General features: G+C 45.2%; 4 protein-coding genes and 1 long non-coding RNA gene across 7 annotated transcripts in view; 2 read left to right on the forward strand and 3 right to left on the reverse strand.

The window, feature by feature from the left end:
• The first annotated feature begins 30,050 nt into the window (after positions 1-30,050).
• On the forward strand, positions 30,051-44,632 carry ACP5 (acid phosphatase 5, tartrate resistant). Its single transcript, XM_080987372.1, has 5 exons — positions 30,051-30,361; positions 36,539-36,793; positions 38,133-38,260; positions 40,557-40,902; positions 42,781-44,632. The coding sequence occupies exons 2-5, from the start codon at positions 36,539-36,541 to the stop codon at positions 43,021-43,023; spliced, it is 972 nt and encodes a 323-aa protein (XP_080843498.1). The 5' UTR covers positions 30,051-30,361; the 3' UTR covers positions 43,024-44,632.
• A 7,837-nt stretch (positions 44,633-52,469) lies between these two features.
• ELOF1 (elongation factor 1) lies at positions 52,470-61,085 on the forward strand. Of its 2 annotated transcripts, none has more exons than XM_080988408.1 (4): positions 52,470-52,626; positions 55,863-55,984; positions 58,955-59,025; positions 59,414-61,085. In XM_080988408.1, the coding sequence occupies exons 2-4, from the start codon at positions 55,869-55,871 to the stop codon at positions 59,476-59,478; spliced, it is 252 nt and encodes an 83-aa protein (XP_080844534.1). In that variant the 5' UTR covers positions 52,470-52,626; positions 55,863-55,868; the 3' UTR covers positions 59,479-61,085. The 2 variants fall into 2 exon arrangements, with proteins under 2 accessions (XP_080844534.1, XP_080844535.1); XM_080988409.1 differs by lacking the exon at positions 52,470-52,626 and adding an exon at positions 53,202-53,348.
• On the reverse strand, positions 56,470-58,948 carry LOC308467016. Its single transcript, XR_013981084.1, has 2 exons — positions 58,495-58,948; positions 56,470-56,936 (listed from the first exon to the last, which is right to left on the reverse strand). It is a non-coding gene; the product is annotated as an uncharacterized lncRNA (long non-coding RNA).
• CNN1 (calponin 1) lies at positions 60,537-98,540 on the reverse strand. Its single transcript, XM_080988315.1, has 7 exons — positions 98,384-98,540; positions 78,461-78,582; positions 76,004-76,070; positions 75,355-75,492; positions 73,135-73,245; positions 71,091-71,237; positions 60,537-67,879 (listed from the first exon to the last, which is right to left on the reverse strand). The coding sequence occupies exons 1-7, from the start codon at positions 98,444-98,446 to the stop codon at positions 67,628-67,630; spliced, it is 900 nt and encodes a 299-aa protein (XP_080844441.1). The 5' UTR covers positions 98,447-98,540; the 3' UTR covers positions 60,537-67,627.
• Positions 98,541-126,006: 27,466 nt separating this feature from the next.
• The window catches only part of LOC308466960 (TLC domain-containing protein 4-like), a 20,760-nt gene continuing 3,435 nt past the window's right edge, over positions 126,007-143,331 (reverse strand). Inside the window, exons 1-7 of one of the 2 annotated variants that reach the window (XM_080988344.1) lie at positions 140,492-140,564; positions 138,669-138,839; positions 137,900-137,989; positions 135,329-135,387; positions 132,907-133,001; positions 129,973-130,046; positions 126,007-128,496 (exon numbers count right to left, since the gene is read on the reverse strand). In XM_080988344.1, the coding sequence (XP_080844470.1) occupies positions 128,205-128,496; positions 129,973-130,046; positions 132,907-133,001; positions 135,329-135,387; positions 137,900-137,989; positions 138,669-138,823 (765 nt within the window). In that variant the 5' untranslated portion in view covers positions 138,824-138,839; positions 140,492-140,564 and the 3' untranslated portion in view covers positions 126,007-128,204. Of the gene's footprint in view, positions 128,497-129,972; positions 130,047-132,906; positions 133,002-135,328; positions 135,388-137,899; positions 137,990-138,668; positions 138,840-140,491; positions 140,565-143,331 lie in introns of those variants that run through there. The other variant, XM_080988343.1, reaches the window with a different exon arrangement.

Raw genomic sequence — 143,331 nt, forward strand, 5'->3', positions numbered from 1 at the left:
CAGTGGGAAGGTAAACGGCGTTTCCGTGCGCTGCTCTGGTTTGCCATAAGCGGCTTAGTCATGCTGGCCACATGACCTGGAAGCTGTACGCCGGCTCCCTCGGCCAGTAAAGCGAGATGAGCGCCGCAACCCCAGAGTCAGTCACGACTGGATCTAATGGTCAGGGGTCCTTTTACCTTTACCTATGTGGAGGATAACAGTCCCATGGAAAACTGTCCATGTGCTTATATATCCTCTGGGCCCCATCCCACTCTCAAAACCAAGTTTCCCTTTTAGACCCACAATCTGCAATAGGCCAGGGAACCAGAGCAGACAGCAAAACCCTTTCCAACCCAACCTCTTTAGCATCTCTGGTGAAATCCAAATGGCAGCCCTGCCTAATAATGAACTGGGGTGGATGAGATCCATTGGGAGTTTCTCCAGTGTATTGGAGATGGGCCTGAGAGCTTCCCACTGGACTGGGACTGGAAGTTCCTTCCCCTGTTGTGCTGTCACAAATGAAATCCGAAATCCACTGCCTGTGCTAGCTGTGCCATCCTGAGATTTGGCAGGGCCACTTTTGCATTCACACAACGCAAGTAGTACTCTGAGCTGTACAAACCTGTCCATGACTTCACACACCAGAGCACTCATTTGACTCATTTTATTAGCAGCAATACTCTCTGATGCACACATCCAGTGCATCCCCCCCTTAGTCCACTGTGCACAGGGTGGCGCTGTGGTCTAAACCACTGAGCCTCTTGGACTTGCCGATCAGAAGGTCGGCGGTTCGAATCCCCACGATGGAGTGAGCTCCCATTGCTCTGTCCCAGCTCCTGCCAACCTAGCAGTTTGAAAGCACACCAGTGCAAGTAGATAAATAGGTACTGCTGCGGCAGAAAGGTAAAAGTCGTTTCCATTCACTCTGGTTTCTGTCATGGTGTCCCATTGCACCAGAAGCAGTTTAGTCATGCTGGCCACATGACCCGGAAAGCTGTCTGTACAACCGCCTGATCCCTTGGCCTGAAAGCGAGATGAGCACCGCAACCCCATAGTCGCCTTTGACTAGACTTAACTGTCCAGGGATACACCCACATGGCTCTACTATGGATATTAGTGATACAGATTCCTACAAAGCAGTGCAGAAGGGAGTGCACAGATATACCGGGTCTGGCATGTGAATTGCCCAGGAATTAACATGGTAATACCTTTGCACTTGCAGGCTGACAGTAGCAGCTAGCGCTCTGAGTATCTAACCAGATTCTGCTCCTGAGGCTAAAGCAAAGAGCTTCCCAGACACAGTCCTGCACAGTTTGCTACCAACTGAGCAAGGGGTGTGGGCTTCAAGCAAGGGATCGCAGCACTTGTGTGGGTGGATCTGGCTGCTGGAAACTGAGGCTCAATGCAGCATAAGGAGATCCATTCCCAGACAGTTTTTGCAAGATCAAGCCGGTCTGTTAGAAAGAGAGAGAGGAATCTCCACTGCTTCCTAGGTTCTCAAGCTTTTATATTGCAAGTTCCTTGGGAGAACTTTTTTTTTGTTTATGCAAACCTGTAACATGCCATTTACAGTGGTGCCTCGCAAGACGAAATTAATTCGTTCCGTGAGTGTCTTCGTCTAGCGGTTTTTTCGTCTTGCGAAGCAACCCTATTAGCGGCTTAGCGGCTTAGTGCTATTAGCGGTTTAGCGGCTATTAAAGGCTTAGCGGCTTAGCGGCTTAGCTGCTAAAAGGCTATTAGCGGCTTAGCGGCTTAGAAAAAGGGGGGGGGAGCGAAAAAAAAATCTCAAGACTCGCAAGACATTTTCATCTTGCGAAGCAAGCCCATAGGGAAATTCGTCCCCTTTCGTCTAGCGGGTTTTCCGTCTTGCGAGGCATTCGTCTTGCGGGGCACCACTATACACTGATAACTCTCTTAACAGAAAGCCATTCACACTGCAGCAAATAGTTATGGATATACAGCATAGCTCCAATACTTTGGTCACCTCATGAGAAGAGAAGACTCCCTGGAAAAGACCCTGATGTTGGGAAAGATGAAGGGCACAAGGAGAAGGGGACGACAGAGGATGAGATGGTTGGACAGTGTTCTCGAAGCTACCAACATGAATTTGACCAAACTGCGGGAGGCAGTGGAAGACAGGAGGGCCTGGCGTGCTCTGGTCCATGGGGTCACGAAGAGTCGGACACGACTAAACGACTAAACAACAACAACAACACAAGATAACATCTTCATCCATTCCTGCTCATCTTGGAATCCCGCATGCTGTCTGCTCACAACCATCCAACACAGCTCAATCATCCTAATCTCAGCTCCAGGTACGCCATAGAGTGTCAGGGGCTGGGGGCTGTTAAGGATTACCTGCTCTCTCACACAACTGTGAACATACCTTCCTGATGCATTTCCTAACTGCAAATGGGTATGGTTATTCCTGTGCACATCTACCCACACCAGCATGTGTATACATGTACACACACACATACATGCACACACAAATGTGCACACATGTGCACACGTACAGAGCCCGGCAGAATCCGGGGGCCTGCGTGGGCTGCCTTGTTCCTTCTGGCTGGGTCCAGTGGCAGGAAGCACCTGGTTAGTTTACCGGAAGCAGCCGGCTCCATCTGTTTCCTGCTCTTCCTGCCTGCGCTGGGGGGTGTGGCGAGTGCTTGGTGGCGGGAGCGGGACAGGGAGGGGGGAGAGAGACAGTTTAGGCACTCCATCCAAACAGGATATATGCAAAAGTGACCACTCTGCAGGTGGCTGGAGGTCCCTGTCTCCACTGTCTGGTACTTCGTTTAAAAATGACAATCCCTGCCAGGGGACTTTCTGTCCCCTGCATCACTGCCTTGCCAGCAACTGATCCGTTCACAATAGTTTTTAGAGATGGGGGTTTGAGGGAGGCTTCACAGACGCTTTGCCAATTTCACGGCCATTCCTCTTTCCAGCAAAAAATGTGAAATTAATTCAGCCTTCACAGAAGGTCTTGGATACTTTTTTTTTTTTAACACAGGACAACCCATAGTCATCATGTTTAGATTTTTAATTTTTTGCATCAGACCAAATCAAACACAACATTCTGCCTCCTTGCAGTGGAGGCTCAGGACCGCAGTACCTCAAGGACCGCCTCTTTCCATATGAACCTACCCGGACCCTGATATCATCTTCTGAGGCCCTTCTTCATGTGCCTCCACCTCGAGAGGTCTGGAGGGTGGCAACATGAGAACGGGCCTTCTCCGCAGTGGCTCCCTGTCTGTGGGATGCGCTCTCCCCAGGGAAGTTCACTTGGCTCCTTCATTATACATCTTTAGGCACCAGGAAAAAATGTTCCTTTTTAACCAGGCCTTTGGTTGACTGGATTGACATCCTACGCCCTTTTAAAATGTTGTTTTCTTGGGAGGGTTATTGGGTTATTGTTTCTATTTTTATTGTGTATTTTGTGGTTTTATATCTTGATTTTATTCTGTGAGCCACCCTGAGACCCCTGGGTATAGGGTGATATATAAATTCAATAAATAATAATAATAGATAGTTTTGCTGTAGTGGGGAGAGTAGCCTTTTGGATAGTCTCTGTCTCTTCGTGTGTGTGTGTGTGTGTGTGTGTGTGTGTGTGTGTGTGTGTTTTCCTGTTCACCACTTTCTCCTTGTCCTTCTTCAACAGAAATGAAGGACTACAGCACAAAGGACTTGCAGTAAAGAAAGAAAAAGAGAATATTCGTGAAATGAAATGGTGGGAGGTTAGATATGAGGAAGGGGGTTTTGTATTCATGCTAGGCTTTTCCAGTCTTTATCAGTTTTATGAGTTTTCAAAGGATGCACCAATGGCGGAGTTCGGAGAGCCTCGTTTGCACACCATGCTAAGCCAAACAAAAGCTTTGTATGAATAAGCTACGATGCTGGTGCACCCAGTTAGAAAACAGTGGCAACCTCTCTCCTCCCTGCTGGTGCACCACCAAAAGCTAAGTCAGTAGTGGGGCATCTCTTGGGACAACGGGCCTAATTAGGCCAGGCAGGGGTCCTAATCTGGCCCTCAAGCCACACCCACCTACCCCAGACCTGACATCTTTCATGTTGCGGCTTCCTGATAAAAGTGGAGTTTGTTGTCATGGCCAACCAGTGGATTGGCAGCACCTGCAAAACTCTGTTTTGCACAGACCCTCCAAGTGTCCCTATTTTCAGGGACGTCCCTGATTTAGAGAAGCCGTCCCAGTTTCTGATTTGATCCTGGAATGTCCCACTTTTCCTTAGGATATCCCTATTTTAATTAGAGAAATGTTGGAGTTATCTAACCCCCAGGCCGTCTGAAGGCAATCCTGTATAGCAAAGGGTTTTTTTAATGTTTAATGTTTTATTATGTTATTATAGGACGATGCCCAGAGTGGCTGGGTCAACCCAGTAAGATGTGTGGGATATAAATAGTAAAATTATCATCATGGAACGGGACGTGCCTGTTTTCATTGGAGAAATGTTGGAGGGTTTGCAAGCATCCCCAGCCAGCTGATCAGTAATGTTCACACAGCCCTGTTCCTGGGCCACTCAGTTTGATTTCAAAACATGCAGGCAAACAAAAAAGATTCGCCTAATGCGCTGGCTTAGCATTACGTCAATACCCAGCCTTGTGGTTTTGTTTGCCCCCACCCATCAGGGACAAACCATGAGCAGTAAAGTCAAGAACAAACTTTGGCTATGCTCGTGGTTTCTTTGGAGTGAGACAAACCATGAACCCCCAAATACAGTGGTACCTCGGGTTACATACGTTTCAGGTTACAGACGTTTCAGGTTACAGACTCCGCTAACCCAGAAATAGTACCTCGGGTTAAGAACTTTGCTTCAGGATGAGAACAGAAATCATGCTCCGGCAGCGCAGCGGCAGCAGGAGGCCCCCATTAGCTAAAGTGGTGGTTCAGGTTAAGAACAGTTTCAGGTTAAGAACGGACCTCCAGAACGAATTAAGTACTTAACCCGAGGTACCACTGTGGGTTAAACCACAGAGCCTAGGACTTGCTGATCAGAAGGTCGGCGGTTCGAATCCCCGCGACGGGGTGAGCTCCCATTCCTCGGTCCCTGCTCCTGCCAACCTAGCAGTTCGAAAGCACGTCAAAGTGCAAGTAGATAAATAGGTACCGCTCTGGCGGGAAAGTAAATGGCGTTTCCGTGCGCTGCTCTGGGTCGCCAGAAGTGGCTTAGTCATGCTGGCCACATGACCTGGAAGCTGTACGCCGGCTCCCTCAGCCAATAAAGCGAGATGAGCGCTGCAACCCCAGAGTCGGCCACGACTGGACCTAATGGTCAGAGTCCCTTTACCTTTACCTTTACCACTGTAACACTAAGCCAAACCACAGCTTCACTCCCAGTAGCGCAGCAGCAGTAGGAATGGAGAAGCGAGGCAGCTGCAATTTTCTAACTACACACCTCTGAGCTTAGCCATCCTTTGGCTAAGTGTTATGTGCAAGCTGGGTCAATATGTTTGAAAATGAAAATGAAAATCTCAAAGCACATCACATCAGAGGCGGAGCTAGCTGCTCTGGCACCCGGAGCGGCACACATGCCGGGGCCGAGCGTCCCGGGGGGCAGGGTGAGCACCCCAGGGGGTGAGACACCCAGCGGGGTGGAGCGAGCCGCCCATGGCTGGCTGCTTCCTGGGGGAAGGGGAGCCGCACCACTTTGCCAGCAGCCTTCCTCCCTTCCCTCTTCCTTTTGACAGCTCGGGGAGCCTTCCCCCACCCAGGAAGCAGCCCGGGAGTGGGGGGGGGGGTGGCCAAAGGCGCTCCATCCGCCCATGACTCTCAAGCCTCCCCCAAGCTGTCAAAATGAAGGGGAAAGGAGGGAAGGCAGCCAGCAAGGCAGCACAGCTCTGCCCCTTCCCCCAACGGCTCGGAGTAGGATTGGGAGTTGCGGGCAGGCGGTGCACCGAATGTCACTCCCCCCCAAGTGATGACACCCGGGGCGACCCGCCCCCACCACACCCCCCTTCCTCCACCCCTGCATCACATGCGCTTGATGATGTACAGTGGTACCAGTGTTGGTGCTGACCTTTAAAGCCCTAAACGGCCTCGGTCTCCACCCCCATCGTTCAGCCCAGACGCTGAGGTCCAGTGCCGAGGGCCTCCTGGCAGTTCCCTCATTGCAAGAAGTGAGGTTACAGGGAACCAGACAGAGGGCCTTCTCGGTAGTGGCGCCCACCCTGTGGAACACCCTCCCTTCAAATGTGAAGGAAATAAGCAGCTATCCTATCTTTCAAAGACATCTGAAGGCAGCCCTCTCCAGGGAAGTTTTTAATATTTAATGCTGTACTGTTTTTAACATTTGATTGGGAGCCGCCCAGGGTGGCTGGGGAAACTCAGCCAGATGGGTGGGGTATAAATAATAAATTATTATTATTATACCTCAGGTTACATACGCTTCAGGTTACAGACTCCGCTAACCCAGAAATAGTACCTCGGGTTAAGAACTTTGCTTCAGGATGAGAACAGAAATCGTGCAGCGGCGGTGCAACAGCAGCAGGAGGCCCCATTAGCTAAAGTAGTGCTTCAGGTTAAGAACAGTTTCAGGTTAAGAACGGACCTTTGGAACGAATTAAGTACTTAACCCGAGGTACCACTGTACAAGCATTAGCCAGTAGGTTCTTATTACACTTGTGCAACCACAGTGTGCACAAACACTAAACAGAAAGGAATGCCCTAGGCATTTCCCCAGGGTTATGTTCCCATTAGCAGCTTAAAACACAATGAGGTCGTTTCCCCACACAAACAGTGTTTCAAGCTGCATTTGCAGAGTATTGTTTACATCAGAGAGGGAGGAGGATTGTCTTCACCCAACACGTATGATCTGTTTGGTCCCATCCCCACCAAAACTCCCCTGGGATCTGAGTGCAAAGAATTACCAGCTCTGAAGTAAACAGTATTTAATGTGTGTCCAGGAATAGCAGTAGAACGTGAGACTCTTAAACATAAGGTTGTGGGTTTGAGCTCCACATTGCGCAGAAGATTCCTGCATTGCAGGGGGGGTTGGACTAGATGACTCTCAGGGTTTCTTGTAATTCTATGTTTAGTTATCATCTAATATGGAACCTTCGTTTGCATATAGGGAATAAACCAGAATTGTATTCCATAAACAATCCACCAGAGGGCAGTAGTGCTTCTCCATCAGTAACTTCACAGCTAATTACGATTCCTATTAGTTAGGAACGGGAGACAAACTTGGGTTAGCAGCTGCTTTCTGTATTTCTAGGAAAGTGGACATTCCGTGATTCTCCTTCCTCCATAGCACCTACAGAGCTTTATTTGCACGCTTGCTACCTCCTCTTACAATGACTTCAGCATCAGCCAACATATTTCTGCCTCCCTCCCCCCTTGCTCTGATTGCCATCAGGCTTGATGAAGAGTTCTGAAGGACCTGGAAGCTTGCACACTATAATGTGACATTTTGGTGGATCTGATAAAGGCATTGCCCTAAGGGCGATTTTGGAACGTTTCTTATTGGAGTTGGGTTGACTGACCACATTTTGAAGTCTGTGAAGCATTGTTACACATCACCATCTCAAGAGAAGGGCCTGTTTATAGACCACGTAGCCCAGAAATTTGAGAGTGTGCAACTTTCCTCGCCACTGAGCGATAAGCCATCTCTGCCAAAAAAAAGTCCCCTCTTCTACACAACTGTTGAAGGCAGAGAGGCACCACTGGGTCCCATCCAAGCAGAGTCCTGACCAAAAACATCAAGTGAACAGTATAATGAAACCATAAAACAAGGAGCAGCTGCTGTTTTTTAAACTCCCCCCATATATATATATTTTGCCATGTTGAGATACTAAGTGAAACTTTACCCATTGAATTTCTGCCTGAGAAAATGCCATCTCAGCTCCCAACAGTGGTAAAATTCCTGTGTGTTGAATGCCGTAATTCTGAATTTGCTCATCGATTGCTCCAGCTTGTTACACATAAGAACAATCTTGTGAGCTTGAAACACCCCACCATGCAATTCTAAACTCATTTACTCAGCAAATAAGTCCAGCTGAGTTCAGTGGTACTTCCTTCCTCCTGCTTAGTCCCAGAGACAGAAATGTTGTGGTGGCAAAACCCAGTGAAGGGAACACCAGAAGTGAATCAAACAGGTGGAATCTAAACACAGGTAGCCTTGTTTGCTTAAACATATTAACTGTATTTAAATGTTCCAGTTCCTTTGTACTCATTGGGAAGAAGTTTCCACTTACACTTGTAGCAGGAACCCCCCCACCCCAATCATTCTGTTTGCACAAACTTCACACACACTCACACTCACACACTACATACGCCCCATTTCTGTTATAAATTCATAGAAAATCAACCATACATCGGATTTGCACTGTTCCATTTTATTTTTACTCCATGTGACAAGGACTATCAAAGGGGGGTGGCTTGGTTCTGGTCAGCCATAATCCCTTCAGCATACCAGCACATCCACAGGAGCCCTGCCCAGTTGCTATGTCAGCCTTGATAATCCCAGACAGAAGACAATCAAAATGACAAAGAACTTGCATATGATAGTGGATTCAGCACGGACTGGAACAAAGGACAATAATCAGATCTTCCCTCTGGGGGCAGGAAACTGCAAACTCCCCTTTGTCTCCTGGAAGACACTCCAGGACACTCAGGTTACCACCACAACTCCTCCCTCAACCCCTCCTTTCTGTAATGTATGCATGATGTCAACCCCTTCTGTAATGTATGCATGATATTTCTGGGGGTGGGCTTGACCTGGAGGATGGGAATTTCAAAAGTTTTTATAAGGTCTGACACACCATATTTCTGGGTCTTTCCTCTCACCTGCAAGTGAGGGGAGCACCCTGTCGCGACAGTCTTTCTTCAATAAAGACCAAGCCTACAGGCTGCTGATTTGCTTCAATTTACTCTGGTTGGTGTCTTTACTTTTTGTCCAAGGAAGCCCTCAGATTTTTCCGTTAACAGTTGGCGACCATTCTCAGGGACACTTGGTTCTCCTGCAGAGGTGAGGAGGGAGATAGAGGGGATCAGGCGCCACTGGGCAACCTTAGCCCAGGGATCCTTCTTCCTCTCCCTGCCTCCTCTTTGCGGGCGGTAATCAATCGTCACCAAAAGCCCAACCAGGGGAAGCAAAGGCGAGGTCAAGCCGGCTAAGGGGAAAGGATCCTGAGATCCGCAGGGGACATCTTCGAACGTGAGTATGGTTTGAAGTAAATACATTGGGAGGGGGGTGGAAAAGGAACATCTTCACGACAGCCAGACTTTCCTTCTTTCATTTCTGACGTTACCCCTCGGAGTCGCCCGGGTACGTTTAAATTCTGTCCTTTTCTACCCCGATTCTCCCCTTTCGGAAAGTGGCCAGGGAAATCGCGGAGCTTTACTGTCTGGCGTTACCCCTCGGAGTCGTCTAGGAACGTCAAAACCTTTCTCTGTCTCTCCCCTCAATTTCTTACGCGGAGCGTGTCCGGGGAAATTGTGGTACTCTTACTGTTTTCCGGCGTTACCCCTCGGAGTCGTCCGGGTACGCCTTAATCTATCTGTCCTTTTCTCCCCCGTTTCCCGTCTTGGAATTGAGTCCGGGGAAGCGTGGCCCTTTATTGTTTTTTCTCTGACGTTCCTCTCTCGGAGTCGTCCAGAGGCGTCCATCCAAACATTTCTCTCTCTCTCTCTTTTCTCGTCTAATTATGCAAATGAAGCCACCCCTCCTGCCTGGTGACCTTTGTTAGGGATGACCCGGGTATGTGAGAACGCAAGGTTGTTTGTTTCCTTTCCAAACCTTCATTTTCTCGGACCCTGATCTGGCATTGCATTACGCAAGCGTCCAGTAGGGAGCCCAAACTTAGTCTCAAAGGCTAGGCAGGAGGCTGTCGTGGAGGGTAGAAGGGGCGGTTCACGAAGTGGGGCCCCACACTAGGATTAGTCTTGTAAACAGCGCTGAGGTAAAGGAATTCCGGGCAGGAGACCCGTGGTTTGAGTTTCGGGCGAGGAGACCTGTGGTTTGAGTTTCGGGCAGGGAGACCCGTGGTTTGAGTTCCGGGCGAGGAGACCCGTGGTTTGAGTTCCGGGCGAGGAGACCCGTGGTTTGAGTTTCGGGCGAGGAGACCCGTGGTTTGAGTTTTGGGCGAGGAGACCCGTGGTTTTTGTTTTAGGTTCATGTCTGAGATTTTCCTGAAAGTAATTTGTGACTTACAGATAGGTAGAAATTGGGTTAGTCAAGGATACTTCGAGTACTGAAAGGATATTTCCCCCCCCTTTTTTTCCCTGCCCCTCTTTTCCATTTCCATTGCCCCTTCTTCGCTTGTGTGTGTGTGTCCACTTTTTCTGTCTTTAGCGTACTGCAAAAGAATGGGGGCCCATGCTTCCAAGCATTCAGGCTGGACTCCTCCAGGCGATAAGGCTTCCGCGGAGCCTTTCCGCCCAAGGGAGGACTCTGATACCCCTCTTCAATTTGTTCTCTTAAACTGGAAAGAGTTGAGAGGGAGGAAGGGACTCTCAAAGTCCAAACTGAGGGACCTTTGCAACATCTCGTGGGTCGCTTTTACCCACCACCTAGAGCCGGCCTCGCGATGGCCACCCCACGGTTCCTTTAATCTCGTGAAGATGCAAGCACTTAGGTCTTACCTGGCAGATGAGAAGCCCCGACAACTGTACTAATCTACTGAGCAACCCCCCCCTTGGTATTAGAGGGAAAATGGGAGCTCACTCTTCTAAACACCCTAGCTGGACTCCTCCTGGCAACAAAGCTTCCATGAAGCCTTTTTGCCCCAGAGAGGATTCTGATACGCCCCTACAGCTTGTCATCTCCAATTGGAAAAAAATAAAAAAAATAAAATAAAGGGGCAAAAATGGTCTTTCCAAGTACAAAGTACGAGACCGTTGTAACTTTTAGTGGGTGGCTTAGGCCCAGCACCTGGAACCCAGGGCACAGCGGCCACCTCAGGGATCCTTCAACAAAATCAGCGTGTGAACCCTTAGGGAGAGCTGAACACATCAAATTTGTGTTGTTAAACTATAACCTAAAGCTAGAACATGAAACCGTAAACTTAATGGTGCTCAGAAGGTAGTAGATATAATAACAGCCCAGCCTGAGAGCCCACGCATTAGAGATCTTAGTTTCTCTAAAAAATAATAATAATAATAATAATAAATAAATAAATAAAAAATGAATAAGAGATGTATTCAAAGATTTAGAAATATTTCAAGGGTTTGTATTTACATTGGCCTCGACATCCACAGACTGTTCTTAAATGCACATAGTTTTAAAATTGCAAGGTTGCTTCAGAAATTTTAAATTTAAGAAAGCCAAGTTGGGCCTTATCAATCTTAAACAGGACAAAAAAAAAAAAAGAAAGAAAGAAAAAGAAAAAAAGAAAAAAGGAAGAAGAATGAAGTGTGCAAATGTTTGTTATTTGAGAGAGGCTCCAAAGAGTCTTCCTCCGAGTAGCTTAAGTGAGGAATATGATTTTAAGTTGATGGTAGATGATGTTTTGCTGCAACTTTTGAGTTTATGAGTTCCAGTCTTTTTGTTCCAGTATTTTGAAATGTGCTGTGAAGAAACTAATGTTTCTGCTGCAAAAGCCTAGTTGAGCCAACTGCTCTCTCAAGCTAAAATGCAGTGTATGTATTTCATTAAGCATATGCCTATGAAAGTATGGTGTTCCTTCTAAGAAAAATATGTGAGTCCAGTTTTAACTTTGATTTGGTTGGACAGAAGAGTTATTGTAAGGCTCCTGATATCAGTCTCTATAAGACTTCCTGGCCTCTTTTGTTAGAAAATGCCCCCCCCCCCTTGTTTCACTCTGCCTCTTTCAGTTGTTTTCTTCCTTCTTAATTCTGTGCCAGGTAAATTTACTCCCAAGTAAGCTTCCTTTAAAGGAAACTGCAAAGAGGGGAGGGGGGGAATCTTTCCTAAAGTCACCCCGCATCTCACTTTCCAATGTGCAGTTATTAAAATAATAATAATAATAATAATCTAAATTAGGCTTACTATTCCTCTGCAAGTTAAGGGGGGAAAAACAAATCTGTTCACTTCAGTCTTCCTTTAAATATTTCTATAGGAACTTGCATTCGTTAGTCTAAGGAAGCAAACTCACTCAAACTATCTCAAGATCTGCTAAAAGGGTTCTGTGTAAAGTTGGGTACTTTTATTTTCCTCTTCCTTAGTACATGATAGGAGCATAGATGTTTCCTTTCCCAGCTGTAAATCTGTACTTAAATGTGTATGTCTCTTTGGTAGTACAAATCTTGCTGTGAAATCTTGCTGTGAACCCTATATTTTCGAGGGTTGGACTAGATGACCCCAGGGTCCCTTTCAACTCTCCCAATTTGTGGCTGTGTGGAAGGCCATGTGTCTGCAAGCATTGGAAGGTAATTCTTAAATTCTGGTGAGATGATGAGTTGAAAATCTACCTAGCTTTGCTCTTTGGTTTTAAGAGGAGAGAGGTGAAAGCCATGATGTTTTTGAAGCACAACTGGTAATATCAAGCATTTGAGTGATTACACTATTTATCATTTTGTCTACTATTAAAAAAAAAAAAATAATCAAACTTAAAAGTCTATTCAAAGTTTAAGCACATAAAATTCATATAGTCAAGTAGCATTAGCCTTGACCATCCATCCTGTAAATAAAGGGCAGAAAAAAAAATTTGTCTGCAAATGGTAAGGTTGAAATGACTGAGAATGTTGAAAAAAGCCATTTCCCCCATATATAAGGGCGTGGCATTGTTCCGCGAATGGCCAGAGGGATATTAGCCCTTTCCTGTACATAAAGGAAGCAGTCTCTTTTGCTTGGGCTGAAATTGCTAGTTTTGGTGAATACTTAAATTGCTGAGTTTCTCTTTTTTGTTTAAAATCAAACCCTATTTTCAAAATCTACTCCTTACCCTTCCCTTACTCAAATAGTAATTTAGCCAAAGGATGCAACATTTTCAATAGTATAAAAGGTTTGCTGAGACACAATCACTCTGCACATGCACAGAGGCTAGATCAGCTAAAGAGAGAGAGAGAGAGAGAGAGGAAGGGGGGAACTGTAAGGGGGGAGAGGTTTTCTTCGAGAACTGCAGAGAAAAACCTTTCCAAATTTCCTTATGTAAAAAAACTTGGAACCATTGAGGGAAATCATCCTTAATGTGTCTTTGCTCCAGGGGCTACGTAAGACAAAAGGGTTAAAAAACTAGCCCATCAAAAGTCAGGAGCTTTCCAGGTTCCAAATCTTAACATGCCAAATTCTTTTCACAGGTAAATATCAAAGCATTCCCCCCCTCAATGGGAATTTTAGGAACAGCATTTCCTGACAGGCTTCTCACATGAAATAATTTTCCCTTTTAACAGGATATGTGAACCCCGATAACAAAGTGTTTGTCCCTTTTTTCCCCCTCCCACAGCAACTTTCTTTCTGTTCTGTGAAACAAGTCTGAATCCCTGCTATATTAGTGACTTCCATCTCTTTGTGGCTTTAACACTTTTTAAAGTTACAAATAATCTGTTTTCATTTATTTAATCCGTTTCTCCATGATGTCTATGAAGTTAATCGAAGCACAACCAAACATTGTTTGTGGAATGGTACTTGTTTACCTTTGGCCTGAGCATCTCTTATTAATTCTGTCATTTTGGCTAGTGCAAGGTACTTGCACAATTTTAAATTGCCATTCATTTTTCCTTCGTATTAAGTCATTTTCCAGTATTTTGCTATTAACATTCTAGCCGATGTTGTCACATCAAGAAACACTCTTTTATTTTCATTGTTACTTCAGATTTCTTAAAATTGTGTGTCTTAGCATTTATTTATTTTCGTTCCTCATAAGTCAGTGTGTGTGTTTCATTATTATTTTAACCTTGTATTTTTTACAGTTCTCTTTCTCTCCAAAGTGAAGGAAACCAAACGAACTTGGCAGATAATAACAGTAATTATATGAAAATGTGATAATAATATTGGAATGAATGAAATGTTTAATCCGCTAAGATTTTTATTATTTGCAGCTTCCAACGGAAACCGAAGGACATCCTTTTTGCCTTTTGCCCCCTCCCTTTTCTAACACTGTCTTTAAGTCCTCAAAACCCTGCCCCCTTACAGGATATCACTTCTACAGATGTGCAATAATGAAAAGCAGCAACAACCCCTCAACTCATTCTTCGCCATCACAAGACCTGCAACAACAACAGACACCAAAGTTTCAAAGTGGCCACAGCTATCTCTTTCAAAGGATATAGACTGATGGGGAGTGGGGCTGACAAAGGGGGGAGGAGTTGAATTACAAGGACATTTTTTCACTTGAACCTCAAGCCTCTGTGCTCCAGGATTCAAAAGATACATGCGTAAAAGATCACAATTGTGTCAAAATATGCAACTGATATTTAATTAGTTTGTTTCGTAAGAATGTTGAAATGTGTCTGACAGTGTGATTTCCACAAAGGGGGTCAATTTTTTTTGTAACTGTTTTTATGTTTAATGTCTTATTGCTTACACACCAATGGAGAATTCTCATGCATTTTATACTTTCTAATAGCTCACACTATTGTGTAGTCCAATGTTTAGATCAATTTATAACCACATTTCGTTGTCCCACCTGGCACTATGCCAACCTTCCCTACCCATTTTTAAAAAATGTGCTAAAACTTGCTTTACCAAGGAGAAGCTTCTAAGAAACATGAAGGTGGATATGCTTTGGTTTAACAGGAATGATCCCTTATAGACTTAAATTGACTTATTTGGACAACTGCCCTTGTTAAGAATGGTTTTCTTTTAACAGATTGGTTTGAAGAGTTGAGAACCATGGGGCAACATAAATTCAAATTGGACTCAGTTTGAATTGGGCAAGTGTATCCAGGCTGCAATTAGCTTTTTGGTCCTTAAAATGCAAGTGAGCAACTTCCCATGACTGCAAGACCAGAGCCTATAATAATAATAAAAAAAAATAATCCCATGGAATGGCCAAGGCGAAGACATTTCTCTCAGGACGTGTCCAAAACCTGTGCCAGCTGTGGTGGGTGCCAGGCAACATAGTAAATATGAAAGCCCTAAGTGGATTCACCAGGGATTGCCACTACTGCGACACCATGCCGATGTGAGACCACAGAAGAGCTAGCTTGACACCTGAGAACACGAAAATGGCGGGGGGGGGAAGCAAACTGCACTTTTCAGTCATTAGTGGACCTTCCTGCTAAATGTAAAGCATAGACCACTATTGAGAAAATATTTCTTCCAAGGTGCTAGAATACCACAAGTAACTGAGCAACAAAATATTAATTTTACGTGATATCCTATGTCTAACTATGTGCACTGTTACACCATTATATTTCTATGCAAATATCCTTAAGAAGCATGATATCCAAGTCCCTTTCAGGTTCACATGGGCACACGCATCTGGGACGGAGAATAGCAGGTTAATATTTATCACCTTAAATTGTGCGGAGAAAAGGATTGCAAAGTAGCCACCTTTGCAATCTTATCTCCGAAGGGGGGAACTGTAGCAGGAACCCCCCCACCCCAATCATTCTGTTTGCACAAACTTCACACACACTCACACTCACACACTACATACGCCCCATTTCTGTTATAAATTCATAGAAAATCAACCATACATCGGATTTGCACTGTTCCATTTTATTTTTACTCCATGTGACAAGGACTATCAAAGGGGGGTGGCTTGGTTCTGGTCAGCCATAATCCCTTCAGCATACCAGCACATCCACAGGAGCCCTGCCCAGTTGCTATGTCAGCCTTGATAATCCCAGACAGAAGACAATCAAAATGACAAAGAACTTGCATATGATAGTGGATTCAGCACGGACTGGAACAAAGGACAATAATCAGATCTTCCCTCTGGGGGCAGGAAACTGCAAACTCCCCTTTGTCTCCTGGAAGACACTCCAGGACACTCAGGTTACCACCACAACTCCTCCCTCAACCCCTCCTTTCTGTAATGTATGCATGATGTCAACCCCTTCTGTAATGTATGCATGATATTTCTGGGGGTGGGCTTGACCTGGAGGATGGGAATTTCAAAAGTTTTTATAAGGTCTGACACACCATATTTCTGGGTCTTTCCTCTCACCTGCAAGTGAGGGGAGCACCCTGTCGCGACAGTCTTTCTTCAATAAAGACCAAGCCTACAGGCTGCTGATTTGCTTCAATTTACTCTGGTTGGTGTCTTTACTTTTTGTCCAAGGAAGCCCTCAGATTTTTCCGTTAGCACACTGGGCAGCTGGATGGAATCTATTCTGCCCAAACAACTAGTCTTATATCTAGTTTGGGGGGGAGTAAGTGCGTTGAGCAGCAGTGAGAAAACTAAAGACAGTCTTCCCCATTTGGCCAAGCTGCGCCCACCTGCTCTACACCTGCAGACCCTCCAAGTGTCCCTATTTTCCAGGGACATCCTGGATTTACAGAAGCCGTCCCAGTTTTCTATTTGATCCCAGAAGGTCCCGCTTTCCCTTAGGATGTCCTTATTTTGTTTGGAGAAATGTTGGAGGGTATGGAGTTAATGTGACCCCAGAGCCAAAGAGATAAGTAACTATACAACCTTTAGAAGACATCTGAAGGCAGCCCTATATAGTTTTATTATGTTTTTATTGTCACTTTGCATTTCTTAGTACAGAAAGTATTGATCTGATGTGTAGAGATCTTTCCTGTTCTACTTAATTCAAGAGGGTTCTGGGAGGTTTTTTTCTCTGTATGAAAGAAGCAAGCAGAAGGTTCCTGATGTTTGGGTTATTCCTTCTGGGAAGCTGAGTTCAGCTGGTTTAAACTGGTTCTGTTATCTTTTCTGGCAGGGTCATGCTGACTATAATAGTCAGGCCAGAAGGAGCCTGGGCTTCACTCATTCTCTCTTTCTATCTCTTTGTTCTGGTGTGGTGTTCTGTTCTGCTATAGTGTTAAGGTTTAGACTTATTATAAGTTACTGTAAGTGTAAGTTAAGTCTGCTGCAACTGATTTCTTATGGACAGTGCCAATCTTGAATGTATTGGATTTGTGACCATTATGCTCATTTGCCTTCAGTAGCTGTAAAGCTCTGCTGGATGAAATACAATTGCCTCTGGTCTATTTTTGGGGGAACTCTGCAATGTGTTTAAGTTTTTCCTCCACACGACATTTATATGTGTTGGAAGCTGCCCAGAGTATCATCATCATCATCATCATCATCATCATCATTATTATGGAATAGGACGTCCCTATTTTTATCGGGAAAACGTTGGGAGGGTAGGCACCTGATGTCTTGCACGAGGCAGGTAACAATGCAACTCCCTTCTGTCTCAGTCCACCCTGTGGATATGAGCTTAATCTGTAAAGTACAAGATTTTCCAAGTCTGTTTTGAGATCATGTGGATGGCTGCAAAAAGCAACTCAGCGTATGTTCTGGAAGACAACACTTTATGCTTTGTAATTGTTTTACAATTTCCCAATGAGGTGCTTTTAAAAAAATAACCGCAACTGCTCCAAAAGGATGTTTGAAGGCACCTCTAATCAGCTGGTCAGAAATGGCTGCAAAGCCTTGTGTAAGGCTCAGTGGATCACTGGGTATTGCAGAGTTCTGCACACTGGGGAGAAAGCTGAAAATTCAATGAAAAGACCTGACATCTCCCCAAGGTTTCTGAAAACTCACAGGCATTCTTGCAGTTACAATCCTTCTCCTGCTCCTTTCCTAGGGCAGGTCACTAGGCTGTGATGGCAACACATGAGAGAGAGATGCCACACATTTAAATGTTGACCCACTATTTGAAACTGAGCAGCCAACTCCTAGTTTGCACATCACTAGAATCAGCTCTGGAAGCTGGAACACGTGAAGCAATAATAGAGAGAGACTGACTAAGCAGCAGATTAGGTTGCTTTCATCAGTGGCTATCCATACCTATCAAGGATTAGTGTTCCAGGTCAAAGCTGCAACTTGAGTCCTGAGAGCTCTCAAATTAAGCATTGGGTTAACTTCAGATGCTGGCAGTCCTGTGCTTGTAGACATATTGCAGTGACAGGACTTGAGTTTATAGCCAGCAAACTGTTGCCGTTTTCGGAAAGCAAGCAAAAATGATCACTTGAGTTTCTAACATCCAGGAAATATGGATGTGCCATATCTGAAACCTCTTTTCCCGCTGCAATAAATAAATGGCTTTGAAGTAACACGCTACGTGTTCCAATATGCTAGCAAGTGCAGAAACGAGTTTTTGAAGGAAGTCCTTCGGTTGCTGAATTGCACTGAGGTCTTTGCACAACGATCACGATGTAAACCAACAGAGACCTGTGCTATAGCAGCACAACACATAAGGACTGGTTGCTTGAGCTGAAAACCTTTTTGTCAAGATTGGGGGTGGGGTGGGACCATCCTTTCCCTCCCACCATCCTTATAGGACAGAGCATGTAAGGTCCACCCACTCCCCTGTCTTATTTCTGTTGCCACTATTCATTCCAGCCAGCCTAAGCTGGGGCAAATGAGGCCCCCCCAAAACTTGCTACTTATTTAACCAAAATAGGGAAACTGCCAGCTAAACCTCTAGTCTCTGGTGATCCAAACAACCAGGCCGTTTTGCCTTCCTTATCTCCCATTTGATTTAAACCATCTTCAAATATCTAAATGGCTGTCACATGCAAGACGGAGCAAGTTTGTTTTCTCCTGCTCTGGAGGGTGGGACCCAAACCAATGGATTCATGCTACCAGAGAGGAGATTCCAACTAAACAGTAATCACTCAACATCCAAAAAACCAAAGTGCTGCACCAACAAGTACAAAATAACCCCTCTGCAGTACCACAAATCCAACTCAAGGGAGTAATGTTGGAAAATGTCGAACACTTCTCCTGCCTAGGCAGTTATCTTTCCACAAGGGCCAACACTGATGCCGAAATCCAGCATTGCCTGAGCTCTGTGAGTGCAGCTTTCTCCCGACTGAAGTGCAGAGTGTTTGAGGACCGGGACATTCGCAGGAAAACCAAAATGCTTGTTTACAAAGTTATTGTACTACCAATCTTACTGTATGCTTGTGAAACATGGACCACTTATAAATGCCATCTCCAGCTCCTTGAAAGATTCCATCAACGGTGTCTCTGAAAATTTTTACACATCACTTGGGAAGACAGGCGAACTAATATCAGTGTACTGGAAGAAGCAAAGATCACCAGTGTCGAAGCAATGGTTCTTCAACATCAACTTCGTTGGACTGGACATGTTGTGCAGATGCACAACTACTCTATTCTGAATTTAAAAATGGAAAGCATAATGCTGGTGGTCAACAAAAGAGGTTTAAAGACTGTCTCAAGGCAAATCTTAAAAAATGTAATATAAACACCAACAATTGGGAAACACTAGCCTGCGAGTGCTCCAGCTGGAGAACAGCCTTTACCAAAGGTGTCATGGGCTTTGAAGATGCTCGAACTCAGGACGAAAGGGAGAAACGTGCTAGGAGGAAGGCACGCTTGGCAAATCCACACCGTGATCAGCTCCTGCCCGGAAACCCATGTACCCACTGTGGAAGGATGTGTGGATCCAGAACTGGCCTTCACAGTCACTTACGGACTCATTGTTAAAACCATGTCTATGGAAGACAATCTTACTTGGCTACGAGTGATCGCCAAAGAAGAAGAAGAAGAGCTGTGGAATGGACTCCCTTGGAAGATGGTGGAGGTTTCTAAGCAGATGTTGGATGGCCTTCTGTCATGGATTCCTGCATCGTAGGGGCTTGGACTAGATTACTCTTGATATCCCATCCAATTCTACGATTCTATGATTCTATAACCCAGACGCCGCAGGCAGCATGGAAGAAACTCTGTCCTTTGAGTAGTACAGGAATCCACTCCACCTGAGAGGCAAATTACCGTATTTTTCGCTCTATAAGACGCACCAGACCACAAGACGCACCTAGTTTTTGGAGGAGGAAAACAAGAAAAAAAATATTCTGAATCCCAGAAGCCAGAACAGCAAGAGGGATCGCTGCGCAGCGAAGCCAGCAATCCTTCTTGCTGTTCTGGCTTCTGGGATAGCTGCGCAGCCTGCATTCGCTCCATAAGACGCACACACATTTCCCCTTACTTTTTAGGAGGGAAAAAGTGAGTCTTATAGAGCAAAAAATACGGTAATCAAGCTTTATTGAGAAAGAATATAAGGAGGGGAAATAGGTGAATAATAGTGAATAAAATAAACTAAAACAGCTTACTGGTATACCTAAATCCATATTGATCAGTCCTAACGTGGGAAGTACACAGAACCTCCCAGGAGAAGGGGATCACTCCAGTATTCCTTGGAGCCTGGTAAGGCAGTCAGGAAGAAGCAGAAGGGAACATATTCCATGTTTTCATGGTATCTGATAAAGAGGGCTATGAATGAGAGCTAAGAGGCTGTTCATCAACGGGGGTGTGTGTGTGAGAGAGTATGTGCAACTGCTTGGGAAAGGCGCAGCTTCACGTCCAAGGAAAAAGGCTGACGGATGCTGGGAATCATCCCAAGAAGCTGAGCAATAGGGCGTTTTTTGGAAAGAAGCAGAAGTCCCAGCAAAGGAAGAACAGATACAAAAACTTATGGAATATGCAGAAATGGTGGAACCTACCGGAAGAATAAGAAATCAAGATAACAAACATTTTTATAAAATAATGGAAATGGTTTGTTGAATATTTACAGATAAACTGTAAACAAATAAGAACATTGTCAGGATTATCGTAATAACCTGCAGTTTCATAAGAGTGTATATTTAAAGAAGATGAATAAATGAGCAAATTAAGTTAATTTGGATATGCAGAAGATAGTAAAAATAAATTTAAGGAACCGCAGAAAGAGGGGGAAGGAAGTCAAGTTTTGAAATGTCAAAAATGATTGCAAAATTAGTGAGATGTATAAGCCTGAAAAGTATAAATTAGAAAATTAAAAAGCAGCAGCTGAGCAATGGGAAGGATATACAAGCTAATCCTTGACAGTCCTGTAGATTTAAAGAGGCTTGTTAGTAATCGACATGGAGGGATTCATGAAATAGTATCTACCGTAGTTATTCCAGCTAAGTGCACAGGAGCCGTCAACAGTGGGGTTTCTGAGTACATCTGTGCTTCACACCTTGTATACCCTGCAGGATTCCCAACAACCCAGAAACAACATGTCAGCCTGGCCTGTTATTGTGCATTTGGCAGTAATTCACAGGAATCAGAAGGAGACACTGTTCCCTATATGGAGATAAACGCTACCACTTTTTAACTCCTGTTAAAGGCGTAGGAGCAGAGGCCAATAAAAGAAGTTGGCCACCTTAGAGCAATGGAAGGTGTTGCTGCGATGACAGCTGAATTTTGCAGTACCCATAGTAGCTAAAAGAGGGCCATGTTATTGCTTGCTTGATCTGCATCCTAGGCTTCCATCAATGAGCTCAACATTTACAGTTTTGGTTTTCAGATGCTGCAACACTTACCTGGAAGTAAACCCTGTTGCACAGACACAACCGGATTTCCTCCCAAGTAAACACGGATAGGCTATAACACTAAGTCATGAGGCTAAGATACATATTGCTTTCATTCATGACTGCATACATACAGTACTTTACGTAAAGGTAAAGGGACCCCTGAATATTAGGTCCAGTCGCAGACGACTCTGAGGTTGCGGAGATCATCTCGCTTTATTGGCCGAGGGAGCCGGCGTACAGCTTCCGGGTCATGTGGCCAGCATGACTAAGCCGTTTCTGACGAACCAGAGCAGCACATGGAAACTTCGTTTACCTTCCCACCAGAGCGATACCTATTTATCTACTTGCACTTTCTGACATGCTTTCGAACTGCTAGGTTGGCAGGAGCAGGGACTGAACAATGGGAGCTCATCCTGTTGCGGGGATTCGAACCGCCAACCTTCTGATTGGCAAGCCCTAAGCTCTGTGGTTTAGACCACAGTACCACCCGCATCCCTATACCATACTTTACATCCCTTTTATTGGATTTTCAGCCAATATCATCCTTTCACCAGTCTTTTTATGGCACAGGATTGACCCCTTTTAAAGTTTTGGTGTGGCACAGAATCAGTTTTCTCCTGATGCTGTGCTCTAAAGGCAAGGGAGAAAGATAGTGATCTAATCACATAACACAGATTAGGCACAAGCGCATAATGATTTCCCACAATGACTTGCCCCAAGGCCATTCAATGAGCTTGATGCCTGTGTTTTAAGCTGTAGAACAAATTAACACTTCTTTCTACTTTCATTCCAGACATTTATGGAACACTGGCCTCTTATTATCTTGGCTTTTGTTATTATGTTTTCTGGAAAATCTACATAGATTGACATCTCCAAAGCAGTTACATTTTCTATCTTTTTTTTTTTTTACAGTAATTCTTATAGAAGGAAGAATTAGTGTTTTATAACTGGTTTCAGTCCCAGTCAGGCTTCAGTCCCAGTCAGGCTTCCTTGGAAATTAGTCCCAAGTGAATAGAACTTACTTCTGAGTTTTGTTCATAGAACTTCAATGGAATTTGCTGCACAACTCTAACCAAGTCCACTCAGAAGTAAGTCCTGTTTAATTTAGTGGTACTTACTCCCAGGTGGGGGATGCAGGTGGTGCTGTGGTCTAAACAACTGAGCCTCTTGGGCTTGCCGATCAGAAGGTCAGCAGTTCGAATCCCTGTGATGGGGTGAGCTCCCATTGCTCTGTCCCAGCTCCTGCCAACCTAGCGGTTTGAAAGCATACCAGTGCAAGTAGATAAATAGGTACCGCTGCGGTGGGAAGGTAAACGGCGTTTCCATGCGCAGTGGTTTCTCTCACGGTGTTCCATTGTGCCAGAAGCAGTTTAGTCCTGCTGGCCACATGACCCAAAAAGCTGTCTGTGGAAAAACACCGGCTCCCTCGGCCTGAAAGCGAGATGAGCGCTGCAAACCCATAGTCACCTTTGACTGGACTTAACCACCCAGGGGTTCTTTACCTTTACCTTTTACCTTACTCCCAGTTGGTTGGGGTTAGGACTGCAGCAACGGATCAGGCTGCATACAGCCTGAGATTTCATGTTGATTCAGAAAACAATAAAATCACAATACCCCTCTCATCCACATCCTCTTTTATGTGGTGAAGACATTAAATCAAGGTACAGTCGTACCTTGGTTGTCGAACGCCTTGGGACTCGTCTGTTTTGACTCGCAAACAAAAGTGAGTGCTGCGGTTTATGAATGTTATTTGGAAGCTGAACGTCCGACGCAACTTCTGATCGAGTGCAGGAAGCTCCTCCAGCCAATTGGAAGCCACGCCTTGGTTTTAGAACGTTTTTGGAAGTCGAAGGGGCTTCTGGAACAGACTCCATTTGACAACCAAGGTACAACTGTAATGCAAAATAAATCTGAGTGCATTGCACCCTCATTGGCTGGTACACTACCCTTAACTCTGCCTTGTGACATGAAATAATGAGATTATGCCAATCCAATCAGCCCTTCCTTACCTGGCCACTGGAGATGGGCAGAGCCATGTAATTCTTCAAAAGAAATATTTGCAGTCCAAAACTTTCCACCACTAACCTTGTCTACTCCACCAAATATTCCAGACTCCCCAGTGCCATTGACAAACCTACTAGAAACTAGCAGCTCTGGAGGCTTTCATGGAATCATAGAATTGTAGAGTTGGAAGGGACCCCAAGGGCATCTAGTCCAACCCCCTGTGATGCAGGACTCTCAGCTTAAGCATCCATGACAGATGGCCATCTGTCCCACGGTCAAACAGCTCTTACTGTCAGAAAGTTATTCCTGATGTTTAGTCGTAATCTTGTTTATTGTAACTTGAATCCATTGGTTCGGGTCCTACCCTCCAGAGCAGAAGAAAATAAGCTTGCTCCATCTTCCATGTGACAGCCTTCGAGATATTTGAAGATTGCAATCATAGCTCCTCTGTGTCTTCTCTTTTCCAGGCTAAACATACCCAACTCCCTCAACCATTCCTCATAAGGCTTGGTTTCCAGATCCTTGATCATCTTGGTCACCCTCCTCTGAACACATTCCAGCTTGTCAATATCCTTCTTAAATTGTGGTGCCCAGAACAGGACAGAGTATTCTAGGTGTGGTCTGGCCAAGGCATAATAGAATGGTACTATTACTTTCCTATTCAATATTTTTCGTGACAGCATTGGACTTTCCTTTCGCTTCCAGGCATATCTGCAACTGAGTGACATTTCAGCTTTGGCCCAGCCACTTCATCAGCTCTGAATCTACTTGTACTTCTCCTCCGCTCTTCCTCAGTAGCATGTTGGACACACGAAATTAAAAGATGCATGCTTCTTGGGAGAAAAGCAATGACAAACCTAGACAGCATCTTATAAAGCAGAGACATCACCCTGCCAACAAAGGCCTGTATAATTAAAGCTATGGTTTTCCCAGTAGTGATGTATGGAAGTGAGAGCTGGACCATAAAGAAGGCTGATCGCTGAAGAATTGGTGCTTTTGAATTATGGTGCTGGTGGAGACTCTTGAGAGTCCCATGGACTGCAAGAAGATCCAACCTATCCAGTCTTAAGGAAATCAGCCCTGAGTGCTCACAAAGGGCAGATCCTGAAGCTGAGACTCCAATACTTTGGCCACCTCATGGGAAGAGAAGTCTCCCTGGAAAAGATCCTGATGTTGGGAAAGAGGAGAAGGGGACGACAGAGGACGAGATGATTGGACAGTGTTCTCGAAGCTACCAGCATGGGTTTGACCAAACTGTGGGAGGCAGTGGAAGACAGAAGTGCCTGGCGTGCTCTGGTCCATGGGGTCATGAAGAGTCGGACACGACTAAACAACAACAAATTACTTTCCTTGATCTTGACACAATACAGTGGTACCTCGGGTTACATACGCTTCAGGTTACATACGCTTCAGGTTACAGACTCCGCTAACCCAGAAATAGTACCTCGGGTTAAGAACTTTGCTTCAGGATGAGAACAGAAATCGTGCAGCGGCAGCGCAGTGGCAGCAGGAGGCCCCATTAGCTAAAGTGGTGCTTCAGGTTAAGAACAGACCTCAAGAACGAATTAAGCTCTTAACCCGAGGTACCACTGTACATCTGTTGATGCAACCAAAATAGCATTAGCTTTTCTTGCCTCTGCATCACACAGTTGACTCACATTAAGTTTGTGGTCTCCTAAGACCCCCAGATCCTTTTCACATGTACTGTTTGCAAGCCAGGTGTCCTCCATCTTATACTTGTGCAGCTGGTTTCAAGGCACTGTATGTTCATTCATGCTGATTGTGTCCCTCCTTTCTGCACACCCAAGACAATCTTAAGAAGCAGCAGATTATGTGAAGACTCTTCCACCAGAATTCTTATTTTGTGATTCCTGTTCCTTTAACAACAAAATGAAAGTAGCTGAGTTTGTTAAGCGATTACACTTTGAAGAGATTGGCTTGATGGTTCTTGCATATCAGTCTCCTGATAAAAACACAGAAGCAAGCCTAGACTTTTCTAGGCTGCCTTTTCTTCCCTGCCACCCTTCCTTGCTTCTATCATGCTTCAAAGGATTCAGAGAGCATGATTTCACCACTACTATGTGTGTGTGTGCTTTAAGTGCAGAGTTGCAGTTCTGCTCTAAGTCACAGATTCTGCATGTGGCAGCAGAAAGTCATATTTATTCTGGATTAACTTGTCAGGAATAAAAGGGTGACCTTGTACCAGATGCACGCCACGTCTTCAGGAGGCCTCGTTTCGCTGGAAAGGTTCTGGCTCCGTGATTCAGTACTTCCAAGTCACAGAGTCAGTTCCACAAGATTCTGTTAGGAATGGAAATTCATGAGGCGGCCGGGGTGGGGTGGAGATGGACATTGGGGCCTTAAAAGGGGAAGAGCAATGAATGCAATAAACGGATAAAAAGAAAAACTGGAAATGAAATATCAGTGGCAAACTATGTAGTATATACCCAACCTTCACCAACCCGGTGCCCTCTAGACAGCTGTGCTTGCTGGGGCTGATGGGAGTTGTAGTCCAAAGTATCTGGAGGGCACCAGGTTGGAAAAGGCTGGCATGCACTGTCCTTTACACATGTCTGCATGCACATATCCTTCAACATTTCTCTGATTAAAATAGGGACGTCCCATTCCATAACTTTACTATTTATACCTCACAAATCTTACCAGGCTGCCACTCTTGGCAGCTTTCAACATATATAAAAACGTTAAACGTTAAAAAAAACACTTCCCTATACAGCATGGGTAGGCAAACTAAGGCCCAGGGGCCGGATCAGGCCCAATCGCCTTCTCAATCCGGCCTGCGGACGGTCCAGGAATCAGCATGTTTTTACATGAGTAGAATGTGTCCTTTTATTTAAAATGCATCTCTGGGTTATTTGTGGGGCATAGGAATTCGTTCATTTTCCCAAAAAAATATAGTCCGGCCCCCCACAAGGTCTGAGGGACAGTGGACCGGCCCCCTGCTGAAAAGGTTTGCTGACCCCTGCTATACAGGATTGCCTTCAGACAGCTCGGGGGTTGGATAACTATTTTAAATGCTATTTTGTCTAAGGAAGTGAATGGCCTTCAAGCTATCCTTGGAGGGACTCTGAGGTTCTTCAGCAGTTCTTGAAAGCCCTCTACCACTGACCTCTCCCTGTAATGCATAGCCACAGGGCAGTGTGGGGCATGTTCTAGAACCTGTGCTCTGCTCATGCAGGGCAAAGGTAGGGCCAAATAGCTTTGGGAAGCAGCCCTCTGTGTGGTCCCTGGAGTCCTGTGCAGCATAGAAAGGGTTACCGGCAGATCAATGCATGTGGAAAGGATTTGCTTGAAAGGTGGAAAGCTTGAAAACGATTGGCTAGTCTGTTTCATAAGATTTATAAAACAGAATCAGATAAGTGTTGGAAGCGTAAAGAAGTGTAGGGAACATTCTTCCACATATGGTGGACATGTAATAAGGTAGAAGTGTATTGGGAAATGATTTATAATGAATAGAAAAAAAATGTTCAAAATTACTTCCCCCAAAAAACTAAGAGTCCTTTTTGTTGGGGATAACCCAGACTGAAATTCCCAGGTGTCAGAAAAGGTTGTTTATGTATGCAACAACTGCGGCCCGTGTTTTGTTAGCCCCCAAATGGAAAGTGAGTGAGGTCCCATTAAAGAAGATTGGCAAATTCAGTTGACAGAATACGCACAACTTGCAAGTTTAACATATAGATAAAGGGAGCAAGAAGAACATATGTTTAAAGAAGAATGGAAAGCATTTATTGACTATATGGAAAATAACTGTATACAGCTGAAAACGCTGGCAGCATTAAGATAAATTCAGCAGAGTAAATAATTTTTGATGGATGTAAATGAGGAAAACTGATTCGAATGGTTATAGTAAAATTTGCAGGGATGTATGATACGTAAAATGAACCATGGGAAGAGAAGAAGGGAAGTCACTGGATATTTTAAAGTTTGTAAAATGTTTATTTGAAATTGCAAAATTGAAAATTTAATAAAAATTATTATATATGAAAAAGAAAATGGATGACTTGTCATAAAGGACAAACTGTCCGGCCCTTCTGACAGGCATTTGGGCAGCAGAAACACAGCACAGCAACTTTGTCTCCTTTGGGACATAAAGTGCACGATCAAAATTTGTGCCGTTTGAAAAAAAAGAAAGAAACCGGTATTTATTTATACACTACCAACATTTTCATACTGCCAATCAACAAAGCCCTCTGAGTGATTTACAAAAGTTATAAACCTATTATACAATTTGATTGCGGCTTTGCATTTTATTGACTTGCGCAATTTTGCATAGAAATATGTCTTGGCACCCGCGCATGTGCAGAAATATATAATGTGACATGAGCTGAAAGAGCATAATACTCATCAGATGCCCTCCACCAAACTGCTTTCTCTCCCCCTGTATTCTCAATTTACGTTATACAGCACATGGCTGAAGCCAACAACCTTTTTTTTTATTTTTACATCTGTTGCTATGGTTGAAAATCTTGTACCTTATGAATTTGGGGCAGTGGCGTAGCGTGGGGGGTGCAGGGGGGCCGGCCGCACCGGGCGCAACATCTGGGGGTTAGGGTTAGGGGGCGCAAATCCACGGTTTAGGGGGTGCAAATTACTTGCCTTGCCCCGGGTGCTGACAACCCACGCTACGCCCCTGATTTGGGGGGTCCTTTCATGCATGGGATTGCTTCTACATTCACAGACTGCAGCAGCAGACACATCTATGGCTGGATTATGGGTGTTGTCAGCCAGAGAGCTATGTTCGGTCATTGACTCTCTATAATGGCAAGAAGAACTAGACTGGCCACCTTCCTACTAGTACATTCATCTTCTGGCTAATTCCATCCGGACAGGGTGATTCACCCTCCATAAGGTTATTTAGCTTCCTCCTATGCTGCCCCACTTTTATATTATTTTTATCCACTAGGCCAGCTCACAGAATATCAGCCTTTCCAAATATAGCCTGGTCTTTATTTAAGCAGCTTTCAGGGTTTCTCAAGACAAATAGTACAACAGAACCCAGCAACATAGGGTGGGACACAGTTCCCAACCCTTATGGCAATTTAATGAACCTGCAAGCTGGAGAGGGTGCAGAGAACACACTAAAGCCGGGGTAGGAAATCTCAGGCTCTAACTAGGATATTATCAAAGGCCACTCTGTTTAACAGACAGGATGCTTGCAGCAGACAGAAGTTTATTTTGCCATGCAAACTGGGACCCGTTTCCAACAGTGGTTATGTAAGAAAGAGCTTCACGATCGTGGAGTGCATATACTTCATTTACACTTGATGGGTGTTTGGTGGAGGGCAAGGGGAACCATGGGGCAGGGTCCAGGATGCTCAGATTACTGCCACCAGACCTCCCCTTTCATGATGTATCCATGATGTATTAGTAATTTGGGTGGGGTGTAACATGGGGATTAGCAGCTAATAAAAGTTTGGGTTCTCTTTTGTTCAGAGCTTCCATCTTGTTTCACCTGGTGGCAGGTGGGAGTCCTGTCACGACAGTCTTCAATAAAGACCAAGCCTACTGGCTGCTGTTTTGCTCTGGTATTCCTGGCTGGTGTCCTTGTTTTTTCTGTCCAAGGGAGCCCTCAGATTTCTCCCTTTAACAAAGGTCAACAACTTCAACCCTAAACAAAGGTCAACAACTTTGGTCGGCCCTCATGCATGTTCACTTCATCAAATCTGGCCCTCTTTGAAAAAAGTTTGGACACCCCTGGCTTATAGGCCATGGCAGCCTCTTCATTTGCCTTCCCTTTCATATGGAAAAGCCAGCTTTTCGTTTCTCCCGGGTTTAGCCTCGCTGGCTTTTGGCTCACCACTTCGTTGTGCTTTGTATTGTTGTAAACAAAAATTGCCCTTTTCCCTTATGAGGTATCCAAGAGCCCATATAGAGTCCTTAAGTAGGTTCCCTATTGGTAGGAGAAAATAACAGAGGCCAACCAGAGAATATTGAGAAGCAAAGCAGCTAGTAAGCTTAATCTTTATTGATCTGTTGCAACAGGGTGCTCCCCTCACCCGCAGGAGAGGAGGAGGAACCCAAAACAATGGCGCACAAGGCCTTATATGGACTTTTGAAATTGCCACCCTGTAGATCAAGACCACCCCCAGAAACATCATAAATACATCACAGAAGGGGTGTAACATAAGACCACTCCTCAGATAAATCATACCTACATCACAGAAAAGGCGGTCTAAAACAGAAATTTGAATGTTGTTATTCTCCTGTCTGGCAGGTTACTTGATTGGATACCCTGGGGAGCCTGGCCAGTCTTTTGATAAATACTTCGTTTCTGGGCCAGATCACAGGCTCACACCCTATTCAAACACAGACATACCCTTAAGACAGGATTTGTGAGGAAAGAGACAATGGGGAGGTTTCCCACTTTGACCTTGCAGAGAAAACATTTGCTCAGTTTAGGAATCAAAATGGTTCCAGGTTGGTCTTCCTGTGCTGATCTATGTACGTGCTTGGTTGGTACACTTATGAACATTACCATATATCTAAGACCTCAAAATTCCTATCACAATATCTTGTCAGAAGGTCCCACAGCTAGTCCGCCGGTCTCGTTCAAACGGTGCGTTTCCTGAGTCCTTCTTCAAAAAAGTAAGCTAGCCTTTGTGGCATCCAACGTGAGGAGCTGCGAAAGGGTTAAGGGGCTGAGCCGCAGTTTCCTTATCAGCTTTGCCGCGAAGGCAGGTTAAAGAATCTTTAACCTCTGTCTGCTAGGAGGAAGAAGTGTCACATGGCTTGTGGGGGGAGAGAGAGAAGTTAGTGTGGGTCATCACTTCAGCATCTGTTTCTCCATCTCACTCAGTTTTTCTGCTTCAATCCTGACTGGTGCTGGAGGGAACTCCCCCCCGCCCCATCCGCCCCAATTTCCCGTTTCCAGTTACTGATAAAATGTCCCCTGTTGCAGCGGAGGTGCTTCAGTTGTTTTCAGATGACAGAGACTCCCTGGAGAGAGAGGTGCTGAGTTAACACCCAGGACGATCGGATCCGAGCACATAAGTTTTGACAAGACGGATCTTAACAAAAACAGCAAGTAAGTTCCTCTTGTTGCAAAGTCTTTTTCTTTCTCTTTCTGGTGCTTCCTCTGCGTACTTGCTTTCCTACCTCGCTCACAGGTCGCCCCTGATCTGCCCCCCCTTTCCTTTTCCTTTTGTCCCCTCCCGGAGAAGAGCGCAATCGATGGATCCGTTTCAACATTTTGTCACCGGTTGGACGCCCATGTTAATACAGCCTAAAAACACGGGCTACCCATTAGGAAAGGCGCAAACAAGAGCAAATGGAAGGGATGCCAGCGTGGTTAAATCGAAGAGTCAGGAAAGCCATACAATGCAACAAGGCTTTCTTTAAGAAGTGAGTGTTTTGGGTGATGACAAAGAGAGAGCACAAGCTCTGGCAAGCCAAGTGCAAACCTAGGCTAAGGAGGTCTCTGAAGAACAAAGAATTAAAGCTGTGAAACTGAATAATAAGGGATGTTTAAAGTTCAGCAGAAGGGAAATCAGACAGAGCACCACTGGGATTGTTACAGCCCTAATCCTGATCCAGGACCCTAATCCTAATGTCGACCCAGTGTGCGGCAGCTACAAAAAAGAAAAAAAAAGAGAGGCAAATTCCATGCTAGGGTTCATTAGGAAAGGAATTGAAAACAAAACTGTCAATATCATAACACCATTATTCAAATCTATGGTGTGATCACATTTGGAATACAGTCATTCCTTGGGTTGTGAATGCTGCGGGTTGTGCGTTTTCGGGTTACGGATGGCGTCGAACCCAGAAGTACCAGAATGGGTTACTTCCAGGTTTCGGCGCTCGCGCATGTGCATAAACACAGGATCGTGCTTTGCGCATGCGCAGAAGCGCTGAATCACGTCACGCGCGTGTGCAGACACAGCGCTGCAGGTTGTGAACGTGCCTGCCACACGGATCACGTTCGCAACCCGAGGTTGCACTGTACCATGTACAGTTCTGGTTGTTTCACCTCCTTGTGACATCAGGGTGCTGGACCAGATGGGCCATTGCGGGTTATTCTTACGTTCTTTTGTTAATTGCACTGCGAAAAAGGAACACCTGTCTTTTTTACTCTCTTTAATCACCAAATCTGGGTTTGATGTTGACATAATACTGCAAAATAGGAAAGGTAGTGGCTTTTTAATAAATCCCAGTATCTAGGAGATAAGCAAATGGTATATAACCTCTTCTGCTTTGTATATCTCTCCATACCACAGCATGGCTGTGCACTACCATGTTTTAAGGCTGCAATCTTGTGTGCCCAGTTGCTGAGAGTAAGGGCGCTACCAGACTTCTATATTCTTTGTTATTCATTCACATCAAATTTAGGCTGTGCAGTTAAAGCGGATTTGAAGCTCTTGTGAATCACACCCGCTTCCCCTAAATATCAAATTTTTGGGGTAAGAAAAGTGTGATAACTCTTGATTTGATGCAACATCCTCTAGTGTCTCCCCAAACATATCAGAGTGAATGTCCAGTGGTGTCTAATCTGTAAACAAAGGAATTGAGATGAGTGCCCCTCAGGCAGGTCCACAAATTCTCAGTAGACATGCACAGGAATGCACTATGAATGACAATAGCTTTCTAATGCAATCTTGGCGTGAGCAATGATTGTTTTTTCAGGGCGTGATTAGATAAATATGGGTGGAATTCAACATGCTATACTGTATTAATGTTCTATCTGCACAACCACATCCACTTGCCAGACAGAATGTCTCTCTCTCCCCCCTTCCCACTCACCCCTCAGAAACAATTTTGTGGGAAAGTCCTGTTACACAAACAGAAGTCCTGGTGCAGGCCTTTCACTAACGAGTTTGTTAAGTGAATTCTGCCCTGTGTATCAATAGAAAGGCATTTTCACAAGGGACATTTAAAAGGTCACTGGGTTTTTGTATGAGTGTTTGTAAATTTGAAGAACACACCAACCCAACCGAGTATGGTATCAATTGAAAAACAACACACTGGGTAAGGTATCAATTTGATTTTTTTAATGGGTATTTGGCTGGTTAGGCACATTAGCTAGCTGGCAGGACAAAAATCTTGGGTTGGTGGAGAAATAGTTCCATTTTCTATGGGTGCTTCCAAGTGGCTGTTTATTGTTGCTCAGACATGCAAGTTTTTCACAGCATCCACACAATATTGCCACATTATATTGCCATCCATATCTTGCCCCCACCATTTAATCATTATTTACCCCATGCATGGAAATCCAGTGTTGTGGGGAGGGGAACTGCTGCCAGTGTCCCACGATCTGCAGTATCCAAGTGACCCATTTGTAATATTAAACCCTCACCTGGAAGCATTCTATGCCTTATTAGCAATATCTAGAAATAATTTGTTGGGGGTCTTTGCTGTTCGCTGAGGAGGACTCTCCTGTGTGAGGGTCTGAGGGCCCTGCTCTTGCCGCTTACCACCTACCTGGCCCGGGGCGGGGCCTGAAGCCTCACAGGGACGGTTGCTGTCACTGCTGCTGCGGCCCAGGGGGATCCGGAGGGGCGCAGAGTTCTTTTTAAAATGTTTTAAAATTTTCCTTTTTATTTTTTATTTTTTTTGTATATGCAGGGACGGGGATGGGGGTGGGATGGATGTTTAGTTGGGAATTTGTTTGATTTTGATGGATTTGTAATTTTTACAGTTTTTTATTTGTATTGTTTTTTGTTTTCTGGGTTTTTTTATTATTATTGTTTTAAGGTCTTATTTTGTTCTTAAGGGGAGGGGTCAGGGCTGCCGGGGAGTGGGTCCCAGCCAACAAAATGGCTGGGGCATGTTCCACAGAGAGGGATGCGCTGGGACAACCGATCTCAGTGATCATGGGTAGGAGGAGGAGTTACGCTAAGACCAGACTATGTCATTACAGAGGAGGCAGGTTTAGTCGTTGTCTGAGGACTATCCCTGCCTCCGGGTCTGGTCCTGACCGGACGGATACTAGAATCAGCAAGGGATACCCACATGACCTGAAGGTGCTGCTGTGCAATGCCAGGTCAATGATTCATAAGACCACTGCCATCCATGACTTGATCATGGTTGGAGGATTTGACCTGGCATGTGTAACAGACTTGGTTGGATGAAGCAGATGGGCCTGTTCTTGCCGCTGCTTGTCCACCAGGTTTCTCTTACGCACAGCAACCCAGGCCTTGTGGGCAGGGAGGGGGGGTTGCAGTGATTTTTAGGAAGTCATTAGTTTGCACCAGGCGTCCTATTGGGAAGACCCAGTTCTCTGAGTGCATGCTCTGGAAGTTGGGCAATAGGGGCAGTACAGGATTCCTTTTGGTGTACCGACCTCCCCGCTGCACCAAGGATTCCCTGCCCGAGCTGCTTCAGGTCGTGGCGGATGTTCTCCTGGAGACACCTAGTTTGGTTGTCCTAGGGGATTTTAATATCCATGCCGACACGACCTTACAAGGGGCCGCTCGGGACTTCGTGGAAAGCATGGCCTCCATGGGGCTGTCCCTGAATAAGTTTGGCCCAACCCATAGCCGCAGACATGCCTTGGACCTGGTGTTTACCTCTATGGATGTTGGTGATCTGACACTAAGTAAAAGCGAAACGAAAGAAGTGCCATGGTCAGACCACTTCCTGGTGCAACTTGACTTCTCCGAGACCCTTCCCCTCTGCAGGGAGGTGGGACCGATTCGGATGGTCCGCCCCCGCCACTTAATGGATCCAAATGGTTTCCAGAGAGTGGTAGGGGATGCTTTATCCCATGTTGATGGCCTTTCAGCTGATTCCCTGGTGGCCCGCTGGAATGTGGAGCTAACCAGGGCTATTGACTGTTTGGCTCCAAAGCGCCCTCTCCGATTGCATGGAGCCCAGACAGCCCGGTGGTTTTCCACGGATCTGAGGGCAATGAAACAATCGTTGAGACGGCTAGAGCGCCGGTGGCGGATGACCCATTCTGAAGCTGACCGGACACAGGTTAGAGCTCAATGTCGAGCCTACCAAGTGGCGGTAGCGACGGCGAAGAAGACTTTCTTCACCGCCTCTATTGCATCTGCAGAAAACAGCAGCAGGAGACTTTTTCAGGTGGTCCGCAATTTAGCGGAACCACCTGCTACATCGGGGCCCAGTACAGGCCACATGATCTCCTGCAATGATTTTGCAAAGTTTTTTGCAGATAAAGTCGCTCAGATTCGGGAAGAGATAGACGCCACCGTGGGAGCAGGGCTGGGGCGGGAGAGTGCTAGAGTCCTGTCTAGTCAAATTGCGTGGGATTAATTCCAATCTGTTACCTCCGAGGATGTGGACAGGTTGCTTGGACGAGTGAAACCAACCACCTGTCTCCTTGATCTTTGCCCATCCTGCCTTATAAAAGCTAGCCGGGAACGGCTGGGCGATGGGCTCCGTGGGGTGGTGAATGCTTCCCTCCGTGAGGCAGCCTTCCCAGACCCGCTGAAAGAGGCGGTTATTAAACCGCTTCTTAAAAAACCATCTTTAGATGCGGCCACGATGGCCAACTATCGCCCAGTCTCAAATCTTCCATTCTTGGGCAAGGTGATTGAGCGAGTGGTTGCTGAACAACTCCAGGCACGCCTGGAAGAAGCGGACCATTTGGATCCCTTCCAGTCGGGATTCAGGCCTCATCACAGGACTGAAACTGCCTTGGTCGCACTGGTTGATGATCTCCGGCGGGCTAAGGACAAAGGTGAGAGCTGTTTCCTAGTTCTGCTGGATCTGTCAGCGGCGTTTGATACCATCGACCATAACATCCTTCTGGACCGTCTTGAGGGGCTGGGAGCTGGGGGCACTGTCATACAGTGGTTCCGCTCCTTCCTCCTGGGCCGTGTTCAGAAAGTGGTGGGGGGGGGGATGAGTGTTCAGACCCCTGGGCTCTCACTTGTGGGGTGCCTCAGGGTTCTGTCCTCTCCCCCATGCTTTTCAACATCTACATGCAGCCGCTGGGAGAGATCATCAGGGAGTTTGGGCTGGGTGTTCATCAGTATGCGGATGATACCCAGCTCTACCTCTCTTTCAAATCAGAACTAGTGAAGGCGGTGACGGTCCTGTGTGAGTGTCTGGAGGCGGTTGGAGGATGGATGGCGGCTAACAGATTGAGATTGAATCCTGACAAGACAGAAGTACTGTTTCTGGGGGATAGGAGGCGGGCAGGTGTGGAGGATTCCCTGGTCCTGAATGGGGTAACTGTGCCCCTGAAGGACCAGGTGCGCAGCCTGGGAGTCATTTTGGACTCACAGCTGTCCATGGAGGCACAGGTTAAATCCGTGTCCAGGGCAGCTGTGTACCAGCTCCATCTGGTACGCAGGCTGAGACCCTATCTGCCTGCGGACTGCCTCGCCAGAGTGGTGCATGCTCTGGTTATCTCCCACTTGGACTACTGCAATGCGCTCTACATGGGGCTACCTTTGAAGGTGACCCGGAAACTACAACTAATCCAGAACGCAGCAGCCAGACTGGTGACTGGGAGCGGCCGCCGAGACCATATAACACCGGTCTTGAAAGACCTACATTGGCTCCCAGTACGTTTCCGAGCACAATTCAAAGTGTTGGTGCTGACCTTTAAAGCCCTAAACGGCCTCGGTCCAGTATACCTGAAGGAGCGTCTCCACCCCCATCGTTCTACCCGGACACTGAGGTCCCGCACCGAGGGCCTTCTGGCGGTTCCCTCACTGCGAGAAGCCAAGTTACAGGGAACCAGGCAGAGGGCCTTCTCGGTACTGGCGCCGTCCCTGTGGAACGCCCTCCCACCAGATGTCAAAGAGAACAACAACTACCAGACTTTTAGAAGACATCTGAAGGCAGCCCTATTTAGGGAAGCTTTTAATGTTTGATGTATCACAGTATTTTAATATTCTTTTGGAAGCCGCCCAGAGTGGCTGGGGAAACCCAGCCAGATGGGTGGGGTATAAATAATAAATTATTATTATTATTATTATTATTATTATTATTATTATTATTGACATCATTTCAAAGAACACAAAAAAAGAAGCACAGAAGAAGTTGAAATGTTACATCCTATTGGACTCTGGTTGTTTTTAATAAGCACTGCAATTTTTCAGGAATGTGTGTTTGGAACAAACGTGGAATAAAACTCTTTAGTAGTGAGACCAGAAAGGAGAGCAGTGCTCAGAGTCGAGGGGAAGGGGCTTCCTGGAAAAGATAGTAGCAACGCAAGCAGATCTGTGGTTGACCTTTTCCAGGTAAATGTTCTCTCTATCCCCATGTTGTCATCTCATTTCCTCGCTTTCAGATGATGAACTTCCTCTACCTTCTGGGGCTCTTCCTGGCTGCCCTGCCATGCCTTCATGCGCGCTCTTCCTTGCGCTTCATCGCTGTGGGAGATTGGGGTGGGGTGCCCAATGCTCCTTTCTACACAGCCCGCGAGGCAGCCGTGGCCAATGAGATGGGGCGTACGGCAGCTTCGCTGGGAGCAGACTTCATCTTGTCCCTCGGAGACAACTTCTACTACAGTGGTGTGCAGGACGCCTACGACAAGCGCTTTCAGGTCAGGAGGTGGGGTGTGTGTGTGTGTGTGGAGAGGCTGGGGACTCCATCAGGAGTCCTGGAATAAGATAAAGCTCAGAGTGCTGCTGTGTTAACTTGGACACAGCACACAGCCTACACAGTCCCAAGTTGGAGGCACTGGAGTTGAGTGCCAAAGGTAAAGGGACCCCTGACTGTTAGGTCCAGTCGCGGATGACTCTGGGGTTGCGGCACTCATCTTGCTTTACAGGCCGAGGGAGCCGGCGTACAGCTTCCGGGTCATGTGGCCAGCATGACTAAGCCGCTTCTGGCGAACCAGAGCAGTTCATGGAAACGCCGTTTACCTTCCTGCCGGAGTGGTACCTATTTATGTACTTGCACTTTGACGTGCTTTCAAACTGCTAGGTTGGCAGGAGCAGGGACCAAGCAACGGGAGCTCACTCCGTCACAGGGATTTGAACCGCCAACCTTCTGATCGGCAAGCCCTAGGCTCTGTGAATCTCCCCCACCCCAAATCCTGAATTACCTACATGAATTTATTTTAAAGTGTATCCAAGGCACCACCAGCACACTTAGCAATCCTCACTTTTAAGCAGAGGTTGGATTGCTATCTGTCTTGGATTCTTTAGTTGAGATTCTTGCATTGTAGGGGTTGGTCTGGATGACCCTCAGCGTCCCTTCCAATTCTACAGTTCTGCGATTCTATGATTTAGAACCCACCCTTCAGGCAAACAGGCTCCTGGAGTGCCTGATCAGATCAATATAAGCTCCTGCTTCTGCCCTTAGGCTTACAATCTAAAAGACACAGCACAAAAGGAGAAAATGGAGGGGGGGGGAGGGAAAAGCAAATTTCAGGCACCACTTTTATTTTAATTTTTACTTCTTTTATTAAAACGTTTAGAGAGTGTCAGTGAAATGAAATGTTGCTGTGGAAATGGTTATATGTTAGATAAGGCACAACTGAAAACCACGCCATATAAATCTTCTCTTTCTTGAATGCACACACATATTTGGGCACTATTCAAAATATCAGTATTTTACTGGAGTTTTTCAGGCGCATGCCATAAATTTAGGCTCGTACAAAGAGTGGATTATAGCTTTCTGTTGCCTTAACGCAACAAATCCGCGTTAAAAAAACACCTTTGTGTGGTTAAGGAAAGCAACAGGGAGATTGCACTGAAAAGTGTGGGGTGGGCAAATTATAAATGGGGAGGTGCATAACCTCTGTACAAGCAAAGGAAGAAAGAGAGGCATAGTCTAACCTTCAGCGTAAGCTCTCTGCAAGCAAATCCGGATGAATGCGCAATAAACAGATTGTCCGGAGGAATCCGTAAACAAAGGCGCTCCTTTTTCTGTTGCAGGAGACATTCGAGTCAGTTTTCCAGGCACCCTCATTGCGCAACTTGCCCTGGTATGTGCTGGCTGGGAACCACGACCACTCAGGGAATGTCACTGCACAGATTGCCTATAGCAAGATCTCCAAACGTTGGTAAGACTCCACTGCTGTAAGGCCTGTGATTTGTTCTTGTTGTTAGTTAAGGTGCAGAGAGTTACCAGGTGTGGAAAAGTTAGGGGACAGATTTTGCGGGAGGAGGGGAATGTCTTCCAGTGTCCTTGTCTGCATCGTGGGCCCCCTAGTATGTTCACAGCAGAAGTAGGATTTGATCTGTAGGCTTTGCAGCCGACACCCTTAGCCACTAGAGTACACCAGCTCTCTTTTTTGTATATTCTTATTTATTTTCAAGACTAAAATCCAGGTGGAGAATAATAAGAAATGCCTTGATTACTACTGATACCTGTCGTTTTTGAGTCAGCAACAGCTACTGCAAAGTTTGATGAATGCATTACATCAAGAAACAATAGAACAAATAACTATTCCCCTCCCTCCAAAAAAAATACTTTTTTCGTTAGCAGACCACACACAGTGCATCCTCCATAATGACACTTCAGCAAAACTCTACTATAAGTGGAAGACGAGAAATAAGGTCAGGGCAATTGTTTACATGACAAGATATAAAAGGATAAGATCATTGCCAGTAATGCGGTGAACATGATGGAAATACCATACCGAAACACAAATACAGATGTTAAGCATTCCAAATTTGTATACAGTATGAGGGAGGATGCTGTGTATTGTCTTCCCTATTAACATAATTAATAAAAGAGCTCCAAGTTGAAGTAACTTTGTCTGTCTTGTCGGTTTTGGAGTTAGTTTCTCCCTAAATGCAATATACCACACTTTGTGGTACACCAGGTCTTATTAAGCATCTTTAATATTTGTTTTTAATTCTCTGTTATAGTAACAAAACAAACAACCAAGCAAAGCCGCCCTCACACCGCAGCTTCATTGATTTAAAATTTGCGCCACAGATTAAGCAATAAAAAACCTTAAGTGGCTATCAAACCTCTTTCCTTGAGGATAAATCTCTCTCAGCATCAAACACCTGGACGTTGCAGAGGATTCTGTGATATTGCTTACTTTATTTAATTATTCTATCATTTCAGAGCCAATGTTTCTATAAAATGCATTCAAAGGGCAAGGTAGGGTGCTGGTCACAGGCCTTTGGGGCCTCAGTACTGAACTGGACTTATTCTGGAGTAGACAAGTGTGCGATTGCTCTGTTAGTTGACTGCATAGTCCTTTAAAAAGCAGGTCACACAACTTAGCTGAATTGTATATTGTGTTCTCATCAGAGCAACGGAGGCATTGAATTTGTAGATTATTCTCCAATGATATGCAGAAGAGCTGAGAAAGGGAAGTACTTAAACGTTTCCCGATGGTGTCCCCCCCCCCAAAAAAAATTCACACCCACATACCAGACAGCTGCTTTCATACCCACGGGGGGAAAAGATACCTAGGCCCACATATCTCTTCCTCTCAGAGGAGAAAAACAGTTTGAGGATATTTAATGCACAAACAGCCGGGGAGGGAGTTAGTGATTTCTTCTCCTGCCTCTATTCCAATGAAATTTGGAGCCCTGCCAGCTGCATTGCATAATTTTTCAAAAGCCGACCAGGAGACACTTCATAGACCTCCCAGATCGCATCTACCGTATTTTTCGCTCCATAAGACGCACTTTTCCCCTCTTAAAATCTAAGGGGAAATGTCTGTGCATCTTATGGAGCGAATGTGTGGTCCCTGGGGCTGGGGGGGGGGCCCAGGCTTCCCTCGCCAGCCCCGAAAAGCTCCCCGACCTGCTCTTTGGGGCTGGCGGTGGGGGAACGCCAGGCTTCCCCCGCCAGCCCCGACAAGCTCCTGAGCAGCTCTGGGGTAGCCCGCGAAGCCTCCACAGGGCAGCGGGGAGCCTTCATCCCACTGCCCTGCGGAGGCTTCGCACGGCTATCCCTGGCTTTTGCGGGATGTGGGGGAAGGGACAGAGCGAAGCTCTCTCACTTACCCCACCTCCCGCAAAAGCCCCCAAAAGCTGCAATTTTTTTTCTTGAATTCCCCCTCCCCCAAAAAATGTAGGTGCACCTTATGGTCAGGTGCGCCTTATTGAATGAAAAATACAGTAGTTTGGCCCAGAGTGCCTGCAGAGGTGCTGCTTCTCCTTGGAGCTGTGAGGTGATCCTTGCAGATCTACAGGTACAAGTCCTGGCTCAAAGTAATCCCCCTTCTGTTTTGATGTCTGGTTAGGCCAGCCCTTGCGTGGGTTCCCCATCCCATCTCATCCACAGAGCTTTTGTGGCTGTGGAAGCATCCCACCAAAAAGGCCTTGCGATATAGAAGCACCTTCTTCTTCTGCCTTTCTGACTGTTTTGCCTCCCGCTCTTTTCGCTACCAGGCACTTCCCCAAAAACTACTACAGGCTGAGGTTCAAGGTGCCCGGCACCAATGCCACTGTTTCCATTGTCATGATCGACACGGTGACTATCTGCGGCAATTCGGATGACTTCCAAAATGAGCAGCCCCTGCACCCACAGGAACTGGGCGAGGCCCGCTCCCAGATGTCCTGGCTCCGCAAACAGCTGGCCAACTCTCAGGATGACTACTTGTTGGTGGCTGGGCACTACCCAGTGTGGTCGGTGGGGAAGCACGGACCAACGACATGCTTGGTGAAGCATCTGCAGCCGCTGCTGCTGAAATACAAGGCCACAGCCTACTTGTGCGGCCATGATCACAACCTGCAGGTGAGCCAAGAAAGAGAGAGCCCCATCATCCTTGCTTAGAACTTTGCTCTTGCACACTTCCTATAAAGACAATGCCCCTTGTGGTAGAAAGTGGTATATTTGGGCCTGGGTCTTGGGCTTCCTTTGCTGTTGTTGTTGTTTAGTCGTGTCCAACTCTTCGTGACCCCATGGACCAGAGCACGCCAGGCACTCCTGTCTTCCACTGCCTCCCACAGTTTGGTCAGACTCATGTTTGTAGCTTCGAGAACACTGTCCAACCATCTCATCCTCTGTCGTCCCCTTCTCCTTGTGCCCTCCATCTTTCCCAACATCAGGGTCTTTTCCAGGGAGTCTTCTCTTCTCATGAGGTGGCCAAAGTATTGGAGCTATGCTGTATATCCATAACTATTTGCTGCAGTGTGAATGGCTTTCTGTTAAGAGAGTTATCAGTGTAAATGGCATGTTACAGGTTTGCATAAACAAAAAAAAAGTTCTCCCAAGGAACTTGCAATATAAAAGCTTGAGAACCTAGGAAGCAGTGGAGATTCCTCTCTCTCTTTCTAAGAGACCAGCCTCAGCTTCAGGATCTGTCCTTCCAGTGAGCACTCAGGGCTGATTTCCTTCAGAATGGAGAGGTTTGATCTTCTTGCAGTCCATGGGACTCTCAAGAGTCTCCTCCAGCACCATAATTCAAAAGCATCAATTCTTCGGTGATCAGCCTTCTTTATGGTCCAGCTCTGTTTCCCACCTGTAAAAGAGGGGAAGAATAATGATCTTGCTGCAGGAATGAGTGAGAAAATACACACTAAACGAGCCACAAGTGCTATTGAAAAGTGTGAGAAGGAAGTTCTTAGTTCATGACCTGTGACTGTTGGGGTGTTGCTCTTGGTTTATGGCCTCATTCCCCCTTCCTCCAATTTCTGCCTCATAATGCTATCCTAACACCTGCCTTTTGCTTTTCATTGCACACTGGGAGAGCTGGTAGAAGTGGGGAAGCAGATGGGCTCCTTCGCTAACTTTCCATCCCATGTCTTGTGTCTCTTCACCAGCACTTCCCTTTGACCACTGACCCTTGCGCCATGAGCGCCTCTCCTGCTGCCACCTGACATACCCTTTCCTCAACCTCTCTCGTCTTTTCCATTCCTTTCCTTCTCCCAACTTGGTATGTCTGGCACAGGTAGCAAGTCCCTCTGGAGAGGAACTGTGCCATTTGATGGTCTGAGTAGAAATTGAGCGCTAAACATAAAAATGTGCCCCTACAGCCCTGTCTCTTCCTATCTGGCAGCCTATCTTGAACATACTTTGTCATCATTATTGTTGATTGATTGTTTGAAATCTTATGCTGCTTTTCATTCAAATGAATCCCAAAGCAGCTTATAAACAATAAATAACAATAACAAAATAGAGCTTAATAGAATATCACAAGTACTACATAAATCATACAAGATCATTACAACTATTGCACCCCACTGCCTTTCCTTCTTGGAGCAACACTGAGCTTCAGCAATACTGAGCTTCTCACAATCGTTTCATGGGCTGGAAGTTGTACCCGTCTCTTAAATAAAAGTCTGTCACATATACAGTGGTACCTTGGTTCTTGAACTTAATCCATTCTGGGAGTCCATTGGACTCCTGAAACCGTTCGAAGACCAAGGCACGACTTCCGATTAGCTGCACTCAAGCAGAAGCCGCGTTGGACGTTCGGCTTCTGAAAAACGTTCGCAAATGGGAGCTGATTTATTCAACAACTAAGTCGTTTGAGAACCAAGGTACCACTGTAATGTTTTCCCAACATGCATAGGTGGGGGGATAGCTAGGCAACAACATGATGGCTTGAGACACCCAAAAGTTATGCGACGGTGATACTGGTTTGAGCCTGTTCCTCCCTTTCTCCAACAGTACCTCCAGGACAAAACTGGCTTGGGCTATGTCCTAAGTGGAGCGGGGAACTTCATGGATGACAACAAGCAACACCTTCACGAGGTCCCTGCTGGATACCTGCGCTTCTTCTATGGCCACGCCTCTTCTCAAGGGGGCTTTGCCTACATTGAGATTAATGCCAAAGAGATGAGCATTACCTACATTGAGGGCAAAGGCAAGTCTCTCTACAAGACCTCGCTGCCCAGGCGGAGACGTTTCTGAAGATGAGACAACAGTCAGCATTGGCCTTGTAGGGGCACAGTTGGCCTGTCTGACACACACAAACACAGCACGCCTTCCTCCTAGGGCTGAGAACTGGCATTTGTGGGGAGTGTAGCCATCCAGAGAGCTCTAAGATCTCCTGTTTGTGAGGCACTCCTACTGTTCTGCACACCTCAAAAGACCCACCTGTACATAACCGGTCGTGGTTATGTAGTTCCACCTTCCTCCCAGTAGAACCTAATCTCTTCTGCATCCAAAGCCTTCCTTTCTGAATGCTGCCTCTGAATCCTCGTATGTGGCTCCTGCCCAGATATTGATAACGTACCAAATCCAGAGTCATCACTGGTCCAGCTTAATCGCCACCTGGCTGGTGGCTACTATGAGCCTTTGTCATAGGTGTTAGGTAAACGTCATAGGTGTTAAATTTTCGGCATTTCAAAATTTGCAAGAATGGAGGAACAACCCATAGCGGGCAAGGGTCAGAGATCTGCTCAGCTTAAATGAAATCCATACCCTTGCTCCTGGCCTTTGTTCCAACTGCAGGATGAGGCCTCCATGCAGTCTTGCTGCTTCCAGGGGGCAAAATGAGAAGGGAAGAATGTACAATTGCCACTTAACCAGCCCCAGAGCCATTACAAGCTGCCTATCACACAAACACATGAGAGGTAGAAGAACCAGTCAACACTGAGTAGTCCTAATTCATTCCTCTCCTAGTACAAAAAAAGAAGAAAAAGCAGGGACTGTTCCCTCACTTACTATATAGCCTACTCCTGCAGCATGGTGTCTGTAGCTGCCATGAACTTTCAGAATTATCTCAAAGAAGAATGAACTTTTGCCTACTTAAGATCACCATTCTGAAACTATCTGCTGGCTCATCTGTTTCAGGTGTAAACAGTGGGACTCAGCTAGCTGTTTAGGGTTGGGGCTGAAAAATAACTTTGCTCTGAGCAGCACCCAGTGAAGCCGGGAAGTGTTTGGATGCAGATGACATTGGGATCTTTCCCCTTTAACTTTTCAAGTACATGATCCTCCTCTATGCACCTCTTATGTAGAAATTCTGTACCACACAGGCGAGGCTTTGCAGCAGGAGTTTTCCTCCTGTTGACAAACAGCTCCTGTGGATCGGGAGATGGTGGCGATTAGGAAAGTGGGGGTATGCAGAACACCCAGACTTAAGGTCCTCACTTTAGTAATTTTATTGCCCAGCCCCATGTCCTTTCAAGACAGTGGACTTCATGATTCAGTCGTTCATCCTATCCTGGTGAAACAACACTCTTCAAATGAAGAATGCAAGTTTTGCTGTGTGCCAAAGGAAGAAGAGCTCCGTCTGCCTTCTAAACAGCCGCTATTGGATAAATAGGTCTCTTCCTTTCTGGATTTTTCTTCTGACTCTTCTGTTTTGTATTTGATTCTGCTCCAGACGTTAGTTGCTGTTATGCATTTTAAAGCCATTCACTTGCCAAGATGTTTATCTGCAAGATCAATGATTCTGTGCAACCAGGATCCAGTTTTATTCTGTATATGGGCTCCTTAGGTTTGGTTGAAGAAAACACAGAATCTTCTAATGTTTTCTTCTGACTAGCTTTTCAATAAATTACTTTTAATACTTTTGGCTTTCCCCCCCACCAAACTGAATTTCAGTAGGGCCTTTGTGAAGAACAGTTTGCGTGCCTAAGTTGTTTTTTAAAAAAGCTCAGAGGTGTTAATTCCATATCTACTGGAAAACAGATGCCCGCCCCCCATATCCTTTCACAGAGAAACCAGGACTCTCAGGGCCAGCCCTCCCATTAGGCAAAGTGAGGCAACAGCCTCAGGCAGCAGATGCTTTGGAGGGCAGCAGTAGCAGGGGAAGGTTATTTCAGTTTTAAAATATGGCAGTATATACAAGATGAATAGAGTATGTGAATGGAATACAAAACATGCATGGGGTGAGGTAAAGGTAAAGGGACCCCTGACCATTAGGTCCAGTCGTGACCAACTCTGGGGTTGCGGCACTCATCTCGCTTTATTGGCCGAGGGAGCCGGCGTACAGCTTCCGAGTCATGTGGCCAGCATGACTAAGCTGCTTCTGGCGAACCAGAGCAGCGCACGGAAATGCCGTTTACCTTCCCGCCGAAGCGGTGCCTATTTATCTACTTGCACTTTGATGTGCTTTCGAACTGCTAGGTGGGCACGAGTAGGGACCGAGCAACGGGAGCTCATCTTGTCGCAGGGATTCGAACCGCCGACCTTCTGATCAGCAAGTCCTAGGCTCTGTGGTTTAACCCACAGCGCCACCCGCGTCCCTTCATGGGATGAGGTACCATGACCTAATATTTCACTGCTAACATATAATAAAAGAAATGTGGTGCCACATCATCACATTTCTTTTACTAGACATAACCAGGGAAACGTCAGCGGGTGGCAGACATTTTCCCTCACAACAGGGAGTTAGGCCTTTCCCCCTCATTCCTTTATCTCCGCTATTATACAAACCATGTCTACCCTTTCTGTTTCCAAGGACATAAACCAAAAGGAAAACTGTTATTTTACATTTAAGCCGAATACTGTTGCCAAGAGACAATGGCTGCAGTGCAGGTGGGGGAATGAACAGGTCGTAATTTGGCCTTTTAAATCTTGAGTTTAAACAGACTAAAAAAAACTGAAAGTTTTCATTTCTGGCATACAGTAGACTAACAGCTTCATTTCTTCTTCTTCATGAGCAGGATATATTTTTCTCCAGTCATGAACATTCAGCTTTCATATTTATCAAGACATTCCAGACAAAACCAGGCTTGTTAGACTCAGGACCTAATTCACAAATTAACATAAACGAATTCCAAAAGAGGGAGACACGTTATTTTGCTACAGCAACCTCCCCCCCTGTTCTGTGGCACCTTAGAATATGAATATTACGTATGTGTGACATAAACACAATAAAACTGTCAATCTTTAAGAAGAAGACGAGTTTGGATTTGATATCCCGCTTTATCACTACCCGAAGGAGTCTCAAAGGGGCTAACATTCTCCTTTCCCTTCCTCCCCCACAACAAACACTCTGTAAGGTGAGTGGGGCTGAGAGACTTCAGAGAAGTGTGACTAGCCCAAGGTCACCCAGCAGCTGCATGTGGAGGAGCAGGGAAGCGAACCCAGTTCCCCAGATTACAAGTCTACCGCTCTTAACCACTACAACACAATGACTGCTGTTTTTCAGGTTCAAAAAGAGTCAGAGAGATTAAGCACATAGCTGTCATTGAAGAAGAGGGAGTGGTGAATTTTGCAGTATATAAAGATAGGTGAGGGCAGGGGAGGACTTAAAAGAATCCAAACAGATCCTGGTGCCTCCATAAGCTAATGGTGAGATTGCCCCCAGCCACACTGGCCCAAACGTCATATCTGCATTGCAAAGGCCATTCCACAAGGTCAGCTGCTCGTCTGCTAAAAGGTGGTTGCATTTCTTCTGAAGCAAGCATGTCCTAAGCAAAGGTAAAGGGACCACTGACCGTTAATTCCAGTCGCGGACAACTCTGGTGTTGCAGCGCTCATCTCGCTTTACTGGCCGAGGGAGCCGGCGTTTGTCCGCAGACAGCTTCCGGGTCATGTGGCCACCATGACTAAGCTGCTTCTGGCAAACCAGAGCAGCGCACGGAAAGGCCGTTTACCTTCCCGCCAGAACGGTACCTACTTATCTACTTGCACTTTTTGGCATGCTTTCGAACTGCTAGGTTGGCAGAAGCAGGGACCGAACAACAGGAGCTCACCCCATCGCGGGGATTTGAACTGCCGACCTTCTGATCAGCAAGCCCTAGGCTCAGTGGTTTAGTCCACAGCGCCACCCGCATCCCTCTAAGCTTTTCCTAAGAGGCAATAAATATTGCCCCTTTAGAGTTGCAAGTTATTGACCATTAAATCTGAAGAGCTGAAGATGTGCAGGAACATATGAAGCTGCTTTATACTGAGTCAGACCATTACTCCATGTCTACACCACCTGACAGCGACCCCCCAGGGTATCAGATGGGGGACATTCCCACCTGTACTTGGAAACACCAGATCTTAAACGGGGAGCCTTCTGCATTCAAAGCTCTACCACAGCCCATGAAGTCCTTTGTAAAGGTTGGGTGACAACTGCCGGCTTTTAGGAGAGGATATAACACCATGGCTTTATATTCTGCCTGACCTAATATTTATTTACAGCATTTTTATCCCGCCTCTTCGTTCAAAGAGCTCAGTTTCTCTCCTCCCCATTTTCTCCCCACAACAACCCTGTAGAATTGACCCAGAGAGACCAAGGGTCACTCAGTCAGCTTCATGGGGATTTTAATCTGGGACTCTCCAGTCCTCGTCTGATACTCTTAACAACTACACCACATTGGTTCTATGATTTCAATTCTGCAGCACTTGTAAACTTGTTTTTCAGTTTCTGGCTACTCTCAAGAGATATCAAAAAGGAAGAAGTAAAAAGCAGAGACATCACCTTGCCAACAAAAGTCCGTATAGTTAAAGCTATGGTTTTCCCAGTAGTGATGTATGGAAGTGAGAGCTGGACCATAAAGAAGGCTGATCACCGAAGCATTGATGCTTTTGAATTATGGTGCTGGAGGAGACTCTTGAGAGTCCCATGGACTGCAAGAAGATCAAACGTATCCATTCTTAAGGAAATCAGCCCTGAGTGCTCACTGGAAGGACAGATCCTGAAGCTGAGGCTCCAATACTTTGGCCACCTCATGAGAAGAGAAGACTCCCTGGAAAAGACCCTGATGTTGGGAAAGATGGAGGGCACAAGGAGAAGGGGACGACAGAGGACAAGATGGTTGGACGGTGTTCTCGAAGCTACAAACATGAGCCTGACCAAACTGCGGGAGGCGGTGGAAGACAGGAGTGCCTGGTGTGCTCTGGTCCATGGGGTCACGAAGAGTCGGACACGACTAAACAACAACAAAATATATAATAAATGTTCATAAATATACCAAGCAAGCACGTACATAAATATATAAACCACATGTCTGAAGCAGCACAGGAAGACAGTCCTGAAACTATTTTGACTCTCCCAAACTGACCAAATGTTTCTCTGCAAGGAGGGAAGAAAACTGAAAAAAACTCCCCATTGTCTCTGTGCTCACCAATCCTGCCTTAAGGGCACATTTAAGGTGTGAATAGGGTGAGCCTGTGACCTGTGACCTGGATTCAGGAATTAAGTAGTTATAATAAGAAAAGAGTGGCCAAAACCCAGATAATGCAAGCAGGTAACCTGCCAGACAGGAGATAAACAACACACTCAGGATTCTGTTTTAGACCGCCCCCTGTAATGTATGTATGATGTACTGGGGGGGGGGGTGTCCTGGGCTACACCCCTTCTGTGATCTATGTATGATGATTCTGGGGGTGGTCTGGAGTTTGAAGGTGGGCAATTCCAAAAGTCTATATAAGGACGGGCACAGCTTTGTTCTGGGTCCTCCTCCTCTCTCCTGTGTGTGAGGGGAGCACCCTGTTGCAACAGTTCAATAAATATCATGCTTACTAGCTGCTTTGCTTCTCAATATTCTCTGGTTGGCCTCTGTTATTTTCTCCTACCGATGGAGAACCTACAAAGGACTCTATAAGGGCTCTTGTGTACCCCATAAGGAAATAAGGGCAGATTTTGTTTACAACACTGGTATAGCACAGAGGCGAAGTGTGTGTGTGAGAAAAACCATAAATTCCTCAGGTGAAAACTCCGCATCTTAGCCATTAGTGCAGGAGATTAGCACCATGTAGCCCAAGTATTTTACTTGAAGTTACCAGCTATAAATTGCTAGTTGGTGCCATATGCATGTGAAAGTTTGCAAGTCATCCGGGAGCCCAGATGGAGCGTGTGGGACACTTTCCAAAATGGCTGCAAGATGTGACAGTAAAAAATTCCCCCAGGAGGCCAAAAACCCTAACTATTGCTTTTCAGGATAGAACACCCCATTTCCAAGTGCCCCCCAATAACCTCTGATGCAGATTTTTAAAATTTGTCCTATTGCATATCATGTAATCGTTAAAAATGCCATCCATACCTCCTAAATTATGGATTGTAGAGCAAAATAATCCCTTACTTCAACACCACCTGCAAACAACAACAACCATCAAATAACCCCCAAACCAGCTTCACATCTGAATATAAGATGAGCCCTGCTGGATCCCATTCAACTAGGTTGGCCACATGTGCTAAATGTGCTTATAAATTATGGGTTGTAGAGTAAAATCACAGCAGAAGCAAAGTAAATGTGATGTGAACACAGACTTGAGTGACAAAATAGGAGAAGCCTTCTGCACCCAGAAACGATCAAGTACTATCAGAAAAAGACAATATCAACGCAGGATATCTGGGAGAATGAGAATGTCTTTGCCTGGAGCTGAAAAGATGAAAATGTTGGCACCAGGAAAGCCTCTCTGGGGAGAGCGTTCCACAGATGGAGCAGGGGGAAGGCTGCTGCTAAAGAGGTTTGTTCACTCATCATCCTCCAAACATCTCCTGAAAGTGCTCCCCAGAGAAGGGTCTTCAGATGATGATGATGAAGAAGACGACTTGCTAGTTGCTTCTTACACAAAAACGGTCTCCAAGGGACTTACAACATATTAATAAGCATAAGCACAGGTAAAAGTATTGTTAAGTGTTGGCTATTTGCAGTTTAGTAGCACAGCAGAGAGCTTGCTGGGGAGACCATGCATTAAAAAGGGACTCAGAAATAACTTAAACAAGGTTTTAATTACAAAAACAAAAACTCCTTTTACACTAAATACATCAACAAACAAACATGGCCCAACCACCAACCCATCCCCCAGGGTAATGGGAGAGCTAGGTGCTGCTCCTTATATACTACAACCAATTGCCAACACAGCTTAATCAATACAACTCAGCAGCACCTGCTATGTTTCACAGCTGTAAAGCTGGGTCTCCTTATCTTGCTCTGGCCCTTGCTCTGGCCCCTTAAAGACATACACATCGGGTGGAACAATGATGAACCTTTACATTTAAAGAAACCATTCAACATGTTCACTCATTATGCTCCAAACATCTCCTGAAAGTGCCCCCCAGAGAAGGGTCTTCAGATGATGATGAAGAAGAAGACTTGCTAGTTGTTTCTTACACAAAAACGGTCTCCAAGGGACTTACAACATATTTATAAGCATAAGCACAGGTAAAAGTATTGTTAAGAAGTTTGCAGGCAAGCCTTCAGTTTTCACATGCAGCCCTGAAACAACCCCTTTAAAAGAAATATTTCCATACTTGAGACCTGAACGCACTCCAGAATCTGGCACCTGAGGGTTAACAAGGACAACAGATAAATCAAAAGTAAAAGTTACTGCACCAAAGAGGAAATTAGCTTATTCAGGAAAACACCACCAGTAAACAGCACACTAACAACAGATTAAGTTCAAAAGAGTTTAGATTTATCTGAAGGGGGAACTAGTACAGACTGTAACTAGCGCCACTTGCCTTAGAAAAAGGTTTCTCAGGGGACAATGGTAGTTTGAATGGTAAATTCTGAGTGCTTTGGGGGAGTTTTCAGGTAAGGGCCAGAAGAATGCAGGTGGATCATTTTCAGGCGATAGGTAAAGGTAAAGGTACCCCTGCCCGTACGGGCCAGTCGTGTCCGACTCTAGGGTTGTGCGCCCATCTCACTTAAGAGGCCGGGGGCCAGCGCTGTCTGGAGACACTTCCGGGTCACGTGGCCAGCATGACGAAGCTGCTCTGGCGAGCCAGCACCAGCGCAGCACACGGAAACGCCGTTTACCTTCCCGCTATAAAGCGGTACCTATTTATCTACTTGCGCTTAGTGCTTTCGAACTGCTAGGTGGGCAGGAGCTGGGACCGAAAGACGGGAGCTCACCCCGCCGCGGGGATTCGAACCGCCGACCATGCGATCGGCAAGCTCTAGGTGCTGAGGTTTTACCCACAGCGCCACCCGCGTCCTTTTCAGGCGATGGCTGAGTGTAAAAGTTTATTTTTGTAATGGGTGGCTACAGGTAGTGATGAGAAAATGAGATTTTGGGCTGAAGCAGCCAGGGAAGAATAAGAGAGCATGCCAAAGGGAAGTTGATCCAAGATCCAGCTTGGAATCATAAGATACGGGATTTCCTCATATGAGCCTGCCTGGGTTCTGAGATCGTCAGGAGAGGCCCTTCTCTCAGTCCTGCCACCCTCATAGGTATGCTTGGTGAGGACACAGGACAGGACCTTCTTGGTGGTGGCTGCTCCCAGACTCTGGTACTCCCTCCCCAGAGAAGACAGACTGACACCCTCCTTATTGTGCTTCCACCAGCAAATGACAATCTTCTTGAGGAAGGGAAAGGAGAATGTTAGCCGCTTTGAGACTCCTGAAGGCGAGTGAAAGGCGGGATATCAAATCCAAACTCTTCTTCTTCTTGTTCCAACAGTCTTTTTTGGGGAACCGGCTGCTTTTAATGAAAGGGCTGGTGCCCTGCTGGTTTTATTGTAATTATTTGTATACTTTAAACAGATTTTTTATATGTATATGATTTTAATTCTACTAATGTTTGTTTTTAATTATTATTATTTTCATAGCTGTCAATGTCTCCCTTTTTTAAGGGAAATTCTCTTATTCCAAATAGGATTCCTCGCACCCTTTTCCCTGAGAGCGGAAAATAAATAAATAAATAAATAAATAAATTTCGAGTTCTCGCTAAGGGTGTGCATAGGGTTGCAGCCTCGTTGCTTAAGAGTTGCTGCGTCGCGCCTCCCTGCGCGATTGTTCAGGCATCCGGCTGGTCGCCAGTAGAACGAGGCGCTGGAGACGGACCTCTGTCGGTTTGAATGAACAGAAGCAGTTCTGACGTTTCATTCATAATACATCCGGGTCCTTTTGTCGGTCGGCTTGGCGAATGGGTGGTTAGGGACAAACACAGAGATATACAAGCGGGTGCCGACTGACAGATAATGCGGTAATATGGCGGGTTCTGTTTTGTTTTAATAAAAATATCCTCTAGGGCGGAAGTTAGAGCTGTCCCCAGAAATCACCTGGTGGAGGGGGGGATCTTGGGTTTTAGCATAGCTGTGCGATTGGGGAGCATAGACCCCCTCCCCCCAAAAAAAAACAGCTAACGCAGGAGTTCCTGTGCTTTCTAACGCTGCTCTTATTTTGTGTGGGAAATGTGTTTTTTGGATTTTTTTCCAGTTTATAATTTTAAAAGCAAAACAAAACACCACAACCTGCCTTGCCTGGGACGGAGCAGAAGGCTACTGTCTGCTGTTGTGCACTATGAACTTTTGCTGCAACCAGATATACAGTGCGCCTGTTTTTTTGTTTCTGTTTTCCTTTTTCTTCCCCGCTCGCCTCCTCAATCAAACAGGGCTAAAATCACTGAATCTTCCTTTCCTTCCTTCCTTCCTCCTTTCCTTTTTCTACGCAGGCTTTTCCGAAAGGCTCGACCTCCCGTCTTCCAAATCATTAAGCCGCGTCGGGCGACTCTACACTTTTCACTATCTCTACGCCTTCCCAACCTGCCCTCCCTGAACTCGGGAGGTGGGGGGGGAAGCGTCGCGTTTCCCTTCCGGGTGGCGCGCCGGAAGTGCTGGTCTCCGTTAGAAACGAGGCCTTGTGGAACTTCTTTAGAAACCAGGCCTTGAACCGACCCCAGGTAGGGGGGAAAAGGGAAGGTTTCGGGCGGGCCTCCGGTGTGGCGCCCGGAGTGAGCTTCGCGTGGCGTTGGCTCCGGAAGCGGAGCTGCTTCCGGGCCCTCGAGGGGAGCGCGGGAGGGAAGAGGAGCACCGCGCGGCACCCCGCTTCCCAGTCGCCCGCCGCACCAGCGGGGACAAACGCGGCCGGTTGGGCGCCCGGACGCCGCTTATCTCGGCCCTCGCCTTGAACTCCTCTGCGGAGCTCCGTGACGAGAGTCGCCCGCCCCACTAAGCGGGCAAAACCAGCTGGGCCCTTGGCCCCAGCTGGGCCCTGGCTCACTTCTGAGAGATGCTCAGGAAGCAGACCAGCTTTCGAAACTGGGGTGGATAAACTAGGCGCCAAAGAGCTCCTTAGACCAGTGGTTTCTGTAATAAATGAAAATCTGCCCTTATGGGGGACACAAGAGCCCTTTTAGAGTCCTTTGCAGGTTCTCCATCTGTCGGAGAAAATAACAGAGGCCAACCAGAGAATATTGAGAAGCAAAGCATCTAGTAAACCTGATCTTTATTGAACTGTTGGAACAGGGTGCTCCCCTCACACGCAGGAGAAGGAGGAGGACCCAGAACAAAAGTGTGTCCACCCATATATAGACATTTTAAATTGCCTGCCTTGGAGTCCAAGACCACCCCCAGAAACATCATACTTACATCACAGAAGGGGTGTAGCTCAAGAGAAATCTGAGTACGTTGTTTACCTCCTGTCATTGTTTATCTCATGTGTGGCAGGTTACCTGTTAATGCTTACTTGTTGGATACCCTGGGGAGCCTGGCTATTCTTTTGCAATGATAAATACTTAGTTCTTGAGCCAGGTCACAGGCTCACCCTATTCATACACAGATAATACCCTTTAGATAGGTTTTGTGAATGAAAAGACAATGGGGAATCTTTTCCATTTTCCTTTGACCTTGCAGAGAAAACATTTGGTCAGTCTGGGAGCCAAAATGGTTCCAGGGCTGTTTTCCTGTGCTGCTTCAGACATGTGGTTTATATATTTATGTACATGTTTGCTTGGTACATTTATGAATATTTATTATATATATAAGACCTTAATATTTTTTATTTCATTCCCAACCTTTTCTTGGCATTGCCTCGCCTAAGCATCTCTCAAATTCTGATGCCTCCCCTGCTTGTGACATATAATTCTTGTTTTTCAAAAAGTGAACTCATATTCACGTGGAAGAAGCTTAAAAGGATATTCACTGTTAATAACACATTCTCAAATTGCCCCCCATTAAAAATCAGATTGCCCCTCTTAAAAATCAAATTGCCCCACATTGGGAACCATGGCCTTAAACCAAGGTTATAGTTGCTAGAACGGAATGTCTAGTTGCCATTTGGGAACAAGGCTGAAGTCTTTATTTTATGTGATAGTTCAGAGGACCACCTTGAGCTAGATTGAGAGCTTTGAGAACTTAAAAGAAGAAAAGCTGCTCGATCCAGGGACAGGCCACATACTTATTGGCTTATACCAGGGGTCAGCAACCCGCGGCTCCGGAGCCACTTGTGGCTCTTTTACACCTTTGCCGCGGCTCCGGGGCGGATACTAGCGAGGGGAGGAGGCGCATTGTGCACCCCGACACTCCCCACTGTGACGGGCGCTGTACAGGCTGTGACATCGCATGGGGGCGGTGCGTGCGTTAGTCACGCACCGTCCCGACGTCACCTTCCCGCCCGCTGTCAGATCGCGGCTCCGGAGATATATTTGTTTTAAATGTCATAATGGTTTTGCGGCTCCCAGTTTTTTTTCCTTCGGAAACGGGTCCAAGTGGCTCTTTTTGTCTTAAAGGTTGCAGACCCCTGGCTTATACCAACCTCTCCCCCCCCCCCCGGCAGTGGTAACTGCCCCTGCTCAGGCTGTGCAGAAAAAGGAAAAGCATTTCGGTTCCAGAAGTTCATTCCTGTAGTGCAGATAAAATAAGCATTCCCCAGGACAGGGTACCAGTGTGTGGAAACAGTTCGGATCCAAGGATCCCCAGGCATGCAGCTCCCGACGGTGGAGATGTTCAGGCGCCATCCCGGGCAACTTCACTTGGTTGCTAGTGCTCAAAAGCCAGGTGCAAAATGTGCCTGGCGCCGTGCTGATTTCAAACATTGTGAGCAGCCCTTCGCACTTTATAAAAGCCCTTTGCTGTTCTTTTCAGGCCGAGGTGGCTGTTCAAAGGAACTTGGGGGGGGGGGAGAGCAGGTTATAGGTGCCTTTTCAGAGTGGCGTTATAGTTATTTATACCCCAGTTTTATATGTATTTATACCCCACCTTTCCCCCCTGACCAGGAACTCAAGGGGGCTTACAGGGAAAAAAGCAATCATTAAAAAACAATTAAACAGTAATAGAATTAAAACTATATATATACACACAGACATATATACAGTATGTGTGTGTGCGCACATGCACGCGCATGCAGTTCATTGCTGGGCACCCTTCTGTAGTCAGTCCTGTTTTTGCTCCCTTGGTTATGGGGTGAGGTGAATTGGGGGGGCAGTCAAGGAAAGCCCCCTCATGTGGTCAGTGTTTCTGGGTCACCCAGTATGGTTGGCAGGAGAAAGGAATGAAATCTCATAGAATTGTAGAGTTGGGAGGGTTCACAAGGGTCATCTAGTCCAACCCCCTGCAATGCAGGAATCTTTTGTCCAATGTTGGTCTTGAACCCATGACCTTGAGATTAAGTGTCTCACGCTCTAGCTACTGAGCATGCTGATATAACCAAACCACAGGGGCTTTTTGTTTTGCATGATTCTTGGATTACTCCTGTTATTGGCTCTGCTCTGCCCCTGAGTCACCATACGCAGTCAGGTTCCTTCATGCTGGCCACCACGTATTCTTCCCTCCTAGTCAGTGGAACTGCCAGTCATTGGCTCTGCTCCCTTGGCTGCAGTTTTCTGAACCTGGGCAACCCTAATCCTCCAAAGTGATCACTGATCTTGTTGGTGCAACAGCTTTCTGAATATTTTAATCACTACTTAATCTTCTACAACCGCCTTCACCTTCCTCAACCTGCTGCCCTCCAGAGGTTGTTGGTCTGTAGCTCCCGTCAGTCCCGGCTAGACTGACTGATGATTCGGGGTGGTGGATGTTGCAGTTGAAGCATCTGGAGGGCACCACGTTGGGGAATGACATGAAAAGGACTTTTGCTGAAGCTTCTTCTCCTGCCTCCACCCCCCTTCACATTTGTTTCTCCTTGCTTTGCATGCTGTAGGCAAAAATGGGCCGTAGGAAGTCAAAGCGGAAGCCTCCACCCAAGAAGAAGATGACTGGGACACTTGAGACCCAATTTACTTGCCCCTTCTGTAACCATGAGAAATCGTGTGATGTTAAAATGTAAGTTATGTAAAAAAAGAAGAGTGTGGATTAATGTTGTGCAGCAAACTGAAGCTTAATAGGGTGCAGACATGTGCAGGTTCAGAAAACAGACATGCAGGAGGACATTTCGTGTTAGCTGGGAACAGAGACATTATTAGAACTGGGAAGGAAATAAAGGAAAAATAGCTGGTAGGCCAGCACTTTGCTGGTAGTTCAATCTGCTCATCTTCCATGTATTACATTGTACACAGTGTCACAAACAATACCTCCAGAGCCAAAATACAACAAGAAGACTCAGGCTCCTTTGCCACCCCTCCCCTCTATTCAAGGGTGTATGAAGAAAGTGTTTGTGGCAGAATTCAAAGGTGTTAAGAGAGAGTGACAAAAACTAAAGGATTTATTAAAAGAAACCTAACAGAACAAGACCGACGCATTCAGAAGAACAAGTAATTGATATATTTCAAGGAGTTGGAGAATTCTCAAGTGCACATAAAAAATATCCATTATTCCTTGGTTGTATCTGTATCCTTTATTTCCATGAAGAGGTGATCAAGGCAGCTAACTAATAAGTACAATAACAAAGGAAAAGGAAAAAACAAAAAGCAGGTAAAAAAACCCCAGAGGTGAGGCTAACTGGGCCTCCTATTAGCAAGGAGTTCAAAATTGTGGGAGCAGCTACCAAGAAAGTCCTTTCTCAAGTTTCAGATGTTGGCTGAACAAGGCCTTCAGATGTTGGTGGGCAAAAAAATGATTAAATAAAAAGAGAAATGTATGAAGAGTGCATTATTTTATTCCCCACTAAGCATATCAAATTTTAAGTGCAGAGGCCAACATTTCTTCATTTCGAAGTACCTCTTCCAAATTTGTCCTTGTTTGCTTTCCTTCATTGTTGGCATTGAAATGATTTTAGTACTAATGCAGGGTGGTGAAAATGGAATATTAATGCCTCTTGTGCTGGCCTTGATTTGGCCTTATGTTGTTGAAAGAATGGCTGCTTCTTGAAAACACTGACATTTTGGATCTAGAAGGTTTTAACAATGTATTTGGATGGCATGCATATCTGTGGTATGATAAGGTCAAAGCACATAAAGCATTTAAAAACCACATTGTCAGGAAAGCGCTGTTTAATGTTTGGATAAGATATAAGGATTTATTAGAAAACAAAACTCCAAGGTGGCTGTCACCAATGGAGGCGAAAGCCTTGAAAAAGCTCAATATGGAGGTCAAACGGCCGAAATATTGGGAAATTTTGGAACAAGATGGAGATAGACTGAAATTGCAGAGCTTTGAAAAACTAAAAAACAAAGTGCGAGACTGGCTTCATTATTTTCAGATAATGGAGGCATTTAAATTGGACTAGAAAATTGGCTTCCAGGTGGAAAAATCAAAATTAGAAACTGAACTGTTAGAACCCAAAACTAAGAATTTGTCAAGAATGTATAACTTGCTGCTGAAATGGAACACTCAGGATGAAACGGTAAAATCTGCTATGATTAAATGGGCACAAGATGTTGGACACAACATCATGTTTGCTGACTGGGAACAGTTATGGACCACAGGTATGAAGTTCACGGCATGTAATGCCCTAAGAGAGAAATTTATGAAAATGATATACAGGTGGTACATAACCCCAGTCAAGCTTGCAAAAATCTATCATTTGCCCGATAATAAATGTTGGAAATGTAAAGAAACTGAAGGTACATTTTTTCACCTTTGGTGGACGTGCCCAAAGATTAAGGCTTTCTGGGAAATGATATATAATGAATTAAAAAAGGTATTTAAATATACCTTCTTGAAGAAACCGGAGGCCTTTCTCCTGGGCATAGTCGGCCAAACGGTGTTAAAAAAGGATAGAACGTTCTTTATGTACGCAACAACAGCGGCAAGAATACTCATCGCAAAGTATTGGAAGACACAAGAGCTTCCCACACTGGAGGAATGGCAGATGAAACTGATGGACTATATGGAACTGGCGGAAATGACTGGTAGAATCCGTGACCAGGGAGAAGAGTCGGTGGAGGAAGATTGGAGGAAATTCAAAGACTATCTGCAGAAACATTGCAAAATTAAAGAATGTTAGAGTGGTGTTGGATTGAAAATAAGCGGCTTCTAGCTATACAGGCTTTAAAGTTATATATAGATCAAGATTAAGGATTAGGATTAGAAAAGTTAAAGGAAATGGAAATTTGGTTTTTAAGAGGTAAAAATTTAATGTTATATTAAGATTAAGGATTGGGATTAAAAAAGAGGGAAAGAAACTGCTGGACAAACAAATTGAAATGGAATACAAAAGAGGGAGGTATGAGGAGGTCCAGAAAATAAGTAAATTTAAAAATGGTGATGAAAAGGTGGTATTGTTTTTAATTGTTTTCTTTTTTGTCTTTTGTTTTTTTGTTTTTGTTTTTTTGGATTATGTATTGTGTATTTTTGAATTGTGTATTTTTCTTTTTTCTTTTTAATTTTTTTATTGATGTGTTCTTTTTATTGGAAATCTAAATAAATATCATTTAAAAAAAAAAAGATTTGGCCTTATGTTTTCCCAAGTCCCCAAGCAGAATTGAACTCTCCACACATTAGCTGATGCAAAGGGAGCTCACTCCTGCTTTCCGCAGGCATTGGCTGTGTGTCCTACTTCCCCAGGCAAAGCAGGATTGGAAAGCCCTTTCCATCAGAATGAGTCACAAGTGGGCATGGTTTGGGTAACATGGTTTGTGAGCCAGATTGGAGCCCTGTGTGGCATAAGATTGGCTCTTGGGCCAGAGGTTCCCCATCCATTCTGTAGGGAAAGATTTGTGACAGGTACTTCTTATTTTGCTATGCCTTTAACTGAGATGGCTGTAGGAATGTTTGTGCCTACTGTTCACTGCATGTTAAACAATATTCCATACCCAAAGTCATATGAATGTACCATCTTTTTCCTCTTTGCTGGCTTACACTTTCTCACATACGGGTATTTTTCAGCTATAATATGTTTTTTTTGTGTTTCAGGGACAGGGCTCGAAATACGGGTGTGATATCCTGTACCGTGTGTCTGGAAGAATTTCAGACTCCTATAACATGTATCCTTTGAACTTCAATTCAGTTTTATAATATTTTATTCTCTTCCCCCATGTAATTCGTAACCTAGGGTGTAATGCTTTCTGCTTGGTCTTGGCCTTTACATATTTTATCTTACCCTGCATAAAGACCTGGAAATAGAGAGTTAGAATCAAAATTGATCAGACATAGCCTTGCCAAAGTGGTTAATCAACTGAAATACCCCACCACCACAGATACTTAAAATCAGCTAGAGTTCCACTCTTGTACCAGCTTAACTATGGTTCATAGAAGAAATCACTTGCAAGATTTAGCAGTGTTTTTGAAAAATATACACATCCAAAACCAATAGTATTTTTTTAATGTGGGGGGCACTCATGGTAGATTCTTCCTTGACATTTCACCCTAAAGATCTTTCAGAACCAGTGGATGTTTACAGTGACTGGATAGATGCTTGTGAGGCAGCCAATCAATAGCAACTGGAGAGGAACTTGCCAGGAATTCAACAATACTTCTTAATTTGGGAGGGTGGAAGTTATCTGTTACATAATGCATTGGAAGATCCAACAAGTGGCTGGGAAATGTGACTCTTGTGCTGTTTGTTTCTATCCAGTAATCCTGTTCTACATGAATATTATGAGATTGTGCTCCTGGAATTAAGGGACTAAAGACTATAAGTAGGATCTGCAAAACTTTGGAAAGGCCCGTGGTTTTGTAAACATACTGATCACTGGGTGCATTCTTATCAAGGGCCGCTATTCAATCTCTGTTCATTTCAGTGGGGCTTGTATGGAAGGAGCATCCATGCAAGCTCCTTTGTCGCTGGATATTCAGAGGTAGTCCTTGGGAAATTGCACACCTTGTTGCCATGGTTGAACAGCAATGCTGAGCAAGCAACAGTATACAGGAACAGAACATGAAATAATCCCCCACGTATAATTGCTTTAGTGACTCACTGAGTAGTAGACCTGGTCACTAAGGAAACATTTCTTTCAGTAGGTTGGTGCCAATTATGTAGGGGTGGCAGTATATGTCATCCTTGGGTTCCTGAAACTGCCAGAAGAATTTCTTATAATTCTTTCCCTACCATAATTTCTTTTTTTCTGGGTGTTTTTGTGCACAGGACTCTTCTTTCCTTTCCCAGGAAACAAAGCAAGCTTAGCTCCTGCCCAGCAGTTGAATAGTCAGGAATCTGACCGTACTTCTGACCTTAAGACTATGGGACCATCAACATGATGGAGGGGGGAAATCATGACTCTTCCTTGATGCTACTGTTTTAAATAGGGACTCTTTATCCCACGAAAGAAGTGTTGCTTTATTTTAAAAGACTTATTTAAAAGCCAATTTAGTAGCCAGTGACGTTAACTGTGCTTCTGGATGCTCCATAGGAGTAGATGTGGGATTTTAATTGTACTTTACTGAGGAGAATTCTGCCTACATCACAGATTGTGCCATCATCGGATTAATAGGTACTGGTGCAATGTACATAGGTGATAATTGAACAGTATATTGTAAAAGATCCTTCCAGTGTGTATGGTTTTTTTTGTTTTGTTTTGCTTTTTATCCTTCTCACTGTGGTGAGCATGAACTCTGCTTTCCAGAAATAGATCACTTAATTGCCAGTTTGGCTTCCCTTTTCTTATTAGCCTTCCTAATAACAGAGTGCTCACAAAATACAGGGGTCACAGCAACCACCACATATGATTTGCTTTGGAGTGAATGGCGATACGGACAGAAGTTTAATTCTGAATTTGGCAGGCAATGACAGAGGATTTTGGCCCCTTCTCACCTTACCTCCCTCACGGTCATGTGGCCTTGAATCAAGAGGCCTTTTTGGGCTGCCTTTGATGGTAAAAGCAGCCTCCAGCTGTACATTCCCAAACAACCACTGCTGCTCTATCAAGTCCCTTGTCTTTTTAGATCTAAGCAGGAATTAATTCCTATTGGACAGCAAATTCTTGTGCCCTTGTATGTAAATAATGTCCAAGAAAGCAGGAACCCACTTGTTTTAAATGTATTAGAGCAGCCTCTGCCAGTAACTGAGTAATTATCATCCCCTTTAAATAAATTCTATAATGGAAAAGCATCTGTTCAGTGTTTTCTGTTACTGCTGGTGTTGTGTTGGGTCCCACGTTAATCTTTTTGGATTGTATGAAGTCAGTACAGCTTTTTGTGTTAGCTGCTTCTGTGATAGCAACTTTGTGTTTGTCTTCGGTTTTGTAATTGCTGCCCATTTTGAAGAAGACAAGAGTGCCTTAAGCTGTGTGCTTGGATACTCTTGGCTGTTGCATCTTCAGTTCCCTGTAAGTTTCCATGATGCTTTGGGTAAATTACCCTCTTTCAGCCCAGCTCCATTTTACATGGATGCTGTGGGGCTAAAATAACATTCTGAGCTCTGTAGAAGAAGGAAATCAAAGAACCACAAGGCTGAACTACCGTTAAGGAAACTGAGCTTTCTGTTGGAGTGGTCATTCCACTAATAGTAATGGTGTAAGCTCACACTGAACTTCCTAGAAGTCTATTTTTAATACAGAATTATCAATTATATACCTGTCTTGGTTAGGGAGGCAAGGTTTTTTTGGGTGGAGTTCCTTAAGAGCTCCACAGGCAGTGATGAAAGAAAAGACAAGCAGGGATGGTGGAGCCTATAAAAATATTCTTGGGTTCTCTCCTGTTTGCCTTGGGGAGACCAGCTACTACTCAAGTCCTACTTCTCAGCCAAAGGAAGAGTTAACTGAAGGACCATTGAAACAAGTTTTAAGGTGGCTCTGTGGCCTTCCACCTGGCCTTGAAAGGAATGATGCTGCGTCCACATTTTGACAAGTGGCTAAACACCACATTTAGTAGCTGACCCAAGCTGAAAGAAATGCCTTTTCCCATTCTCTGCAGCCCTGCATCACTTTGAGAGAGAGCACAATTCTTGCTACAGCCCATCCTGGCTGTCTTTTTCCTGCACAATACCCAGTTCTCAGCAAAAGAGAATGATAGGTCCTGTTGTGGAGAATTGAACCTCTACCCATCTACTGAAGCTGGCTATCACACTTAACTTGTCTGGTAAAGATTATTATGAAATTATTACTTCTATCCTGTTCTTTGTAAAGTAGCATGACTTCTTGAAGTAATCTTTTTTTTCCTTATTGACCTTGGCAAAACGGAGCAAATGGCTGCATTCCAGGCCAAGGTGAGAACATCAAGAGTACCAGAATGGAGTGTTTGTGACAAATCAGCTGACTGGGCTTGTTTGCTGTGAGAGATTAGACTGAGTAAATAAAACCTGTTGGGACTTTGCACAGTGTTCTAGGGTAATCAGGGCCCCCAGACAACTAACCCTGTTTTCTGTGTAACCTTTGTACTTTGGCAGGGTCACCTTGCTTTTTGAATAAAGGTTGTAGGACATGTGGCATGGAACAGTATGACCAGAGGTCTCAACCACCTTTTTATTTTACATTTGTCGATTTTTGTGTTTGACTTGTTCTGTTGGAAGCTGTCTTGTCTTAAAGGCGAGGTAGAAACATGTCAACTAAGTATTGGCTATTCACCTATTTGAAGGTCGGCTTGGGGAATCCAGTCTGTTTTGGATCCAATGACTGTATAATAGAAACTGCTGTAAAATTAACCAAGTACCCTGTAGGTTTCTTTGACATGGAGAAAAGTATTTGGATTTGTTCGTGCAAATACAGGTGTTTATGTGCTAAGTAACTCACAACTTGCACATTCAGCTTTACGCAATTTAAAATAAAAGGGGGCAGGTGTCCAGGGGGAAAAGACTTTGGCAATCCCACACATCACTGAACCCAATGTGTTTTGACTATACACACTATCCCCAGAATGTAATCTCCTAAATTGAGAGTCACCAGTATACTGTATTACCTTTTTATCCTTGTTGTAAAGGGTTGCCATGTTTAGTCACTTCCAGCCAGTGGAATGGAGATGCTTGTCTAATGGTCACCAAAGGATTCTGAATAAGCTTAGGAGACATGGATTAAGAGAGGTCCTCTTGTAGATCAGTAACTGGTTAAAAAATAGGACTCAGAGCAGAAATAAGTAGACAATTCTCCCGATGAAGGGAGTCAGAAAGTAGAGTTCCCCAAGGGTTCTTATTGGCACCTGTGCTTTTTAATTTGTTCATACATGGTGTAGAGTGAGCAGTGAGGTGGCCACATTTGCTGATGATACCAAATTGCTAAAAGCGGTTAAAACTAAAAGATTGTGAAGAGCTCCAAAAGGATCTCTCCAAACTGGGTGAATGGGCAGTAAAATGGTAAATGCAATTCAGTGTAAATGAACTGATGGTGACTGACCAGGAAGAAGACGTAGGGTCATAGTGGATAGCTCAAAGAAGATTTTGATCCAGTGTGAAAAAGCTGAATTCCATGCTAGGGGTCCATTAGGAAAGGGATTGAAAACAACACTGCAAATAACATAATGCCATTAAACACATCTATGGTGTGGCCACACTTGGAATGCTGTACAGTTTTGGTAGCCTCACCTAAAAAATAATATTGTAGAGCTGAAAAACATTTCAGAGAACCAAGGGAACAGAGCAACTGCTCTATGATGAAGGCTTACAACATTTGGGGCTTTTCAGTTTAGACAAAAGTTGAATAAGAGGTGTAAAAAGTTGCGGACCGTTTGGAGGAAGTGGGTAGAAGTTTATCTCCTTCTGCAATACTAGAACTTGGAGGCATCCAATGAAGATTGGATGGAAGATTCAGGACACGCCATGGAAAGTACTGATGCATAGTTAAACTATGGAACTCCTACTGGCAGGCAGTGATGGCCAGCAACTTGGATGGCTTTAAGAGAGGATTAGAAAAATTCATGGAGGAAAAGGCTATCAAATGGCTACTAACCACAATGGCTACACTCTGCCTCCACTGTCTGAGATAGTGTGACTCTTTAGGGCAGTCGCTGGGAATCACAGGTGTGGGAAGAGCTCTCGTGTTCAGGTTCAGCTTGCAGGCTTCCCATAGGCACCTGGTTCACCACTGGAAACAGGTTACTGCACTAAGTGGGCCATTGGTCTGATTCAGCAAGCTCTTATGTTCTTACACCAACCCAGGGACAGCAAATGAAACATAACTTCCCTTATTTTTGTACAGTACTTATTTTCTGAGACCTGCCAAGCAAGAGATTGTTTTGAGTTTATCTGTTTCCAGAAGAAGATTCTAAACTGCTCTAGATCTGCACACAATATAGCTTGAGCTTACATGCTTTATTTTTTTTGCAGCATAGTAATAACCCTTTTTGTAGAAATCTGAATTTTCTACTTAAAGCAGAGGCTGCCCATTATTTTCAGGTTTTCTCTGTAACTACAAAGGCTAGAAACTTTGCTCATTTTAAAATGACAGCGCATTTGCCCCATGGATTTTTATGCTGTTGAATGCGGTACAAATCACTGAATACATTCATAACCATGCAGGCGTATTCTCTCCCATTCTGCATCATCGGCTGACTGTTTTCCATTTGACAGTAGAGACTTGCAAAGAAACACAAGCTTTAAATTGAGTTGGAAGAGAGCAGAGTCAAATTCTAGTTTAGCACTTTAAAAATTGCCCTTTTTACATGAATTTGCTCGTAGAAGGTCCCCCAGGCTCAATCCTTGGCATACACTTGGGTTCCAGAGTTTGAAAAGTCCTTTCTGCCTGGAGGTCTTAGAGATTCCCTGTAAGCCAAAGTAGATCTGGACTAGATAGACCAAGAGCAGTGGTTTTCAACCAGTGTGCCATGGCACCCTGGGGTGCCTTAGATGATGGTTGGGGGTGCCGCAGGCAACACTGGCCTCTGTCCCTCTTTCCTTCCCTCCCTCCTCTGATGTCTTCTTGCATCTCTGCCTCCCGTAGGCTTGTGTGGCTGTTAGTTGTAGCAGCTCTGGCTACAAACTGCCCAGGACATGCCTCCCAGGCCCCTGTGGGGCAGTGTGAGAAGGCACCTCTCTTTGGGGCAGGGGGGCCGCAGATCAGAGACCAGGGGCGCCAGCTGCCCGGAGGACCCCCAAGAGAAGGGAAAAGAGAGAGGAGGCTGAAGGAACCCTCCACAAGGGTGTTTGGAAAAGGGCGAGAGGCTGCCAGCTCTGCAGGCAAGGGGTGACATAACTGGGCTCCTGAGCCCCACAGGGGTGCCGCAGAAAGAATGGAGTTGGTCAAGGGAGCTGTGGACTCAAAAAGGTTGAAAACCTCTGACCAAGGGATAAGGAAGACCTCCAATCATATTAGAAAAGTGTTTTTTTTTTCTTTTTTATTGTGCTGCAGTGAAATTAAAAAGTGGTTATTAGCAGAACATAACAAAAAATGTTTTAGAGTGGGCTTTTTGGGTGTGTCTTAGCTGCTCAATATGTAGAGCACCTCTGACCCCAGTGAGAGAAGCGAGGGGCAGGGGCAGGATTTAAAGACGGCAGCTGCTTTCGTTGGCAATATAGACTTTGGCATTTCCCCCCAGTGTTGGTTTATAACAATATCTGGTACCACATACTAACTACAGTGCTAATCAGTGAGCAAGTCATAGCTGTCAACCTTCCCTCGTTTGGCGGGAAATTCCCTTATTCCAGTGCCGTTTCCCGCTGCTTCCCTCTGCTATCCCGGATTGTTAGATATCCTGTAGACTGTCCCTGGGACAGGTGAGGCTGCTGATCCCTTATTTTCAAATCTGAAAGTTGACAGCTATGGAGCAAGTGCCCCCCGGCTAAAAACTAGATTTGCCACCAGGTGATGCAGTTAGTGAAGTGAACTTTTTCCTGTTCTAACTTGGATGCCACGCACGTAGATAAGCACCCCAATCCTTAACCAAGACTGCCATCTTTGGACAACTAATCTAACTGATTAATCAAATGCTTTGGTCAGTTAGAGGAGACTTGTTGGAAAATTGCTTTTAAATGTAAGTGATTATAAATCCATAGGTGGTGGCAGGGGGCTTCTTATAAGAGCATTCCTCCTTGGTCCTCACACAGGTGGAAATAAAAGTAAATGCTTCCCCTCTCCCTTCAGGGCTATTGTGATATATGCAAATTTATGCAAGTTTAAAATCCATGCTGTTAATCAATTACAGAGCACGTATTGAACTGGGTAATAGTGCTATCACAAGCCAAATTTACTTGTGTAAGTAAATTCAGTAGGATTTATTTTGGTCTTCTGTGGTTAGGCCTATCTCAAAACTGGCTTTGGCTTTATAGCAGGTGAATCATTTGTCTTCATTTGAAGCATGTGAATAGAATAGTTATAGTTAATAGAATAGAATAGTTAATAGAAGCATTATAGTTTCAAACATGAATTAGTCCCACGGCACTTCTGCCAGCCTTATTGAAGGCTGTTCATGTTCTGTACCTCTGGAATTTTAAATTTCTTCTCCAGAATGTGTGTAAATGCGCTTGCAGTGCATGGAGTTGCTTCGATTTCTGTTATTTACTATGAAATTGGGCAAGTGTGCTGGAGATAAATGAGATTGATAGCAAGGAAGTGGCTTACTTGATAGGAGAACCATTGGTAAACAAGAGGCATTCAGGAGGAGGAATGGATAAGTTGCCATGCATTTCTGGGAAATTCCAATTTCTGAGCGCTAGATTGTTTTTGTAGAAGTTGCCTGCATAATGGAGCTCAGTCAAGAACCATTAGGACTATAAATTCTCTGTCTCTCCTTTTTAGTGAAGACTAGATTACTGATAACCTGGTAAGTTATTTTCCAGATTCTCCTTAAAGATGTAGAAGATGAACGGCTTTGGTTTACAATTGTGTGTAATTCTCACCAAATGATCTCTCACATGAATCTTGGGATAACTTCAGACACTGTGAACATACCCCTTTACTGGTTAGATGCGTCCAACCTCCTTCTACAGTCTCCCTCCGCAGTTCACATACTCTACCTAAATACGTTCCGTTTCCAGGAAGCCAATAGCTGATTCAGTTCACTGGTGCTTTTCTACAAAATATTAGTATTTAGGAAGCAAAAATGACTGGAACCCCTGGCAAAGTGGGCAGGTGGGGGGGGGGGCTTGCCAATTTGCCCCTAACCTGGTTGTAGACAGAGCAAGGCAGATGATGGGGCTTGTACCAGAACGGCTTCTGTTATGGTACAAAACAGAGTGCAGTAGGCAATATGTTCACCAACAGAAACTGTGCCTTTGATTGCCTGCTTCTGCCTTGACCCAAAACAGCAGCAGCAGGAGCTGCCACAAGCCACAGGGAAGAGATGACTGATGGCTCTTGTTCAGGAAAGAGAAAGAGGGAGAAATCAAGAGTGCTCATTGCCTCGTATTTGCTTCTCCCGACCCATTAGATTATTATTATTATTATTTTTACTGTAACATTCCATCCTAGTGGCTTTGAGCCACATCAGTGCATGCTTAAAAGTAGTGGCAGTATGTCATACATTAAATAAAGCGTGAAAGGGATCGAAGTGAAGCTTTTAAGGCTCGGTGGAGACTTGGAGGGGAGACTTGGCTTTGGCATGGTTTGAAGAGTCTCTAGTGAGCTGGTTAGCAGTTTAGGGAACTGTCTGGATCTTCTTATATTCCCAGGTGAAAATAGCCACCTGATGGTGGATCTCCTGTTTGGGAAGTGCCCCTTTTTTTTCTTTTTCTTTTTTTTAAGTGCTGGTGTCTCTGTTCTATGTCCGTCCCATGATTCCTGCTGGCTATTCTGAGTTGTAGAAGTTATGATGGCTGTGGTTGTACTGGCCTTCATCTTCTCCGATCATGGCATAGTTGGGTGTGAGGCAGTACTTGGAGTCATAGACCTGCCGCGGCAGCCCATACACAGTCATGCCCTGCTGCGATGCCCCTTTGTTGCTGCCCATCTGCAGGGAGATGTTCTGGGTGTCACAGTGCTCCATGCCCAGGGCGGGCTCAAAAATCTGCCGCTTGGTTCCAGGGGCCGTCATGCCCGCCTAGGGATGGATATGGGTGGAGGAGGAAGAAGAAGAGAGGAAATGGTGAACCTGGGAGTGTAAAACGTCTTAAGGAGAAGAATGGAAAGCAGAGCAGGATTCGCATGAGGCCCCCTGCATACCCTCTCTGCTGGTACAGTGGTACCTTGGTTCTCGTACAGCCTAGTTCATGAACAACTTGGAACCTGGAAGTGAGCGTTCTGGTTCTCATATTTTTTTGGAAGTTGAACGTGTCCTGAGCTTCCGTTTTTTGTGTTGCGCTTCCGTTTTTACAGAGATTGCTCTGATTGGGGCTGTGGGGAGAAGCATTTTAGGGGTAGTTTTTCAACAGCCTGGAACGTATTAACCCGTTTTGCATTACTTTCTATGGGAAAGCGCGCCTTGGTTTTGGAATGTTTTGGTTTTGGAACGGACTTCCAGAACAGATTAAGTTCGAGAACCAAGGTACCACTGTACTTAGTTCAACTTTATTAGTGTCAATGGGATGCCAAGCAAAAGTTTGGTTTTCCGGTTTGAACATCCCTCATCTTCCTCTCCTTGCATTAAGGCTGAGCTTATTTGCTTTCTAGCACAACAAATACCTCAAATAGCTCTTCTGAGTTTACCTTGATCTTCTTGGGGACCTAAAAGTACTCGTGGAACACTTTTGAGATTAGCAGTACCTGCTTTCTGGATTATGAGGAAAGAACAAGCTAGGATTTGTTTACTGGCAATGGTATCTTCTTGAGATAACTGCCCCCGCCTGGCCTGAAGTTGCTTCAACTTCAGCTCACATGTTTCCAAGGCTGCTGTAAGATAGCATTTCAAAACAAGGCAACTGGCTCAAAAAGAATCATGGACTCTTTTGGAATGGTTTATCCCGGGTTAAATAATCCGGTACCCAAAACAGCAGCAGCATTGTCTCTTCTTGGCAGAGTACCCTTTTTTTTTTTTTTTTTTGCATTATGCCTAAAAACCTAGTTGTACAAAAGTGCTTAATGCACAGTAATCTATGAATGGTCCACAAGGGGGTGTTGCTTAGAACCCACAAGGGATGCCCCTTGCTCTTGTAGACAGGCAGTTATATATAAATAGATCCCTAAATAGTAACACACGTTCCCATCTGTTCCCAGAAACTGACTTCTTCTTAACACTGCTGCTGTACTTCATTACATCTGTGACATTTCTAAGAACAGCTGCAGTTTGCCTGTTGTGCTTCTGCCATAGTGGGGATAATCTGGTGGTGTTCCACTTGGTGGGAGAGCATGCAAAACAGAGTGCAAAAGATGGTGCCTTTCCCAGAGTCATGAGGGTTTGGAGTTTTTTTACAGAGAAAAAGAATGTAACCCAGCACTGCAAAATATCTAATTGGGACACTGGGACTGTCTTTTGAGGATTTTACACCATCTTACTGTGTCTAAGGCTATTTTATCATCTCTTTCAGGTGCCATCAACTTTAGGCCCTGTGGCCACATTTGAAATGTTGAGAGAGTGCTCTGGGTACCACCTCCTCTGTTTCTTCCCATGCTCCCTCATGACACTTTACCTTACCCCAGACAAAGAAATCACACACACACACACACACACACACACACACACACACACTTTATTGTTCCATGGGGTCTGGATAGAAGTTAGACCCAGCAGAATTAAACCATACTCTTAAATTTGGATCCCACCAAAGCCACAATCAAAACAAACCTTCCACTGGAAGACTGCATAGTATTAAAAAAAATGCACCACAAAAACATGGCTCCTCATAGATTTTTTTCCCCAAAGAAGGGACAACAAAGCCACCAATAAATTGCAGAATACATCAATTGGTACAGAGGTGACCTGAGATTTGATGGTGGTTTTGAGAATCTCTTACAGATCCATGAGGATTTGTGCCTTGTATCCATGTGAACCATGGAAGCACTGGGAGGTACTGGATCTGTGATTTTTACAGTGCAGCCAATAGAGACAGGTGTGATCTGTGATTTGGTGGTGGACAGGCTGGGTGAACTCTTGGGGAAAATATGTTATTTCAAGAGAATACATCTTACTGGATCCAACTTTTCTGAGTGCACCTTCTGGCTGTCTGGCACTACATTCTTCTGATTTCTGCAGCACATACTCTTTTGTCCCCTGACCAGCTCACCCACTGCACCCTCAGTGGTTCCCTTTTTCTCTTAAAAGCGTAAAGGTAAAGGACCCCTGACAGTTAAAGTCCAGTTGCAAAGTACTCTGGGGTTGCGGTGCTCATCTTGCTTTACCGGCCAAGGGAGCCGACGTTTGTCCACAGACAATTTCTCCGGGTAATGTGGCCAGCATGACTAAGCCGCTTCTGGCGAAACCAGAGCAGCATATGGAAACGCCATTTACCTTCCCGCTGGAGTAAAGGTAAAGGGGCCAGTCGTGTCCGACTCTGGGGTTGCGTGCTCATCTCGCTTAAGAGGCCAGGAGCCAGCGCTGTCCGAAGACACTTCCGGGTCACGTGGCCAGCGTGACGAAGCTGCTCTGGCGAGCCAGCGCAACACACAGAAACGCCGTTACCTTCCCGCTATAAAGCGGTACCTATTTATCTACTTGCACTTAGGAGTGCTTTCGAACTGCTAGGAGGGCAGGAGCTGGGACCGAACGATGGGAGCTCACCCCGCCGCGGGGATTCGAACCACCGACCATACGATCGGCAAGTCCTAGGCACTGAGGTTTTACCCACAGCGCCACCCGCGTCCCAGTCCCGCTGGAGTGGTACCTATTTATTTACTTGCACTTTGATGTGCTTTTGAACTGCTAGGTTGGCAGGAGCTGGGACCAAGCAACGGGAGCTCACCCCATCACGGGATTTGAACCGCCAACCTTCTGATTGGCAAGCCCTAGGCTCAGAGGTTTAGACCACAGTGCCACTCACATCCCTACTTTCTCTTAGTTGCTCCAATTCCTATGGTTCAACTGCCCAGATGCCCTCTGAGCCTTGAGAAGCACATAGAGCTAAAAGAGGGAATGGGAAAGAGTGGCACTCTTTCAGAGAGTCCATCGGCTCTGAGCTTTTCAAGGAGGAAAAAACAAAGACCCCCTTGCCACTTCACGATGAAGGGGGCAGGGGGCAAAGAATGTTGCACAGATACTTCGTGGGCACCAGGAGAAGTCCTTCAAGGCACCATTGCACCCATGGGGAAGCCCCAGCTAGAGCTGGAATACTAAATAGTCAACACACATATTTATTCTTGTTCCCCCCTCCATTTCTTACCTGGCTAGCCCCCTTGTTGGTTCCCATCTGTAGACTGATGGTGGCTTGATCTAAAGGTTGGTCTGTGCCCAACTTAGGGTCATAGAGGTGCCGACGTGTGCCATATGCTGTCATGCCCTGCTGGCTGGCAAACTTGTTGGTGCCCATCTAGGAAACAAAAACAGTGTTGACAGTTAGACTGGTCGTTCTGTCTCCTCCAAGTCTCCCTAGAAGAGTGGTCCCCATTCAGCTACCCACAGATGGAAAGCCCCAACCCTACCCTGCCACTTAGACAATGTAGAATTCCATTTATTTCTGGTTCTGTCACGGATTTCATCCAGATTTCAGGAAGATCTTACAGCTGGGGGGTTCCTGTAATTTGTTCCCATCACATTCCTGTAGATTATGTCTGGAATAGCCTGGCCATATTGCATCTGTAGGCAGTGTAAGGCTTCTTTTTTTAAAAAAATATGATTTTTATTAAATTTTCTTCTTTACAATTTCATAGAAACATTTTACATACTTAAGATATCAATGACTTCCCTTCATCTCTTTCCATGGTTCATTTTGCATATTTTATATCCCTGCATATTTTACAAAAACTATACCAATTTTTTACACTGTTGCATTTGTCTTAATGCTGCCAGTGTTTGCAGCTGTACACAATTATTTTCCATATAAACTAGGGTTGCCATATTTCAAAAAGTGAAAACCCGGGGGTAGGGGGCAAATGTTGTTTTTAGTTTTGCCCAATGTTTTTGAGTTTTCTGGTTTTTTGTGTTTTTTTTTTGCTTTTTGCAAAATTAATGAAGTTTTGGAGCTATTTTTAAGGAAATTCACCAATATATACACTTCCAGACATTTAAGTGATTCCACCCAGGCGCTGTTTCCAATGGCTGAATGCCGGCTACGTTCTGGAAATTCCAGACATATGGCAACCCTACCTAAAAGGTAAAGGTACCCCTGACATGAGGTCCAGTCGTGGATGGACTTTGGGGTTGCGGTGCTCATCTCGCTCTATAGGCTGAGGGAGCTGGCATTGGTCCGCAGACAGCTTCTGGGTCATGTGGCCAGCATCACCAAACCGCTTCTGGCGAACCAGAGCAGCGCACGCTGGAGTGGTACCTATTTATCTACTTGCATTTGACGTGCTTTCGAACTGCTAGGGGGACTCAAACCGCCGACCTTCTGATCAGCAAGCCCTAGGCTCTGTGGTTTAGACCACAGCGCCACCCGCATCCCTTATGGCAACCCTATCCAAACCCCTATTAAAAAGCATCTTTAGTATCACCTTCTGCAGTGGCAATGCAGTGCTCATAAGCCAGCTTCCCATACATTTGTGCTATCATCTGTGTCTTTGAAATGCTCAAGTGGAATGTAGAGCTGGCCCATCCATAAGGCAGGGTTAAGCAGCTGCCTCAGGTGGCGGAAGTGCAAGAGGCAGCACCTTGCCCCACACACCCCGTCACTGTTTCTGCTGCCACTGGAATACAGTGGTACCTCGGGTTAAGAAATTAATTTGTTCTGGAGGTCCGTTTTTAACCTGAAACTGTTCTTAACCTGAGGTACCACTTTAGCTAATGGGGCCTCCTGCTGCTGCCGCGCCGCCGGAACCCGATTTCTGTTCTTATCCTGAAGCCAAGTTCTTAACCCATGGTACTATTTCTGGGTTAGCAGAGTCTGAAACCTGAAGCGCCTGTAACCTGAAGTGTCTGTAACCCGAGGTACCACTGTACCTCTCTCTGTCTGAGTTTCAGAGAGAGGGAGCTGTTCCAGGGTGGCAGCATGTGCAAATGGCTTTAGATAATTTATGGCTTTAGGTCCATAAGTTACCATATAGCATATATTAAACACAAAAAACAGCAACAATTTGTTGTTGGCAAAGGACAGCTGGACATATAAAAGGCCCCATTGTCTTCAGTAGCTTAGGGCCTCATCAAACCTAAATCCGGCCCTGGGCATGACTATACTAATGGTCCTTTGGGACATCCTTGCAGTCCATTTATCTTCTGTTGGGAAGAATTCCCTACTGAATAAATCAGCAGGAAGTTCTGGAGTCGCATACCTGCAGCCCGATGATGTTCCGTCCTTCCTTCAGCTTTTCAGGCAGGAATTTGCGCTGATGTTTCTCAGCGTATTTCACGCCCATGTTCACCTTGATGCCTTTCGTCTTGGCCTGTAGGAAAGCGAGAGGCAGAAATCCCTTCAAGTTTTGCCTTTGCCCTGTGCTAATGCCTAAAGGGTAATGTTAAGTTGTGGGTGAACATATCAGACGACACAGCAATTCTTCAAACAGCTCTTGTTTATTCAAAGGCCAGGACAGAACTGAACTGAAGGGTTCAGTCAGCCTGCTTATATAGAGCTCCAGTACAACGTAACTGTAACAATTTTCTAAAACTATCCAATCACTGAACGTCACTTTCGATCCCTTATTTGCATAACTATCTAGAGTATCCCCCTGCTGGCCCAGGGTGAGAACTTCAGTACATAACAGGTAAGATGCAAGTTTGTCCTCTCAGATATATAGCAGAAGCTTCTGCTTTTCCAAGAGTGAGGAGGGCTCTGCTTTGAACTCTTGCTGAGACCAGCAGGTGGCATTCCTTGCTCAGACCTGCTGGGCTTATTGTAGCTTGGATCAGATGGGCCAGGCCTCAGCACTTAATTTTGAAGCGGCTTTTCTTAAAATGAGAGGTGGTCACCTGTCCTAGAATCTCTGTGCCTTAAGTTCTAAGGGGGTGGGAATAGGTTGTGGGAGGAAAAGCTCACTTTATATTCCAGGGCTTAGGATCTTAAATTGCAGACACATTCTGGGGCTGAGCCTTGCTGACCAAACATGTCATATTTTTCCATGTATGAGACAAAGTTTTTTGACTCAGAAATCATGTCAAAAAACTGGGGTCGTCCTTTACATGGATAGTGGCGGGGCGTGGGGGAGATGGGTGCTGGTTGGCGGGCGCACAATCCCCCCCCATGCTGCTGCGGGAGGTGCGTGCTCTAGGGAGTGTTTCCCACAGCGCAGTGGAGGGGAAGCTGTGCACCGCCAGCCAACTGGTTGGCAGCCCGTGCTCTAGGGAGCTTCCCGCCCGCAGTGGCGTGGGGGGAGCGGCTGCCCACTTTGCCAGCCTCCCAGCAACAGCCCTCCTTGGGTGATGGCGTGCATGCAATTCCCCCTTAAAAAAAGCTCAACAACTTTGGGCCATCTCCCCTCATTTTCTTTAAATTTAGTCCCCCGTCTTATACACGGAAAAGTACGGTAAGCTCTAGATATTGAGATGATCCCATTGCCCACCAGTGTCAGAGAGGAAAATAAGCATTGCCCTTTAAGGGAAAGGGACAAAGGCTGAGCAAACGTAACAAGCGTAGACTAGCGCACAGCATACAGGTGACATTGCTAATGCATGTTGCTGCCATCTAGAGCTGAGCGATATATTGATATGTTTTCCAAAAGCCCATACCATGATATCCATTTCATAATTTTTGATGCGGCAATATATTGCGAAGCTTGGGGAGTGGGTGTGTGCAAGTCACAATGTGGGAAAAACTGTGAAGCCAGCCAATGCCTCTACATAGCTCCATCCTCATTACAGACATTGTGATATATCAGTATATCGCGGTGTTTAGCTGGTGATATATCACAAAGTTGAAAACCAGCTCTATCTTTCTTTCAGACATTGTGATATATCAGTACAGCCATACCTTGGATCCCGAATGCCCTTGAACTTGGATATTTTGGCTCCCGAATGCTGCAAACCCGGAAGTGATTGTTTCCAGCAGCCAATCAGAAGCTATGATTTGGTTTCTGAATGTTTTGGAAGTTGAACAGACTTCCAGAACGGATTCCGTTTGACTTCCAAGGTACAACTGTATATTGCAATGTTTACCTGGTGATATATCACGAAGTTGAAAACCAGCTCTATCCTTATTTCAGACATTGTGATATATCAGTATATCGTGATGTTTAGCTGGTGATATATTGTGATGTTGAAAACCAGATATCGCCTGTCTCTGCTGCCATCCCATATTGAATCAGAGCCAGTGGCAGTGAGAGCCACAAACTAAGGGTCTCCTATTTGAATCTTATCTCAAGCCATGAATTCTCCAGGTGGCCTCAGTCAAGCGACTGTTCTCTTGACTCCATATGCAATATGGGGATGATGTTGGCTGAAAAAAATTACTGAGGACGTGTTTGTGAAACACTTTTATCACTCTTATTAATTGCTGTTCCATCACCGCTACTTGCATTTTTACCAGGAAAAGTGGGCAGTGGGGGTCCCAGGCCACTTACCATGCTAGCCAGAGCAATCAGAGTAGACTGGACTTGGGTGTGGTTTGTGTTCTCAAAGAGGTCGTTGGCTTCGAAGATGTCGTGGGGCCTCACTCCATATTTTGTGATTGCCTTAATGAAGTTGCCAATGTTCTCCAGCTGCAAAAGAGGAGAGGCCAATGAATAATCTGCCGGGTCTTTTCTTACCCTAGCGTGCTTGTCCAGGCAATGACTGCCTTCCACAAATACCCCACTGGCAATGGACAGTGGCATTTGAGCAGATAGATCTGTGGCCATGCAGATATTGCCAGATTCTCACATATTCCCCTTCTCTGGAGAGAGCACCCTCTTTTTAGCTCAAGCCCTCTCTTTCCCCTACACATGCACATATGTTGCTAAATCAAGGCTTGCAGGAATAATGGACAAAAGTCAAAGAGCAAAATGCGATTGGGGCACGTTATTTTGTGTAACCGTGCAGAAGCCTTTTGTAGGAGATAAAGCTGATGGCCATAGAGAAAAAGCTTGGCCAAGGAACTCTTAATGCAGAATTTGATGCCTGGTGCATCATTAAAGTTTTTTTAATCAGCTCATCCTTTTCCAAAGCAGGATTTGGAGAGGCAAACTTAATGAGGGATACATGGATTAGCAATGAATTAGAGGGAATGTTTACCTGGTGCCAGTTCTGTGTGGACTCGTTCACCTTCCTCACAGATCCAGGCTGGAGTTTGTTAATGAGGCTGAAAGACGGAAATGGGAAAAGGAAGTTTATTTCTTAATTGTTGTGTGTGCTGCTCAGTGTAAGGATTCTTCATGTGCCGTGTGTTTCTCCTTCAAGACTTCCCAATCTGCAACTCTTTTGATGTAAGAACACACCATACTGAAGAATTGTGCATGCACACGAAAGCTTATACCCAGAACAAAGTTAGTTGGTCTCTAAGTGCTACTGGACAATTTTTATATTTTTTAATTTATTTCGACACCGTACTTTGGAAGGAGGAGAAGAAGAAGAAGAAGAAGAAGAAGAAGAAGAAGAAGAAGAAGAAGAAGAGTTTCGATTTGATATCCTGCTTTATCACTACCTGAAGGAGTCTCAAAACGGCTAACAATCTCCTTTCCCCTCCTCCCCCACAACAAACACTCTGTGAGGTGAGTGAGGCTGAGAGACTTCAGAAAAGTGTGACTAGCCCAAGGTCACTCAGCAGCTGCATGTGGAGGAGCAGGGAATCGAACCCGGTTCACCAGATTACGAGTCCACTGCTCTTAACCCCTACACCACACTTTTTCTATACACAGGGAACCTCCGTATAGAAAACAGCTTGTATATGCAGCAGCCCTAAAATGTACTTATAATCATAGCTGTCAACTTTTCCCTTTTCTTGCAAGGAATCCTATTCGGAATCAGGGAATTTCCCTTAAAAAAGGAGAAACGTTGACAGCTATGCTTATAATACAATCAGCAGAAAGAATGCTCCTTGTTATATAGAAACACTGGGATCATTCCTTATTGTAGAATTGGGTAATGAATACTGCTGCTTTTCAGTTTACAATTAGATCCTCTGGATCAGATAAAGGTCTGCATGATCCATTGCTCAAGCTGCAAGATGATGGTTACAAAAAAACAAACACAGAAAATATAATAAAACATAATAAAAAGATGAACAGCAATCCTATTCAATATATTATCTTCTGATACGTTCTTGTTTAAAACAAGGCAATTAAAATCTCTTACTACTCACAACAAAAACCAGTTGATGATTATTGCTGAATTTTCCCATTTTTGTTTTTTCTTTCCAACTATCAAACTATCTTTAGGAGGAAGACAAGTTTTTACAAATCTAGCTTGATGCTAGAGGGAAATAAGAGGATGGCAGGTGTTGCTTTCTAAGTTTGAGTGGTGTTGAGCTCATTTGTCAGAGAGATTTTTAATTTTTTTTAATATTCAAAATGATAAATAGGTAAAGCAGTCTCAAGGAAGGCAGGAATGAGTCCACCTCTCTGCCAATTGGCCGGGGTGGTGAGTAGGATTGCCAAACGACCAGGGAAAAACACCAACCATCAGCTAGGTTGTTTGACCTCTGGGCTGGTTGCCAGAACATTTTATGTAAAACCTAGCATTGCGGCTGGCCTGAAAGTTCTTATGACAGCTGGACTTTTTCTGTAAAATCCATCAACATAATTTCTGTTAGTTAGGGTTGCCACACATCCAGTTTTTCCCGAGATTCCAATAGTGATATTTGCATGGGGGGGGGGGGGCGGATTTTGAAAAATTGACAAAATCTTTGGGTTTTTGCCAGCAGAACTAGAAAGTGTGTGGCATGTGTGTATCACTCTTTGCCTTTTTTGGTTGATTTCCCATAAAAAGCTCAACTTCCTTTTAAAAATGTGGCTCTTTATGGAGGGTGGTGTTCTTGGGTTATTGCTCTTAATTTGATATTTGATTTTATATATTGTGATCTTTTCTGCGAAATGCCCTGAGACCTCCGAGTATAGGGCAGTATATAAGTTAAACAAACAAACAAACAAACAAACAAACTTTTGTGTCTGGATTTTTACTTCTTGAAACATGGCAACCTTACATTAATCTTCATGCTTCAGCTGTGTAGCTTATTTGCAGAGTCAGGCCGATGACCTGGTGTGCACTGGTGTGCTTTCGAACTGCTAGGTTGGCAGGAGCTGGGACAGAGCAACGGGAGCTCACCCCATGGTGGGGATTCGAACCGCTGACTTTCCGATTGGCAAGCCCAAGAGGCTCAGTGGTTTAGACCACAGCGCCACCCATGTCCCAAGAAGCGTAGGGTGTGCTTCACAGAGGCAGGATCTGCTGTCCCTTCCAGTTACCTGAAGTGTGATGTCCTGAGGCAACTGCCCCACCTTGCCTCATGGGTGTGCATTATTCAAACCCGCTATGAACGCTCTTAAACTCTTGTCTCTTGCCAGCGTTGGGCACCTTTTATCCTGTAGGTTATGTACTGCCTGGTCCTGTCATACAACTTGTCTTATCATAACAACAGCTGCAGGTTCTGGGTGCCAGCGTTTGGGTGGTGATATTCTTTAGTGTCCACCCTTCAAAAAAGCCCCCAAGACTCTTGGAGGTTACCAAACATGTCCCCCACCCCTAGTTCCTTACTCGCAAAGGATGACTCCATCTTTCAGACTTTCCATAAAGTTTTCTCCGATGCGCTTCCCAGTCAGCTCCTCAATCCATTGCCGCAGTTCGTGCTCCTTCTGGGGGTCGTATTTTTGTGCTAGCTGTAGAGGAACAGAGTATTTTGGAATTAGGTCCAATATCTGGTGAAGCTCTGGTCACTAAAGTGATGCTAGTGTCCAGCCTTTTGATCATGTTTGCATCTGCAAATGACAGCAGACCTGGAAAGCCTTTTTTAGCAGAAGGCTGCAATCTGCATTTCAGAGAAGGGCCTGTTAAGGCTTGCAAGGGATTAGGAGAATTAATTGAGGATAAGACAGTCAATGGCTACTAGTGATGATAGCTACATATTACGTTCAGTATCGAAAGCAGCATAGCGCTGAATGCAATAGGGAGTAAACAGCAGCAAGAGAGGATTATCGCCCTCATGATTCCTTCTTGTGGGGCTTCTCACAGCCAATCTCGCAGGTGGTCACTGTGGGAAGGAGCAGGGGAGGACCTTGGTAATATGGCACCCAGTGTGAGGCCAAAATTTGACACACAAACACTCAACCCTTATGCTGCCTTCCTGAAGCTGGCTCAGCAAGGTGCTGGGCTTTGGAAAGGAGGTGCAAGGCTCTGGCAGGGTCCTAGAGCCCTCTCAGCTCCTTCTCAAAGCTGGACATGGACTAACTAGGCTTTGGGAGGGAGGTGGGAAGGTGCCTTTTTGGCTCAGCACCCTGTAAAAGGTAAAGGTAAAGGGACCCCTGACCATTAGGTCCAGTCGTGGACGACTCTGGGGTTGCGGCGCTCATCTCACTTTATTGGCCAAGACAGCCGGCGTTTGTCCACAGACAGCTTCTGGGTCATGTGGCCAGCATGACTAAGCTGCTTCTGGCAAACCAGAGCAGAGCACAGAAACACTGTTTACCTTCCCGCCAGAGGGGTACCTATTTATCTACTTGCACTTTGACATGCTTTCAAACTGCTAGGTTGGCAGGAGCAGGGACCGAGCAACGGGAGCTCACCCCGTCACGGGGATTCGAACAGCCGACCTTCTGATCAGCAAGTCCTAGGCTCTGTGCACTGTGCACCCTGTGCCCTGCCCTAAATCCACCTCTGGAAACAGAATGTTAGACTAGATTGGCCCCTTTGGTCTGATCCAGCAGGGCCTTTTATGTTCTTAACTGGCCAGAGGTGGCCTCATTGTTTACTTTGAGAAGTAAGGTTCATGGACAGCTAAGGAGTACAGCAATTCAGATCACGATGAAGCATTATGGTCAAGATCTGCTCATTTTCATCACCAAGGAAAGGCAAAATATTTGCACAACATTAACAAAACAATATTGCATGCAATATTGTATCCAAATGCACTCATTTCTGCCTTAAATTCTGCTATCTGCACACATTAATTCTGAAATTCTTAAGTATGTTCAAGCTAGTTTCTATGTGGCAGCAAGGAGTTGCGAAACTGAAGCTGGCTTTCATTTCTTTGTTAATTTTCTACATACAGGGGAATTCCTGCTAATGGGGGTTCCATTCATGACCACTGCGCGTCAGTCCATTCCAACCCGGTTCACCCCATTCTGCCCCTGCCACACACCCCTTTCAGTGACCAAAACAGTGTGCACATCAGCGATCATGTGCTTGTGATCATGCACAAGTGGGAAGGTGCCTGTAGGCGTGCACACACACACACACACACACACACACACACACACAAACACACACACAAATCTTTCAACAATGGGGTGCAAATTGTTTGGTATGTTGCTTGCACTTCTGTTCTTTGGAATGCTTGTACATTCATACCTCGGGTTGTGAACACCGTGGGTTGTGCGTTTTCGGGTTACGGACGCACCAAACCCAGAAGTACCGGAACGGGTTACTTCTGGGTTTCGGCATTCACGTATGCGCAGAAATGCCGAATCGCATCACGTGCATACGCAGACGCAGCACTGCAGGCTGCGAACGTGCCTCCCACATGGATCACGTTCGCAACCCAAGGTTCCACTGTAATTTTCAGGGGTGTTTAATGGCAACATATGTGGAACCAGGACAAGGCCAATGGTGGAAGTCCAAAAACGCGGTGCCCTTACAGGCCCACACCACGAACAGAGAAGTGGCACTGGCAAGATGTCACAAGATCTTGCTCAAATCTTGTGATATCTCAAGAGGGCTCCACAAGTTCTCACTGGAACCTGCCACTGCTGCTTCACAGGTGCCAGCATGCAACTCAGGTAAGGGAGGCTTCAGCGGGGGTAGCACGGCAGCACCTTTTAATTTCACTGCAGGTGGTGAAATAGGGCAACACCCCCCCCCCCCCAGACCAAGATGTGGAACTGGAATTAAGAAAGGGCTCTTTTAATTTTCTTATTAGTTTTGATTGCAAGCTGTCAAAGACCAGATCTAGACATAACAAGTCAAAATTTGTCTTAAACCATGGTTTGATAGGAATGGATTTGCTCCTCTCTGCTGCCCTCCTACCACATAGGTCTCTATTCTGCCCCTTGTGAGCTTGGCTCTCTCCAGTCGGAGTGTTTGTTTCAAAGAAAACCAAGGTTTAATTCTGGCTTGCTGATCATAGTGGGTTGAAACAAGGCAAGGCATAATATAGCTTCTTTGAGATGTGCCAGGATGGGATACCGGGAGCATGTTCATGAGCAAACCACATTTTAAGACAAACCTGACTTCTTGCGATGTACAAACCTGGCCAATATCCTGATTTTCTGCTACCCACCCCTGGTAAAATATTGTCCCAACGATGTGTGCGTAAGATTGCAACCATGGTTATCTTATCATAGAATGTGAGGAGGGTGACAATGCCTATTCCACCAAAGGCTTTGGTTCTGTGCACACCTCAAAGCAAGCATGTACAGATAAGGCTGCAAAGTCCATCAAACTTTTTTTTAAAAGTTAATGGTAAGTTTGTCAACAACAGATTCTGTTTCTGAAGGCAACATAGAATAAACTGTTGCAGACCTAATGAATATAGTGTTCAGCAAGCCGAGCAGAGCTTGCAGCAACGTGGAGTGGTGTCCGACAGGGGGATGCTCTGAGAGTGATCATTGATAGCGGATATTACCTGATCTGAATATCTCTATTTTCATCTCTGTTGGACTGTATGTTAATGCTGTGGAAACTTATACCGACCATGGCGAGCAACGAGTCACCAGTATTTGGGTTTTTATGTACCTCTGGGAAAAGCAACCTTGGCGCCAGCTTGCCTCTTTATTTGGAAATGTGCTTGCAAACCAGGTCCTGGCATTCCTTCTAAGGGCTTTTTCAGCCCCCCAAAGCAACTAGGGTCTTGGATTCTACTGGCCCCATGGGAGTGTGCTGCCTGAGCGACAGGAGAAAGCTTCGAGGAGTTTATGATCTGTTGGTTTGTGAAAAAATCCATGACGATATTTCAGCCATTCTCTGCCAGCTCAAGAAGCCAGATGATTAAGCCATTAAAACCTAAAACCGCTGCAGCAACAGTCATCTGTGCTGCCCCTGTAGGTTTTTTTTATTTAAAAAATGAATCTCCCAGAGCAGGCAGGATCACAGGTCTCATCCCTGCATCAGTCTGGCAACAGCACATGGAGAAATCTCATGCACTTTCTCTAAGGTAAAGGTAAAGAGACCCCTGACCATTAGGTCCAGTCGTGACCGACTCTGGGGTTGCGGCGCTCATCTCGCTTTATTGGCCGAGGGAGCCGGCATACAGCTTCCGGGTCATGTGGCCAGCATGACTAAGCCGCCTCTGGCGAACCAGAGCAATGCACGGAAACGCCGTTTACCTTCCCGCCGGAGCGGTACCTATTTATCTACTTGCACTTTGACGTGCTTTCGAACTGCTAGGTTGGCAGGAGCTGGGACCGAGCAACGGGAGCTCACCCCATCGTGGGGATTCGAACTGCCGACCTTCTGATTGGCAAGTCCTAGGCTCTGTGGTTTAACCCACAGCGCCACCTGCGTCCCACGCAGTTTCTCCACCTGGCCCCAAAACGGATTCCAAAGGATGGTCCAAGGGAAGGCAATCCTCCCTCTGCTAAAAAAAAACGAAATCAGGAATTTGTGGAAGCTAATGTACCAAATAAGGGACATGGGTGGCGCTGTGGTCTGGCCCTCAGCTCCTCTTGTCTTTTGGGGTCTCTTCCCACACAGTTTTCAAGTCCTCCACCAAACCCACACTGTTCCTTCTTTGGAGGCTGGGTGAGCTTTAAATCCCTTCCCCTTAGAATATGAACTCTATTTCATGGTTATCATGAAATCATCTTTCAATCATCACACCAAGGGCTCATCACTTGTGCTGTGCCTAGAAAACACGGTTCTGAGCAGTTTTGCGCTTGACCTAAGCTTTCTTGGCAGGGTTAGTCTGGGGGAAACCAAATTGTTGTTTGTTCCGATTGAGTGATAAAGAGTGATTTTCCCCTGGGGTGCGTGGGGGAGGGAGGGAGGGAGGGAGGGAGAGACAGAGAGACAGAGAGACAGAGAGAGAGAGACAGAGAGAGAGAGAGAGAGAGAGAGAGAGAGAGAGAGAGAGAGAGAGAGAGAGAACAGTGAGAGGAGAGCTGAAATATACTCAGAGTCGAGAGTGGATTTCATGCTCTTTATTCAGCTCATAGTGGTGAGGAGGAATGGAAGTTACCCCAGAATGTCTGCTTTATATACAGTGGTACCTCGGGTTACATACGCTTCAGATTACAGACTCCGCTAACCCAGAAATATTACCTCGGGTTAAGAACTTTGCTTCAGGATGAGAACAGAAATCGTGCTCCGGCGGCAGCAGGAGGCCCCATTAGCTAAAGTGGTGCTGCAGGTTAAGAACAGTTTCAGGTTAAGTACGGACCTCTGGGACGAATTAAGTACTTAACCTGAGGTACCACTGTATATTATTACACAATGGGCCCCACGTGATTGGCTAATTCCGGGATTCTCCTGTAGGCCAATCAGGTTGCGGATTCACTTCCACCTGGAGCTGGATTAGGTGGCTCTTGTGGACCAATCAGACTGCTGCATTCTGGGTCCTATTGTTCTAGGACCAATCAGACTGCTGCCTTTTGGATCCTATTCAACTCAGTACATAACAAGAGCTAAGTGTGGATAAGCCCCAACTTGTCCAAACAGTGGCAAAGGCTTCACCTGTCACAATATAGATTGTATCAGTTTGGTTTGGTCCATCTTAAACCCCAAGAAACTGAGGAAGAGCAACCTGGGTTATATATCCAGATGTAACAAGCGAGTGCTTCTCTCTTTCACGCTAGGCTTTCCCGCTGCTCAAAATCTTCTCTGAGCTTCTTTTTGGCACATAGTGGGGTGAAGTTTCAAATGCCTGTATTTTCCTTCCCGCTGGGTTTAATTCAGTGGGGAGAAAGGGGCAGGATTTGTATTAGAAAAGCCCTTTGTGAATTTTTGATCCAGATTGCAGCTTCCTGCAGCTGCTGTAGGTTACTTTGAAACAACAACAAAACCCACAATGACTTCAGGGTAAGCATTCCTATGACGTAATCTGATCGAAGCCAGCCAAAGAAGCAGCGATCCACAATGCGTTCCACTAAGAATTTGATTTGGGGAACAGCTCATTCTAATACAGCAATCCAATAAGGAAAATCTAATACAGTATTTCCTAAGCCCTTCTAAAGCTGGCAGGACTCTGAGCCTCTGACAACATTCTGTTCTGATGGCTCTCATCCCATGCTCCTAGCCGGTTGCTGCAAAGGCTGGAGAGATTTGCTTTGAATTTTGTGGGGATTTCTGCAGGCTATAGGACTCTCCCAACCTGCTGCTGTTTCACTGCCTCTAGATTTTCCCTCATAAGCTGGCTGTATGGTTGAGCGCAGGATGCAATGCTTGACAGAAATAGGAACAAGGGTTGGTGCTGACCTTTAAAGCCCTAAATGGCCTCGGTCCAGTATACCTGAAGGAGCGTCTCCACCCCCATTGTTCTGCCCGGACACTGAGGTCCAGCGCCGAGGGCCTTCTGGCAGTTCCCTCACTGCGAGAAGCCAAGTTACAGGGAACCAGGCAGAGGGCCTTCTCGGTAGTGGCACCCGCCCTGTGGAACGCCCTCCCACCAGATGTCAAAGAGAAGAACAACTACCAGACTTTTAGAAGACATCTGAAGGCAGCCCTCTTTAGGGAAGCTTTTAATGTTTAACGGACTACTGTCTTTTAATACTTTTTTGGAAGCCGCCCAGAGTGGCTGGGGAGACCCAGCCAGATGGGCGGGGTATAAATAATAAATGTATTATTATTATTATTATTATTATTATTATTATTATTATTATTACAGTGGTACCTCAAGTTACATATGCTTCAGGTTACATACGCTTCAGGTTACAGACTCCGCTAACCCAGAAATAGTGCTTCAGGTTAAGAATTTTGCTTCAGGATGAGAACAGAAATCGTGCTCCGGAGGCGCAGCAGCAGCGGGAGGCCCCATTAGCTAAAGTGGTGCTTCAGGTTAAGAACAGTTTCAGGTTAAGAACGGACCTCCGGTATGAATTAAGTACTCAACCCGAGGTACCACTGTATTATTATGATTATGATTATGATTATGTGGGATTTTGTGTAAGAATCCTGTGGCAATGCAGGAATATCAATGAAAGCATCCATGGCAGATGGCCATCCAGCCATTAAATATCTAATATATATATATAGTATAGCTGTTAAAAGATACGTGCAAATGCAGCCTGAGAATCTTATATGTAATTTGCTGTTTTTTAAAAAAATATTTTTCTATTTCGCATTTTACAATTTAATCACAAATCTAAATTTGCACATCCAATTAAAAACATCCAGTCCTTATATTTGACTTTCGTTGTTGTAGAGATACTGATGGAAAACATAGGCCTTCTGCATCGTTAGCAGCCTCAACTGCCTGTCACTGATTGACTCTCCCCCTCCCATGTGTTCTTCCTCAGGTTTTGTTTATTTGTATGTTTTGTTGTAAAATGGGAAATGATAAATCAAATTATATTTACAAAAGAGAAGAGTGGATGGATGAAGGAACCAGTCAAAGCAAGGCAGATCTTCCTTTTCCTGTTTCAACAGGACCGCCCCCCCCCCCCGCCCACCGCTTGCAAGGAGGTGAGGAGGACCCACAACAAAAGCGTGTAGCAGTTTTTAAAGACTTTAGAAATTGCCTGATCTCTTAGCCAAAGCCCAAAGGCCACCCAAAAGCATCACAGAAAGAGATTGTCTACAACAAGGGTCAGCAACCTTTTTCAGCCGTGGGCTGGTCCACTGTCCCTCAGACCATGTGGGGAGGGGGCAGGACTATATTTTGGAGGGGGGGAAACCGAGTGAATGCCTATGCCCCACAAATAACCCAAAGATGCATTTTAAATAAAAGCACACATTCTACTCATGTAAAAACATGCTGATTCCCGGACTGTCCACGGGCCAGATTGAGAAGGCGATTGGGCCGGATCCAGCCCCCAGGCCTTAGGTTGCCTACCCCTGGTCTACAACAGAAATTTGAGAGTGTGGATAATAATGTGTGCTCATTGCCTTGTTCTAGCCTGTCTGGGCCATTTTTTTGAAATGGCAAATAATGTAATTCCTGAAACCATTGTCCCAGACCTCCCCTATTCATACACAAAATACGCTCTTTTGACTGGATTTGAAGGACTTGTAATTGAAAAGAACTATTGGAAAGCGTTTTTCCAAGATATGTCCTTCAACTGCAGAGACAATATTTAGGATCATTTAAGAGAGTGGTTTCGGGATTGCTCTCTTGTACTGTTTCAGACATGTGGTTTATGTACTTAAGTATGTGTGTTTACCTTGTGCACTAATGAACAGGCCTTTTTTTCAGCCAGAACTCACCGGAACTCATTTCTGGCACCTCTCAGGTGGGCGCAATTGCCATTCTAAGAGAATGAGGGAGGCATTCTAAGGACTCAGCTAAAAAAGGTAAAGGACCCCTGACAGTTAAGTCCAGTCGCGAATGACTCTGGGGTTGTGGTGCTCATCTCACTTTACTGGCCAAGGGAGCCAGGGTTTGTCCACAGAGTAACGTGAGCTCACCCCGTCGCAGGGATTTGAATTGCCGACCTTTTTGATCAGCAAGCCCAAGGCTCAGTGGTTTAGTGCAAATAAATGTTTAAAATGTGTTGTAAAGTGCAATATACAAATGAGACACTAGGTGGCAACTGTGAGCTATGACAAATTCAAATCATTTTTCAAAATGTTTTTTTTTTTAAAAAGTATTTTCACAGCATTATAAAAATATGTGCGTAGATTCCACCATGGTGAGTTCCAGCACCTCTTTTTCTAGAAAAATAGCATTGCTTATGAACATTTTATTTATGACCTTAGAATTCTTATTAACACCATAAACAGAACTAATTGAATTAATGAAAACGATTAAAGTCCAGAGCAAAGCAGATGTAAAGTAGCTCCTTTGGTGGTAGAATCCAATGTGATTAGTTAAAAGGTGAAGAAGAATGCACTCTGAGAGAGAGAAGAGAAAGACTTTTGAAGACATGCAGTGAGTCAGAGGAAGAATTTAACAGAGAGATCAGGGCTGGAATGTCAGCCTAATCTCCTGGCAATGTATCCAGAAAGGAATTTATAAACCAGAGGTACTACTGATTCCATGCCCTCATCCTTGGTCCCAGAACCATGCCTTTGCCATTAGGAGTCTGAGCACCTAGACCAGGGGTGACAAACGAAAGTGGACCTTCACATGTTTCCAATTCCCATCAGCCCCAGACAGCATGGCCAATGGTCAAGGATTATGGGAGCTGTAGTTCAGTAGTGACGTAGGGTGGGCCACAGGAGCACCTTTTGCATTCATGGCAAGCAGGCTGCTCAGTTTTGTAAACGGACTGCCTGCGTTGGATCTCAGAGGTGCTCTGATAGCATTGCTCCTCTCCATTCTTGGTACTTGGCAGCCCAGGCTGCAGCTGAGAGAGAGAGCATTCCTTGGGTCCTCTCTCTGGACGTGAGGCAGCCTCATACCTTCAGCTAGTGCCAGGGAGCTCTGCCAACCCAAACAGGCTGTGTCCCCTCTAGGAGGAATTCACCAAACTTGGGAGAAAAATGGGGGATGTGTCCGTCCCAGATCCACAAGGATTTATCCCTCTGCTGGGATGTTTCAAAGACATAGTGGGCTGAGCAGGACTTTTGTGTGGACATTTGGCTAAACACTATGTGTTAGAAGTGATGTTAAGATTCCCTATTTATTTGTTTTATCTTCTTGGGGGCTAAGCCTTACTGAAACATAACTCAAAAGCCGCAAGCTGATTGTTATGTTTGCAACCAGTGCCTAAAATAATGCAAGTGAGGTGTGTGTGTGTGTTTTTTCTTTGGGGGGGGGGACCTTTCCCAATATTGATAAGCCCCTTCACTGTTTTCATATTTGGTTTGGAACTCTAAAGCATCACGTCTGACCATTTTGGTTAATGCTTCCCCCCGCTGTACGCAGCTTAAAACCCTACAGCTAGCTGTTTGCAAAACAAATACGAAAAAAGGTTAAAAAGCATTGCCAAGCATTCTGATTTTTCCGCCCGTGAGAAGTGGCTTAACTGACTCACTTGTGTGAGTCAGCGGGAGTTCTTTGTTCTGTAGGCACAGATGAGACTGTAGTGTTCTTCAAGCTATATCACATAGGTAGCGTTCTGATGTAATGGCAGGTAACCCAGGTAGCTGCCAGGGTGCACTCAACGAGCTACTTAATAGCTGGAACAAGGAGTACCAACAATGTAATGTCATTTGTAATGTTGTCCATACTGAACTGCATGACCAGCATTGTGTGGACACTGGGTTTTCTTAAATTACAATTTGTGGGGAAACTTAAAGCCTCCATGTCCATTCAACAGACTGATGTGTACACAAGTAATTGTGATATCGATACCATAAAAATAAGTGAACACCATGAGCAGGGGTGCCAACTGGAATAAAATATTGGGGGGCCCAGGTAAGCCCTGCCTCACGTGATTGATCACATGACACAGGGCACACACACCATTTGAATGGCAATGCCCATCCACCTAGGAGTTGGCTCCTACTATAGGGTTGCCATATATCCAGAATTTCCTGGACATACCTGGAATACTGCAGTTGGAAGCAGTGTCCGGACAGAAATCGAAAAAATGTCTGGGGGAAAACAGTACATATGGCAACCCATGTCGGCAGCGTCATTTTTGCCAAATTTTGCTCAAAAACTTTTCACATTTTGAAACATGTCAACCCTATCCTATGATCATGAGATTAGTGAATGCGCAGCCCACATTAGAACAGCTAGTGGTGGCTGGTGTTCCATTGGGCCTGGTGCCCAATAGTAGGCAGAGCCAACTAATTCTAGTCTTGCTCCCATCCTCCTCTCTTGATACCCGGAAAACACTTGAGACTAAGGAGGAGAAGCCGACAGGTAGCTGTCATCCCTTGGACCAGTTCCAAGTGAGAACGGAGGCAGATGGGAGCTGGCAGAGAGCAGGCTGAAGTTGGTGGGGCACTGCCCATCATAAAACCTACAGATATTGAAGTTAACCCTTTATTCAAAGAAACACCCCTTCCTAGTCAGAGTGCACGGAAATGCTGTTTACCTTCCCGCCACAGTGGTACCTATTTATCTACTTGCACTGGCATGCTTTCGAACTGCTAGGTTGGCAGGAGCTGGGACAGAGCAACAGGAGCTCATTCCGTCGTGGTGCTTCGAACCGCCAACCTTCCGATCGGCAAGCCCAAGAGGCTCAGTGGTTTGGACCACAGCACCACCCGTGTCCTTGAAGGTACTAGCAACCTTCAAGAGGCTGAGGGTGCTTTCACGTGACCTGTTTACTGAGCATTGACTCAGACATGTTTGCAGGGAGGTTAGGCAATGTTGACCATTTAGTGAGCATTCAGGCTGATACGTTAGCAAAGAGGCTAGACCGTGTCACATCAAAGCAAGTGTTACCCACACTTTCCTGTCACTTTCCTTATTGCAAACAGTCCAATCTTTTAGAGAAGCACATTTGTTGGGTAAAAGCGCCAACCTGAATTTTCCAGTGGGTGATTGAATCCCACCCCAAAATAGTGAAAATTATAATAGTCTGGAACTGCCGCCAATCAGTTTGGGCACTAACTGAAAGCTAATGGGACAAAGCACATTATGTCCTTTGTTTAGAGAGGTGATCAGATTTTTCTGTCATAGGAACTTAGGAGCATCACAGCAGCGCCATCGCTACAGGAGGGGGAAGCTGAGGCTTTTGCCCTGTGTGAAGCCTCCAGAGGGGCGTCATTGAGACTCACAACCTGTGTGTGTGTACACTAATGCACATGCTGAGGGGCAAACTGGATCTTTATTTCAGTGGAAGCTGAAATAAAATCTAATTTCACCCCTACACCCATGGGCATAGCCCAAGGTTGGCCAGGGAGAGACAGCAGCCCCCCTTCAATAAAAATCAATGAAAATACATAGCTAACTGAGATTCTGCCCCCACCCCAAAAAAGGCCTGCTCTCCCCCCCCCAGCAAAAATACTGGCTACGCCCATGCCGACATCCCAGAGCTAAGAGAAGAAAAGAGGAAAAATTACACTGAGCAGCCAGTCTTGTATGGTTAGGGTGACTTACTTGAGCTGCACATGTAATAGATGCTTAGAACATGGGTAGGCAAACTAAGGCCCAGGGGCCGGATCCGGCCCAATCGCCTTCTAAATCCGGCCTGCAGACGGTCTGGGAATCAGCATGTTTTTACATGAGTAGAATGTGTGATTTTATTTAAAATACATCTCTGGGTTATTTGCGGAGCATAGGAACTCGTTCATTCCCCCCCCCCCCAAATATATAGTCTGGCCCCCACAAGGTCTGAGGAACAGTGGACCAGCCCCCTGCTGAAAAAGTTTGCTGACCCCTGGCTTAGAAGGTTCTTTTCTCAGTTTCTGCTTCTTTGCAATCTAATTAATTTGAGCTGGTTTGCGGAATGCTTATCGGTTCTGATGAGAATGGGCTAGGATTCTAACAGGAACTCTTTGGAAATATTTTGATTGCTAGGCTCTGTACTATATCTGCTAGCCAGGCCCACTTCTGTCCAGGAAACTTTGAAGCAAGTGCTTGGACTACATAACTTGGATGCAACCATCAGACCTGGTATTGACAACGCAGCAGAAGCAGGAATGCACACGAATGAAGGGAAGTAATTGCATTAATTTGCAATCAGAATTTGCCTTAACCAGCCTTCATTATAGCAGCTGCTGGATTTTTACCACTTCAGTGAGAGCTAAGCATCAGATGCAAGAGTACAGGGCCTTTTGTGTCGTCTCCTCATTTGTCCTTTTTTCCGCTTGTCTTTTCATCCCTTTCTCCTCACATTCCCTTGTGGATGTGTTGTTGTTTATTATCCACTGTTATGGATTTCAGAGGGAACACTGAGAAATTTTTTATTTGGGATCACAGAAAGCTTACCAGAAAGGCTGCCTAAATATGAGCTGACAGCTGTCGTACATATCACCCAGAACAGTACAGTGGTATCTCGGGTTACATACGCTTCAGGTTACATACGCTTCAGGTTACAGACTCCGCTAACCCAGAAATAGTGCTTCAGGTTAAGAACTTTGCTTCAGGATGAGAACAGAAATTGTGCTCTGGTGGCACGCCGGCAGCAGGAGGCCCCATTAGCTAAAGTGGTGCTTCAGGTTAAGAACAGTTTCAGGTTAAGTACGGACCTCTGGAACGAATTAAGTACTTAACCTGAGGTACCACTGTATATATATATAGCATAACACAGAACAGTAATTTGCATGTTTAATTCTATATGGCAGTTAAGAATCTCTTTGCAAGATGCAAGCGTGCTATTCTAGTTTCCCGTTTTCTTATGACTTAAACTCTAGCAAAAACATACCCTTTTAAAAAAGTTGCATTTGAAGGCATTTGTCATATCTGTATCTTATTCCTTCCTCTGAGGAAATTACTGCATGTGGTTTCCCTATTTTATCCCTATTCCCTATTTTATCTTTACAACAACCCTGTGAGGTGGGTTAGGCTGAGAGAAACTGACTGACTGGTTCAAGGTCACTCAGTAATAAACTTCATAGCAGAGCAAGGATTGGGACTTGAGGCGCTACTGGGTACTTTCGAATCCAGTACCCTCCCTGCGAAAACCATATTTGCTTTCTGTCAAACACACACACACTTAAAAGAATATGAAAAGTAATGGACCAGTTTGTATCCTTTGGGTTTGTGGGGCTGCATTTGAAGAAGTGAAGACAAAAGCTTGTGCAGCTTTCTGGCTCTTTGTGCTTAGAAATCTGAAGCTATCATATGATGTTCATGGGACACTGTCTTTACAGGAATCCGCTGTCACGGATTACTCTGTGTGTTAATCTCTGCTTCCAACACAAGAAGGCAAATCAGGATGGGACAATCTCTGTGCACAGTTTCACAGAAACAAGCAAATAGCTGTAGTTTGTTATGCCCAGAGCAATGTGAATTTTGCTTTGGAAAAAGTTTCTCCATGCTTCCCAGACAGAGTGCCATGGTAGCTCCCAAGCCTTGTGTTTCCCAGGGACACACCATGTTCAGTTACATGGGTGTATTGTGTTATGAGGACTTGGGTATGAGAGCAGGCAATATGAGCTTGCAATATGGGCAAAGAAGGTAAGTTTTGTGCTTCTAGTGAATTGGGTCTGTTGGGACAGAAGACAGGGATTCGAGTCTGCGGTTGTATTATGAATTAACACCACTCCATACAATTTATGCCAGTAGCTCCCTGCCCCCTAACAAATTCCAGGCTATGCTTGGGGCTTTTTTCAGGAACTGGAAGTTTCTCAGTAAATATGTCCCATTTTAGGTTGCCAGTTTGGCCAGGGTAGAACCCCTATTCTAACTTCCTTAGCATGTCATTAATCTAATGTTTATTCCAATGATACTGGGTTCTTCACACTGGTTGTGAAGACATCACCTTGTTCTGGCCCTCCGGTTTGAAGAGCAGCTTCCTATGGCGTCTCTCTATGCAGAATGAAACATTCTTCCCTATCTCCTTAAGGGAGGAATGTGGGTACAACTCTTACCTCCCTGGCAGATAGAGGTCTCTTGCTTTCCACCTGAGCACCAGAACTACTCTGTACTCCCCAGCAATCCTATGCTCACATTCCAACACAGGGGCTCTCTGTGCATTACAATCCCCAATTGGACCCCCCAAATAAGAATCACATGGATCCCCTGTCTGATATCCTACTGGGAAGGCTACTCACTTTCTTCAGGTCCTAGCCTCTCCTCTCAGTCTCTTCTTTTCTAGGCTAAACATACCCAACTCCCTCAACCATTCCTCATAAGGCTTGGCTTCCAGACCCTTGATCATCTTGGTCGCCCTCCTCTGCACACATTCCAGCGTGTCAATACCCTTCTTAAACTGTGATGCCCAGAACTGGACTCAGTACTCCAGATGTGGTCTGACAAAGGCAGAATAGAGAGGTACTATTATTTCCCTCACTCTGGATGCTATATGTGTGTTGATGCAGCCTAGAATAGAAATAGCTTTTTGTGCTGCTGCATCACACTGTTGACTCATCACACTAAGCTCTGTGGTCTACCAAGACCCCTAGATCCTTTTCACTTGTACTGGTGGCAAGTTAGGTGTGCCCTCTTGTTTACAAAACTAGATTTACTCTCCCCACATCTAGTTCCCACCCATACTGCAAGAGTTTCTATTTAAGTGGGAGGAAAACTAAAAATACAGTGGTACCTCGGGTTACATATGCTTCAGGTTACATACGCTTCAGGTTACGGACTCTGCTAACCCAGAAATAGTGCTTCAGGTTAAGAACTTTGCTTCAGGATGAGAACAGAAATAGTGTTCCAGCAGTGTGGCAGCAGCAGGAGGCCCCATTAGCTAAAGTGGTGCTTCAGGTTAAGAACAGTTTCAGGTTAAGAACGGACCTCCGGAACGAATTAAGTACTTAACCCGAGGTACCATTGTATTTGCTTTTGTAACCAAGTTTGCTCTCTGTAGCTCACCAATGGTCACCATTCTGCTGGAAGAGTTCTGTGCAACTCAAAACTTTGTTTGCAGACTCCCCATATCAGTTGGAAGATGCACAACGCATGCTTAGGATGCCAATTGTCTCACTAGAGGGAGGTACTGTGCTGAAAATGCTTACTTCCCAACAGTCAAGAGCTTTGTTTTCTCATCCATGGCTTTCCAGCAAATGGTAACTGAGTTCCCTCCCTAATATTTGAAGAACTGTGGCTCTCTCTGTTGTCCCTCTGCTAGGACAGAGGAACTGTAACTCTGTATTTTGTAGGAAACCGCTGATGGTTTGCAGGAGCTTGCCTGCCAAATCCTGGACAGCCTGTCTCCCAACTTCTCCTTAACAGGTAACTCCCATCCTGCAGGGAAGTTTGTTCTTGTATCACAATCCTCACTGTTCCAAAAGAACTTTCGATTCTGGTGGCTGTGGAGGAGATCCCTCTGCCTGAGGAATGTGTTTGTTGGGGTGCGTGTTTATGGCAGTGGTGGTGGTCTCCCTCACCTGGGGTCTCGGGGCAGACATCCTGCCGCTCGCCAGATGCACACCCTGCCAAACTATGCCTTATATAGAACCAGCCTACGAAGAAACCCCAAAACTGACCATATATGGTGAGTCTGTTGCTGCCCAGACTTCTGCGGCAGAGTGCAAAGTGCAGTCCAAGACGGTAGCTGAAGAATTTAGCTGTGGAGGGAAGCGGGGGGGGGGGGGGGCGGGGGCGGGGAGAGACTGCCCTTTTGCTGGAGCCAGTGCTCTGGTGAGCCCTGGAAGATGGAGGGTGCAAGGAGAAAAAGCGAATGGATAGGAAGGTCTGTATTCTCCAATCAATCGGGGCTTAGCCCCATACATTTGAGGAAAATATGAAGCTCCCTTAAACGCATCAGTCCATGTAGCTCGGCACCGGCAGCGATCCTGCAGTTTCAGACAGGAGTCTTTCACAGCCCTACCTGGAGATGCCAGGGTCTGAACCTAGAATCCCTTGCATGCAAACTATGAGGGTGCCAGGAGGCAATTCTTGAGTCACAAAACAGCATCTCAAACTTGCAAAGGCACCATTTGTATCTCACGGACGGGTGCCCCTTAAAAATTCCCTGCTGCAAAATCTGGCCTGGCCCTGAGACTGGCAGTCTTTAACACAGCTAGAAACAAGAAACGAGCTAAGCTTATGGGAATAAAAGGAAGATTCCATACATAAAGCACCACCCCTAAAGCTGTAGGATACTGAAAGGCCCGTGGTGAGCAGAGAGCCAATCCACTTCGCTGATTAGCAGGTAGTACAATCCTTGCCAAGCCATGACACAGCTGCCTCTGCTAGGGACAGAGATGCCCATGGCTTTTTATTTTTAAATGTATTTTATTGATTTTTTAAAATAACATGGAAGAACAACCTCCACATCCAACCCTACTCCCTTCCCACCCAAACCACCATCCAAACACGTTGCTCCAAAGTGTCAGGTGCAAGTGCCATTGTGAATGACGGTCCGTTGCATGTGTAAGAAAAGGATGGCCATGTCGCAATACAGTGGTACCTCAGGTTAAGTACTTAATTCGTTCCGGAGGTCTGTTCTTAACCTGAAACTGTTCTTAACCTGAAGCACCACTTTAGCTAATGGGGCCTCCTGCTGCCGCCGCGCCGCCAGAGCACGATTTCTGTTCTCATCCTGAAGCAAAGTTCTTAACCCGAGGTACTATTTCTGGGTTAGTGGAGTCTGTAACCTGAAGCGTATGTAACCTGAAGCGTATATAACCTGAGGTACCACTGTACAGTTATCCTCTTCTCCTTTTCCAGCCAATGCCTTGACTTCCTGAGTTAATCTTTCAGAGTACCAGGGTCCATACTTTCTAACTCATAGCATTTTGATGACTGAGATGTAAAATCTGAATGGCATCCCCTCCCCACTGATTAACATGGGGCAGGGGCACAATCTAGTGGAAAGTGCTTCTGCATAAGCCTTCTTAAAATGAACAGACACTGTGTGCATTCAGTTTTGCTAACCTTGCACAGGAGAACCCTCCTGCTGGATTTTGCCTCATGCAGAATTATGAAGAACAGGTGGGGGGCCCTCACAAAACCCACAAGCCCCATTCCTAGTTTCCCTCTTTTAATCAAACATGCTCCCATGACTTTCTTTAAAAACCACAGTTAAAGCACTCAACGAATGCAGCGGCCCAACATGGCCTGTTCCCCATTCCGTCCCCCTTAGTGGTACCCTAGGCCTGTCACCTGAAGTGGCTGCCTCTTTCTGCCTCTGGAGAAGAGTCATCCTTCCGACGGCTAACACACCTCAAGTCTATACCCTGAGGAGCGTATCCGCTCACATCTTTCAGCCTGGACACTGAGGTCCAGCTCCGTGGTCCTTCTGGCAGTTCCCTCACCGCGAGAAGTGAAGTTTCGGGGAACCAGGCAGAGGGCCTTCTCGGTGGTGGCGCCCACCCTGTGGAACGCCCTCCCAGTAGTTGTCAAGGAGATGAATAACTGCACAACTTTTAGAAGACATCTAAAGACAGCTCTGTATAGGGAAGTTTCTAAGGATAGATGTTTTGTTGTGTTTTTAATATTTTGCTGGAAGCCGCCCAGAGTGGCTGGGGAAACTCTGATGGATGGCTAATAATAATAATAATAATAATAATAATAATAATAATATAATAATAATAATAATAGCTCTGTGACCACCTGCTGGTCAGCTCACAGTATGGCAGAACCGTTTGTCTCAGGCTGAACCTCCTGGTCTCTGACAGGCCTAAAACACACAGGATGCCGTTGTTGAAAGAGAATCCCTCCCCAAGCATTAACTGGTCTGATCCAGGCCCTCAGACAGAATATTTGTGGGGAAGGGGTCTTAAAGATACATTAAGGGTGAGGAGCAGCAGGCATCACAAGCCCAAAGTAAACCAGCCATAAAAACCTCTCTTTTGTCATATGAATTGGCACTACTGAAGGTGCCACATAATACCCATTTTCCGCATTTGTAAGGACTCGGGCATTTAGTGTGGCAGTTTGGAACTCCCTGCCTATTGAGATCAAGCAGGGATCTTCACTGTACAGTTACACTGTACAGCTTCAGGTTACATACGCTTCAGGTTACAGACTTCGCTAACCCAGAAATAGTACCTCGGGTTAAGAACTTTGCTTCAGGATGAGAACAGAAATCGCGCATTGGTGGTGCGGCAGCAGCAGCAGCAGCAGGAAGCCCCATTAGCTAAAGTGGTGCTTCAGGTTAAGAACAGTTTCAGGTTAAGAACAGACCTCCGGAATAAATTAAGTACTTAACCTGAGGTACCACTGTACAGTTTTCGGCACCTGCTAAAAACCCTCTTGTTTAGACAAGCCTCCCCTGGTGCTTAGAAAGCTGAGGTGATTTTAATCTGCTTTAGTATTTTAACTTCAGTGTGTTTTACAATATGCTTGTTAATTTTTCACAATTTTATTTCTTTATTTTGGATTAAGTCCCACTATGTTTTGCTCCCACCCACCCCACAAGGAGAGAAAATGGAAAAAATGTTTCGCCAAAGGCAGATTCCAAAATCTAGAAACTGTCATTGGTAAAGAGGGACCTCTGGAGAAGGTGTTCCTGCAAGTTCTTCCCAGCATGGCTGCTGTGATAGGCTTTTGTCATGAGTGGTTTAGATGGTGCCAGACCAGGGGATTGGAGTGGGCATTTTCAAATGTGAAACGGAGGCTACAATCCTATGCCCATTTACCTGGAAACAGACCTCATTTAATTCAATGGGACTTGTTTCCAAACAGACATGTAGCAGCAAAAACTCAGGTTACAAGTGCTTCTCTTCTATGTGAACAACAACCAGGCATGAGAGAGACTCAAAACCTTCGTGTGAAAAATTCCTGTTTGACTGTGAATGTCTTTATCTTACCAACACTTTCACATCTGTAAAATGGGTAGAAGGAAAAAAACAACCATGATCTAAGGTTGTTAATTATGCTGATCTTAGCTGTCCTAATCTCTTTCTTTCACACACTCTTTCTTTCTTTCATGCACTTTCAGGTGTGTGAAACCTTTGGCCCTCTAGATGTTTGCTGAACTACAACTCCCATCAGCCCCAACAAGCATGCCCAAAGGCCAGGGATGATGGGAGTTGGAGTTCAGTAACATCTGGAGGACCAAAGGTTCCCCACAGCTAGCTAGCCCATCTGTTCTTTAAGAAGGCAGTGGAGCAGCTAAGAATGCGAGTAGGGCTGTGGCTGGTTCAAATCTCACTTCAGTCCCAAACACAGTAGGCAGCCATAGGCAAACAGCTGTTCTCCTTGCCTCAACACCTCCATCTTCAGCGTGGGGAATATTGTACTGCCCTAGTAAGCAGGGCTGTCGCAAGGACTGCAGAGTCTGAGGGAGGGTGAAGCACTTGGAAGGTTTGAAATGTGCTACACGAAAGAGAGGCTCTTTGATGCCCGAATTGTTCATCCTGGCAATTGATGGATCTCCATTGCCCATCATCTGTGGTACTCATCCCACCCTCTGCAGGTAACAGGATTGTCCCAGAGGTCATCATTTGAGTTTGCTTAGAGCCTGTAATTAATTACTTATTACCATTGTTTCAGAGTGCTTGTTTCCCCCCCATCCCCATGTCCATTTGGGGGGATTAAAGAAAAGAAACAGACCACATCAAACAAAAACCCCGAGAACAGAAACAAAACAGAGTTGCCATCTTAAAAGTGATTTAGGTGTCTGTTTCTGCTAGTCCATTCCAAAACCTCCCACAGCCTGTTTCCTGAAGCCTTGCGTGGTTTTCCTCCTTGCCTTTGCCCTCCTACCTGGACATGTTGTCGCATCCTCCCTATTCCCTTCTCTGAGTGAGTAGGTACCATGAAACAAAATGCCCTGCTGTCCTGCGCAGTGCTGATGTTATTAGATTTGTAATGCAACAGGCAGAAGTCCCACTCCATTAGATTATGAAGAACCGCACAACTCTCAGTGCTAGGACACACACACACCGCTCCAAACCAGGCACTGTAGATGTCCTTACCTTATTCTTGACTTCAGCTGACATGCCATAGGCTGGGCCCCTGATGAAGTGTGTCGCAGACATGTTGCACACGTGCTGTCCTCTGCGCGGTTTGCTCTCTCTGTGTGTTTTGGTGCCTTCCTGGTGCACGGCGTGTCTGCCTCTGCGATGCTTTCCCTGCAACTTTTAAAAACTCTTGGCTCTCCGGCTCTCCCCCTCCTCCTGCCCAAGGGGGAGTCCTTCCATTGGCCAGACAGCATGGCCAATCGCCACCTGCCAGGGATGCTGATGTCAGCCTGTTGGTATTAAGAAATGATGGTGTCATTTTTTCCACCTTGGGGGGCTTGGGGGGCATCCAGTTCTTCTGCTGACTCAATTCCCTGATGGATGTTTTAAATATTTACAGAAGCCCTTGTCACTTCTGAGCATGTGAAAAGAGGGGAAGAGTCGATGGATCTGACTGGCAAAGCATCCCCTGCCCATAGCTCTCCCTCCCCGGTGGTAGTGCAACCTCCTGCCTCTTTTACTCATTAGTTCTGTCCTCTTTTTCAACCTTATGCTTCTGTGTGGCTCTTCCTCCTTTGCATCTCCCTTCCACTCCCTCCCTTCTAGCATCTTTCCCAAGCAAAGCCTCTACGCCACTCACTTTCCTTTTCATACATCAAAACCCAGAAGGAACAAGCTAGAAAAACAGTCCAGTCATCCAGAGGGCAGCACTCCGCTGTTTGACCAGGCCTCCCTGACCCTTTCTGCCCCAGTTCCCTTTGCTTTGTCATCTTCTTTGGCTTTTGAGTCTCACATGTTGCTCTGCTAGCTGCTCTGCTCCTTTCCCTTTTCTTTTCGCAAAGAGCTTTTGCAAACTATCAGCATGAAACAAGAAAAGTTCAGCTCTGTACTTTTTTTTTCCAGCAGCAGCAGCAGCAGTGGCTGCTAAACAGTCCTTTCTCTATAAACTCGAAGAATCTAAATAGACAAGAAAGCTGTGCAGAATGAAACTACAGTGGTACCTCGGGTTACAGACGCTTCAGGTTACAGACACTTCAGGTTGCAGACTCGCTAACCCAGAAATAGTATGTCGGGTTAAGAACTTTGCTTTACAATGAGAACAGAAATTGCGTGGTGCGGCAGCAGAGGAAGCCCCATTAGCTAAAGTGGTAGCTCAGGTTAAGAACAGTTTCAGGTTAAGAACAGACCTCCAGAACGAATTCAGTTCTTAACCCGAGGTACCACTGTACTGTTCAGAAATCAGGCATGGGAAGGGAACATTTGACTGAGCAACTTACTGATTTGCTGAAGCCACCAAACCGGTACAGACAATGGTGGCATTTCAAGGTTGAGCAGGTTTTGAGATGTTATCGAGAGACAAGAAAGAATATTTAGCAGTGTGCAGCAGGGGAGCAGGACTCTCCCCAAGTTTAATAAACCCTTCTTCATTAAACTATAATAAAGAAAGAAAATATTTTTTTTCAGAATATCTCAGTCACATCTTCATACCAGTTCTCTTGACACGGATGTGAAAAAGCTAGCAGAGCAGCTCAGCTCTTCCAGTTTCTTCCTGATATATGTGTGACAGGACAGTTTTGGCCTAAGCAGTTCAGTTGAGCCTCAAGGTTGTCAGATTTGGCATAAACATCAGGTGGGGCAGCTGTTTCCAGCTGTACTTTGCCTTTTAAAACTCACTGGTGGGCGTTGGGATAAATCCTGTTGGGGCCTCCCCATCCCACTGTAGATTCAAGGATAACCATCTGCTACAGCAAACTGGGTTGTGTCTGGACAATCATGGTTTCCCAAGCCCTTGCTGGCTGGGAATCTGCCTTGATGACTTCTAACCTTCACACAACACCCATTCCTTATTGCCGCACTATTCCTAAAGCTGGGCTCTACCTGTTAGCAAATCTTGTTAAAGAGCCCCAGCGCTTTTTGTCCCATCCCTCACTTCCTTCGAAGTCCCCAATTCCCAGCTTGTGCTTCTGGAGTGACCCCAAACTTTGACACGGCTGCAAGAGACTTGAGGTCCTTTGCCAAGCCAGTGCAAATAAAGCTGCCCAGCCGCAGCAGCAGCAGCAACAGCAGCAACAGCTTTCAAAGTTCTCATAATTTCTCCTCCTCCTCCTTTGTGACCCTTGCACTGAAATCAAGGATTCTCCTGGTTTTGGAGAATGCATGACCCATGTCGTCTCTGTAGGTGGGCCAGAGACCAATCCATGGGTTGAAGTCGACCCTTTCCAATGTGGACCATGAAAGGGAGAGGGACCATTACTGCAGGAAGCGATGCTAGAGAGGTGTGATTGCTGGGCAAAATGTTATCTGAGGCCGCTAGTATTTCTCTCTAGCAGAAGGGACTTTTTGTGTTTCAGGGAATCATTGATCAGTGGCGTGTGTGTGGTTGAGAGGGGCAATTGCCCCAGGCACATTTTTTTTTGGGGGGGGGAGCACATCAGTTTCTCTCTCCCTGCTAAGAAGACCCTTCCCCACCAACATTGCTGCCAACGCCGCCCAGCCCTGATAGGAACTGTTTCCAGGTGGGGCAGGCATGACTCTGCTTCCTTTGGGGGGACAGGAGAGGAGGTGGGAAGACCACAGGGGCCTACTGCACCCTCTGCTAGTTCTTGTGCCTTTCCTCCTGGGCTGCACAACCTTCACTACCGGGCACTATGGAGCAGTGTTGCTTCTGCCAAGTGGGTGGAGTGCATATGTCTGTCTGTGCTTCCCCACCCCCGGCTGCTGGTCCCAGGGCTAAGTTGGTGGTGGTTTGGGGGCATTGGGAGTTGTACGTCACCTTCCTTGCCCCGATCACTGGTAACCCATGATACACCACCAGGGCCGCCTTAAGCATATGTGGTGCCGGGGTGCAAAGATCCGCCCAGCGCCCCTAGGTTGCCCAGAGTTGTCTACCTTTTCTGGGGGAGATAACCCCCAAAGTTGTTTACCTTTAAGACGGTTGCGGGGCACAGGGACTCACAGCGCCAAGCAACGGGATTTGTTGCTGCCGTCGGCACTGTCAGCACATGGCGGATCCCATCCAGAGATGTTCCCTCTGCTGCCGCTTGCATTCCCCGTCGTTCTGCACTGGCACCCCGCGTTGGGCGGTGCTGGGAGCGTGTGCTGACAGCGGAAAAGCCAGCAATGGAACCCGCAGCTCGGCGCATGCAACAGGATGCATCGCGCAGCACCCACAATGTTACACAGCGCTCTGGGCGCAGCACCGAAACAGTTAGCCACCATGCAGCTGGGGCAAGAGCCGACAGCTGAGCGGAGCAGAGCAGAGCCCGTCGGAGCGCTGAGCTGCCCACAGCAGAAAAGCCCATGGTGCTTCAACAGGCTCTGCTCTGCTCTGCTCAACTGTCGGCAGCTCTTCCCCGGACTCCAACGCTCCTGGCGCCCCTGAGAGCCCAGCGCCCAGGTGCAGTGCACCTCTAGCGCCAACGGTTAAGATGGCCCTGTACACCACTGTCGTTGATCGTGCACTTGCTAAACGAACAAGAAAGAAGAAAACCCTCAGCAAACCAATAGACAGCCTAGAATTCTTTTGCAAACTTTTGACTTGTCTTTCCTTGTAACGTTACCGTAGGATAAACTCTCACAGTAATTGATACAAGAATTAATAAACAGTGAAATATAGTCTTGTTAAAATATTGCGGTGCTTACTGCTAGGCTTACATTTAAACTCCACGAGTTGCTGGGATTTCCTTTTACAAACTCAATAGCCTTCCCTGCATCTGCCAGATTCCATCACCCCTCCTCTTCCAACTGCTGTGAAAGTTTCTGGGATCAGAAACACCCAGAATGATTTAGCGTTGCTTATTAATTTATAAAGCATTCTTAGCATGCAAAATACTTTGTGACTTTCTATAGTTTGCCCCCCTTTAAAGTGGAACTTGATAGCCAATCTCTTGCCACATCCCCCCCCCCTTTTACCAATACCCAATCTCTCACTTGTAAAAACTTAGCACCCCCCCTTGAGACCTACTTTATGGAGGTTGATAAAGTGCTGTTTTATTTGTCCTCCTCAAACTGAGTCACAGTAATTTCCATTTTACAGACAGAGGAACTGAGGCCTAAGGCATTCACCGAGGGCATGCATAAAAATCATATACAGCTAAACACTAATTTGAAATGAGATTGAAGTCCAGTAGTGTTGAGACTCTTACATTGTAGGGGGGTTGGACAAGGTGACCCTCCAACTCAGCAATTCTATGATTTGTCCCCCATGCAACATTGGTTCTGAGTTTCTCTGTGGTTTTAAAACTACAGGGTTTTAGGTCTCGCGCGATAACATGCAAATATTTCCCCAAGTCATTCAATGCTTTATTTCCCATCAGTTTGTGAACTGACTTTCATACTCACAAGCACAAGAGGCCCAACACCTGCCTTATAGAAAGTTTTCCTGCTTTGAAGGTTTCAGCAAAAGGAATGAGAGCTTTTTTAGTTTAGAATAATAAATCAAAGAGGTGACATTATGGAGATTTATCAAGCAATGCGTGGTTTGGAGAAGATGGAGACTGAAAGGTCTCTCTTACAACACTTGAAATTGCAGTCACCTAATGAAATGTTGTAAGGGACGCGGGTGGCGCTGTGGGTTAAACCACAGAGCCTAGGACTTGCTGATCAGAAGGTCGGTGGTTCAAATCCCCGCAACGGGGTGAGCTCCCGTTGTTCGGTCTCTGCTCCGTTCTTAACCTGAAACTGTTCTTAACCTGAGGTACCACTTCAGCTAATGGGGCCTCCTGCTGCCGCCGCCGCACAATTTCTGTTCTCATCCTGAAGCAAAGTTCTTAACCTGAGGTACTATTTCTGGGTTAGTGGAGTCTGTAACCTGAAGCGTCTGTAACCTGAGGCATCTGTAACCTGAGGTACCACTGTATTTTCATCTGTAAAATGTTGGAGGGTAAAAATATAAAGGTAAACGTAAAGGATACCTGGATGGTTAAGTCCAGTCAAAGATGACTATGGGGTTGCGACGCTTATTTCACTTTCAGGCCGAGGGAGCCGGCATTTGTCCACAGACAGCTTTCCAGGTCATGTGGCCAGCATGACTAAACTGCTTCTGGCGCAATGGAGCACCGGGACCAAAACCAGAGCATGTGGAAATGCCGTTTACCTTCCCGCCACAACACTACCTATTTATCTGCTTGCACTTGTGTGCTTCGAACTGCTGGGCTGGCAGGAGCTGGGACAGAGCAATGGGAGCTCACTCCATCGTGGGGATTTGAACTGCCGACCTTCCGATCGGCAAGCCCAAGAGGCTCAGTGGTTTAGATCACAGCGCCACCCGCATCACATGTTGTAAGGTATGCAATATGAAGAATATATTGTTTTCTCGTGCTGCTTGTGGACCTCTGGGGAATCTCTGGGTGCCCTGCTCTTGGAAACAGAATGCTGGATTGGGTCGGTCTCACCCAACAGAGCTCTTACTACATTTCTATGTGCTTAAAAGTCTCCTCTTCTGGTTCAGCAGCATTGTGAGAATTAGGAAATCACATTAAACCAATCGTAGAGCTGCAACAGGAAGGCAGTAAGTGTGGACTACACAGTAGATCTGGGGAACCATGCTACGCACAACTTTTCTTTAACAACAAAAATAAATCACACCTCAATGGCACCTTAAATTTATCTATAGTTCTCTGCCTTGACTCAGAGATCCCCCTTTCCACCTGCTGATGCAGATGATACTGAATCAGAGATCGGAAAAAACTACTTATTCAGTGTTTCCCAATGCTTTGCAGCCTTGTGACACACAGCATAGAGATTTGGCCTTTTATCTCACAGGTCTTTGTCACCATACAAAGTCACCTTGAACTGCAGCTGCCAGGCAAATATCCCCCACTGCCTATTGTCATCGCTGACTGACACGATCCACCATTGTTTCTTACTACTGAAGTAATTTTCCTTTTCTTGCTTCCTTTAAAGTGACTTAAAAATTAATTCTGAATTTTATCATTGTATATTTTTATGAAGACCAATTGCTGGTGTCTGAGTGGACACACTTTGCTCTGTCAGTAACATTATTCATTTATGTATTTTGTTAGTTGGCTAAAGCAAAGGACTGTGGAGTTTTGTTCCCTCATCAAGTTGCCAAAATTGAGAATACTTCATGCAAAGGCTTATATTCTGTGGAAAGGTGATGCTGTGGACTGAGGGTTCAAATCTATCCCTTGAAATCAGGGGTGTCTGCTAGCCCTGCTGCTATCTTCTCCTATTTGCCATCTCCCTGTGATTTCTTCACTTTCAGATTCAGAGAAAAGGGGACTGCTGGATCAGTCTTTCCACACACAAAATTTTTTTCCTTGTCTGAAGGGGGAAAATGGCCCTCCACAAGATGTTGTTTATTTGGAATTGCAAAATTGAAAATTTAATTAAAATTATCAAAAACATTTTTTTTTTAAAAAAGCTTCCCTATGCTTCAGATGTATTCTAAAAGCCAGATAGTTGCTTATTACCTTGACATGTGATGGGAGGGCGTTCCACAGGGCGGGCGCAACTACCGAGGGTTGATCTTTCCTGTCTGTTTATCTTTCCTGGCTATTCCATAATTCAGCTTTATTGGATAACCCCTAGTTTTACAAGGGAGATCCAATTTCTTCAAGCCATATATAATTTTATACACCTGTATTGTGTCCCCCATTACTCATGTTGTAAATAAAAATATGCCCTTTTCCCTTATGGGGTATCCAAGAGCCCATATAGAGTCCTTACATAGGTTCCCTATTGGTAGGAGAAAATAACAGAGGCCAACCAGAGAATATTGAGAAGCAAAGCAGCTAGTAAGCTTGATCTTTATTAACCTGTTGCAACAGGGTGCTCCCCTCACACGCAGGAGAGGAAGAGGACCCAGAACAATGGCCTGCAAGGCCTTATAAAGACTTTTGAAATTCCCATTCTCTAGATCAGGACCACCCCCAGAAACATTATGCATACATCACAGAAGGGGTGTAACCTAAGACCACCCCTCAGATACATCCCCCTACATCACAGAAATTTAAATATTGTTTTTCTCCTGTTGTTGTTTATCTCCTGTCTAGCAGGTTACTTGATTGGATTTCCTGGGGAGCCTGGCCATTCTTTTGTAGTGGTAAAATACTTATTTCCTGGGCCAGGTCACAGGCTCACACCTTATTCAAACAGACATATCCTTGAGACAGGATTTGTGAGGAAAGAGACAATGGGGAGGCTTTTCCAGGATTTGTTCAGTTTAGGAATCAAAATGGTTCCAGATTGGTCTTCCTGTGTTGATCTATGTACGTGTGGTTATGAACGTTGCCATATATCTAAAACCATAAAATTCCTATCACATTATTCCCCCCTTTGGGGCTAGAATTTTTCTTAAAAATTTTTGCCCCACAAATAATAACATCATATGTTGTAAATGGATGCCTTTGTATGAATATATCATATAAAAATAACACATGTGTTTTGCTACTAAATTACTTGTGGCATTCTAACACTTTGGGACAGACCATTTACTCAATAGTGTTCTATGCTTTACCCCTAGCAGGAAGGTCCACTAATGACTGAAAAATGCAGTTGGTGTTTTGTCCTTCGCCATTTTTGTGTGTTTCTCAGGTGTCAAGCTAGCTCTTCTGTGGTCTCACACTGACAGTGCTACAGCAACACATCCTGTCTGTTGAATCCCCTCAGGGCTTTCATTTAACCATGTTGCCTGGCATTCACCATAGCTGGCACAGGTTTGGGCATCTCGTGAGGGAGATGCCTTGGCCTTGGCCTTTCTATGGGATTTCATTATAGGCTGTGGTCTTGCACTCATGGGAAGTTGCTCACTTGCACTTAAAGGACCAAAAAGCTAATTGCAGCCTGGATACACTTGCCCAATTCAAACTGAGTCCAATTTGAATTTATCTTGCCCCATCGTTCTCAACTCTTCAAACCAATCTGTTAAAAGAAAACCATTCTTAAAAGGGCACTTTGTCCAAATAAGTCAATTTAACTCTATAAGGGATCATTCCTGCTAAACCAAAGCATTTGCACCTTCATGTACCTGGTGTTTTATGGATCCAGAAGTTTGTCCTTGGCAAAACGAGGTTTAACACATTTTAAAATGGATAGGGAAAGTTGGCAGAGTGCCAGGTGGAACAATGTGGTTATAAATTGAGCTAAACATTGGACTACACAATAGTGTGGGCTATTAGAAAGTATAAAATGCATGAGAATTCTCCATTGGTGTGTAAGCAATAAGACATTAAACATAAAAACAATTACACACAAAAAATCCCACCCCCCTTTGTGGAAATCACACTGTCCAGACACATTTCAACATTCCTACATAATAACACATAATACAAAACAAACTAATTAAATATCAGTTGCATATCTTGACACAATTGTGATCTTTTACGTATGTATCTTTTGACACAATTGTGATCTTTTACGTATGTATCTTTTGAATCCTGGAGCACAGAGGCTTGAGTTTCAAAAGTGAGAAAATGTCCTTGCAATTCAACTCCTCCCCCCTTTGTCAGCCCCACTCCCCCGTCAGTCTATATCCTTTGAAAGAGATAGCTGTGGGCATTTTGAAAACTTTGGTGTCTGTTGTTGCAGGTCTTGTGATGGTGAAGAACTGAGTTGAGGGGTTGTTGCTGCTTTTCATCATTGCACATCTGTAGAAGTGATATCCTGTAAGGGGCAGGGTTTTTGGGGCGACTTAAAAACACAGTTAGACAAGGAAGGGGCAAAAGGCAAAAAGGATGTCCTCCAGTTTCCATGGGAAGCTGCAAATAATAACAATCTTAGTGGATTAAACATTTTATTCATTATCACATTTCCATATAATTACTGTTATTATCTGCTAAGTTTGTTTGCTTTCCTTCACTTAATAAAAACTTACTCCACATGTAGAGAAAGAGAACTGTAAAAAATACAAGAAAGGTTAAAAATTAAAAAGAAAGCAAAAAATTAGATTACCAGTTAGATGAAAACGGACTTGACACAAAGACATCAGATTAAGAAAAGAACCATTATTAAATAGTACAAAGATATTATCAAAACCACACAGATTACTACTGGACTAAAAAAAAAAGGGAAAACAATGGGGAAAACTTAAAATTCACCATGTGCTATCCAATAAAAGAACTTCATGAAACTGACTTTCAACATGTGATGAACATGTCCCCAAAGTAAAACACACACACACAAAATGACCTATGAGGAACCAAAAATAAATAAATGCTAAGACACACAATTAATAAGCAACCTGAAGTAACCTGAAGTAATCTGTTTTGGCATTCTAACATCCCAAATGAAAATAAAAGAGTGTTTCTTGATGTGACAACATCGGCTGTAATGTTAATAGCGGAATACTGGGAAATGAGTTAATACCAAGAAAAAATGAATGGCAATTTAAAGTTGTGCAAGTACCTTGCACTAGCCAAAATGACAGAATTAATAAGAAATGCTCAGGCAAAATGGTAGACAAATACAATTCCATAAATAATGTTTGGTTGTGCTTTGATTAATTTCATATATATAATGGAAGAACTGATAAAACGAACTTAATAAACGAAAACAGATTATTTGTAACCTAAAAAAAATGTCAAAGCCACAAAGAGATAGAGGGAAGTCACTAATATAGCAGGGATTCAGACTTCTTTTGCTGAACAGAAAGAAAGTGACTGTTTGGCTTTAAGGGAAGAAAGACAAAAAGAAAAACAAATGCAATTACTTTTTATAGAGTATTTAAATCACTGTTTGCATCCCCTCATTATCATTTGTGCTGTGGGAGAAAAGAAAGGACACTGTTAAAAGGGAAAATTATTTCATGTGAGAGGTCTGTCAGGAAATGCTGTTCCTAAAATGCATAGGCATATACACACACACACCAAAAAAAAAAACTTATAAAATTTAAATTCCATTGGGAGGCGAACCTTTTGTCTTACGTAGCCCCTGGAGCAAGACACATTAGGGTGATTTCCCTCAATGGTTCCAAGTTTTACATAAGGAAATTTGGATAGGTTTCACGCTCTCCAAACCTTCTCTCTCCCCCCTCCTTTCTCTCGCTCTCTCTTTTTTGTAAGCTGATCTAGCCTCTGTGCATGTGCAGAGTTCATGTCTCAGCAAACCTTTTATACCATTGAAATGTTGCATCTTTTGGCTCAATTAGAATAAGGAAGGGAAAGGTAAGGAGTAGGTTTTAAAAATAGGGTTAGATTTTAAAACAAAAAAGAGAAACTCAGCAATTTAAGTATTCACCAAAGCTAGCAATTTCAGCCCAAGCAAAAGGAGTGCTTCCTTTATGTACAGGAAAGGGCTATCATTATTGGTCATTTTATCTGGTCATTCGCGGAACAATCAACCGCTCTCTTATTTATGAGTAAAAATGGCCAGAGAGTTAGAATTCATAGGATTATTATTATTTTTTTAACATTCTCAGTCATTTCAGCCTTACCATTTGCAGACAAATTTTACTGTCCTTTATTTACAGGATTGGTCAAGGCTAATTCTACTTGATTATTCATTTGTATGTGCTTAAACTTCGAGTAGACTTTTAAGTCTGATTTTTGTAAATAATAGACAAAACGATAAACACTGTAATCACTTAAATGCCTGATATCACCAGTTCTGCTTCAAACATCACGGCTTCACCTCACACCTTTTAAAAACAAAGAGCAAATCTGGGCTGAATTTCAACACATCAGCTACAAATTGGGAAAGTTGAAAGGGACCTGGGGTCATCTAGTCCAACCCTAAAATACAGGGTTCATAGCAAGATTTCACAGCAAGATTAGTACTACCAAAGAGACACACACATTTAAGTACAGATGCACAACTGGGAAAGGAAACATCTATGCTCCTATCATGCAAGCATGCACATGTACTAAGGAATAGGAAAATAAAGGTACCCAACTTTACACAGAACCCTTTTAGCAGATCTTGAAGCTAGTTTGAGTGAGAGTTTACTTCCTTAGACTAGAGAGTGCAAGTTCCTAGATAAATTATCTTTAAAGACTGAAGTGAACATTTTTCCTAAGATAGGGAGAGGATCTCTTATAAAGCATAGTTAAAACAGCCATAGATTTGATTTAAAAGGAATACAAAAGTGACAATTTTTCCTGAACTTGCAGAGGAATAGTAAGCCTAATCTATGCCCCCCCCCCTGCAGTTTCCTTTAAAGGAAGCTTACTCGGGAGTAAATTTACCTGGCACAGAATAAGGAGAAGGGAAAAAAAACCTGAAAGAGACAGAATGAAACAAGGGGGGGGGTATTTTCTAAGAAAAGAGGTCAGGAAGTCTTATAGAGACTGATATCAATGTAATACAATGCCTTACAATAACTCTTCTGTCCAACCAAATCAAAGTTAAAACTGGACTCACATATTTTTCTTAGAAGGAACACCTTACTTTCATAGGCATATGCTTAATGAAATACATACACTGCATTTTAGCTTGAGAGAGCAGTTGGCTCAACTAGGCTTTTGCAGCAGAAACATTGGGTTAACTTCACATTCCCAGAATAGACGGGAACAAGCACGTATACAGGATTCTACCACTTGGGAGGAAAACTCTTTTGGAGCCTCTCTCAAATAACAAACATTTAAGTTAAGCAGCTGCTGGATGTTACCTAAGTACAATTTAAACACTGGAAAAACGTTTCTTAAACACAAATTGAAGGGGACTGTCAGAGTCCAGGTGGGAATTAAGCACCAACTGGGCTTCTTTCCCATCAGGAGTCTGCGGGTTCATTTCTTTTGATTGAGGTGCACCCATTTTAAGAATTTTTTAATAGCGCTAGCTTTTGCTTTTATACTGCAGTCGGGGTTTTATCCCCACTTTTCAGGAAACACAATAAATAACCCACAGTACACTCAATTTGGACAACTCCGAGAATTAGTACTGTGACACACCGCCGTTCGTCTGGCCTGACTTACTAGGCTGGTACAGCTGTTGGCCTTTCCTGGCTACTAAGCTAACAGTGCGGTCAGCGATCTCAAACCTCCCCCCTTTGGTCATTACTCAGCCAGGGAGCCCACAGCAACCTCCTGCCTCTTACAATCTAACCTGAGAGTTCCCTACTGGACGCTTGCGTAGCGCAGTGCCAGATTGGGACTCAGAAATGACAAAGAAGGAAAGGAATCAGGTGCCCTTGCTTTCTCTGCTCACAGGTCATCTCTAACAAAGATCGCCATGGCAGAGGTGCGGCTGCACCTGGGAATTATAGTTTTCAGTACAGAAGAAAAAGCACGACCTTTTTCTGGGCAAAACTCCGAAGGAATAGGTCGGCATATAGACTGTAGAAGGGAAATGAAAGAAGTCACACACAACTTTTGCCTGGGCATACTCCGAAGGGCTAGGGCTGGTGTTGAGATCGAGGGGACAGAAAGGAGGAGAAGGCAATTTTTAGATGAGGGAAAAAGTAGAAATTTTAGATTTGAAGGGAAAAGGAAGAATTAAAGAATTTTGGTTGCTGTGGTTTAGAGACCCCAACCCACTACCCGTGTTTCCTACTTAATACTCACTTCCGCATGCGCTGTTCCTGGTGATCCCACGATGTCTTGACTGGTTGTTTAAGGCCGGCCTGATCAAGCGTTGCTTCCTCTGGTTAGCCCCGCTGAACCTCCAGTTATTTCCAGACCCTGGGATCGATGGAAGACTGGTTATTCCTCCTGGCAAACTGCCTGGTGCGCGCTGGATAACCAGTCCTTCCTCGTTTCCAGAATCCGGGTAACCAAAAGTCCCTCTGTGCGTGGTCGCCATCTGTTGTAAATAAAAATATGCCCTTTTCCCTTATGGGGTATCCAAGAGCCCATATAGAGTCCTTACATAGGTTCCCTATTGGTAGGAGAAAATAACAGAGGCCAACCAGAGAATATTGAGAAGCAAAGCAGCTAGTAAGCTTGATCTTTATTAACCTGTTGCAACAGGGTGCTCCCCTCACACGCAGGAGAGGAAGAGGACCCAGAACAATGGCCTGCAAGGCCTTATAAAGACTTTTGAAATTCCCATTCTCTAGATCAGGACCACCCCCAGAAACATTATGCATACATCACAGAAGGGGTGTAACCTAAGACCACCCCTCAGATACATCCCCCTACATCACAGAAATTTAAATATTGTTTTTCTCCTGTTGTTGTTTATCTCCTGTCTAGCAGGTTACTTGATTGGATTTCCTGGGGAGCCTGGCCATTCTTTTGTAGTGGTAAAATACTTATTTCCTGGGCCAGGTCACAGGCTCACACCTTATTCAAACAGACATATCCTTGAGACAGGATTTGTGAGGAAAGAGACAATGGGGAGGCTTTTCCAGGATTTGTTCAGTTTAGGAATCAAAATGGTTCCAGATTGGTCTTCCTGTGTTGATCTATGTACGTGTGGTTATGAACGTTGCCATATATCTAAAACCATAAAATTCCTATCACACTCACTACAGTGGTACCTCGGGTTAAGTACTTAATTCGTTCCGGAGGTCCGTTCTTAACCTGAAGCACCACTTTAGCTAATGGGGCCTCCTGCTGCCGCTGCGCCACTGGAGCACGATTTCTGTTCTCATCCTGAAGCAAAGTTCTTAACCTGAAGCACTATTTCTGGGTTAGCGGAGTCTGTAACCTGAAGCGTCTGTAACCCAAGGTACCACTGTACTTTTCTAAGCTAAAAAGTCCCATAGGGAAATTGATACACCCAATCGTTTTGGTTGCCCCTTTCCAGGTCTACCTCACCTTTCTGAGGTGTGAACAGGACTGTACACAGTGTTTTAAGTATGGGTGGGCTGCACAGTAGATTTGTATAACGGCATTATGACATTGCTATTTTTATTTTCATTAACTTTCCTGATGATCCGCAGCAGGGAATTTGCCTTTTTCACAGCAGCTGCACACTCCCTCAATTGTCTTTTAGTACCAACTAGGGATGCAGCAAATGTTTTTGGGGGACATATCATTCACCCTCAATTTTCCCTCAGAAAACTGTGCCTAATGGTTACCTGTCCCTTGGGTGCTGTTGCAGGGCACAATCCACCAGGAATATTTCTTGATCTCATTGAAATTCAGCTCCTGCTCAAGTCTGATTCACTTCACTGCTGCTTTCACAGCTGAGGTTCCCAATGGACTACATTCAGAAAGATGAATGACAGTGACAGCTGGCTCTGAAGTCTGAATAAGGCTAAAATATTGGGGAGGAGGGTGATTCTTCCCCCATATACACATATACCCCAGATCCCTAAATACAGCAGCTGAGAGCCACAACAGATGTGCTGTAACAGATAAGACACTGAGTCTCCACCCAGTTTTGTTTTGTTTTTAAATGTTAAAAAGCTACAACCTGAGATGGGGAATTGGATCTGAATAGGGGTGTTTTCCCAGTAGTGATGTATGGAAGTGAGAGATGGACCATAAAGAAGGCTGATCGCCGAAGAAGCGATGCTTTTGAATTATGGTGCTGGAGGAGACTCTTGAGCAGGGGTAGGCAACCTAAGGCCTGTGGGCTGGATACGGCCCAATCACCTTCCCAATCTGGCCCGCAGACGGTCCAGGAGTCAGCGTGCTTTAAATGAGTAGAATGTGTCCTTTTATTTAAAATGCATCTCTGGGTTATTTGTGGGGCATAGGAATTCGTTCATTCCCCCCCCCTTCAAAATATAGTCCCCCCCTTTCAAAATATAGTTTCCCCCCCTTCAAAATATAGTCCAGCCCACCACATGGTCTGAGCGACAGTGGACTGGCCCATGGCTGAAAAAGGTTGCTGACCCCTGCTCTTGAGAGTCCCATGGACTGCAAGAAGATCAAATCTATCCATTCTGAAGGAAATCAGCCCTGAGTGCTCCCTGGAAGGACAGATCGTGAAGCTGAGGCTCCAATACTTTGGCCACCTCATGAGAAGAGAAGACTCCCTGGAAAATGTTGGGAAAGATGGGGGGCACAAGGAGAAGGGGACGACAGAGGCCGAGATGGTTGGACAGTGTTCTCGAAGCTACCAGCATGAGTTTGACCAAACTGCGGGAGGCAGTGGAAGACAGCAGTGCCTGGCGTGCTCTGGTCCAGGGGGTCACGAAGAATAGGACACGACTAAACGGCTAAACAGCAACAGGGGTGTTTAACCTTTTTTGCAGTGCCATTTTCCCAGTCGAAGCCACCCCTCCTTCTGAAGTCATTCCCTCCAACATTTCTCTGATGAAAATAGGGACGTCCCATTCCATAATGATAATTTTACTATTTATACCCCACACATCTTAGTAGGTTGCCCCAGCCACTCTGGGCGGCCTCCAACATATATAAAAACATAACTAAACATTAAATGTTAAAAAGCTTCCCTATACGGGATTGCCTTCAGACTATGGTTACCAGATGTCCCCAGATTCACAAATCTGTCCCTGGACAAAATCTGTCTCCGGAACGTCCCCAAATTTCATTTAATGTCCCCAGATTTATATTTTAAGTGTTGTAGATTTATTAGTAGGGAATGAATGTTGCTTGATTGGTTCAATGGCACAAGACACATTGTATGGGGACTTCCGGCGAGGCAAAATGGCAGGCACCACAGCAGCGAGCAGCTCCTGAAGCCAGCCAGAGCAAACTGCTGAGACTGCCACTGCCACCGCCACTGCCAAGGGGAAACCGGGGACGCCTGATGCATCAACTGGGGCAACCGCTGACACCCCACCCCATGACCCAAATTGAGCCGGGAGTAAGAGTGCCATGGGCTTTGAAGATGCTCAAAAAGTGTCACGCGCACCTACTGTCAGAGGGCAGCTTTTGTTTCTCTACATATAAACAGGGAAACAGGCATGCAGTCTGCTATTTCTTAAATAAATCTGCAGCATTCAATGCATCGTACACGGAACCCACAATCTTCTGCAGCAGTTTGGGTGCAAGAGACATAGAAAGAAATTAAATCACCGGTGCAGCTCTGCTTCCTTGCATCCCAGTATTGCATAGACCAGCTTCTTGATTACCCATCAACTTAGTAATCAACTAAGTTTTATTCAGAGTAGACCCCTTGAAGCGAATGAATTAACACTGAATACCACCCCATTTGTCTCAATGCTTTAATTGCTGCTTGTATATCACTGTGTGTGCATGTGTATATATTTATATCTTCTTCTTCTTTTTTTTTTTTTAAATAATCTTTATTAAAGTTTCAAAAGGTTACAAAAAAACAAAACAAAAACACACACAAAAATAACACAAAACACGACATAAAAAAAAAAAAAAATTCCACCTTTTAGGTCTCATTTTCAATAACTTCTTTTCATGACTTCCCCACGCCTCCCCTTATTGTATTCCAACTCCGATTGTTTATTCAAGCAAGTTTTTATCCTTAATGTCCTAATCATAATTTATTAATTTACTTAACCATAAATTATTAATGTGATTCTTTATAATAATTTTAAACCTTAATTCATTATTATCCATTAATTTAGATTATTTAGCAATTTTTAGAATATATACCTTAATCATACATAAAAAAAGATTAAAAAAAAGAGATATAAAAACAAATAATAAAATACCTTCCCTAAGATTGTCCCTAATTCCCATCCACAGATTCCCCATTCTTATAATAATAAAGAGCATATAGTTTTACACTGCAAAATAAAAATCAGGCCCCCTTTGGACTTCTAAACCCCACCCTTCTCTTCCCGGTTTCAATCCCAAACCAAAGTCCAATTAGTCCATCTTTTTAGCCTGGTGACCTTACGTCCGAGGCTCTCGGATCTCTCTCAGTCCCTTTCCGCCGGCTTCTTCGAAAATCTTTCATATTGAACGCCCCAGGTCGGGGAAGTACCTTCTCCATGTTAACCATATTTCTTCCAGCAAGGCCTACTTGTTTAGAGGTGGAGCTCCAACTCTGTTTCTTAAGTCTATATGTCCCAAATAATCCAGTTTTCATCTTAGTCGAATTGGAATTCTTCTTGGCAGGTCTCCGGCTCTCTTTTATCTTCTGTAACTTTTCAGCCACCCCTTCTTTCTGCTCCTCCTGTTCAGCTGATGTCTTAGTCTTTGGTTTCTTTTCTTGTCCAGCTGCCTGTGTTTTGAGCATCAAGTCCCTTTCCAACTCAGTAGGTATATTTTCTGTTGACTTCGGTTTCGTAGGACTTGTAGACAAAACATGGCCTTGCTCTATCCTCTCTTGCAGCTTTCCCATGAGAAAAATAAGCTCTTGCAAGTCAGCTCGTATTTCCCGACCTAGTTCCATTCTTGTAATATCCAAGAATCCCCTCTAGAGGGATTCTAGTTACTTAGTATTTCTTTTCCCTTCCGATCCAAAAATCAAGTTTATTTGTATCAGTCTTTCTTTACTTTCAATATTTTGTAGCAGTATAGCCGGTTAGAATTTAAGCTTTGATTTTTCCGGCTTTGACAGCTAATTTGACAGCTGTCAAAAGTTTTCTATAAATCCTCTGCAGGCTCTTTTCACGGGTTACTCCCGGGCTTGAGAAAGGTGGTACTTAGTCCAAATAATTAAACTTTTGTCCTCCGGCACATTAGCTTAGTCCTTTAAATCTGTGGAATTTATATCTTTTATCGAATTACCCCAATTCTTCACGCAACCTTAGTTGACAGCTCCTTGCTTCAAACTGTTTACAATAAGGGGGGGACGGACTTCCCTTTTTTTCACCTCCCCCGCTCGTGCCAAATTCATAATCAAATTATTTGTAATCCAATTTCCCAATTACTCACGGGTTGTTGTTCTTGATTTTAAGTCCAAATTTTAATAGGAAGAAGTCAGCACTCTCCGACAAATGGCATGCGGCTTCGCTCGGCAGGGGAAGCAGAAGACTCACAGCACCACGCCGCTCCCCGGCACCCGTTCCGTAGCCTTTAAAAAGGCTCCTTCGCGAGTCGGGAGGGCGCTTAACGATGCCCGCCGAGTCACCATGTCCACGGGCTCCTATGCCCGTGGTTTTTGAGGGTCCCCGTGTCGCCGGCACGGCAAGACCCAGCCCCTGTCAAGCCGATTCCCTCCGGAGCTCGGAGGGAATCCGCCATTAGCCGATCGCGCTAACCCGGAAGTCCGCTAACCCGGAAGTCTATATCTTCTTCTTTCTTCTTCTCTTCTTCTTCTTTGGCGATCACTCATGGCTGAGTAAGATTGTCTTCCATAAACACGGTTTTAACAGCGACTGTGACTGTGGAGGCCAATTCTGGATCCACACGTCCTTCCACAGTGGGGAAATAGGTTTCCGGGTGGGAGTTGATCACGGTGAGGGTTTGCCAAACGTGCCTTCCTCTTAGCACATTTCTCCCTTTTGTCCTGAGTTCGAGCGTCTTCAAAGCCCATGACACCTTTGGTAAAGGCTGTTCTCCAACTGGAGCGCTCACAGGCCAGTGTTTCCCAGTTGTCAGTGTTTATACTACATTTTTTAAGAGTTGCCTTGAGAGAGACTTTAAACCTCTTTTGTTGACCACCAGCATTACGCTGGTACAGCATATCACTGTGTGTGCATATATATACAGTGGTACTTCCGGTTGCAGATGGGATCCATTCCGAAGGTCCAGTCGGATACCGAGTTTTCCACAACCTAAGCACCGCTTCTGCACATGCACAGACTGCTTCTGCCATGCGTGCACGGTGAAACCCGGTAAAATACTTCCGGGTTTGCCGCACGTGCATCCCGAAATTTATGTAACCAGAGGGTTACGTAAACAGAGGTACAACTGTATATCTATATCTATTTCTATGTATAAGTACATATATGTTGCTCTGTGCATTGTAATGAGCACTGAAGATCAGCTGCTGTTTCTAGAGCTAGTAGAAGATGGCATTTGCTAGAAGAAATTTATCAGTCATAATAGATGGCCAGGGAGATGCTAATGAGGACACCCACACTGAATTGCCAGGTGCAACTAGTGGGAGATGAGAACCAACACAAATTGTATCAATGAATTACGGTAGTAAAGAGCTCAAAGCAAGAGGAGAGAACCAACATTCTCCACTTCCCAATTACCTGATGGGTTTAGAACAGGGACCAGCAAACTTTTTCAGCAGGGGTCTGGTCTATTGTCCCTCAGACCTTGTGGGGGCCCGGACTATATTTTGAAAAAAATAATAATAAAAAATGAATTCCTATGCCTCACAAATAACCCAGAGATGCATTTTAAATAAAAACACACATTCTACTCATGTATAAACACAGGATTCCTGGACGGTCGGTGGGCCGGATTGAGAAGGCGATTGGGCTGCATCCGGCCCCCGAGCCTTAGTTTGCCTACCCATGGTTTAGAAGCTCCTGGTGGGGAATTCCAGGGCTTCTCAAGTTCTGAAGAAGTTGGTTTGCTGGTTTGCAGGTGTGGCAAGAAAGTGAGGCTGCTGGGTCCAGAAATTCCTCATGCTGGTATGAAATGCATCTTTGGATGGACAGGATCTGCTACAGCAGAAATGAGAAACTGTGCCCATCTTATCAGAACAATAAATATCTATCCTGTATACCTGAAGGAGCGTCTCCACCCCCATCGTTCAGCCCAGACACTGAGGTCCAGTGCCGAGGGCCTTCTGGCGGTTCCCTCATTGCAAGAAGTGAGGTTACTGGGAACCAGACAGAGGGCCTTCTAGGTAGTGGCGCCCACCCTGTGGAACACCCTCCCATCAGATGTCAAGGAAATAGACGTCTGAAGGCAGCCCTGTTTAGGGAAGTTTTTAATATTTAATGCTGTATTGTTTTTAACACTCGACTGGGAGCCGCCCAGAGTGGCTGGGGAAACTCATCCAGATGGGCGGGGTATAAATAATAAATTATTATTAATAAAATTATTATAATACTAAATCAACAAACACTTATTCTCCTAAAAGTACCTGGAATGTCTACAAACCAGAAATGCATACACAGACTGGCCTCAGTTGGGTACAGCTAGGGCTGCCATACGAATTGGCAAAATGTCCAGGAAAACACGTATGGCAGCCAGAGTGATTCCCGCCCCCGCCAAATGGGAACAGCATGTTAGGTACAGCATGCTGGAACCACAAGGGCTCCAGGTGGGAGGAAATGCTCAAACAGCACCTGCCGCTTCCAGCTGTGTGTCAATGTTGCAGAGGATGTTGGGTCATCCCAGAGCAACGGGACGATGGATATTGAGCCCCAGCACCATTGCTGTATTGCAAGACATTGTGGGGTAAACTCCTTGGATTGCCTTCTTCTTCTTCTTCTTCTTCTTCTTCTTCTTCTTCTTCTTCTTTGGTGTTATGTACTAAGTTGAATAGGATCCAAAATGCAACAGTCTGATTGGTCCTAGAACAATAGGCTCCAAAGTGCAGCAGTCTGATTGGTCCACAGGAGCCACCCAATCCAGCTCCAGATGGAAGTGAATCCACAACCTGATTGGCCTACAGGAGAATTCTGGAATTAGCCAATCACGTGCAGCCCATTGTGTAAATAATGTATATAAAGCAGATACTTTGGGGAAACATTCATTTCCTCCTCACCACTATGAGCTGAATAAAGAGCATGAAATCCACTCTCAACTCGGAGTATATTTCATTCTTCTTCTTCTTTGGCACTCCTAAACACATTCCTGCCCCAAGGAACCATTTGAGTTGCTTGTGCAACTGTGCCAGGTGCTGCTTGTATAGCTTTCAGAAAGCTGCAACATTGGAGCAGCCATAGATGGAGGCGGTTTTTCCAACAAGCTGTTTCCCCCCCTGCTTTAAAGGCTTTCAAGGACACCGGTCTTGTGTTGCCTGCCCATGTGCCTGCATGTGGATAGTCATCACCGCTACCCTAACAGAGCTGGGCTAGTAAAATCCAAGACTTCTGGTTCAAAGTCCCCTCCCTCACAACTTTTATAGAGCAAAGAACTGAGTGCAGGAATCCTGTCGCAACTCCACGCCCAGAGCAGGCAATGAAACAGAGCGTTGGCTCCCTGCCCCTTGCTCTAACTGCTAGCTCCCACACCCTTTATCAGTCCTACTGAAGGTTTTTTTTTAAAACGATGCAAGTCTGAAAGTTACTGGCATACAGCAGAGGGAGGGGGGCGGCTTCCATTTATCTCCACGCTGCTATAACTAATGAGCCAAACTTCTGGCTGTTGCAGATTGATTCCTGCTCTTTAACTTGCCTTATAAGTCCAGCCTCCTTCCTCTCCTGCTTTGCTTTTTGTTTCCCCCCCTCTCCCTTTCCCTCGGCTGTCCATAAATCTGGTAACAATCAGAAGTGAGCAGCAGTGGGCCAGTGAGGCAGTGCAGGCCGGAATGAGGGAGAAGGGAGTGCGAGAGGCTGTGCGGGTGCCAGGTTCCACAGTGCTTTTATAAACATGTTTGCCTTAAGCCAAGCGGTGAACATTTTCAGACTTTATATGGGAAAGGAGCAGAGAAACGGGACCTTTCAGGATCCTTGGGGCTCCCAGACTAGGGAGGGTCGGGGCATCCTATCCGAAGCCCCCCCTTTGCTATTCCTCCTCAGGTAGGAGTTGGCAGGTGCTGTGAGTGGCAGTGGAGACACACACACACACACACACACACACACACACACACACACTTCAAGTGCCACCCCTGCTAATATTTTTCAGGCTATCTGTTTACCTAACCATGAACTAGAGATATGAGAGGCTCTGTTGGTATTTGTGCTGAGGCACAGGGGACCTTGTCCACAATCTTCAGCAATGAGCCCTCAAAGAAGCCTCCTGAGAGTTGAGAAAAGACCCCTCTCTCTTCTGCTACCACCTAACCCTTGGCCTCCAGTAAGAGCTGTTTGACCGTAGAATGGATTCCCTCAGGAGGTTGTGGGCTCTGCCACCGACGTACATGCCACTTCCAGCCCTGGAAGGGGGCAGAACAGGCTTACGCACACAAGGACCGGGAACACAACCCCTGCACAAACGGGGAGTTGCCTGCATAACATAAAAAGTAGGCACCATATTTTTCACTCCACAAGACGCACCTGACCATAAGACGCACCTAGTTTTTAGAGGAGGAAAACAAGAAAAAAAAATCTGAACAAAACAGTGGATGTATGATTTTTGTGGTTCATGCTGTGGCCACAGATATGTGATTTGATGGTGAGTTTGGGGTAGCCCAATGCAAAAATCCTGAAGATCCATGTGGATCCGTGCTTTGTAAGCACATTTTTGTGCCATTGCGGCCCCACAAAACAGTGGATGCGTGATTTTTTTGGTGCAGGCTATAGCCATGGACATGTTATGTGATCGGATGGTGAATTTGGGATGAGCCAATGCAAAAATCCTGAGGATCCATGGGCTTTTACCTCCCCGCTCCCAGGCAGCCTCCTTTATCGATAGTCTCCCTTATCTCCCTCCCAATCACTTGCCGATCAGCTGCTCAGTGGCTTTGTTTCAACACCCCCTTCCCTCTTTCTAAAAAGAAAAAGCACAATCTGCTTTTTACCCCTGGGCAATTCGTCTCCAGGGACTACGCATTTGCTTCATAAGATGCACAGACATTTCCCTTTACCTTTTAGGAGGAAAAAAGTGTGTCTTATGGAGCAAAAAATACGGTAGTTTTCAGAATTCAACAGAGCAGAAAGGCCCAGTCTAGCAAGGTCACTTTTCTCCTGCTGGAAACTGGGGGTGGGGAAAACCTGAAGGGCAACCAATCAAGGACCTGAACAATTGGATTCAAGGTACAAGAAAGGAGATTCTGACGAAACATCAAGATGAACTTTCTGAAAGGAAGAAAGTTTCCATTTGACAGTGGAATGGACTCCCTTGGAAGATGGTGGACTCTCCTTCCTTGGAGGTTTTTAAGCACGGGTTGGAGGGCCACCTTTTATTGATGTTTCACTTGAGACACCTGCATTGCAGGAGGCTGGACTAGATGACAGTTGGGGTTCCTTCCAACTATGTGATTCTATTATACTTATTGCAGTCAATGAAAGGCATGTTTATTAAAATTAAGATGGGTAGGTTAAGCAGGTATAGAACAAGATCTTGGTAACAAAGGTGCCATGGGTATCGTTGCTACAGAAACTGTGTCACACACTTGCATCATATTTAGATGACTTTCTACCTTGACACTTAACACATGCTGAGCTTCTTTTAAGGATGCGCTCCGTGAAAACGAATGGACACATTACATTCAAGGCCAGAGTGTGGAGATCAACAAGCATTGAATAAATGGTTACTATGGGATGCAACGATATCCAGACCAGTGCAAAGTCAATACAGTGGTACCTCGGGTTAAGAACTTAATTCATTCTGGAGGTCCATTCTTAACCTGAAACTGTTCTTAACCTGAGGTACCACTTTAGCTAATGGGGCCTCCCACTGCTGCTGTACCGCCACAGCACGATTTCTGTCCTCATCCTGAAGAAAGTTCTTAACCCGAGGTACTAATTCTGGGTTAGCAGTGTCTGAAACCTGAAGCGTCTGTACCTGAAGCGTCTGTGATCAAAGGCACATAAACTTAAAGTACACGTATCTATGTGTTTTAACTCCTTACAGAACGAAGATAGAGATGATGGATAGATCTGACCGCACACTGTCATCTGCAGGGTAAGGCTACAGCTTTATCCAAAATGTCCAATGAATGGAGTTAGTGAACCACAAACTTGCATGCCTCTTGGAGAACACATTTTGTGTTCCACTTGCATGCCAAATGGCCTCCTTTATTACATTCGCCATGCAATGCTGTGTAGTACATGTTTATTCAAAAGGAAGTTCCAGTGTGTTCTGGATTGCAATCTATGCACAGGGAATTTGCTCCTCATTTATGCAATTCAAAGTCTTTGCCTAGATATTCTATAGTTAAAAGTTGGAGAAAGAACAGTGTAACGTGTCTGAATTTAAGGGCAGCTTCTGGTTCTCTGGGGATCTTAAAGTAAAAAAAAAAAAAGCTAATATAAGAGGGCCAATTGAAACAAAATGATAAGTACTAAGTAAACCCTTACTATACTAACTCGTCACAGTTAAGTCTGGAAATTGGCATGTTTTGATAAACTCACCAATAAACTTAGAATGGCACAAGGTAGAAAATGAAAGGACTCCTTTATGATAGAATGGCACTGTTTTATTATATATACTGTGAATAATTATTATAAAGGACTTCATACTTCATATAAGCATTTTGCGCTGTTTTGACTATTTTTATGTTATCTTTTGCAGAGATATGTGACGTGAACTTGAATCGACTTCAGGTTTGGATGCACACTTTATCTCTCAGAGAGGGTGGCGGGGTAATTTTGTTGGTTTGTTTCCATTTTCAAATTCTATATTCATATTGTTCTGTACTATAGTAACCAAATAAAATATAATTAAAAACAGACAAGCAAGGTAAACAAGAATGTTTTTTGGGAAAGTCAGGCGTGATCCAAGTCACATGGCCATTTTTAAGGAGGAAAATTCACCACAAGGTAATAATTTTCAGGCTGTGGGAGCTCACCCCATAGTGAGGCGTTCATAAGATCACTTTACCATGTGAAAACTGAGGAGAAAAAGTCACAGCAGGGTGACATTTGTGTAATTCTCACACAATGAAATTGATAAGCGCACACAGCTTCCTGTTTAAGACCCAAGATTCTGTCCTAGTCATCTCCAGTTAAAGAAGTTGAAGTAGCCAGGCTGAAAGAACTGCTACCTGGCCAAAAAGGCATTAATCCATCAGACTAAGAGCTTGATGAAGTACAAGACATGCCCTTACGACTTAACTGTGGCCGGATTGTGCCCAACAATCCTTCAAACAAGCCCTCCTCCTGAGCTTAATTTCAGGTGGCCTGTGTGGCTTTGTACATGTGGGACAAAAAGTTAAAAATGTGTCAATATCTCAGGAACAGAGCACATATTTTATATATCTGTGGCAACCTCTGGTTCAGAAAGGCTAACAACATCAACAACAAAAATCTTTGCCGGAGATTTTGGCGAGGCACTGTCAGTAGACTGTAGTGTGGTAAATGTGCCATTGGTCCGTCCTGATGTCTAGGCAAGTTTGCATTGTTCCACAATGCGGCATCCACATAGTTAACGCCAGTAGCCTTCAAAGCTCATTGTGTCACTTGGCAAATGCAGCCTCACCAATTCCTGAGGGAGTCTCTGGGAGTTTAATTTTTCCTGATGATGTGAGGCTAGGATGTGTGGAGGCTGAATCAGAGCTCCCTCCTTTCTCCCCCGCCGAGTGCTGTATCTTAACTAAGAATGAGCATTTCCATTTATAGAACCCTAGTGGCTGGGTTGACGTCACCGCCCCACGAGCTTGGTAAACACAGTGTGTGTGTGTGTGTGTGTGTGTGTGTGTGTGTGTGTGTGTCTTGCTTCCTAGACCAGAGAACAAAACTGCTACTGGGTTGCTACTGCAGCATCCCACTTGGCAGGGCTGTGGCTGATGTTTAGTGCTCCAAAAGATGTGGCATCCATGGCTCATGGGTAGAGATGGATGAGGAGTGAAGTCATTGCTTAGAGATCTCCCATGCAAGAGAAGGGAACCCACAGGGCTGCCCTAGAAGCAAGAAGTCCCAGCTGGTTCACAGCGCTGCCTGGGTAACTGTTCCGTACCTTACCACTTCTGCGAGTGGCAGCAGACTGGACTGTGTGCAAGAGCAGAGTGTGGATGAAAAAGTTAGACAGGTTGCGGTGCTGATCTGAGTACAGTGGTACCTCTGGTGAAGTACTTCATTCGTTCCAGAGGTCCGTTCTTAACCTGAAACTGTTCTTAACCTGAAGCACCACTTTAGCTAATGGGGCCTTCTGCTGCTGCCGTGCCACCGGAGCACGATTTCTGTTCTCATCCTGAAGCAAAGTTCTTAACCCAAGGTAATCTTTCTGGGTTAGCGGAGTCTGTAACCTGAAGCGTATGTAACCTGAAGCATATGTAACCCAACAGTGGTACCTTGGGTTACAGACACTTCAGGTTACAGATGCTTCAGGTTACAGACTCCACTAACCCAGAAATAGTACCTTGGGTTAAGAACTTTGCTTCAGGATGAGAACAGAAATCACATGGCGGCGGCAGTGGGGGGCCCCATTAGCTAAAGTGGTGCTTCAGGTTAAGAACAGTTTCAGGTTAAGAACGGACCTCCAGAATGAATTAAGTACTCAACCCGAGGTACCACTGTAATCCAGGGATGTAGTTGATAAGCGCCAAATGTGCCATCCGGATTGTAAGGTATGCAAAACACACTACCCACCCTGTGTCCAAGCATTATTATTATTATTATAATTATTATTATTATTATTATTAACCGCAGGCTTTTCCTGCTCTTTAAAGCTGAATTGGAGCAAACATCAACTTGCAAGTCCATTGCCACATTGCTTTTCAAGGGAAGATCCACGATTGGGCAGCACTAAGAATTGCAGCACCCTGACTGTATTTTTACAACCAGAGATAAACCAGTAACAAAGATTAGGTCTCTGACTGGTTCCAGGACAGCATTTCCTTAAGGACAATGAGACTGTGAAGCACTCTGAACATTCAAGTACCATATAAACCAGGGGTGCCAATTTGAATAAAATATGGGGGGGCATGTAAACCCCACCCCGCATAATTAGTCATGTGACACAGCATGCATGCATCACCTGAATGGCAATGCCCACGAACTTTGGGGCAACAGTCCCCTCAAATATTTTATTGGGGGACCAAAGGGAACTCGACCCCAAGGAGTTGTCTCCTATGATATAAATGCAGTTGCTGCTATTACTTACGCAGAACTTTTAGTTGAATGACTCCATGGCTCAAAAGCTTTGCCAGCTACTCAGACATAAAGCGTCGTTAGCGAAAGCTACCCCTTTTCTTCCTTTGTATATTATCCACTCTAGGAATCAACTTGGCCAGATACTGTGTCTTGTCTAGCTGTTCATTTTGGTTTAAGAGCTATTCCTTTTGTTCCTAGTTGCTTCTGTCCATATCCCCTGCTGCCACCCAGTTCCTAATCCATTTGTAGACACCTCTCTCAATGGAGAGGGACACGGGTGGCGCTGTGGGTTAAACCACAGAGCCTAAGACTTGCTGATCAGAAGGTCGGCAGTTCGAATCCCCGTGACAGGGTGAGCTCCCGTTGCTCGGTCCCTGCTCCTGCCAACCTAGCAGTTCGAAAGCACACCAGTGCAAGTAGATAAATAGGTACCGCTCCAGCGGGAAGGTAAATGGCGTTTCTGTGCATTGCGCTGATTCGCCAGAAGTGGCTTAGTCATGCTGGCCACATGACCTGGAAGCTGTACGCCGGCTCCCTCGGCCGATAAAGTAAACCCCAGAGTCGGCCACGACTAGACCTAATGGTCAGGGGATCCTTTACCTTTACCTCTCAATGGAAGCAGCTGCATACATTTTTAAAGTCTGCAGTCTTCCAGCTGGGCAGGAGGCCAGGCTGGGCCTGTTGTTCTTGGGTCCTGGACACAATTTGTTCTGGGGTCATCTCAGCTTCCCAGTTATTTTGATGTGCATGGTGTCTATCCATGGCTCACTGCATCAGGTATACTACTTGAGAAACGCAGAGGGGAAGACATGCAAGGAGGCACAGTGGGAAGAAGGTTTCAGGGTTGAGATATCCATATGTGGTGCAGACCTCTCTCCCAATAACATGCCTAAACTAGGGTTGCCATATTTCAAAAAGTGAAAATCCAAACACAAAAGTTGTTGAGTTTTGGGGTGCCATACTTCCTGATTTTCCCAGACATTTAAGCGTTTTCTACCTGGGCACTGTTTCCAATAGCCAAATCCTGGCTATGTCCGGGAAATTTCAGATGTATTGCAGCCCTAACATCCACCAAATGCAACACACAAACACACATACACACAGAGACAAGAATGAGTAGAGGAAACCAAAATTTAATAAATTAATCTTATTTATTATATTAATGCTCACTGATTCCAGTTAATAAATGGAGGTTAGAAAATTTAAAAAATGCTGCATAGTTGAGGATTAAACCATCCGAACAGCAGAGAAAATCAACAGCAGAATTTCCACTGCTTGAATTTGTGGCATAAATTTGTTCATAGTGAAATGATGTATGCCAGCAGCTGTACCCTTGCCACAAACTGGAGGGTACTTTACCAGGGTGATGCCAAGTGCTTGGAGAAGCATTTTAAGGCACAGATTTGGGAACAAGGCTTTCACAAGCTTCTTAAAAATTAGCTTGCTCTCCTAGCAGCCAGGTAGAGGAATGGTAGAGGTTGACCCAGAGCATATAAATTCTTACTGAAGTCTACCCAAAGACGTTAAGCACCTGGTGTTGGTATATTTGGTCCAGCGCAACCTTAGAAGCAGAGTTCCCAAGAAAAGGCTCCTGTGCAAACCCACGGAAATTAATGGGGGCTCCATTTCAGCTGGTTTAGCACAGGTAAACTTCCTGGGTTCCCCCCTCAGCCTTAGAGATGGAATAACTCTGTTGTGATTAGTGCTGGGGGGGGGGGGGAGAGAGACAGGGGAAGATTCAGCATAAGAGAACAAGTAAGGAAGTAATAGCATCAGTGCAATGAACCTTGCAAACAGAATGCTAAACCCCTGACAACTTGTTGTAAGCGCTGTGTGCAGAGGGGCGAGAGAGAAGCAACTGTTCTTCTGAAGTTGGTCCCTAAGGTGAATCAAAGATACAAACCATCCAGAAATCCACCTGGGCCATTCTCACAGTTGCATCTTAATTTCACTATGAGTAACCACAGAGGAATGGGACACATCTATTTCCCACGTTCAGCAGCAATGTGACGCTCACAACACCAGATCTCCACAGCTGGGGCCTTGCTGTCACAGTTTGCCATGCACACAATGCGTGTGTGGTTTTTTTTGGGGGGGGGGGCATGAGCCTGATCCAGCAAGCTCTTCTTATGTTCACATGTGACACATGACATTATCAGTGACTTTTAGGAAGCCATAATCCACACTGCTGCACTCAACATTACGACTGACGTACAACAGAATATTGCAGTATTGTGCTGGAATGATGCAATTTTCCCCCGAAGAGGGATGCTGCCTCAAGGAGAGATGCCTGGGTTCAGAATGGCAGCCAACACCTGTTGGAGTAGTTCTTGTGAAAGGTAACTGGGTCGGCCCCGCCTGCCCCCAACAACCTCACAGTTTGCTTTGAACTAGTTCTGCTCAGGCCTTTTTGTGTCAACCTCTTTACTTTCGAGCTCTCAGAACAAAGGCGAGCACAGCCAAGAGTAGTGTCATGGTTATGCCCAAGTGAAGAGAGTTATGAAGCCTTGTTTTGCTGAGGATGGCGTTCTGAGGACCCTGGTATGAAGGAATGTCAAGTTCCACCCCAACCTGTTAGAGTGGAAACACCTTTTTCCAAACACTGTCTTCCAGTATTTACTACTGCCGTCCAAGCATGGACAATCCTCCATTTTCAGTGCCTCGCTTGACACGGTTTCCTCCTCTGTGCATTCAGCCTATTTCATTCTCCCAACATACTTCTATAAAAGAACAAAGAGCCATTGGGCAAAGTGGCAGAACGGTTTCCTTTCGTCCCTTCTCTCTTCCTCTAAAATATCCCTCCAACAGAAAACCAGGCCCCTCTACCCTGGAGGCAATAGTGCATATTTTTCCTTCCAACTGATAGACATGTAGCTGAAACAAGGCAATGAGCTGTTTAGACACACTGTCGCAGTCTAAGCCTGAAGCCACAAAGACCAGACAACTGCTGATACAGCTACATCTCTCTTTGCTCCACACCCACCCATGTGAGCCAAAGGATATTCCTGTGCTTCACACACACAGAAAGAGTTTAAACTATACATTTCAAACCATGTTAGATGCCCAGAGAGTCCATCCCCAAAACTGAGATGGATGTTGTTCTCCAGTTGCTCATTCTGTTCAGGGTGGCCAAGATGATGGAAGAAAAAACAAACAAATGCTCCAGTTGTGTGGATCCAGGGTTGTCTGCCTGGGCCAAGGGGATGGTCAGAAGCAGTTCCTATGGCTACTGGCTTCTAAGGGTATTAGAAGGGGGAGTATCCAGCGTGGTCCAGAAGTACTTAAGAGTCTCTGTGTTCCTGACCAAGTACTGCCCCGTTCTCAACATCCTCATGCTGCCTTGCGAGACACGGACCGGCAGACGGCTCGGTAGAAGCCCCGGGTGATGCGATACATCCAGACCATATTGAGTACTTCCAAGGCTAGGCTGGGCCCAATCCAGGCCAGCTGTACACCCAGGCCCAGGCGCTCATACTCAGGAGTCCCATACCAGGAGTAGACTTGCATGTAATAGCTGGGGATGACGGCAATCCGAACCACAAAGAAGACCACCATCATGGCCAGGCCATTGGCCAAGACGACCCAGGAAGAGCGTGGCCAGCCAACTGCATCCAGGAACCACCTGAGGTAAGGCAAAAGTATTGTGTCAAATGTATACATATAAAAAACCACCCAGGGCGGCTGTCCTGGAAGATGCCACCCCTTCCTTCCACCTCTTTGAAGAAAGCAAAACCACAAGTCATCCGCAGGATAATTCCAGACCTCTAGTGAGGCATGGGGAACCAAGAATTCAGCAGCATTAAATCAGCCATGGTTCTCCCAGATAGAACGATGTAGCAGTTTCTTGAGAAGTAAGCTTTGAATGGGGTCAGTGCTATGAATTCAAGGGGGGGGGGGTGCCCTCTGCATCCCCCGTTAAGCTTCACTTGTTGGTGGAACACAGCGCCACCTATGGTAATTCCTCTAGGATTAAGGGATCAGGAGTGAGCTGACCAGGGAGAAGGGTCGGTGGAAGAAGATTGGAAAAATTTAAAATATATCTTCAAAAATATTGTAATATTAAAGATTGTTAGAAAGATGTTGGAAAAAGAAAATTAGGTAGTTTTGGCAGATATGATATAAAGGATTAAGTAAAAATGAGCTGATGAAATTGATGAAAGAGAGGATGTTAAATTATAATATTTTAAATTAAAATACGTAAATGAAAATAAGGTTGGTAGGATTTGCTGAAGAAACGATCGGAACTAGAATACAAAATTGGGAGGTGAGAGGAGGTCAAGGAAATAAGTAAAGGAAAAAAGTCATGTAAAGGTTTAATCTGTTTTTGTCCTATTTTAATTGAATGCATTTTTATATCTTTTGTTTTTTTTAATTGTTCCTTTTTTTTTTACTTTTTGCTCTGTTATTGTTAAATTCTTTTTTGTATTTTGTACTGTTTTTTTCTCTTTTTGTAATTTTAAACTTGGAATAAATATTATTATAAAAAAAAATAAAAAGGAGTGAGCTGAGCTTCCTTAGTGGTGGCCACCCAAAGGACTTAAGATGTTGACTGTGGAATAATAATAATAATAATAATAATTATTATTATTATTATTATTATTTATCCCCCAGCCACTCTGGGCAGCTCCCAACACAATATTAAAAACACAATAAAACATCAAGCATTAAAAACTTCTCTAAATAGGCCTGCCTTCAGATGTCTTCTAAAAGTCAGGTAGTTGTTTATTTCCTTGACATCTGATGGGATGTCAAGGGCGGGCATCACTACTGAGAAGGCCCTCTGCCTGGTTCCCTGTAATCTCACTTCTTGCAGGGAGGGAACCACCAGAAGGCCCTCTGAGCTGTGGACCTCAGTGTCCAGGCTGAACGATGGGGGTGGAGACGCTCCTTCAGATATCCTGGGCCGAGGCCATTTAGGAAGTGGGGGGCTTTACTGTGGCTCCTTGTGAGGGGCCTGGGGTACAGCTGCTTTCCACAAGCCTGTCCCTTTTGCTTTGAAAAGGATATGCAGACCCACATTGTCGAATGGATGTCACAGGTTTGTGAAGAAGCTCCTGACACCATAAAAACCCTTGACTTACTCCATTAGAAAACTCACCGCAGGTTCACGAAGGGCGTGGAGAGTTCCGAGAGGAGACGGAAATTGGCAAAGTAGGGCAGCACCCCACGGCTCTGTGGAGACAGAAAGAGAAACCTTGAGATGCTGGCCTCACTGTTCCCCAAGACAGTGCCAAAGGCCTCGCTTTTTCCAGTGCCAGAAGATTCAGGCAGCTCTCAGGTACCAAGCAGAGAGCCCGACCTCCCTTTCTCTCAACAGCAAGGAAGCCAAGCAGAGAAAGTGTTAGAGAACAGCAGAGCAGAATACCAGTACAGCCAGACTCCTTGGTGCCACCCATGCCTTGGTCGCTGGGCTTTTCCATCCAGAATGATGCAAAACAATTTTAATGTCCATCCATCCAACAGGACCCTGCCAAACCTGTGTATATCTATACCAATAGAAGCTGGTCCGCAATACCCGCTTCTTTGTTTTGTGAACTGTACCAGTTCAGCAACACGACTAGCATGCAATACGTGAGCAACTTTATTGGGCTGGGTTACGAATCAAACCAAGCAAGTCCCTTATGGTAAAGGTAAAGGAACCCCTGACCATTAGGTCCAGTGGTGGCCGACTCTGGGGTTGCGGCGCTCATCTCACTTTATTGGCCAAGGGAGCCGGTGTACAGCTTCTGGGTCATGTGGCCAGCATGACTAAGCCACTTCTGGCGAACCAGAGCAGCACACGGAAACGCCGTTTACCTTCCTGCCAGAGTGGTACCTATTTATCTACTTGCATTTTGACGTGCTTTCGAACTGCTAGGTTGGCAGGAGCAGGGACCGAGCAACGGGAGCTCACCCTGTCACGGGGATTTGAACCGCTGACCTTCTGATCGGCAAGTCCTAGGCTCTGTGGTTTAACCCACAGCGCCACCCACATCCCTAGCAAATGCCTAATTGCATGTCAGAAGACAGGCACAATCTCATGGGTCATTTACCTGTTCAATTCCCCTTGAAATGAATTGAGAATTTTAGGGACATCTGTTGCAGCAGAAGTATTGCTCTAGCTGACTCCATTTGCTATGAAGAAGCAGGCTGGGCTGTTACAAGGAGAATGACCACAGGGGATTCAAGAGTTAAAGCTTTCAGGAAAGAGAAAGAGCCAGAAAGGGCAAGGTAATCAGCAGTGGAGGCAGGAGTCCTCAGATGTGGGCTGAAGTTATATTAATCTGGGGTAAATGGTGTTGCGGCTTGACCACCCTCTAAACCCATTTACTAGTAACACAAACTCTGCTATTGATTGTGAAAAATCTCCATTTCATTTAGCAGGACTAGCTACCAAGTACGACAAGATTGCAGCATAACCTCATCCATGAGATGGTGGACTCTTCTTCCCACTGAATTCACAGGAGTTGCTTCCATGTAAGTGTGCAAAGGATTGCTGTTATGTTAACCTCAAGGCTCAATGTGATGCCAACTTTTCCTTATCATTTTCTAGCCAGGTAAACATTCCCTTGAATCCAACATGTGATTGGTTTTTTTAAACTGCTTTTAACGGTTTTAATTTTATGCTTTCTAATTGTTTGTTCTACTGTATATTTTAAGTAAGAATGTTTCCATGTTATTGTGCATTTAATTATGGACTGATTTTATAGTTGCAAAGTGCTTAGAAGCCATTTTGGCATATAAGCAGCATGTAAATAAATGCCTATGTAGAAGGCAGCCTATGTTATAATGGCTATTCTGCAGATGAGGTAAGGAGTCTTGAGGAAACACTACTTCCTCCAAGGTTGCTAAATCAATCAATGGCTGAGCAGGACAAGCACAACTTAGAAGCACACATGGATTCCTCTTGAACAGGACTCTCCGCCTCCTCATACAAGATATGACAGGCGCCCGGTGTCTGCACTTTCCGGAAACAGTTGAAGATATTTCTGTTCTGGCTTTATCAGCTGAATTAACAGGTCTTCCCCACGAGTGTTAAGACTTCTAGTCTTGTTTTAAATGTGCTTGTTGTTTTTGAGTTTTTCATTATTTCATGTGTAAATCACCTTAAGACTGTGTTTAGGAAGCTGATTAATAAATTAACTTTGGTGGTGGTGGTGATTTCTGATGAGGGGAAAATAATTCCACCATTTCACAAAGAGCTTAGTGATGGAATAAAAAGTTAAACTGAGATAAAAAACTTTTACATTCCCCCTCCTCTTTAATGTGACATACCAATGCTACTTCTCATTATGCTTCCAAAATGTCTGTCTTTCTCCCTTCCTAGCATATCTTGTTCTTCTCAACCAAGGATGAATAACCTGTAGTCCTCCAGATGTTGATGGACTCCTGTTGCCCTTAGTCCCACCCAGCTTGTCTGAAGGTCAGGAATTATGGGAGTTGTAGTTCAGCGACGTCTGGAGGGCCACAGGTTTGTCGTTCCTGTTCTAGACTGTGAACCCGGAGGCAGGGACTGTCTTTATACTTTATACTTCATTTCCATACAACACCTTTTTACGCTGCAATCCTAAACACACAAATTAGTGGGTCAATCCCATTTAACTTAATGGGACTTATTTCTGAGTAATCATGCTTATGGTGGCTCCCCATGGCACACGCTCTCTGTCTCTTAAAAAAAAAAACTTTTTAAAGTTCCTGGAGCATGTAAATGAAAAGTAAATCAGGAGTTCTCAGACATATGGAAGTTATATTTCTCAGCCAACCGATCATTGGAAGCGGGGGGGGGGGGGGTTTCAGTCTGTGCTATGCTAATTCTCTTTATTTTCCCTGGTCCAGATTTCAGACCATGTCCTTTTTTGCCCTGATGACAGCCGGTTTCTGTGGGTTGGGATGGAACGATGCAGCACTGAAAGCTGTAGAAGAGCAGAGGGAAGCAAAGGGATTGATGAAGAATGGGTTTTTTTTTCTTTTAGAAAAAGGAACAAGAATGAAGAATAAGAGGAAACCTCTCCCCCTCCCTCCTCCCCAATAGCTAAAGGACTCTGGAACTAACCAACACGTATCCATAAGCGTATAGCGCTGCCAAGTGGTGGCAAACGAAAAGCGAATCTCCCAATGTCCTCCAGTACCGCACTAGCAGCAACAGATCTAGAATTCAGAACACAACACAACATACGCACAAGGAAGGTTTACTGGGAGATGAGCAGGCGGGATACAAGGTTCAAGCATGTAACAGAGCAAGGCCGACATATTTCCACCCCTGACCCCGTGATTCTTCTTTTAACAGCCAATCTGCAGGCAGAGATTTAAAAGGGGAAGATTTAAATGGGGTAGGAAAAAAGGTTAAAAAGGTAAAGGACCCCTGGACGGTTAAGTCCAGTCAAAGGTGACTATGGGGTTGTGGCGCTCATCTCACTTTTCAGGCTGAGGGAGTCAGTGTTTGTCCACAGACAGCTTTCCGGGTCATGTGGCCAGCATGACTAAACCACTTCTGGCACAACGGGACACCGTGACGGAAGCCAGAGCGTACAGAAATGCCATTTACCTTCCCATCACAGTGGTACCTATTTATCTGCTTGCACTGGTGTGCTTTCGAACTGCTAGGTTGGCAGGAGCTGGGACAGAGCAACGGGAGCTCACCCCATCACAGGGATTCAAACTGACCAGCTAGTAGCTTTATGTCCATCTGCCAGCAGTGGTACAGGAGAGTGTTGGCATTCTGGGCCCCAATGTCAGCTACTCAGTAGCATCCAGCAATACAACCATTTTTTTTTAAAAAACCCATTACACTATCTTTATATTGAGACATTTACCTCTCTCCCTCCCCCCTCACATATTACCTACCGCTGCGGAAATCTAGAAACCTTATATAGTCCCCATCACATCATAATAATCCTTTGAAATACAGAGGGTGTTTCAGCCTTCTTCCAGAACTAAGCGTGAATCCCAGTATTTGGGATGAGCTTTCTTCACCCAGAACTTTGCATCCTCCCCACTGTATTCTCCTCTGTCCTACGGGCCTGCTTCACCCTGGACCACAGTTTTCTAGCAGTTTTCCCTTTTCTTTAATGACCTTGACAAAAACCGGAATGTGAATTTCCGCAAATTAAGCCTCTCAGAACTCCATAAACAACATATTGGGGTTTTTTTCGTTTTTGTTTTCATTGGCTAACAAACCCATTCCCACTGCATCCACCAAATGTCTCTATTATTATTATTATTATTATTATACCAGATTTGGATAATTTTGGTTATTTATAAAATTATAAATTATTTTATTATTTATACCCCACCCATCTGGCTGGGTTTCCCCAGCCACTCTGGACGGCTTCTAGCAGAATATAAAAACATAAGGAAACATCAGACGTCAAAAATCTTCCCGTTAAAATGTTTAAAAATGTTATTGGGTTAAATACATATTTTATCTCAATATACACATTTCTAAATATATGTTATCCTAAAAAACACATTTTTAATATGCCGTGGCATGTTTCTAGGTAAGGACTGAATTGCAAAACTCAGAGAAGTGCAAAATCAGAAAGATTGTTGCATTCTGATCTGGTCTGGGAAGTGTGGATTGGGTCTGCAATGGAATTCAGAGGAACTCTGTGCTATATGATCATTTTTGTGTGTTATTGGATTGACATAACTTGTGATTTACAGAGTTTTGTCTGAAGGCACATGAGGCCATCATTCACTTCCTGGATGAGAGATCACTTGGGAACTGCATGTTTGCCACCTTGGGAAGAAGGATATGGATGCAAGTAAGTCAATAAAAACTTTACCAACGGGTAACCGAGAAGAGTGAGAGTGAATTGATGGAGGCTGCAGGAGACTCCCTGGCAGAAGAAACAGGGCTTCAAATTCACTTCTCACAGAACTAAATCACTGGATGAAATTCACCAACTGGCAGCAAAAAAGATGCTGTATATCACAAGTGATTGTGTACTTAAAAAAAAATATTTAGACACCTTTTATTCCACTTTTGCATCTGAAAGCTACTCAAAATGACTTACAGTGAAGCTATAGATAACCTCAATAATAACAACTGATAAATAGAACAACAAAATAAGAAACATAAATAAGCAAACAGGGCAGCAGATAACACACACCAGTCTGTTTTTTTCCTACACAGCCTCAGCTGCAAAGCTTTTCTTCTTTCTGGGCAGTCCAAACTTCCCCTTCACTATGAGATGGGAAGTGGGGAAGCACAAACTCCTATGTTTTGTTTTAGGGTGATTCTTTGGGGCCCAATCCACTGGGAATGCCTCAGTATAGAAGCACCTTTCCTGTTCAATTTAATGGGTCTTGGGTCAGGGTGAGATAACCCCAATGGCATCTGATGGTAGCAGGCCAAGGAATAGAAAGGCAAACTGTGGCTGTGGTGAGGGGAATGGCAAGCTTCCCCAGAAACCTTCTGCTACCATCCTTGGCCTTTCTAGCCTGCCCAATGAAATGGGGGCCATGATATTTACCATACAGCAAGTATCCACACGTGACAGCTATGTTCAGCTTGACGAGCCACGGGTCTCCCCTGCAAAGGATGAAAGAGTGGGAGAATGATAAGAGGTGAGGGATCTGCTTTTGGGAGATGAATCTACCCTACTTCAACAGGTGCCAGTTTCTTTCTTTCTCACATGCAAGAAGCACCACATGGTGTTAGATGGGAAAGACCTCCCTGACTCAGTAAGAGAGGCTGGGCAAAAATGGACTGTCCGCGACAATGCAGGGAGTCTTTCATACTGTCTGCTTGCAGAAAAAAAAGACACGAGGCCCTTGCTTTGCTCCATCACCATGAAACATCTTCAGGTCTTTCTTTCTTGCCATGCTTTTGTATTTTACATGTTTGGTTTAGACTAAGTGCTGACAAACAACTAGCTGGGGTGGGTAACCTATGACCCTCTATACTAGGGGTTGCCAACTTGTGCCTGAAAAGGCTTTCACTGGTGCCCCAGACTCTGAGCTTTCATTTTTTAAGAAGAAAGTAAGTCTCTATTCCTACCCCCCCCCAACCCCCGTGAAGGAAGTTATGAGGCAAAATGTGCAGGCACCTCCTTAGAAATTTCAAATAAGAATGAATGTTGTGTAGCTACCTTCAATATTTTTCCTGGTACTGAGGAATGCTCCCTGTTCCATAAACAGCAACAGCAACAGCATCTCTCTCTGTTGTGTGTGTGTGTGTAACCAATATTGTGCGAACTCCACAATCAAGACCAGCAGGACATAGGTGACTTCCCATGGAAAGTGTAAGGTTGTTAGGGGTGACTTTATCTTTAACACTGAGGTCCTCCTCTGAGGGCCTTCTGCTGGTTCCTTCACTGTGAGAAGCGAAGTTACAGGGAACCAGGAAGAGGATCTTCTCGGTGGTGGTGCCCGCCCTGTGGAATGCCCTTCCATCAGACTTTTAGAAAACATCTGAAGGCAGCCCTATTTGGGGAAGTTTTTAAGGCTTTATGTTTTTAGATATGCTGTAAGCCACCCAGAGTGGCTGGGGAAACCCAGCCAGATGGGCAGGGTATTAATAATAATAATAATGTGTTATGCTATGCTCCCCATGGCAGCCATTTTGTATTACGGCAAACCCTCTCCCCATAGCAGCTATTTTCTGTCTGGGACACCCAGAGCTCTCTCAAAATCTGAAATGTACGCACTGTTCCAAAAAGGTTGGTGACCGGTGCTCTATATAGTGTTGAGATACAGCATTTCTCCTCATCCCTCACCATCTGCCATGCTGGTCAGGACTGATGGGACTTGCAGTCCATCAACTTCTGGAAGGTCATAGGATCCCCATCTCTAGATGAAAAGGAGGCTGTGTCTCTAGCAGTCCCCCCACCCAATTCCTTGTTGTTGAAACTGTATAAAACACACCCATTGGTCTTTAAGATTTTCCCTCACAGATTACAACTGACTGTAAGGATTGATGAAAACTAGACAATAGGAGCTAGCTGCTGCTGTGGGAGAAAGAACAAAAAAAAGAGAGAAGTTGTAACAAGGTGGGAGCAAAACCTGGTCTTTCCCCAATCACTGACAACCCTGATGCCGGTGACTGTGGTTGCACAACCCTCAGGTTGAGGGCTGGTCTGGATACAGGCTTAAGGTAAAGGTAAAGGGACCCCTGACCATTAGGTCCAGTTGTGGCCGACTCTGGGGTTGCGGCACTCATCTCGCTTTCTTGGCCAAGGGAGCCGGCGTACAGCTTCCGGGTCATGTGGCCAGCATGACTAAGCCACTTCTGGTGAACCAGAGCAGCGCACGGAAATGCCGTTTACCTTCCCGCCAGAGTGGTACCTATTTATCTACTTGCACTTTGACGTGCTTTCAAACTGCTAGGTTGGCAGGAGCAGGGACCGAGCAACGGGAGCTCACCCCGCCGACCTTCTGATCAGCAAGTCCTAGGCTCTGTGGTTTAACCCACAGTGCCACCCGCATCCCTTGGATACAGCCTTATATTACCACAAAGACGTACACAGCTAATATCCCACATGTAGCTGGTGAATCTAAGCCGGATTGAACATAAGCTGACAGTGGGCTGCGTACTCCAAGACGGTGAAGTCAACTAGTCAGGGTCACAGATGTGTTGGTAAGAAAGGAACAGAAATACCAGGGTGCAGACCAAAATGCCTGCTGAGCTTTAGGGACTCACTTAGCCAGCCCAGCTCAGGAGCAATGTGAGGCTAACTGAAAGAAAGGCATGGATATGTGCATTGCAAGCAGAGCGGGAGGGAGGAAGGGAGCAGGGGGGTATGGCTTGGGCAACATCATAAACACCTCTTTAGGCCCACTGCCAGCCCTGGCCCAGAAGCTGTGCCCGCCCCCCTCCCGCAATCCTAAATCTCAAGAAACACAAGGGGCTATTCTTCCCCGACACAAAACAACCCTTCATGCCTTCCTAGCACAATGTGTCCCATCAAGCTCACATGCACCAGTTCTTCCTCCCCCCTCTCTCTCTGGGGAGGGCAGACTTGAAGAATCTGCACATGCAACCCTGGACAGCAAAGTGGTCAGAGGAAGCGTGCGAGCAAGCCAGGAGGGCCTTTCCTTCTTACCAGATAGGGTTGGCATTTACAGCATCGTCAAACCAAAGGATGCAGAGGCAGAAGAGGCCGACTATCACAGCATGGAGGGTGGACACACATCTAGGGAGGAGGATAAGACAGGGTTACCCCAGGATTGCAGTGCTTGTGTCACTCCCCCCCCCCCGCATGGGCACTCATGTACACATTCTCATCTCTTTCCTGCAAAGCAAGTGATGCTCCAAGGCTTCTCACATGCTAAGCGGGGAGAGGTTCTCAAACTGAACTAGCTGAGAGTGTGTGAGAGAGCTGCAGGACTCTCCACGTCCCCCCTCCCCGACCACTTAAACATACTATACAGTGGTACCTCTGGTTACAAACTTACCGTATTTTTCGCTCTATAAGACACACCTTTTCCCTCCTAAAAAGTAAGGGGAAATGTGTGTGCGTCTTATGGAGCGGATGCAGGCTGCGCAGCTATCCCAGAAGCCAGAACAGCGAGAGGGATCGCTGTTGTGGCTTCTGGGATTCAGAATATTTTTTTTCTTGTTTCTCTCCTCCAAAAACTAGGTGCGTCTTATGGTCTGGTGCGTCTTATAGCGCAAAAAATACGGTAATTCGTTCTGGTGGTCCATTCTTAACCTGAGGTACCACTTTAGCTAATGGGGCCTCCTGCTGCCGGCGCGCCACCGGCGCACCATTTCTGTTCTCATCCTGAGGTAAAGTTCTTAACCTGAGGTACTACTTCTGGGTTAGCAGAGTCTGTAACCTGAGGTGTTTATAACCCGAGTTACCCCTGTACCTGGAATTCCATTCGTTCTGCTTGACTGATGGAAGGGTGGAATATCTGGAACTCAGCGACAAAGATAACTGTGGGCTGACAGCGGAGAAGAAGAATTGGAAGGCCACAAAGCTGCCAGCCACAATACAGTAGCCCAGGCGGGTGGAGTCCTCCATTGGATCTCAGCAACACCTGCAAGAAGACAAATGTGTATGGGTGTGTGTGGAGAGCTGGGGGGGGGGAGAGGCAGGACAGAGTTGGGGGGGGGGGCTACAAATTCACCAGAATCATGTGTTTGGAGTAAATAATATCTGCACTTGGCCCTGCACTTGATTTTTCTAAAGTGACACTAGCTTTGACCATGATCTTGACATTGAATAAAAGTTTATTAAATAGTCATAAAATCATAGAATTGTAAAGAAAAGATAAAGGACCCCTGGACAGTTAAATCCAGTCATACGTGACTATGGGGTTGCGGTGCTCATCTCGCTTCAGGGCAAGGGAGCCAGCGTTTGTCCACAGACAGCTTTCCACGTCATGTGGCCAGCATGACTAAACTGCTTCTGGCGCAACAGGATACCGTGACAGAAGCCAGAGCGCACGGAAACACCGTTCACCTTCCCGCCGCAGAATTAGAAGGGACCCTAAGTATCATCTAGTCCAACCCCTGCAATGCAGGAACATCCAGCTGTCCCATAAGGGGATCAAACCTGCAACCTTGGCATTATCAGCACCACAACAACTGAGCTATCCAGGATTAACTGGCTTATTCAGTAGTCAGCCGAGGCCCAGTAAATTGTCAAGTGGTTTGCCAAAAAAGAAAGAAAGAAAAAAGGTTTGAGAACTGCTACACTAGGGGTAGCAGAGGAAGTCTTTTTGGTCTCAAAGCCACATAGCAAAGGGCACTGACCTGCTGCCTGGGTTGAGAGCACTATAGGGTTGATTACACACAGCCCAGTCTCTCCAGTTTACTCTGCCACAGGCAATATTGCAAATGACTCATAGTCTCAAGCTCTGAAGGACTGCAGCTTCTGTCCCACTCATTGATTGATGCAGCCACAGATATGGAGCCGGTTCTAGACAGTCGCATGGATCTGCAATTTTTGTGAATTGCAAGGCAGGAACATTTGGTTATATGCTTTGCTATGGCACATATATTCCCATTTTAAGAACAGGGTGGGAGTGCCCACTACTGGGCTGACAATTCACTGCATGGACCAAATGGTGATGGTGGGGAAGAAGTTCCGTCTCTGATATATGGGGCAAAGTTAGGCTTGACCAGTGTGTCATAACACCATAAGGATTAAATGGCTGCACATGGTGTAAAATGCACGATATAGGAAGCACAAGTAGCACAACCATGTGGCAGCTTAGGAGGGGATCAGGCGTGTTATCTAAAGGAATTGCAAGTATGCCAAAGGGATAAGCGTCACTAGATCTCCCTCAGGGGTTTATGTACCCAGAACAATCTAAGCAGCAAGTGACAGGCAAAACTTTCAAAGGTGGGAATGTGCACTGATGACCCCCACACAGAGAATATAGGTAAGATAGCTGGTGACGTCCAGTTGGACGACAGGTTCTAAATGCTGGCAGAAAGAAGAAAAAGGGGAATCAGGCAAGACAAGAGGGATCTGTAAGACTAATGAGATTAAGAAGACCAGGCAAGAAAAGAGCCTCTAAAATGTAAAGGAGGAAGATCTGGTGCAAAATGGGTGGAGAGAAGGAAAACAGGTTATTTCTTAATATCCAAAATCCGGAGTTTGGGTGGGAAGACCTAAAAATGGAGAAGAACGGTAATTTTGGTTAGCAAGAATCAGCTGCATTAAAATGCATAGAAAACAAACCTGCAGTGTCGAGAGCAGCTGGCAAGGGTCAGGAGACTTCCTGAGCTGCGCACGAACAGGAGCAGATGAAGTGAAATACTGTATACTGTAGAAGTGAGCTTGGGCTTAGGATCAGTGGGATGAAGGGAGCTAAGGGAGGGAGGAGCGAAGGAGTGAAGCACAGAGGAGGCTGAAAAACTGAAGGAAGAGGCAAAGGAAAGGAAGGAGAGAGGAAGGAGAGGATAAGAGGCAAAAGGTTCCAGAACTATCTTGGTGACCGAATAAGAGAGATGAGAAGGCTGATGGAGAGGTGGAAGGAAGTTGCCTCCAGACTGCTACTGCTTAGCAGGAAAGAGTCAGGCGCATACTGGAAATTTAGATTTGCATAATTAAAGCACTCTCACAACAAATCCACTTGTAAAAAAGAACAGCAAACACACAGACTTCGTGCAGTTAGGAAATTGGTGGCAAAATGGACTAAAAAGTTTGGGCTCATGACTGACAGATGGAAAGACCTTTGTGCAAACAGATTTGGGTGAATGCTCGATAAAGAGCTGACATCATACAACACCAGTGTAAGTAAATCAGGTTGAATGCTCAATAAAAAGATTGTCTGGAGCAGCCTTTCTTTCCACAAGATCAAGAGGGTCACAATGCGGAGAAAATTTGACCAAAGGTAGCTGCTGAAGGAAGTTGTGTGGAAAGAGAATCTGGGGGTACCAGGCTGGGTGGTCAACATGCATGTAGAAACTCCCAAGAATGAAGGGAGACAGGAGTATTATCAGAGACAAAAAAGGTGATTCTCTCAGAACTAGACAGAAATGAGGAGACAAAACTAAAGGGGTCAGCAGACAATAGCTACAAGAGGACGGGAGTAAATAATGAATTTTCACGGAAGGAAAATAATATGAGAAAATATATGTGTGTGTAGGAAGGAGACTAGGGCAATTGGGAGTACAACTACCAAGTAGCGGGGTAGGAGAGCTGAAAATAATGCAAATATATTTCTCATCTGCCAACCAATGTACCCCTTTGGTAGTACATGAAACCAAAGGGGTGCATTGGTTGGCAGGCATTATTTTTTCCCCCAGTTCTCCTACCCCACTATAGAGCTCTGTGAGTTGGAAGAAAAAGTTGTTGATGAAAGTTTAGCCAGCTAGAGGCAGAGGAGCGGCCTGATGGCTATTAAGTGCCCTGCAGTAGCTGAAAGCAACAACTTGGTAGCAGAGAGACAAATCTTATCAGATAAGAGCAACGTTTTAGAGAACATGCTGCCCCACACCAGCTCGTCTGTCTCAGATCAGAACCCACATTCGTTCCAAAGGAATCTAGAGCACATGATCAGTCCATGCACAGCACAAGCCAGGTACCTGCAATCGCACCGCTATTTCTATCAACTGTGAATGTGGCATGGAATACACCCAATATTCCCCTGCAGCTCCACACAGCAGAATTAAATTGGTAGTGTGGTAATCATGTTGTCCTTCCAAAAAGCAGGCCCATCAAATAAGGGCAAGAGTGTTCCTCTCAATGGATTGCCCAGGTCTCCCTCTCTCCTATCTGACTCCTACATTGGGCAGTTCTCTATAGTTTGGTGTCAGACGATTAGCTTGCCTAGTCTAGTCCGCTACTTTTCTCTCCAAGGTACTGGGGTCTTCCCCAACTCTGCTATTGGAGCTCTTTTAAGTGGAGATGTACAAGGCCCTATGGGACATATAATGCAGAGAAGCATCCCAAATCATATGGAAGCTACAGCCTATAGGAAGAACGTTTCATTTGAATGAATTATGAGTGTCGGAGTGGGCAGTCCTGAGCTAGTCAGAACTAATGGTCTGACTAAGACAGCTCCCTATGTTCATATGGCAAGTGTATTTGAAAACAACAAAATACTTGCCAGGTGTTCAAAAACACATGTTCATGTTGGAAACCAGAGGAACATGAAACCGCCTTGAAACCAACATGTGTGTTGCAGAATGAGGAAATGGGCATCTGCTCTTGATTCACAGACTTCCAATGGCTGCAGGATTTCTAAACACTCCCCCCACGTCCACATATGCAGAAGTCACACAACTGCACCTGGTCTCTGCACAGTTCTCAAGGGCATCTTGCACAGAGATCTGGATGCAGGGCAGAAATGTGTTTGGCTGGCTTTATTTCTATGTTTGCTGGTCTGGACTGAATTGTTTGATCAAGGTGCATCCTGTTCAAAGCCCAGATTCCAGGAAGGAGTTGTAAAGGCCTGCCACAGGACAGGGCAGCTGGAGATTAAGCCTGCAACCTTGTGCACATTTAAAGAGTGACTACTCTGAAGTCCCATTGATTTCACTGGCGTTTACTCCCATACTAGAGGGCTGTACCCTTACTTGTTAGCAACTGTCATTTAATTCAGTGGGGCTGACTTCTGAATAAACAGACCCAGAATAAACAGACCCCTGACCATTAGGTCCAGTCGTGACCGACTCTGAGGTTACGGTGCTCATCTCGCTTTATTGGCTGAGGGAGCCGGTGTACAGCTTCCGGGTCATGTGACCAGCATGACTAAGCCGCTTCTGGCAAACCAGAGCAGTGCACGGAAACGCCGTTTACCTTCCCGCCAGAGAAGGTAATACCACCTATTTATCTACTTGCACTTTGATGTGCTTTCGAACTGCTAGGTTGGCAGGAGCAGGGACCGAGCAACGGGAGCTCATCCCGTAGCGGGGATTCGAACCGCCGACCTTCTGATTGGCAAGTCCTAGGCTCTATGGTTTAACCCACGCGCCACCCGCTCGTACAGTTACTTTACGACAAATTTGTGAGCGTGATCACAAGAAAAAACAACCTTGAACTGGTTCTAAAAAAGTACAACAAGGTGTGCTGTT

This window comes from Podarcis pityusensis (genome assembly GCF_964106645.2).
Source record: "Podarcis pityusensis genome assembly, chromosome: 17".
Classification (NCBI taxonomy): Eukaryota; Metazoa; Chordata; class Lepidosauria; order Squamata; family Lacertidae; genus Podarcis; species Podarcis pityusensis.

Excerpts from the sequence above, each read along its gene's own strand:
- ACP5 (XM_080987372.1), top strand. The coding sequence starts at position 36,539 with ATGATGAACTTCCTCTACCTTCTGGGGCTCTTCCTGGCTGCCCTGCCA. Across the intron at positions 36,794-38,132 it reads CCTACGACAAGCGCTTTCAG|GAGACATTCGAGTCAGTTTT; the intron begins GTCAGGAGGTGG and ends TTTCTGTTGCAG. Across the intron at positions 38,261-40,556 it reads AGCAAGATCTCCAAACGTTG|GCACTTCCCCAAAAACTACT; the intron begins GTAAGACTCCAC and ends TTTCGCTACCAG.
- ELOF1 (XM_080988408.1), top strand. The coding sequence starts at position 55,869 with ATGGGCCGTAGGAAGTCAAAGCGGAAGCCTCCACCCAAGAAGAAGATG. Across the intron at positions 55,985-58,954 it reads AAATCGTGTGATGTTAAAAT|GGACAGGGCTCGAAATACGG; the intron begins GTAAGTTATGTA and ends TTTGTGTTTCAG. Across the intron at positions 59,026-59,413 it reads ATTTCAGACTCCTATAACAT|ATCTTTCAGAACCAGTGGAT; the intron begins GTATCCTTTGAA and ends TTCACCCTAAAG.
- CNN1 (XM_080988315.1), bottom strand. The coding sequence starts at position 98,446 with ATGTCTGCGACACACTTCATCAGGGGCCCAGCCTATGGCATGTCAGCT. Across the intron at positions 76,071-78,460 it reads GATGGAGTCATCCTTTGCGA|CCTCATTAACAAACTCCAGC; the intron begins GTAAGGAACTAG and ends TCCGTCTTTCAG. Across the intron at positions 75,493-76,003 it reads CCACACAGAACTGGCACCAG|CTGGAGAACATTGGCAACTT; the intron begins GTAAACATTCCC and ends CCTCTTTTGCAG.